Source organism: Caretta caretta, chromosome 1, assembly GCF_965140235.1.
Source record: "Caretta caretta isolate rCarCar2 chromosome 1, rCarCar1.hap1, whole genome shotgun sequence".
Taxonomy (NCBI): domain Eukaryota; kingdom Metazoa; phylum Chordata; order Testudines; family Cheloniidae; genus Caretta; species Caretta caretta.
The window spans coordinates 10,306,548-10,425,395 of NC_134206.1; the positions used below are offsets into that span (position 1 = coordinate 10,306,548).

General features: G+C 44.1%; 1 protein-coding gene across 1 annotated transcript; it reads right to left on the reverse strand.

Annotated features, from left to right (window-relative positions):
• Positions 1-3,205: 3,205 nt before the first annotated feature.
• Positions 3,206-110,218, reverse strand: LOC125637428 (disintegrin and metalloproteinase domain-containing protein 9-like). Its single transcript, XM_048851833.2, has 19 exons — positions 110,170-110,218; positions 107,132-107,214; positions 103,141-103,205; positions 99,424-99,502; positions 95,239-95,315; positions 94,503-94,710; positions 90,407-90,478; positions 84,520-84,591; positions 80,728-80,897; positions 73,226-73,307; positions 60,155-60,312; positions 46,458-46,632; positions 32,540-32,629; positions 31,020-31,212; positions 24,716-24,821; positions 16,157-16,340; positions 7,807-7,884; positions 5,400-5,511; positions 3,206-3,240 (listed from the first exon to the last, which is right to left on the reverse strand). Exons 1-19 carry the CDS (start codon positions 110,216-110,218, stop codon positions 3,206-3,208), a joined length of 2,088 nt encoding a protein of 695 aa, XP_048707790.2.
• Between the last annotated feature and the right edge of the window lie 8,630 nt (positions 110,219-118,848).

Here is a 118,848-nt window from a genome sequence, read left to right on the forward strand (position 1 = left end):
TGTAACTTACATTGTTCGGGGGGTAGCTTATTCATATCCCTCATGTAAGCTGTAGTATGTACATAAACTGGGTGTCCCTAAGCTTCTGACTGCCAGAAGCTGGGAGTGGACGACAGGGGGATGGATCACTCGATAATTGCCCTCTTCTGTTCATTCCCTCTGAAGCGTAGGCCACTGTCGGAAGACAGGATTTGAGGCTAGATAGACCATTGGTCTGACGGCTGTTCTTATGTTCTTATCTCATCTTCCCTGACATCAAGACATAAGGAACAGACCAGACTGAATGATTGTCTTCCAGACAGGAAGGCCACCAGTCCTTGCTCTTGTGTAAGGAACTTTGTTTTTCATCTGTGAGACCTGAAAGTCACTATATCATCATGACATCCAGTCCTCAGCCCATAAGGGGGGATACCTAATTGTCAGCACCTCAGAAGCCCAAAAGATCCTGTTCTGTCTTCCTTTTCCTTTTGTGTTACTTTCTACCCAACTATTTCATAGAATCATAGAATAGAATATCAGGGTTCGAAGGGAACTCAGGAGGTCATCTAGTCCAACCTCCTGCTCAAAGCAGGACCAATCCCCAACTAAATCATCCCAGCCAGGGCTTTGTCAAGCCTGACCTTAAAAACATCGAAGGAAGGAGATTCCACCGCCTCCCTAGGTAACGCATTCCAGTGTTTCACCACCCTCCTAGTGAAAAAGTTTTTCCTAATATCCAATCTAAACCTCCCCCACTGCAACTTGAGACTATTACTCCTTGTTCTGTCATCAGCTACCACTGAGAACAATATAGATCCATCCTCTTTGGAACCCCTTCAGGTAGTTGAAAGCAGCTATTAAATCCCCCCTCATTCTTCTCTTCCGCAGACTAAATCATCCCAGTTCCCTCAGCCTCTCCTCATAAGTCATATGTTCCAGTCCTCTAATCATTTTTGTTGCCCTTCGCTGGACTCTTTCCAATTTTTCCACATCCTTCTTGAAGTGTGGGGCCCAAAACTGGACACAGTACTCCAGATGAGGCCTCACCAATGTCGAATAGAGGGGAATGATCACGTCTCTCGATCTGCTGGCAATGCCCCTACATATACATCCCAAAATGCCATTGGCCTTCTTGGCAACAAGGGCACACTGTTGACTCATATCCAGCTTCTCGTCCACTGTAATCCCTAGGTCCTTTTCTGCAGAACTGCTGCCGAGCCATTCGGTCCCTAGTCTGTAGCGGTGCATGGGATTCTTCTGTCCTAAGTGCACAACTTTGCACTTATCCTTGTTGAACCTCATCAGATTTCTTTTGGCCCAATCCTCTAATTTGTCTAGGGCCCTCTGTATCCTATCCATACCCTCCAGCGTATCTACCACTCCTCCCAGTTTAGTGTCATCTGTGAACTTGCCGAGGGTGCAATCCACACCATCCTCCAGATCATTTATGAAGATATTGAAAAAACCGGCCCGAGGACCGACCCTTAGGGCACTCCAGTTGATACCGGCTACCAACTAGACATGGAGCCATTCATCACGACCTGTTGAGCCCAACAATCTAGCCAACTTTCTATTCACCTTATAGTCCATTCATCCAGCCCATACTTCTTTAACTTGCTGGCAAGAATACAGTGGGAGACCATGTCAAAAGCTTTGCTAAAGTCAAGGAGCAACACGTCCACTGTTTTCCCCTCATCCACAGAGCCAGTTATCTCGTCATAGAAGGCAATTAGATTAGTCAGGCATGACTTGCCCTTGGTGAATCCATGCTGACTGTTCCTGATCACATTCCTCTCCTCTAAGTGCTTCAGAATTGATTCCTTGAGGACCTGCTCCATGATTTTTCCAGGGACTGAGGTGAGGCTGACTGGCCTGTAGTTCCCAGGATCCTCCTTCTTCCCTTTTTTAAAGATGGGCACTACATTAGCCTTTTTCCGGGACTTCCCCCGATCGCCATGAGTTTTCAAAGACAACGGACAATGGCTCTGCAATCACAGCCACCAACTCCTTTAGCATTCTCGGATGCAGCGCATCCGGCCCCATGGACTTGTGCTCATCCAGCTTTTCTAAATAGTCCCGAACCACTTCTTTCTCCACATTTTTACTGCTATCCTCTCTCTCACTTTTTTGGCTTTTCATCAGATCCTAAGATCAACAGAACTGCGCACATCAGCACAGCGAGATGAGATAGCCCATTCATCCACTGCCCTGTCTGAGCAGAAAAGACCCAACCAGATGATGTTCCTGACAGGAATGTGATTCAGGGTCCAGTGAACAGATGTTGTGGCTGACCTGCCAGCCTAAAGCATCCATTTGTGACCAACCAGCCCACCTAAGTGTCCCCAGAACATCAACAAACACTATATTTCCGCCACCTTTTCTATCCTCTCTCTCTTCCACCTTGTGTTTGTCTGTCTGTTAAAAGCAGAAGTGAATACCCTTCATACATCAGGACTGAGAATAAAATTAACCCTTTCCTTTTCATCAAAGAAAGGCTGTTGGTAAAAATAAGACACTCTGAGATTTTGTCTCCAAAAAAAAGAAAAAGAGTTAATAGGTTTTAATTGTTTGTACTGTGTAATCACTCAATTTTGGTTTCAATGTAAATGCTTGTTTTGATTTCTTGCTCTTTTTTGTGATTGATCAATAAACTTCCAACTTTAGAATGAATGCTTTTGGATGTTTGCCAAGAAACTGAGTAAACCAGGGTCTCTATGGACCCCCCTCCCCATGAACTTTTGTAATACTGTTTCAATGTTGGACAGTGAAAGAGTTTATAACACCTTTAACTCTTTTGGCCCTAGAGATCAATACAACAGGTACTAATTGGTTTCACTAAGATATCTGAATCAGGCCTTCTGGGTTTTGTATAAATAATGACTTCCAGTTCTTTTCAAGGGCAGCCCCAAGTGGATCACATTGTTATCGTGCAGGCTGGAAGTGACAAAGATGTGGGTGACATCTGCCAGGTTTACATTAGAGTACAAGTTACAGCTTCCTGGCCTTAGATTAAAAAGGTATCACAATTCATCCACCCCACATCAAGAATTCAACAGCAGTGATGGGACCAGTAAAGCCTCAAGTCAGCAATCAGAAAAAGAGTGAACAAGCCTCACAGCTGAAGATGCAGACAACACTTGCATATTTGCCTAATATTTCCCTCCAACTAGCATGACTTCCATCTTATATGAGTTACAGCCAGTTTGCTCTCATTCCAATCCTTTTCTTAGTCAAACTCTGGGAAAGCAGACACCTCAGAATCTGCATCCAAGAAGAAGACATTGTAGAGCTGAATCAGTCAGTACACAGATGAAAATGCAGTTCCTGAGGCCTAGTATGAGCTTTCAGACAGTTCCATAGAGTTTGTTTATACGCCACTTCTCTCGCATGTTCATAGTAAGTGAGAAGTACCAGTGTTAGTTAACAACAGTGAAACTCCTTCCCATCCTGGTTTCAGACTGCTGTATTTGATAAATATCTGTTAATAACAATATCTAACTTATCCAAGTTCCAGGGAAAGCCTAGCCATTAAAAAGATAATAGTTCAATGTGGAGAAAGAGACGTATCCCTGATACGTATTAACCAGGAGAGTTTAGGATAAGATGGTAGGGGCAGAGAGTAAGGAGGTGATCCCACTTTATCTTTCAACCTTCTGGTGGCTGCTTTTTCTGGTACACTCCCTTCAGATGTAAGTTATGTTCATATTGCACATCCAGTGAGTGCCTAGTTGGAGCAAGGTACATTACTTTACCACCTACCACCCATAGGCAGTTTCTGCCAGCATAAGTCACTGAGGAATGTGTCCTAGAAGTTTCTTTGGAAGATGCACCTGCTTTCACCAGTTCTAAATTTGACCCACTGATTAATTACTTAAAATTAATAAAAAAAAAACTAGATAAGTTCATGGAGGATAGATCCATCAATGGCTATTAGCCAGGATGGGCAGGAATCAAAACCATGCTCTGCAGTGTCCCTAGCCTCTGTTTGCTAGAAACTGGGAATGGGCAACAGGGGATGGACCACTTGATGATTCCCTGTTCTGTTCATTCCCTCTGAAGCACCTGGCATTGGCCACTGTTGGAAGACAGGATACTGGGTTAGATGGACCATTGGTCTGACCACTATGATCGTTCTTATGTTCTCTTCACCACGTTCCTGTGAGGTATGGTTAAATATTATTTCTCTTTTAGAGATGGGAAAACAGAGCCACAGAGAGGACTTCCCATGGCTACAAAGGAGTTATTGTCAGGGCCAAGATGAGATCTCAGAAGTTCCTAGTTTCCAGGCCTGCTCTCACACCATTAGATTTCAACTCTTTCTCTAAAATGTTTGGAATGGTATTAACAAATATGGGAGGATTAAGCAATGGTGAGATGTAGTATGGTTAAATTATGGGAAAAGAATGAAAGGTGGGGTGTGTTGTTGTTGTTTTTAAGAACAGATGGAAAAATACAACCTTAAGAGAGAACAAAGGTCTCAGAGATAAAGAAAAAGAGTGATCAACTGGAAGAAGAGAAGATAAAAATTCCAGAAGCAGCAAGAGACAGACTGTGCAAGGGAAGACCCTAGCAGCCAAGAAAATCAGAACCTACAGAAAAGAAGGACATAAACAGAAAATATAAACATCAATCCATAGTGCTTTACTCAAGGACACAGCCAAGATCAATCCACCCAAAGCTGCTGCAAATCTGATGTTACTAATTTATATATGAGTAAATTACCAAATATAAGACTTTATCTAGTTAGAATCTGTTATTTAATTGATTATTGCTTAAATGGTGTTTTACAAAAGGTTTTTCAAATCTTTCACAAAGCAAATTTCCAAAACAAGATTCAACATGCTACATGTTATTATACTCAGAAGAACATGAAACATGTTGTTTCCCCTAGAGCAGATACCACAAAACCAAACTTAAGAACTCACTGGTTTGGAGGAGATTTGGTACAGATTGGAGGTCACTCGTTTGGCGTGTGAGAGCAATGTATGTAAGCTCCCGCATTCAGACTATATGTTTTAGAGTCTGCCAAGCCAAACTGGCAAGAGAAAGAAAGGTTACCCACTATACAAATATAACTCGTGGAAGTGAAGTCTGGAGGCTCATCAGTGAAACAAATAAAAAGATTGGGGGGGAGGGATAGCTCATGGGGGGAGGGATAGCTCAGTGGTTTGAGCATTGGCCTGCTAAACCCAGGGTTGTGAGTTCAATCCTTGAGGGGGCCATTTAGGAATCTGGGGAAAAAATTGGGGATTGGTCCTGCTTTGAGCAGGGGGTTGGACTAGATGACCTCCTGAGGTCCCTTCCAACTCTGATATTCTATGATTCTATGATTGGCAACAGCAGACAAACTGATGTTGATGTAACAGAAGATAGAGAAGAAAGTGAACTGTCTCGAGTGCTTAGTTTTTCACAGCACTTACCATTTGGAGTCGGAGGGGGCCCACTGTCAACACTTCCTCCAAATCCTTTGTATTTACAGTCTGGAGGGGCCCACCCAAAATCACAATGGCAGTTTCGGTTGCTATTGCACACCTGAAATAAAATAAATGTATAAATGGCATGAAACAATAAAATCTAATGGATAGCATTATTGAAGGGCTAATATATGAAAAATTGTAATTTTATTGAATCATGTTGAAAGCACACAGGAGAAAGACAGGTAGCAAGAAACCAACAGCAGAGTGCATATGGGAGAGTTGTTTTTTTCCTTCTCTCTGTACTATAAAAAGTAGAGACCTGGGTATTCTTATCTTGGAGGAGAATCTTTTACTGTCAGAGCCAGGTGAAGCTGGCTGTATTAACCTGTAGTTCTTGAACTCCACTTGTTGCCATTCCAGTGCTTCTGTTTCTATTTTTCCACTGCACCATCTGGTGCTAGGAAAGCGGGAGTTGGCTCACTGACTGATTTAAAGTGGAGGAGGATCCATGGGATTTATAAGCAGGTTTTCTACTTCTAGGAGTAAACTGAGGTCAGAACACAATGCTAGTTGTTATCATTTAACATTTATTTTGCAGAAGTGCCTAAAGGAGACAAAGAAGGTTGGGACACCATTGTGCTAGGTGCTGTACGAATGTGTAATAAATGACAGTCCCTGCCCCAAAGAGTTTGGTTAGACCTTGGTTAAACTCAGGTTAATACTCAGTAGTATGGTGACCTTAGATCAGACCAGAAATGAGCCAGATGTTTTTTACACTGTAAAATTGGGTTTTAAGAAAGGATGATTCTTAGTGAAGGTACTACTAATGGTCTAGCTCAGAAGGGAGCATGTACATCCTGTCATACTATCATCTTGTTCTTGTTTCAGTTTCCTATTTGTGTGTGATTTAAATAGTAATTGCATCTGTGGTCTGCATGGGTCTCCTTATACTGCTGGACTTAAACTCCTGTGAACCTCAGGATGAAAAATGTCCAACTGTAGATGGGTAAGTAATGAAGTAACTGTGCGCATTGCTTTTTAGTGGCTGATTGACAGAGGATATGCGATCCACGTCCATTATTAGCTGCTACAGGAGCTCTCCTATAGCTCAAGTGGCAGAGGCAGGTGAGGACTTTTGGAGTCAAAGGATCAGGGTTCTGGTTCTGTTTCTAGTCCCAGCCCCCAGGGCCTTATAGCCATGTCTAGAAGGTATCTTATATAGTCTGTGCCATGCTGGGGCTTTGGGCAGTTTATCAGGAATCCAGGTTACTCCAGTTTCACAGAATTGATGACATTAAAAAATTGTTCATATTTATGTGTATCACTACAGCAAAGTATTTCATTGGCATTTGAGATTTTCTGTTCCTCAGTATCATTTATTCCAAAAGTATCTGAAATACCCACATTCATCTCTCCGTGATTCCGCCTAGACTTTTGGTGTGTACAGCTAAGCTATTACCTAGAGTAGACAAGCCTTTATCCTGCATAGCAAATTTCCTCTTTAAAATTAGCATGGGATGGGTTCAATCTTACTGTGGAGGGCAATCTTTTATCTGAGGTTTTCCCATTCAACTGACACTCTAGAGGTGTTCAGTCTCTTCAGTAAGAAAGTCATAGAACAAGGGTTGCTGGTCATAGGACTGTCACAAAATACAGGATTTGTAAACATTCCTATGAAGTCATCTAGAAATGCCATGCCATTAAGAGCAAGGGAAGTTACAGTTCTATCATTTTCTTGTTGATGATGGAATGAAAGTTGTTGTGGGGAGAAAATAAGAGAGAATAAAGAAGAGGAGACATGGTTGTATGTGGATGGGAAGCTTGGTCAAAAGGAATAAAACTAATGAAATACTTTGCCCCTTCCATCTGAGGATCTCAGTGCACTTTAACTGAGGTTTGCAAACCTCACACCCCTCTGTGAGGAATGTATTACTGTATCCAACAATAAACCATGGAGTCCTAGGGGACAGCAATGGCCCAAAATGCCTTTTATCACCTTCAGCTGGCCTGAAGATTATGATCTTTCTTATCTAAGGCAGACCTCACCTCAGTTATCAATATCTCTGTCTGGCCCATGCTGGATGACTGTATTGTGCTTCATTTAGTGCTATTCTGGAACCTTCATCTAGTGCTATGAGAATGTAACACCCGTGTTTCTTGCTCTGCACTGACTGCCTAGCTGATTGTAAGTGCAATGCATAGAAATAATTTATTATCTATAAAACCTATAAGGCATGAGACCTGACTGCTTTGGAGATCTTACTACATCATGTGTCATACACTGTAGTGGCTTTTCATCAGATGGAGCACAAGACAGCTAATGTGAAACATAGCTTCTGAGAGAACTAATTCCAGTGTTTTATTTATTACATTTTAATATACAAGGGATGTTCCAATCTTTGCTACTTACCCCTCTACCACTGCATTTTTTGTCATGACAGTCATAATTCAGAACTGTTATATTGACACATGTCCTGTTTATACATATCTGTAAAAGTTCACACATAAATATACGTTAGATAATGGAATGGCAGTAGGAAAGCCTGTATTCTGACTGATTAATAGATGTGGAAACCACATCGTGAGTCAAAAAGAAAAATTAGTGGTAAATAATTGTTTTTTCAAAGTTTCACTGCATTCTTGGCACCAAAGCCGAGCCCTCCGGAAAGTAGCAAGCATAAAGGCTGTGAATGTGCTCATTTGCAGAATGGTGTTCCTTCCACTTCATCAGAATCTATATCAGAGATGCCGAAGAAGTGGGGAGGGTGGATCTATATAGACCAGGGGTAGGCAACCTATGGCACGTGTGCCAAAGGTGGCACACGAGCTGATTTTCAGTGGCACTCACACTGCCCGGGTCCTGGCCACTGGTCCCAGGGGCTCTGCATTCTAATTTAATTTTCAGTGAAGCATCTTAAACATTTTAAAAACCTTATTTACTTTACATACAACAATAGTTTAGTTATATATTATAGACTTATCGAAAGAGACCTTCTAAAAATGTTAAAATGTATTAATGGCACGCGAAACCTTAAATTAGAGTGAATAAATGAAGACTTGGCATATCACTTCTGAAAGGTTGCCAACCCCTGATATAGGCAGTCTACTCAAAGAATCAGTTTCTAGAAAATAACATTTCTCCTTTAAGTATTTTTAGTGTAAAACCTTGCACTATAGGTAGCTCTCTTGAAACATTACATTTAAATTTCTTATCTTTCTCTGTTACCCTCTCAGTGCAGTTGGTCACATTTAATAATTTTTGGACAGTATTTGACTAGTTCAGTATTTCAAGCATTACTCAATAGGTGCAAACCTGTTATTTTATATCCTATGCCTTTTGCAAGATTAAGGTCAATTCCTGTTGGGGAGATTCTCTGTCGTGAAGCTGCTCCTTAGGTATATCATATTGACATCTAGGATTAAGTTTTGTACTTTATAAATCAATTGATCATTGAAGATTATATAGGAAGGTGAGAGCAAGGTGGTGAGCAGCTACTGGGTCAGATGGGGAATCAACCTGGAAACTGAAATACCTAGGATAATGGTGGCAAATTGAGATGAGAAGAAAAAAGGTGAGCCAGGCATCAAAAAGAGTGGTTACTTCCCTTACAGTAATTGTGATTCTTTGAGAAGTTCTGCACATGTGGATCCCACTCATGATTTCTGTGTGCCCCAGGACAGGAATTTGGAACATTTTAGCTAATAGTGTACAGCAGGTATTGTGCTTGCACCCAGTATGCTCTCACACTCCCTCTCCTGCTGGCATAAAGGGCCTGGCGACACCAACTGCCATGCAGTTCCTTTGCCACCTAGTCTGAATGTTTGAAGGAGAACTCACGAATATTGTACAATATCCTAATACAATCTGATATCCATTTTTAGAGTTTTTGTGATGAAATAGCCATCCCTTTGGATTTATTACTATAAACAACAAAAAGTTTTGAAGTCTTATTAATAGGTTTAGTTCTATCCAGGTAATATAACAATGATCTTCTCACATGTAAAGTATTTAATTTAGATTCAGCTGACAAGGAATGAGGTTTCTGGGGAAAAACCTGGTAAGTGAATAGACTGATTTATACGAAAGTCTGACAATACTTTTGGAATCAAAGACAGGTGAAGCCTCATAGTTATTCTAGCCATATCAAAAACTATGTTGGGAGTGTTGATCATGAAAGCTTGCAATTCACTTTCATTGACAATAGATGAACTGAATAATTGGATAAAGGTTCAAAAGTAGGTTCCATAAGGGTGGAGAGACTGGGAGGCAGGGAGGCTGGGATATTTGGCGGGCGGCTGCTCGGGCTCCCCGCTCAGGGCAGGGGGAGGGTCTGCCGTGGAGATGCTGGAGGGGCGGGGATATGGGCGGAGGGGCTGGGACATTTGACGGGGGGCTCAGTGGCAGAGGCATTTGGTGGGGGGCTGCTCAGGCCCCCCACCCAGCACAGGAAGAGGGTGTTCTGCGGCTCCCCACAGCTGCCAGCGCGGCTCTCCCTTACCTGGCTCCATCCGGGGAGGGTGGTGGCTTGGAGCCGCAGGCTATGGTAAGAGCTGGGCAGACAGCTGTGGGGAGCTGCAACAGACCCTCCACCTGCCTTGGGCGTGGAGCCCAAGCAGCCCCCAGGCAGCTCCCCAGGTCTCCCCCTCCCCCCCAGCCAGGCCAGTGTGGAGCCCAGCTGGGAAGCCTTGGGGAGCGGTGTCGGACCCTCCACCTGCCCGCAATGCGGGCGGGGGTGGGGGGCTGAGAGCAGCCCTGACTGTGTCCCCGCCCGCCAGGCTTACCGCCTGGCTGAGGGCAGGTGGAGGGTCTGTGACTCCACGCAGGCTCCCCACAGCTGCCCACGTGGCTGTCCCCGACCGGGCTCCGGCAGGGGGGATGCCTCGGGGCCTCAGCCTGGCCCCCAGTGTAGAGCCCTGCAAACCCACGAATATCTGCGGATATCCGCGGATATTTTTTGCGGATAGCGAATCGGATGCGGATACATGTTTGTGTATCCACGTAGGGCTTTAGGCAGTGCTCACGCCTTTTGCCATAGCCCCCTCCCCTCGCTAGATGAAGTGACACTGCCCCCCCCCTCAGTTTCTTCACCCCGAACATCCATGAGATGAGATTCCAGTGCAGAGAGTACAGAGGGTGGATCATGGAATATACTCTGCATCACATCTCGAAGAATCACAGTTACAGTAAATAACCATTTCTTCCTCTTGCAAAAGATGCAGCCATGTATTCCACTTGAGTAATTCACAAGCTGTACCCCTCCCAAGAGGAGGGCCTTGGAGTCTACCTAAACAAGAATTGCAGGACCACCCTTATGAATCTTGTATCCGCCGTGGAAGATGTGGTAATGGCATTATGGTTCGAAAATGTATGTATGTATGACCACGTAACAGCCTTGCAAATATCCAATATGGAAATGTCACTGAGGATTGCTACAGACATTACTTGTGCTCTTGTTGAATGAGCTTGCACCCACTGAGGTGGCATAGCCAAAGCTATTTTATATGTAGTCTTGACACAAGATATTATCCATTTAGAGATGGTCTGTGAAGAGAACACTTGACCCTTCATGCGATCTGCATATGACACAAACAGGTGAGGAAAAGCATGAAATGGTTTAGTCCTATCCAAATAGAAGGCTAGGCATTGCCTGACATCTAATGTTTGGAGACGCTGCTCCTCCAGAGATGAATGTGGCTTATGAAAGAATACAGGGAAGTATACTGCCTGGTCCAAGTGAAACTGAGAGGCCACTTTAGACAAACATTTTTGGTATGGTTGTAAAGTCACCTTATCTTTGGAGAATCTTCTATAAGGAGACTCTGCCATCAGAGCCTGTTCCTTACACCCTCTCTTTGCAGATGTTATTGGAACCAGGAAAACAGTTTTCCAACAGAAGAGTGGAAAGGGACAAGATGCTGTGGGCTCAAAAGGAGGCCCCATTGGCACCACTATGGCTATTTAAAGGTCACACAGAGGAACTAGCTCTTGGACTGGCAGATGTAGGTGAAGAAGCCCTTTTAAGAACCTTGCTATCATGGGATCGGAGAAGATTGATCTTCCCTTGCTAGGGGGATGAAATACCAGTATCACTGCCAAATGCACTTTGAATAAACTAAGCTCAAGTCCCAAAGACTGAAGGTGCAGCAGGTATTCCAATATGTCCTGGATAGAAGACAGTATTGGTTGAATTCCATGGGCTAATGACCACACAGAAAACAGCTTCTCTTTTGCCATCTTACTCAGAGATGCAGCCACACGCAGTAACAGGTCCTAGTATGCTTTGAAATCCTCTGGTACCAAAGAGGAGGAACATCCCAGCACCACAGAACCATCCAGGGGTGAGAATGAGGCAGGTAGGTGTGCCTGAGCTGGATCCTGCTCCAGGGCTGATTGGTCCAGGCAGGACAACTCTGGAGGCTCCCTGAGGGGAAGCCTCACCAGTACCTGCAGCTGTGGTGAACTGACAGTCACTGCCATAGATGTAGTCAGTGGTCTTGGCCTTGAGCAGGACGAGGAGCGGGATCTCTGCGACTGAGGATCGTCCCATGGATTTTGTGGAGATTACTGGTATGCATAGGGCATTGGTGGCCCATAGGTGCCAGGGCAGGGGCTTCCATCAGATAACGAGATGTGTGCCAATCCTGGTACCCATAGTGTTCCATGAACAGCTCTCAATCAGGTGATGGGAAGAAAGAAAGAGGAAGGTCCTGACTCAATTATCGAGTGGTCCTGGGCTTTGGGGGATAGTGGTGAGCCAACCCTGAGGGTGTGAGTAGCTGGTCCCACTCATCCATAGCCTAGAATGACAAGGGGGCTGGCACCAACAGTGGAAATGGCACTGGCATCACTGAGTATGCCTTTGTTGCTTCCAGTGCAGGGAGTGGGGTTGACACCAGAGTCAGCATTGGTACTGAAGTAACCAATGATACCAAAGTTGAAGGCAGTGACTGCCAACATGGCAACACTTGTGGTGCCAGCCATAGGGGGTACCAAAGTTCCTAGTGCCATAGAGATCCTTGTGCTGGGTCTGGTACTGGCCCCATTTCCACTGAGTTTGGAAGGGAAGCATTTGGGTGAAGCACTGACAGACTCTTAAGTTCAGTGGCCTGGCCAGCCAATAGGGTTATAAAGGAGACAGCCCTGGCAAAGTTCTGGACCAACAGAGAGCTGAGGACAGAAAGGCAGAGGAGGTCCGCTATTGCCTGATATGTTGCCGGCATGGAAGTAGCTGGTGCCACTGTTGCCCTCATTGGTATCAGACTCAGTGGATGCCTCAGGGCTGGAACCGGGGTTAACAGTACAGGATCTCTGACCTCCCTGGTTGACAGGACATGCTCCATGCCGTGCACCAGGATTCATTGCTTCTTCTGGGGGAGGGAGATAAGTCCTGAATGACCGAGGCCACTCCATGTCCCGTCTTACATGACCTTTTCCTCGGTGCACTTGATGGGGAACTACTCCTCTGCCTCCTCAAAGAGGTGCCAGCTCCAGGATGCGAAGTGGCAGCATTCTCTGCACTAGAGGGCAACCTCTGAGCTGATGAGATCCTCTGTGCCAAAGCAGGCTGCCTGGCTTCTTCAAGCAGGTGCTGTTTCAGATGAAGATACCTTGCCACTTGAGTCTATTTCGTGAACGATCTGCAAATTGAACACTACTCCTTGACATTGGCTTCACCTAGACACAGCAAATACTCCACGTGGGATCGTTCCCAAAACAACAGACAATGTTTAAATCCTGGTGAGGGCAACACCAGGGAAAACTTCAACAACTACCTAACACTAAATCTAAGTAACTATACTCAGGGTACTAATTAACGATATACAATTAGAGAACAAAGTCACTAAATAGAAGAAGGTGAAATAAAAACCACACAGAGCTCTGACTCCAGCTACGGGCGATAAGAAGGAACTAAGGGAGGCTCGGGGCAGCACTGCCTGATATAGCCAGTGCAGGGGCTATGGCCATGAGATTATTGGTGAGTCAGGCTCTGTAGTAATCCTGAGATCTAGTGAAGACACAGAGAGGTGTCAAGAAATTACTTGTAAGGGACATCAGTGCTGAGGAAGCCGGTGCCACATCCCTCCATATTGAAGATTCCACAGAGGCTGAAACAGTCAGTGGTGAGTGGGATTTATTTAGTAATGGCAGTGCCAATATAGATGGCACTGGGATGACCATGCTGAACACCCTGGAGCTGTGAGGGATAGTGCCAACAACTCTGGTGTCATGGTGGAGTGTAACAAGTGCATCTGTGCCCTCCTATCCCCTCAAGCCTTCGGTACCAGCTCAGAAGGTTTCTGGGATGGTTCTTTATGGTGATGCAACACTGACAGCTCTGACCCTGCTTCTTCCCATGCCAACTCCAACAGCACGATTAAAAAACATTTCCTCCTACCCAGCACTAGAGACAGAGAATGGTGAAGAGAAGCTGACTTGGAGTCCAGCTCTCTCAGTCCTTGGACAGCAGGGATCCCTAACTGACTGAAGGATTTTGTAGAGTCTCTTTTGGTTTCTTTGCTCCTCCTGAGCTTGGTGTCATGTCTCTGGTAACATGCCTCTGTTCAGAATCCACCATAAACCTCATGCATTTTCCATGAGGAAAATGTTTATTCTAGTTTGTCTCTCCTTCCATGTATATTTCTTAATAATTTGCATATTGGACACTTAGCAATGATGGGCTCTTCATCCAAACAGTAGAGATACCTGTCATGGGTCTCTGTCAGAGGAATACCCCCTCTCCCTCATCTCCCCAGACACTCCTCAACAAGAGGGGCATGATTTAAAGCCAGGAAATCTGTTAGACCTGCAAGAGAGGTCTCCCTACTGAATGGGGAGCAAGCAGATACCGGAGACAGTGTTGGTATATAATACTTTAAATGCTCTTTATTGATTATAAAACAAACCTTACTCCACATTCATACCCCAAACATACTATTCCAGAGTCCAAAGATCAGAGTGGTCCTGATGGCTAGTCGACATTCCTTCCATCAGGATAAGTTCATAAGATGCGGGGAGCCGGCGAAAACCACATCTATATCCAGATGGGGCTCTAGATCAATAAATGACTCTGATTTGCAGAAGTCATAGGCAAACATTTATAGTCCATTCTGTCGCGACATCGGTTCTTTGCCTTTGTTTACTAGGCCTTCTACGCACACAATTCCAAAGAGACAATCCTGGCCGGTCTGCCATGATCCAAGATGTGCCACTTCCTCCAGTTCTAATATAATTTTATATTAGTCCAGCTGGTGTTATTTCATTTTCTGATGATTTCCTGTATTTTTCTTGGAACATAAGATTGTTTTTGCACAAATAGTTCTAATAGTCCTTGACCTTAAATTCTTGTTTCAGTTGCTAACTTGCAACGCACGTATTCATGTCAAGCATGCGTCATTCATACCAGGCCGCAATGACCTATAACATACTACATTGTGATGAATATATATATATATATATATATATATCCCAACAAATCTAGGCTCAGCCATCATTCCCAGATACAGTCTATGCTCTATTATTTTTTATTTCTTTTTTTTAAAATATATTTTACTGCCAATGGGCTAAATGAAACATTAACAACTACAGGAAGTTAAACAAACTACAAACTTCTACTCTAACTACAAAGTAACAAAGTACAGTAGGGACACAATGTTATTCCAACTTTCTGTCTAAGCAGTGGGAAGGAACGGAGTGGCACTTGGGAGGGGGAGCACGAAGGTGTAGCTGGTACATTCTGAACTCCTGTGATGGGGCACACAAGCACCTTTAGTGGGATCCAATTTTGCAGTAACTCAAAGAAGAATGCAGACTTCCTTTTATGCTGTTGGGGAAAAGATACCAATACAGGAGTTAAAGAAGTTGTACAGAAATGATGTTGTTTATAAATTTCCTGGGCCTTTTTGCATTTTTAAAGACAAACTTTAAAGCATTTAAAAACCACAGCTGAGAAAGTGAGTATTATGCACCTAGTAGACTAGATTGTACAGTCATAAAATAAAAATATAGTCACAGAAAAACAGATAAGTAGCTAGATAAACTCCTGTACACTCACCCAATGGAAGAATGAAATGGGCCCAATCATCCCATCAGTCACAAGCATGTAACTGCTGGGACAAATACCCTCCAGGTTTTTAAGCACTATTTTAACATTTGAGGATTTTGCTTCTAGATTAATATTGCAAACCCAGACAGATACCCAGGCAGAGCAGGCTTATCTCAAGCCTAACTATTCTCAGAGCATGTTGCAAGATACACCTTTTTGTACAAGCCTTCTTCCTGGAACATTAGCATGTGTCTTTTTATCCTGTGCTGGCATATACAGAGAAAATGAAGATTGATTTAGACAGTTTAGCACATTCAGGAGAGTAGGAGACATCCAGAGTCAGATTTTTAAAGGTATTTAGGTGCCCAAAGATAGGCAGCTAGTGGGATTTTTTAAAGTGCCTAAGCACCTAACTTCAATTGAAATGGGAATTAGGCACCTAGGAGCATTGGAAAAATCTGACTCTTATCATCTCTCCACATACCCCACAAAAGGGAAGAATATCTGTTGCCACTAATCACTCATGTCTTTTGAAGGATTAAGAAGGGGGTACCTACTGGTCTGCCTAAGCCACCTGTGGAGAACAGGTTGTCCTCAGAAGTGTCTTAGAAGCTTTTCAGGTAAGGGGAGGGAAGGAAACTTAGAGAGGGGAACAAGGGTTCAAGTCCTCCTCTGTATTTAATCCGTTCACAAATCTAACCGTACTTACTACAGTACCTTGTTATCACCACATGTTGTGCCATCTCTCACCGATCCAATGTCTACTACCTCCATCCCAACACTAAATTCTGTACCCCAACATAAAACATTGCCAACTGGAGTCTGAACTATGGACCCACGATAATTGCTTTGAGGTATTTTTTTAACATTAACACACTGTAGTCTTCCACACAAGACATCTCTGAAAGAAAAACAACAAGAACAATTGCTTCAAGATTTATACAGACATTTGAAGAATTCTGTATGGGAGTTGTGGTGTATCTTACCATGGAAGATTCAGAATCACTCCCATAAGACCTTCCCTACATCCTCTGTGCCTTGATAATCCCACTAATAGCCCAGCCTATGATTACTGACCTTTCTGCCATGGAGGATTGTGTCCAGTTCAATCAGGAGCTCATCAATATGGTTGCAGTTGGTAAAGAGGTGAGGGCAGAACAATGTGGGTTGCTGCCTCTGCCTCCTAGGCTGAGAGCAATGGGGAGAGGTGTGCACTGCTGGCCTGATGCTCAGGAATAAAGAATTGAACTAAAGACCTGAATTTGGAACCTAGTCTATAAGCCTACTGTTCTACTCCAAGCCCTATTACCATTCTCTGTAAAGTGCTCTGGTATGTATGAATGAAAGTAAAGTGATTTACCTGACAATACCTGAATTTCTTTGAGATGTATTGTATATATATATATATATACACAATATATATATATTCTACTCTTGTTGCACATGAGCCACATGCACTCAAAATTGAAGTCTTTTGTCCAGCAGTAGTGTCTGGTGGGCCTTCCATAAACCCTGAGTGTCCTTGTGCTCGCATACCAAGGGCACAAAGGATGGAGCAGCTCCCAGTGAATTCCTTTGCCACTGCAGAATCTAGAGCTCTATACTAATAGATAAGATGGGCCATGAAATATATATATTTATAAATATATATTAAATAAATATATATATATGGACAACACATTTAGAAGAACTGCAGTTACTCCAGTTCTTTCTTTTTAAGGGCTTTTCCATATATATATTCCACTTTTGGTGACTCACAAGTAGTAACCCGAACTAAGTAGGTAGAAAAGACACATCTGACCTTGATGTTTCTACGATGGAATACTGATTTGTAAAAGTATGGATTGAACCCACCTAGCTGCCTGAAAGGAGTATGCTTTGTAAGAAAGCTACAGTAGTATGAGCCAGAATCCATCCTGTGTTAGAGTCTGTTACTGCAGCCATGTATTCTATTCTTTGCACCAGTGTTAATCTAGACTTTTCCTTGTTGGCTCTTAGGTGGACAGCAAGGAAGAAATGAAGAATCAGTTGGATGGTGGATTCCACCTACTGTGGTGACTTTCCCCGAACAAGCCAATAGTCCAGATAAATTACATTATTATACCCTATCTTCTTAGGTAAGACAACTGCTAGAAGCTTGATAAACACTACTGGCCTTGAATAGATACCAAAAGAGAGGGTCCTCTGAGACTATAGGGATTCTATCCAAGCTACAGGCTTAAACACTTCCTGTGCACTGGATGTGAAAGTGTGCGTCTTGCAAATTAAGAGTTGCAAACCAGTTTTGTGGATCTAGTGATGGAACAGTGGATGCCAGGATTACCGTTCTGAATCTGAAGTGATGGACGAAGGTATTGAGCTCCTTGAATCCAGAACGACGTGCCGATCTCCCTTCTTCAGGGTTATGAAATTATTGGAATAAAACCTTTCCCTCTGATATTGAGGCTGAGCCTTTTTTATTACTCCGAGAGACAGAAGTGAGAGCTCTCCCCAGTGCAACAGCCACCTTCCATGAGATGGGTCCCTGAAGAGGGAACAGGAAAGGTGGGGAGAGAATAAGAGCAGTATGGAACTGAATCCAGATGAGATTATTTCTAGGACCCAGCAGCCTACTGGTAAATTCCATGCATCATGGAAAAAGCAGAGATGCTTCCAAAGTGGGAGGGGAAGAAGGGTCTAGATCCTGTGAACAGACTGTAGTGCAACTCTTGATCAACCCATCACAATGGCTGCTTGGGTGCAGATGAAGATTCAGTTGAGACTGTGTCTTGAGACAGGTCTCCTCTTTTGACAGCATTGCCCCTTTCGAAGAGGCTCTGAAGTTCTTTGGTGGAAGAAAGTGCTGGGCAAATGTCTTTGTCTTGATGAATTGCAGGATCTTCCTTATTTCTCTTCGGGGAAGAGTGTAGATCCAAAAAGAGCAAAGAGTGGCTTGGGAGTCCTTCAGGAAGTGAAAGACATCAGCAGTCTATGTACTAAAATGTTCTGGACTGTCCAAAAGAAAGATCTTCCATGGTTCACTGGGTCTTTTGAGGAGATCTAGAACCCTAGAGCCAAGATATCCTCTTCATTAACACTGAAGTTGCCGTAGGTCAGGGTATGGTGTCAGCAGCATCCAGAGCTTCCTAGAGAGATGTTCTTGCAATTAATTGGTTCTGTGAAATTGATGGTTTAAACTCTTCTGATACCTTGAGGCAAATTTTTTATGAAGTGAGAGAATTTATTATAATTCAGAAAATTATAATAGGCACATAATGCCTAATAATTTGAAATTCTAAACTGAAGGCTTGCTGATGAATAACTTTAACATCCAAATAAATCAAGATGTTTTGGTATTTTTCTTTTGTTTTCATTTTTTGTTGTCTGTTCTTCTCACTGGCAGCAACTAGCACCACCAAGCCTGCTACCAAGTGTGTGTAAAAATATTTTTGTTAGGTTTTGTCTCTGGCCAGGAGGGAGTTTATAGCACTGTATACAGAAAGGTGGTTACCCTTCCCTTTATATTTATGACAAGGGAACAGGAAGATATGGCTATAAGCAAAGCTAATTTACTGGTCTGAGGCAGCTCCTGCTCAGAAATTTCCTCTGAATGTTCAGGTTGATGTACTGCTAGTTGAGAAACTGCAGTTTCCTGATAAGTAGCTGTCAAGGCTGATTCCCAACTCTGGCACTTCGAGTGCAGAAGTTGGGGGCCCACAAGGATTTTAAAAATTAATACTGGTCACTCCAGGCTGGTATTAAACTCCTAAGGTCACAGCTTCTCTCTGACCTTGGATAGGTACATGCTGCCACCACCCAAGTGCGAACCCCCCAACCTTTTGAGAACCCAGGAAGGAACACTTGGGAATTCCTTCCTGTGGGGCACCCTCAAGCCCTTTCACCCCCCTTCCCAGGAAAGGCTGAGAAAAATACAAAGGAAATCAGCTGTTGCCACCAGCTAATTAAACAACATATGCACAAACCTTTTAGGGACACAAAAATCCAATTCTGTTCTTAAAAAAGGTAAATTTTATTAAACCCAAAAAGAAAGGAAATACATTTGGAACTTAGGCTTTTTGCTAGATCTTAAAAGAAACAATTACAAAAATCAAGCATCAAGATAGCTCTCTTGAGGTTCAGCTTAAAGGTTACAAGCAAAACAAAAGCATCTGGGGTTAGCACAGAGGCGTCCACAAGCCAATAAGAAATAAAAGAAAAAACCCTAATCGCGTCTTCCTAGACATTCCCTAATTACTTACATATTTGGGGTTTCAGATAAGTAAGTTGAGGTATGATCTGATGCTTTTTCATACTTGATTTTAAAGCTTTTTACAGCATAGCTCCAAGCCCTCTCCTGCTCTGTCCCCTCTCTCTGGGGGGGGGGGGGGAGCGGAAGGGAGGGGAGAGACAAAGGGAAGTTTTTTCTCCCAATTTTAAAAAGTTCTAGCCCTCCCATTGGCTCTTTTGGTCAGGTGCCCACTCCCTTTCTTTTACCCAGCCAGGGAGACTTTTTAACCCTTCACAGGTAAAGCAAGCAGATAACAGCCATCAAGAGGGACTTTATAGCTAACTGGCTGGCTGGGTGTCCATAAAAGGCAGCTACGCCCCTTCATTTATCACAGTAGCAAAGGAGGACTTATCCTCGGAGGTGATTTAAAGGTGTGATGTCTCAAATGATAAGGACCCCAGGTGTTCCAATAAGGGTGTGCTGGGATGTTGTAGGGGGAGGGGCCCGGGGGTCATGGGACAGGATACCAGGGCATATGTCTACCCTCATACTCCCTAAAAGAACAAGATCTAAATGAATCCCTCAATTTCCAACCTAGTTAATTCACATGAAGAGGCCTTAGGGGAATAATGAATGGATCCCCTGTCTATTATGTTGTGACGCAGAAGACAAAGAGAATAAACATTCCAAGTCTAGGGGAGGGGCTGCCAAAGCTGACGTACTAGGCTGAAAGATAAGTCTAGGGAGCTTGTTCTGAGGAGACACCCAGTGACAGTGTGACAGTGGGCATTGGTACTGTCGAAGGAATGTTATTTCTTGCAGGCAGTAAAGGAGATTCAGGCTTCTCTGACACTCATAAATCCCCTGGTACCACCTACTTTCTTGGTACCAACCAGAATGGTGTTGCAAAAAAAAATCACACTTGATGGTGCCGATATGGTAAGTACCGAAAAAAATCAGTATCAATATAAGCTCTATCAAAGTGGTCATTACCAACGATGCTCTACCATGACAGCCATCGTTGGAGTGCTCGGTGCTGAAGTAGCCATTTATTTAGTATGTCATTGCAGTACTGGGATTCTGGTACCATGCTCCTTCAGAGGTACTGCAGTACTTTAAGACAGTGGAATCTCATTGGAACAGGAGCTATGGGGTGACTTGGACCTCTTCTTAATATAGGTTTATGTAGGTGATCTCCCTCTTTACCTGAGGAGTGATGCTCCTTTCCCTCTAAAGACTTAGTTCTGCTGGTCCTAGCACATCTGAAGCTGAAGCCTTGAAAGACAGGGCCCAGGAGCGAACAGATCCTGAATTCACAGGGACGCACCTGAGGTGGATTTTGAGGACTTTACACATACCTGGATCTAAAGCCGGTTGCATAGAGCAGTCTAACAAAAGCAGCCAGTACATTGCTGGCTGAGAGATCCTGATCTTGAGCACATGGGACACGTGCACACCAAGAGTGGAACATATATAACCTGTTCTTCAAAACCTCCAATGATGGAGATTCCGCAACCTCCCTAGGCAATTTATTCCAGTGCTTAACCACCCTGACAGTTAGGAAGTTTTTCCTAATGTCCAACCTAAACATCCCTTGCTGCAATTTAAGCCCATTGCTTCTTGTCCTATCCTCAGTGGTTAAGAAGACCAATTTTTCTCCCTCCTCCTTGTAACAACCTTTTACGTACTTGAAAACTGTTATCATGTCCCCTCTCAGTCTTCTCTTTTCCAGACTAAACAAACCCAATTTTTTCACTTTTCCCTCATAGGTAATGTTTTGTTCACATCTTTCCTAAAATGTGGCTCCCAGAACTGGACCCAAGACTCCAGTTGAAGCCTAATCAGCTTGGAGTGGAGCAGAAGAATAACTTCTCGTGTCTTGCTTACAACACTCTGGCTAATACACCCCAGAATGATGTTTGCTTTTTTTGCAACAGTGTTACACTGTTGACTCATATGGACAAGCACTTGTAGAAATAGTAGTTTTCTTGTTATTGTCATCAGAGTTCTGACAGGGTCTATTGTGGTTGTCCTGTTTCAGGTCAGAGCTCAGATGGTCTCCCTTCCATGCATAGGAGAGAGCTGATGAGAGACATTTTTTTCCTGGATGGGGAAGGGGGTGAAAAGGTAAGGGGAGCAGGACAGAGGCCAAGGAGAGAAAGCATGGAGATTTTGGGAGGGGAAGGCTGAGGAGAGATCAAGGAGATATGGAGGTGGGCTAAAGAAAGATAGGAGAAGGAGGAGAGAATGAGGGCGAAAGGAATAAGAGGATTTCCAAGACAGTTATGAAATGAGAGAACCTTTGAGCATTTGGCTAATCTAAAAAGGGTCTCTCCTGCTCCAGCTCTGCAGAGTCATACAACCCACCACCTAATGAACACAGTTAGTCTGCTCCCTTTCAAAAACTACATCTCTGAGGATAGATTCCCTGTCAGCCTCCCACCCAGGGTCATCAGCTTAAATATCCTCCTCCACATCAAGAGCAATGGAGCAGGAAGCTCTAACTGTGGTACACGTGGGGCCGATATGTAATAATTTAGGAAAACTGATCTGTATTAATTTATTGTATTTAACCAGGTCATGGGGAATGTTTGCTGTCTGACTATATTGAAATCTTTACTGTATGCATATGGGGGTTTAGGTGAATAGCGGGCTGTTAGAAGGTAAAACACCCACCTCCTGGTAAAAAGGGCAGGAAGTGAAGAAACAATGCCTGTGCTATTAAGCTGTGAAGATGCTGCTCCCAGGCACCAGATAAATTACAAGATTTATTTTGCCAAGATTTGGAGTTAACAGATCAAAACGACAACAAACAGTTAAAAAGTCACTCTCTAAAAGGGAGTAGGGGAGTTGTCAGAGAAGTATTCAGAGGAGCAGACTCACTCAGAGACAGGCCCTGCGGGATAGGTCTAAAGCAACTGGGTCTTCCTAAGCTTTCAAAGGTATGACAAGCTTTAGATAACACAGGTATATATGGCACCTTTAGAGACTAACCAATTTATTTGAGCATGAGCTTTCGTGAGCTACAGCTCACTTCATCGGATGCATCCGATGAAGTGAGCTGTAGCTCACGAAAGCTCATGCTCAAATAAATTGGTTAGTCTCTAAGGTGCCACAAGTACTCCTTTTCTTTTTGCGAATACAGACTAACACAGCTGTTACTCTGAAACAGGTATATATATAGACCTTTTATTGTTTTCAAATCTTTTTTCTCTTATGCTGTGCTGTGTTCCTGCTTTTAAGAATCAACAATGCTTTGTTTTAAGAAGGTTGTCTGGTTATTGTATAAAACATTAGTCACAACTCAAGGGAAGTTTTGCTGGGCCAAATTCAGTCAGGCCTGCTGACAAATCCTGGTTGTTACACACAGGGCTGTAGCCTGAGACCAGTCGGAAGGGTGGGATAATCATGGGATGCTACCCCAGGACAGGGGAAGTCAAGAGGGGAGTATGTTCAGAGAGACTAGAGGAGTCAAAGGTGCAGCGAGCTCTGTAACTGTGACACTAACTTCCTGGCTGTTTAGAAGAAAGGTGGATACACTGCAGTCAGGGAGCCTCAGTGCTGCAGGGAAATTCCACCCAGTCTGCAGGTGAAATAGGTTGTGTATTACTTTCAACTAAAAATTGAGAAGGCAGGACATACTGCAGGATGAGAGCCACATCTCCATCCAGTGATCCTTTGAATGAGAAAGGCAAAGTAAAATGGACACTTCTCTGGGCAGAACTCTGCATTAATTAATTCTACAGGAAGGAAAAGACTTAGGGATATAATCATCAAAATGAACCAAAGGCAAACCCAAACTGACCCATGGCAAAATCAAAGCTTGGCTTAGTTAACAAGAAAGTTATTACCACATACTGGGAGGCAGGACAAGTGGGCAAGATCAACTATCCAGCCTCCATTTACAGAGGATGAGAAATATGAGGCAAATAGGCCTGCATATACAAACTGAATCCCCAAATTATGATTATTTTTAGGAGGAAAATACTTTTTAATGTCTCAAAGTTAAAATCTAACTTTTCATCTAGATTGTGGGTGAAAAAATGCTGTTCAAAGTTGAGCCCCTGAGTACCAAAATATAAACGGGAAGTTACAGCATCTGTTTGTAGAATAAGGAACTGTGCTCTATGTGCATGGCTGAGTGTATGTACAATTGGTGCTTTCCTATTATTTCAGTTACAACTTTTTACCAGCCTTGCATTTTTAAAAAAATACATTTTTGAGTTGTGGCATTTTAGGATGGTTGATCTAACCTCTGTGAACTGACCCATGACTTCAACAGACTAAATACACTTTTCATCTATGTAATTTCTGAAATTACTGGATTGGGCTAGTTCTTCACTTACTTAGAGGTGAACTAATCAAACCCAATTGGGTAATGCCAGTGACCTTAGAAGGAGAGTGTCCCATTCTGATTCACCAAATGATTCCTGAGGACTTTCAAGGGGAAGGAACCACCTGGCTACCATCTTCAAAAACTGAAGGAACGGAAGAAGGCTTGCTGCTCACTTACTGGCTTCAAACCATGGCTTGCTTGCCTGCAATAGTTGTTACTATGACCTTGGCTGCAGGGCTCTGGTTATACAATGTTATCATGTCTGACAAAAAGGCCTGTGCTTCCCTCATCCTCCCAGAGGCCACTGAGGGGTAGGAGTCTAGTAACAAGCAATATGTAAGATTCAACATCTACAAGCAAGTAAGCTCTAGCCACCTGCAAGTCCATTCATATAAAACAGCAGAGCTGACAAGACCACTGACTAATCTTTTCAGCCATGTGTCAGCTCCTGAGGTAGAATGAAATCACAAGAGTTGTGACAGCCATTGCCACTGCCCAGGCTGGCATGTTGTAAACTACCTTTCAAAAACCAAAGCACCCTCCTCAAACCCACTGTGGGTGAAAATGAAATGCTTAAATAAACTGTACCTCTGGTGAAATGCTGCTGAGTCTCCTCTCACTTGTCTATGACTTATTCTTCTACACTACTTCTTAAAATGCGGTTTTTTATTTACAGTGATTTCTCCTGAGTACATTTTCCAGTAGATCATACAGATCAATGTAAACAACTTACTTGTGTTGGCACTTCTTGTAAGCAAGACCATCCCCACCACAGTTGCCACACCGGTCACCTTTAGTGTTCACTGTTTTGAAACAACTCAGTGGGGCCAGATGTGCTTCTGCAAAAGGGGGAGAGGAAAAGCACAAGGTAAATGACAAGGCAGAAATAAAGTGCATGGTGCATTGTACTAACCCCTCCAATCATTTCAAGGGCTTGAAGAAATGGAGGTTACTCACTGTAACCCGAGCTCTTTGCGATGGACTCGGCATAGTCACATGCATGGGAGGCACCGCCGGTGCAGCTGTGATGGTGGAACCTTTGGATAGCAGTGTCTGTTGGGGCACTCTCACACTCTCTTCTACCGCTGCCCTCATTGTTCCTGAATATTCTGAGGGCAGGACTGTAAAAGGGGACATGGCGCTCCATCCGCCTCAGTGCTTTCTGCTGCCTCCTCCAAATCCCAGGTTGTCTTTAGGACTTGGAGGAAGAGAGGAAAGTGGGGTAGGAGTGTGAATATGAAGAGTCCCTCTTCAGAAACACTGGTCATAAATGAGTAACCTCCATTTCTTCTTTGAGTGTCCTATACATATTCTCAGTCACGGGATAGTCAAGCATTACTCCTGTTAGACAATGGTGGGTCCTAATTAAAGAGGGATTGAAGTACTGCCCTGCCAAATTGTGCATCCAATTTGGGTGCTAAGTCCAAAGAATAGTGTTTTGTAAACGTGTGCATGGAACTTCAGGTTAAAGCCCTATAGATCTGTATGAAAGGAATATGTGTAAGGCATATCATTGAAGCTGCGTTGGTCCTAGTGAAATGCGACCTCATTTTCGGAGGGACAGGGTTCAATACTAAAGTGCTGGCCTCACGAAAGCACAACCTAACTCATTTTGAGAGTGTTGGAGATGTGATCACTTGACCCTTTTTATTAACAGTATAGGGAATGAATAGATGACGGCACTTTCTGAATGTACAGTCTGATTAAACTGAAGTCCCTTTTGCATCTAAAATGTGAAGCTTATTTCTCCTACATGTGTATGTAGGCTGGATAAAACTACTGGCAATTAAGCACTTCAGGTAGGAATTTGGGATAGGAATGTAGCACAACTTTGTCCTTATGCAAAACAGTGAATGGTGGGTCAGTCACAAGGGAGTGAAGTTCACTAACTCTTCTGGCAAATGTTATGGCTATAATGAAAGGTGCTTTAGCCAAGAGGTGAAATAAAGAGCTTTCTGCCATTGGCTCAAATGGAGGTTTAATTAGCTACGTGAGGACGATGTTGAGGTCCCGTGCTAGAGAAGGGTCTTTAACTGGTGGAAGGATTTTCTTAACCCTTTCATGAATCTCTTAACTGTGTTGTGTGTGAATACATGAGAGAATGGTATACTGATATAACTGCTAGATGCAAATTAACTGATGATAAAAAGAGACCTGAGAGTTTCAGCTGTAGCAAATATTCTAAGATATGCTGAACCGGGGACATTGTTGGGGCTACATTATGACTGTTTGGCCAGAGAACAAATCTCTTCCATTTGAGGCTATTACACTCCAGTATTGATTCTTTCCAAGAGTTGAGTACGACATGTACTGGACAACAAGATTGTTCTATCAAAGCCCTGGCCATCAGATATACAGAATATAGGTCTGGGCAATCTACTTTTCTGTTAAGTCAACAGATCTGGTGTAAGAGGGAGAGATTGGTAAACTCCTTTTGATAGCTGAAGGGGGTCTGGGAAACACTGTACTTCTTTGCCAATCAGTGCCTGAAATATCTCATTTTTGAACAAGGTGTAATGTGTTACATATGTAGCTGAGGCCATAAAGGTCAATTTGCATTTGCCCTATATTACTGACTTCCCCAATCCAGACAACTAAAACCTCAGTGAGTACATAACCCTTTAACACCATGGTACCGTATGCCATAAAAACTAGAACAATATAAAATACATTAAATGGATTAAAAGTGAGCCAATACATCTTAAAGTGTAATTGTAAACGGGGAATCACCATCTAGTGGGGTCCTGCAGGGATTTGGTCTTGGCCCTGTACTATTTAACATTTTTATCGATGAACTAGAAGAAAACATGAAATCACCACCGAAAAAGAGTGCAGAATACACAAAAATTGGAGGAGTCGTACATAATGAAGAAGACAGATCAGTAATATGGAGCAGTATAGATTGCTTGGTAAACTGGGAAGAAATAAACAATATGCATTTTAATGTGCTAAATGTAAAATGTATACTTCTAGGAACAAAGAATGGGGGACTCTACCCTGGGAAGCAGTGAGTCTGAAAAAGATTTGGGGAGTGTGGTGGATAATCAGCTGAATATGAGCTTCCAGTGCAATACTGTGGCCAAAAGGGCTAATGCAATCATTGGATGCACGAACTGGGGAATCTCCAGTAGCAATAGAGTGTCAGAGACGCAAATATAGGTGGTCATGCCTACTCAGAACCAAAGTCAGAAGTGGGCTTCTGGCCAGAATTGGAGCTGAGGGTCAGAGCTAGGTTATCTCGAGTGAGGCAAGGCAAAGACAAGGCCAGAGCCAAGACAGGAACCAGGCTGGTTCCAGGGCAGGAGCAGGGCTGCGTCCCAGGCAGGTGCAGGGTTGGAACAAGGTGGGATCAGGGCTGGGAACAAGCAAGCAGAGGGCCGTGGGCAATCCAGTTTCTCAGGTTACTTCTGAGGGAGCTCTTGTAACAGGTCTGGGATGTGCATGTTCTTTACAGGTTCCCAAGACTGCTCATCTGGACCACAGCCTTCCCAGTCACCAGGTGCTGGTACTTTGCCCTAAATCGCTGTGAGTCAATGTCAAGGTTCCTCCCCCACGCTGAACTCTAGGGTACAGATGTGGGGACCTGCATGAAAAACCTCCTAAGCTTATCTTTACCAGCTCAGGTCAAAACTTCCCCAAGGTACAAAATATTCCACCCTTTGTCCTTGGATTGGCCGCTACCACCACCAAACTAATACTGGTTACTGGGGAAGAGCTGTTTGGACGCGTCTTTCCCCCCAAAATACTTCCCAAAACCTTGCACCCCACTTCCTGGACAAGGTTTGGTAAAAAGCCTCACCAATTTGCCTAGGTGACTACAGACCCAGACCCTTGGATCTTAAGAACAATGAACAATTCTCCCAACACTTGCACCCCCCCTTTCCTGGGAAATGTTGGATAAAAAGCCTCACCAATTTGCATAGGTGACCACAGACCCAAACCCTTGGATCTGAGAACAATGAAAAAGCATTCAGTTTTCTTACAAGAAGACTTTTAATAAAAATAGAAGTAAATAGAAATAAAGAAATCCTCCCTGTAAAATCAGGATGGTAGATATCTTACAGGGTAATTAGATTCAAAGCATAGAGAACCCCTCTAGGCAAAACCTTAAGTTACAAAAAAGATACACAGACAGAAATAGTTATTCTATTCAACACAGTTCTTTTCTCAGCCATTTAAAGAAATCATAATCTAACACGTACCTAGCTAGATTACTTACTAAAAGTTCTAAGACTCCATTCCTGGTCTATCCCCGGCAAAGACAGACTATAGACAGACACACAGACCCTTTGTTTCTCTCCCTCCTGCCAGCTTTTGAAAGTATCTTGTCTCCTCATTGGTCATTTTGGTCAGGTGCCAGCGAGGTTACCTTTAGCTTCTTAACCCTTTACAGGTGAGAGGAGTTTTACTCTGGCCAGGAGGGATTTTAAAGGGGTTTACCCTTCCCTTTATATTTATAAAAAGAAAAGGAGTACTTGTGGCACCTTAGAGACTAACCAATTTATTTGAGCATGAGCTTTCGTGAGCTACAGCTCACTTCATCATGTAGCTCACGAAAGCTCATGCTCAAATAAATTGGTTAGTCTCTAAGGTGCCACAAGTACTCCTTTTCTTTTTGCGAATACAGACTAACACGGCTGTTCCTCTGAAACCTTTATATTTATGACAGTCAAGGATTCAGTGGACCAAGTATTCCTCCTTTCCATAGACTGTTATGGGCTTTGGTTGGCAGGTTGGAACAGTTTGAGTTTGGATTCTCAATGCAGGGCTTTAAAAGTGAGATGTGAAAGATGGGGTAGATCTTCAAGGACTCGGGCAGCTGTAACCTCTGGGTTTACCTGTTTTATAATCTTGAAAGGGTCCAGGTGTTGGTAGTCTAGTTTGGCGGATAGGTGGCTCAATTTAAGGTTCTGGGTGTGGTAGAAAGAGAGAGCCTGAGACATGAGGCCTTGTATAAGAAGCCCACTCTGAGGCCTGAGGCCTGAACTAAGGTAGTGGTCAAGCCCTGCTACTATAAAGCAAAATTACCAAAAGTCAGGCTGTGAGCAGAAGCCAGGCTCTGTCTGCGTGCTGGCTCATGGACACTGGCAAGAACAGGGCTGGTATTGCAAAAACACACACATTCCTGAGAAGCGCTAAGCACAGGACACTCATGCAAGCACATTCCAGAAGGGTGGTACCAAGTATGGTATGAAAACACTCCCCTAAGATGATACAAGGACACGCTGACCCCCTCTTAAAGATAAAGTCAGATAACAGGGTGATGGATATAGATGATTAGATTGAACCAACATGTACAGGGTAAAGGGTGGTAACTAACCACATCAGAGGGGCAGTAACTAGCTACATCAGAGGGCAATATGTAACTTGTTTGTATCAGTGTATAAAATGGAGTCTCAGAGGGAGTGTCTTTGGCCATCCTAGGGGGGAATGCAAAGTCCCGCCATTCACTGAGCAGAGTCCATTGTTACAGGAATACACATATTAGTGGTCCGGTAGAGTCTGTGGGATAGTAGTACTGTGCTTTGTTGACAATAAACCTGGCTGGGTGCCTTCACTACTAATCTGAGTCTTGTGGTCTTTGTGGGCAGTTCTATCAAGGTCTGCTGTGTCCACTACCTGCTCAGAGCTGGGACAGCACACTGAAAGAACACACACACAGCCAACATCTGACAACATTGGGCAGAGACCCACACCTTGTCCCCTACAGCCAGATTGGGGGCAGCCTGATGATCTTGGTCCACATGGTGTTAATAGGCCTTTTTGACTGTGTTCCCTGAGCTCCTGGTGCACCTCATGTAGGTGGGAGGCTAAATCCATGGCGGCCAGTACTGGGGAACTTATGGGTAAGTGGGGCTGAAAACTATAGTTTGCAAAGGATGTGCTATATTGGGTCATGACATGATTTGCATTCTTATATGTGAACTCAGCACAGCACAGCAGGGGGAGCCTGAAAGGAATCAATTGCAAAACATTCCAGCATTCTAACGCTGGAGATTGCATTTAGTTATATTGTGATACATGCCTTAAAATGTAACTGAAATGAAAAACTGATTTGGCTAAAAGTGAAAATCTATTTATGATATGAGAATGTGTATATGTACTGCACACTTAAATGCTGCACAGTAAAAACAGTGAACAAACACTGAGTATCATTGTAAACAAAGCAAACACCTGGCAACTGGAGATTTTACACCTATTTGCAACATTAACCTTTCAGACCAAAGTAGGAATTGAGGGTGATTTACATTCTTTCTGGGTATCTCAATACCCCATCTCTTATGCTCCAAAATGTAGCCTGGCCCCTCAACATTTCTTTTGTCCTCAGTCTGTCCTACTCCCTCTACTCTTTAAAGTGAGCCCTTCCCATATCAATAGTCTGGATCTAGCACCTTCTGTAGTCAAAGATGACTCCCTTACCACTTAAGCAGGCATCTCATCCAACTTTCCCAAATCACCTATTCCCAAACGCCAGCTGCTTTGCTATCAAGGAGCCACTCCCGACCTCTACTGTTACTTCCTGGGTTGAGGGAGTGTGAAGGATCTAGCAGCAGAAGTTGGGCACATTATGAATGTTTAGGTATGACAGTTGGGTGACCAGATGTCCTAATTTTATAGGGCCAATCCCGATATTCGGGCCTTTGTCTTATTTAGGAGCATATTACCCCTCTCCTTCTGTCCTGATTTTTCACACTTGCTATCTGGTCACCCAATATTACAGTGACTGGTGCTATAGAATAAACTAACATGTAGGTATGATGTTCAAGATTCACTAATTAGACAGGATAAGTTCAGGGAGAAGGGGGGTTTGCCAGCAGAGGACAGGCAGTGTCACTCAAGACTCACTGCATCCAGGAATCTTGACTTGACATTGCCTCCCAGTAAGCATACAAACTCTCCCTTCCTCTATGGCAGAGACACCTTCCCAAAAGGAGAATTAGCCCATCCCCAGATGGCAGCCATTTAAGAAGTTACCAGTTTCCTAAGAGTTAAGTGATGCTATTATTTATTTTTATATACAGCCAGGGAAAACTTGCCTTTGCCAAATATAGCTTTGCACTGTCTCTCATGGCTGGGGCATCTCCTTTGGAAACAATGGACATTGTCACCACACGGAGTTCCATCTTGCTTAAACACATCCTTTGGGCACCATTCTGAAGTCCCATTGCAGTACTCAGGTAGGTCACACTCACCAATTCTTTCTCTGCATATTTTCCCTTCTCTATGAAACTGTTGAAAATAATAATACAAAGATCTGAAGGTGATTTCTCTCAGGAAGCCTATCCCACAGGCTGTCATTAAAATGTTGTTTTAGCAGTTCCCTAACATCTAACCTGTAGTTACTTAGCCATTTGTCTTAACACAGCTCAGGTAAAAGGAAGATGCAAAATAAATACATTAAGTAGAACTCACTTTCTTGGTCTTATGTTGACATTTATCACAGTGCATTCCAATTCTAATCTTTAAAATAATTGTAATTCTTTTCCACTCCAAAATGATGATTAAACTCTTAGTGCTTTTAATAATTAACAATGATCAAAGAAAATATTGATTCTTGCCTATCTATTCATTTTCTTTTGCATGTTGGGTCTGCCGAGGCTAGGCCTGGGGTCACATCACTAACAATGCACAACAGCTGGAGTTAACAGTCACTGGTAAGTGGGGGAAGGGACTCAGCCAGCAATTTACTGAACAAGCACTTCATATCTTTTTACAGCATTAGAATGTCTGGCGTAAATGAGGGTCAGATCAGCAGATCCCCTATGTCAAAGAAAAGAAACTGATAGCTGAGGGGTGGGCAAACTTTTTGGCTGAGGGCCAAATCAGGGTTGCAAAACTGTATGGAGGGCCGGGCAGGGAAGGCTGTGCCTCCCCAAACAGCCTGGCCCCTGCCCCCTATCCGCCCCCTCCCACTTCCCGCCCCCTAACTGCCCCCCTCAGAACCCCTGACCCATCCAACCCCCCCGCTCCTTGTCCCCTAACCACCCCCCCAGAACCCAACCCCCTTCCTGTCTCCTGACTGCCCCGACCTCTATCAACACCCCCGCTCCCTGACAGGCCCCCTGGGACTCCCACGCCTATCCAACCCGCCCTGTTCCCCGTCCCCAGAACCTCCGCCCCATCCAACCGCCCCCTGCTCCCCCGTCCCCTGACTGCCACCTGGGACCCCCTGCTTCTTATCCAGCCCCCCCGCTCCCCGCCCCCTCACCATGCTGCTCAGAGCAGCAGGAGCTCGCAGCCCAGCCACCTGGCCGGAGCCAGCCATGCCATTGTGCTGCCCAGCAGGAGCGGTGGGCCAGAGCTGAGGCTGCGGGGACGGGGGACAGCAGGGGAGGGGACGGGGGCTAGCCTCCCTGGCCGGGAGCTCAAGGGCCAGGCAGGATGGTCCCGCGGGCCAGATGTGGCCCGTGGGCCGTAGTTTGCCAAACCTCTGTGATAGCTTGACAGGTAGGAATTAAACCTCTCTCTTCTGGAGTACTGAAGCTGCTGAGCCTGTGTATCTGGGCATCAACATGAATGATTCAGGTTGCTAAAGGTTATCACATTTTTATCTCACCTGACAGTTTTCACAGCAGAGTCCAGAAATACAGGCAGCACCTGGCTTTACCGTACAATTGGCTAGGCAACAACCATTCCGTAGGCACACCTTCAAATACAAAATGAAATAGCTCCTCACTATAACAATCTGCTGCAGAGTTCTCCTGGCATAGCACTGCTCTCATACTTTATCGTTTTACTGAATGTCATTAGTGCTATTTCTTTCAAATAGTAATAAAGTTAGTGAAGTTGAGAGACAAATTCCCATTCCCCACCAGAGTTCAAATCATATAGATTTAAAAGAAATATTAAAATTTTAGATCCAAATGCTACACAAGAAATCCAAAGAGAATGCTACCGTCTAGAGAGGAAGTATAGTCCAGTGGTTATGAGAGTAGCCTAGTACTGAGAAGACTGGGTTTATTTCCATGCTTTGCTGTAATCTTCATGTGAGCTTGAGGACAAGACACTCAGAGAACGGAGGCACAGAAAAACTATTTGTGAACAGGGATAAGAGTACTTCCCTATCTCCTTGGGGTCTTATGAGGATAAATACATTTAAAAGATTGTGAGGTGTTCAGATTCTACAGTGATGGGGGTCACATAAGTACCATAGACGGATGTAATATTTCTAATGATTTGAAGACATGTGCAAACAATCTTCAATAGTTTTATTTTATGTATGCTTTTAAAAGCAGATTCACCAGGACACTAAAGAAGCATTCAGCAGCCAAAGCGCACTCGAGAATCTGGTGCTCAATTTGTAATTTACCTGCTGGTTTAGAGGGTTGCATTAGTGAGACTGGTCCTATGTGCAGTTAGGTATGGGGATAGCGTAGTCCCGGGGTCTCAAACTCAAATGACCACGAGGGCCATACGAGGTCTAGTACATTAGCCCGAAGGCCGCATTACTGACACCTCCCCCCATGCCGCCCTCGGCCCCACCCCCACTCCACCCCTTTTATGAGGCCCTGCCCCTGCCCCGCCTCTTCCCACCCCTTCCCTGCCCCCATTCCAATCCCTTCCCTGAGGGCCGGAGCTGCTCTAGGTAAGTGCTGGGTGGGACAGGGGGACCGCAGGGAGCTGGCAGGCCACAGGAAATAGCCCTGCGGGCTGCATTTGGCCCACAGCCCATGTGTTTGAGACCCCTGGCGTAGTCCCTGAGTCCCAATGTTTCTGGGTTTTAAGGGCTTCCCCTGTACCCCCGTCTTAGTTCTCCTGGTACTGCTGCCAAAATGGGAGTGGTGCTAAGGCAACAATGGCATGGAGAGCCTTACAGGCACTGATGCAGCCATGGAACCTTTAAAGAGCAGTGACAGTTGGGCCAAGTAAACTAGATGTGTCCAGTCTCCGCTCGGACCACTGAGTCATTACAGCCAACAGCACTGTTGCATACAGATTAGCTGCAGAAGAAATTTGGCAACTGGTGTAGTTAGTACTGATGTCACAATGGCCCCAGTGAAGAGTTACCCAAGCTCTTAACCTGAGCCTATTAACGGCCTATTATGGTGACAAAGGTGTTGGTAACAACTTCATAATGTAGGTTGAGTTCCATTCTGCACTTACAGCAGGGATTCAACTGCTTTGGTATACATGAAAAATACAGCACCTCCTTCCCAAAATGGTAGCACTTACTCTCTCAATAGAGACTGAACTAATTTTCTAAGAATTTACAATTTTAATTAGTTCATGGGTTAAAATTAACGATAAACTAGGTCCTTTAAGAAATTTAGCCTCCCCAGGGAAGAACCCAAGGAAGGCAAAGAGGATACAGATGAGTCATTTATGTCTAAGCTAAAGAGCTTATTCCCATGAGCCTCTGGGGTTGCTGGTAGGGAATCATAGAATCATAGCACTGGAAGGGACCTTGAGAAGTCATCTAATCCAGTCCCCTGCACTCATGGCAGGACTAATCCCTGACAGGTTTCTGCGTAACCTACTCTTAAAAATCTCCAATGATGGAGATTCCACAACCTCCTTAGGCAATTTATTCCAGTGCTTATTCCACCTTGACAGACTAAAGAAACCCAATTTTTTCAATCTTCCCTCCTAGGTCATGTTTTCCCAGACCATTAACCATTTTTGTTGCTCTTGTCTGGACTTTCTCCAATTTTTTCACATCTTACATGAAATATGGTGCCCAGACCTGGATACAATGCTCCAGTTGAGGCCTAATCAGCGTGGATTAGAGCAGAGAATTACTTCTCGTGTCTTGCTTAAAACATAAGAACATAAGAATGACCATACTGGGTCAGACCAAAAGTCCATCCAGCCCAGTATCCTGTCTACCAACAGTGGCCATTGCCAGGTGCCCCAGAGGGAGTGAATTTAACAGGTAACGATCAAGTGATCTCTCTCCTGTCATCCATCTCCACCCTCTGACACACAGAGGCTAGGGACACCATTCCTTACCCATCCTGGCTAATAGCCATTAATGGACTTAACCTCCATGAATTTATCCAGTTTTCTTTCAAACCCTGTTATAGTCCTAGCCTTCACAACCTCCTCAAGCAAGGAGTTCCACAGGTAGACTGTGCGCTGAGTGAAGAACTTCCTTTTATTTGTTTTAAACTGGCTACCGATTAATTTCATTTGGTGGCCCCTAGTTCTTATATTATGGGAACAAGTAAATAACTTTTCCTTATTCTTTCTCCACACCACTCATGATTTTATATACCTCTATCATAGCCCCCCTTACTCTCCTCTTTTCCAAGCTGAAAAGTCCTAGCCTCTTTAATCTCTCCTCATATGGGACCCGTTCCAACCCTAACCATGTTAGTTGCCCTTTTCTGAACCTTTTCTAATGCCAGTATATCTTTTTTGAGATGAGGGGACCACACCTGTATGTAGTATTCAAGATGTGGGGGTACCATGGATTTATATAAGGGCAGTAAGATATTCTCTGTCTTATTCTCTATCCCTTTTTTAATGATTCCTAACATTCCGTTTGCTTTTTTGACTGCCACTGCACACTGCGTGGACGTTTTCAGAGAACTATCCACGATGACTCCAAGATCTTTCTCCTGATTAGTTGCAGCTAAATTAACTCCCATCATATTGTATGTACAGCTGTGGTTATTTTTTCCAGTGTACAGTTCTTTACATTTATCCACATTAAATTTCATTTGCCATTTCGTTGCCCAATCACTTAGTTTTGTGAGATCTTTTTGAAGTTCTTCACAGTCTGCTTTGGTCTTAACTATCTTGAGCAGTTTAGTACCATCTGCAAATGTTGCCACCTCACTGCTTACCCCTTTCTCCAGATCATTTATGAATAAGTTGAATAGGATTGGTCCTAGGACTGACCCTTGGGGAACACCACTAGTTACCCCTCTCCATTCTGAAAATTTACCATTTATTCCTACCCTTTGTTCCCTGTCTTTTAACCAGTTCTCAATCCATGAAAGGATCTTCCCTCTTACTCCATGACAACTTAATTTACATAAGAGCCTTTGGTGAGGGACCTTGGCAAAGGCTTTCTTGAAATCTAAGTACACTACGTCCACATGTGGATACCCCACATGTTTCTTGACCCCCTCAAAGAACTCTAATGGATTAGTAAGACATGATCTCCCTTTATAGAAATCATGTTGACTTTTGTGCAACAATTTATGTTCTTCTATGTGTCTGACAATTTTATTCTTTTCTATTGTTTCAACTAATTTGCCCGGTACTGACGTTAGACTTTCCGGTCTGTTATTGCCAGGATCACCTCTAACCAGTCCTGTTACAGTTACTTCTTAGACCAGACCCTGTGCTCCACTCAGGACTAGATTGAGAGTTGCCTCTCCCCTTGTGGGTTCCTGTACCAGCTGCTCCAAGAAGCAGTCATTTAAAGTATCAAGAAATTTTGTCTCTGCATTTCATCCTGAGGTGACATGTACCCAGTCAATATGGGGATAATTGAAATCCCCCACTATTATTGACTTTTTATTTTGATAGCCTTTCTAATCTCCCTTAGCATTTCTTCTTCATTATCACTGTCCTGGTCAGGTGGTTGATAATAGCGCCCTACTGTTATATTCTTATTAGAGGCATGGAATTATTATCCATTGAGATTCTATGGAACATGTGGATTCATTTAAGATTTTTATTTCATTTGATTCTACATTTTCTTTCACATATAGTGCCACTCCCCCGCCCCCCCACATGACCTGTTCTGTCCTTGCGATATATTTTGTACCCCGGAATGATTGTGTCCCATTGATTGTCCTCCCTCCACCAGGTTTCTGTGATGCCTATTATAGAATCATAGAATATCAGGGTTGGAAGGGACCTCAGGAGGTCATCTAGTCCAACCCCCTGCTCAAAGCAGGACCAAACCCCAACTAAATCATCCCAGCCAGGGCTTTGTCAAGCCTGACCTTAAAAACTTCAAAGGAAGGAGATTCCACCACCTCCCTAGGTAACGCATTCCAGTGCTTCACCACCCTCCTAGTGAAAAAGTTTTTCCTAATATCCAACCTAAACCTCAACCACTGCAACTTGAGACCATTACTCCTCGTTCTGTCATCTGCTACCACTGAGAACAGTCTAGATCCATCCTCTTTGGAACCGCTTCAGGTAGTTGAAAGCAGCTATCAAATCCCCCCTCATTCTTCTCTTCCGCAGACTAAATAATCCCAGTTCCCTCAGCCTCTCCTCATAAGTCATGTGTTCCAGTTCCCAAATCATTTTTGTTGCCCTCCGCTGGATGCTTTCCAATTTTTTTGCACCCTTCTTGTAGTGTGGGGCCCAAAACTGGACACAGTACTCCAGATGAGGCCTCACCAATATCTAATAGAGGGGAACGATCACGTCCCTCCATCTGCTGGCAATGCCCCTACTTATACATCCCAAAATGCCATTGGCCTTCTTGGCAACAAGGGCACACTGTTGACTCATATCCAGCTTCTCATCCACTGTAATCCCTAGGTACTTTTCTGCAGAACTGCTGCCGAGCCATTCGGTCCCTAGTCTGCAGCGGTGCATGGAATTCTTCTGTCTTAAGTGCAGGACTTTTCCTTGTTGAACCTCATCAGATTTCTTCTGGCCCAATCCTCTAATTTCTCTAGGTCCCTCTGTATCCTATCCCTACCCTCCAGCGTATCTACCTCTCCTCCCAGTTTATATCAATATCCTCCTTAAACAAGAAGCACTCTAGTTCACCCATCTTATTATTTAGATTTCTAGAAGTTGTGTACGAGCACTTTAAAAACTTGTCACTGTTTATTTGTCTGCCCTTTCCTGATGTGTCAGATTCTTTATGTGAATGTTTCTCATCTGATCTGGTCCATACTTTACCCTCTTCCATCCTCTCCTCCTGACTAAAACCTAGAGAATTTCTATCAATAGACTCTCCTCTAAGATAATTCTCTGTCCGATCCAAGTGCGCCTCTGCAGCAGTCGGCTTTCCCCCATCTCTTAGTTTAAAAACTGCTTTGCAGCCTTTTTAATGTTAAGTGCCAGCAGTCTGGATCCACTTTGGTTTAGGTGGAGCCCATCCTTCCTGTATAGGCTCCCCCATCCCAAAAGTTTCCCCAGTTCCTAATAAATCTAAACCCCTCCTCTCTACACCATCATCTCATCCATGCATTGAGACTCTGAAGCTCTGTCTGCCTACCTGGCTCTCCGCGTGGACCTGGAAGTATTTCTGAGAATGCCATCATAGAGGTTCTGGATTTCAGTCTCTTTCCTAGCAGCCTAAATTTGGCCTCCAGGACGTCTCTCTTACCCTTCCCCATGTCATTGGTACCTACATGTACCATGACCACCGGCTCCTCCCCAGGACTACACATAAATCTATCTAGAACCTTTGCACCAGGCAGGCAAGTCACCATATGGTTCTCCCGGTCATCACAAACCCAGCTATCTATGTTTCTAATGATCGAATCTCCCATTACTAACACCTGCCTTTTCCTAATGACTGGAGTTCCCTCCCCCAGAGAGGTAACCTCAGTGCGAGAGGATACCCCAACATCATCTGGCAGGAAGTTCCCAATTATGGGAAGGTTTCCCTCTGTTCCTGTTGACTGCTCTCCTTCTCTGGGCCTTTCATCCTCCTTAAAAGCACAGGGGCTATCTGACTGGAGGTGGGACAAATCTACAGTGTCCCGGAAAGCCTCATCAACATACCTCTCTGCCTCCCTTAGCTCCTCCAGTTCCGCCACCCTGGCCTCCAAAGCCCCTACACGGTCTCTGAGGGCCAGGAGCTCCGTGCACTGAATGCACACATACGCCACCCGCCCACAGGGCAGGTAATCATACATGCTACACTGAGCGCAATAAACAGGATAGCCCCCACTCTGCTGCTGGGCTTCTGCCTGCATTTTCTCCTATAGCTAACTAGGTTAATAATAGGGGTTTTGTTTAAATCAAGACGTTTTGATTATAGTTTAGTTTTGATTATAGATTATAGTTTAGTGTAAAGGTTTTAAAGAATGGCAAGTGTACCTCGCCCCCTTCCCACTCTCCTTCCCAACTCCCTCTCGAAACTTCCTGTTAGTGGCCCCTGTTCGCAAAGCTCCCTGTTCGCTTGCTCACTTCTTTATAAAGCCCTGGCCTTCTTGATAGCCCTGCCCCCTGACGAAGGCTCAGCCAATGAACAGAGGCTTCTAGATTTCAAAACTTGTTTAGAAGGTCACAGCTTCCAACTGCCGACCAGAGCACACGGTCCTTGAAACAAACAAACAAACACACACACACACAAGCTCAGCACACAGCAAATAACCCCCAAACACAAACACACACTACAGTCAGCCACTTACCCCAAGGGTCCCGTATTTGCTCCTCCTTCACCTGGAGAACTCCCTCTCAAAACTCCCTGGTCGCGGTCCTGCTAATACACTCCTGCTAATACATCCCAGAATGAGGTTTGCTTTTTTGCAACAGTGTTACAGTGTTGACTCATATTTAGCTTGTGGTCCACTTTGACCTCCAGATCTCTTTTTGCAGTACTCCTTCCTAGGCAGTCATTTCCCATTCTGTATGTGTACTACTGATTGTTCCTTCCTAAATGGAATACTTTGCATTTGTTCGTACTGAATTTCATCCTATTTACTTCAGACCATTTCTCCAGTTTGTCCTGATCATTTTGAATTATAATCCTATCCTCCAGAGCACTTGCAACCACTCCCAGCTTGGTATCGTCCGCAAACTTTATAAGTGTACCCTCTATGCCATTATCCAAATCATTGATGAAGATATTGAACAGAAGCAGACCCAGAACTGATCCCTGAGGGGATCCACTAGTTATGCCCTTCCAGCATGAATATGAACCACTGATAACTACTCTCTGGGAAGGGTTTTCCAGCCAGTTATGCACCCACCTTATAGTAGGTAGCATCTAGGTAGCATTTCCCTAGTTTGTTTATGAGAAGGTCATGCGAGACACTATCACTATAAAGACACTATAAAGACACTATAAAGCTTTACTAAAATGAAGAAGTACCATGTCTATCCCTTCCCCCCTCCATCCACAAGGCTTGTTACCCTGTCAATGAAAGCTATCAGGTTGGTTTGACAAGATTTGTTCTTGACAAATCCATGCTGACTGTTACTTATCACCTTGTTATCTTCCAGATGTTTGCAAATTGATTGCTTACTTATTTGCTCCATTATCTTTCCAGCTACAGAAGTTAAGCTGACTAGTCTATAATTCCCCAGGTTGTCCTTATTTCCCTTTTTATGGATTGGCACTATTTTTTCCCTTTTCCAGTCTTCTGGAATCTCTCCCATCTTCCATGACTTTTCAAAGCTAATAGCTCAGATATCTCCTCAGTCAGTTCCTTGAGTATTATAGGATGCATTTCATCAGACCCTGGTGACTTGAAGACATCTAACTTGTCTAAGTAATTTTTAACTTGTTCTTTCCCTATTTTAGCCTCTTCTGATCCTACCTCATTTTCACTGGCATTCATTATTTTAGACGTCCAATCACTATCTACCTTCTTGGTGAAAAACAAAACAAAGAAATCATTAAGGACCTCTGCTATTGCCACATTTTCTGTTATTGTTTTCCCCCCTCATTAGTAACGGGCCTACCCTGTCCTTGGTCTTCCTCTTGCTTCTAGTGTATTTGTAGAATGTTTTCTTGTTACCCTTTATGTCTCTTGCTAGTTTGATCTCATTTTGTGCCTTGGCCTTTCTAATTTTGTCCCTACATACTTGTGTTATTTGTTTATATTCATCGTTTGTAATTGACTTAGTTTCCACTTTTTGTGTGACTCTTTTTTGATTTTTAGATCTTTGAAGATCTCCTGGGTAAGCCAGGGTGGTCTCAAGCCATACTTCCTATCTTTCCTACACAGTGGGATAGTTTGTCACAGGTGTATAGATTCCAAATGATTTCAGTGTTGCCCTGGAATCTTTTAGGCTATGCAGCCTATCTTCCATCTTTTGTGAAAAGAGGAAGAGACCCTCAAAGAGCAAATCCTGGATGGTATGCTGTATTTCGGGAGGGAAACCAGAAGACTGCAGCCACAAACACCTCCTAATAGATATGGCAGATACCATGGATCAAGCTGCTGAGTCCGCCATATCCAAGCTGTCCTTGCCACCAGCTTGCCCTCCTCTATGATAAGAATGAATTACTGCCTGGAGTCCTCCAGTAGCCTGTCTTTAAACATCATGATATTTTCCCCTAGGGTGAAGTCGTAGCAACATAGGAGTGCTTGTTGGTTAGCAATTCTAAGCTGTAGGCCTCCTGTAGAATAAAGTTGATGACCAAACAAGTCCAGCCTCTTTGATTCTTTACCCTTTGGTGTCAACCCTTCTTGGTGTCCCTGCCTCTGCCACTCATTAGTTGTTGCAGCTACTGGAGATGTAGGGGGATGAGAGCAGAGGTGTTTGGAACCCTTAGAAGGGACACAGTGTCTGTTCTCTGCCTATTTAGCCGTGGGGAGAAAGGGTTTGCAAAAATGTTTTGATTGGTTCCAGAACTGCTTCGTTAATTGGAAGCGTCACGCTGGAGGGCCCCGCACACACTAATATGTCCACTATCTTGTGGGATTTTTTCATGGACCTCTTCTGCTTGAATGTCTAACACTGGGGCACTCTTTTAAGCAGTCCGTGGTAAGCCTTGTAATCCTCTAGTGGTGGTGCATACTTCTCTACAGCCTCATCTGGCAATGAAGAAGATGCACCAGGATGCTGAGGCAAAGGCTGATCTACCTCTTGCAATGGAGGAGCTGCCTGAGCAACTTTCAGCTGCTCAGTACCAGTGCCTGTACTGGGTGTTGGAGAATGTTGTCTGCAGTACTGATGGTCTCTGTGCACCCTTGAGGAAGGCAACTCAGATGGGAGAGGGGTTGTCATAGCAGGGGCTAGGGTACTTCACAGGGTCCAGAACAGTGGTGGACTCCATGGTTGTACAGGCCATTACCCCTTATGATTTGGCCACTGTTGATACTGCTGTGACTTCCATGGACCCTAAGGCTCTGACAGAGGATAAGCTTCCTGTATGGTATGGGACACAAAAGACCCTTCTTCTGAATCCAACAAAGATGAGTCAGATTCCTGCTATAACAGTGGAGAAGAACCCATGTGGACAAGAGATAGGTAAGCTGAACACGGAGATGGCGGTAGTGAGGATATTAATAGTGGCTTGCCCCTGGAACATACTGGCTTTTTAGGTACCGGAAGCAACATCAGAACCGCATGTTCTTGTGGAGCTGATGCAGGAACTACAGTCACTAGTACCAGCTGAAACCCTTCCTTAAATGCTGGGGACATTGATACCAAAAGGTTAAGCAAATCTCAGCATCATTGGTACTGGAATTGGGTCTTGAGTCTGGTGTCTTTGTATAGAAATTTCGTGGGTCAGGCTTGATGGGTCTAGCATAAGTTCCAGAGTCAAAAAAAACACTCTTGTAGCAGATGAATGTTCTGTGGAATGCCATCCCACAGAGTCCTTGTCTCTAGCTGGTCTCAGTACCTAAGGTCTTGCTGAATGAATTACCGAGGCCTTGGAAGATCTGTATCTCTTCTTTAGTACTGGAGACACAGAACGTGGTGCCAAAGACATCTCAGGAGGCACCTCTGTGCTGAGGGTGCCACACTTGGAGTATATTTTGAGTCCTATGGTTCCAACAGAGGGTGAAGTGCCACCTCCATAAGGAGACACTTAGAATCATAGAATCATAGAATATCAGGGTTGGAAGGGACCCCAGAAGGTCATCTAGTCCAACCCCCTGCTCAAAGCAGGACCAATTCCCAGTTAAATCATCCCAGCCAGGGCTTTGTCAAGCCTGACCTTAAAAACCTCTAAGGAAGGAGATTCTACCACCTCCCTAGGTAACGCATTCCAGTGTTTCACCACCCTCTTAGTGAAAAAGTTTTTCCTAATATCCAATCTAAACCTCCCCCACTGCAACTTGAGACCATTACTCCTCGTTCTGTCATCTGCTACCACTGAGAACAGTCTAGAGCCATCCTCTTTGGAACCCCCTTTCAGGTAGTTGAAAGCAGCTATCAAATCCCCCCTCATTCTTCTCTTCTGCAGGCTAAACAATCCCAGCTCCCTCAGCCTCTCCTCATAACTCATGTGTTCCAGTCCCCTAATCATTTTTGTTGCCCTTCGCTGGACTCTCTCCAATTTATCCACATCCTTCTTGTAGTGTGGGGCCCAAAACTGGACACAGTACTCCAGATGAGGCCTCACCAATGTCGAATAGAGGGGAACGATCACGTCCCTCGATCTGCTCGCTATGCCCCTACTTATACATCCCAAAATGCCATTGGCCTTCTTGGCAACAAGGGCACACTGCTGACTCATATCCAGCTTCTCGTCCACTGTCACCCCTAGGTCCTTTTCCGCAGAACTGCTGCCTAGCCATTCGGTCCCTAGTCTGTAGCTGTGCATTGGGTTCTTCCGTCCTAAGTGCAGGACCCTGCACTTATCCTTATTGAACCTCATCAGATTTCTTTTGGCCCAATCCTCCAATTTGTCTAGGTCTTTCTGTATCCTATCCCTCCCCTCCAGCGTATCTACCACTCCTCCCAGTTTAGTATCATCCGCAAATTTGCTGAGAGTGCAATCCACACCATCCTCCAGATCATTTATGAAGATATTGAACAAAACCGGCCCCAGGACCGACCCTTGGCGTACTCCACTTGATACCGGCTGCCAACTAGATATGGAGCCATTGATCACTACCCGTTGAGCCCGACAATCTAGCCAGCTTTCTACCCACCTTGTAGTGCATTCATCCAGCCCATACTTCCTTAACTTGCTGACAAGAATACTGTGGGAGACCGTGTCAAAAGCTTTGCTAAAGTCAAGAAACAATACATCCACTGCTTTCCCTTCATCCACAGAACCAGTAATCTCATCATAAAAGGCGATTAGATTAGTCAGGCATGACCTTCCCTTGGTGAATCCATGCTGGCTGTTCCTGATCACTTTCCTCTCATGCAAGTGCTTCAGGATTGATTCTTTGAGGACCTGCTCCATGATTTTTCCAGGGACTGAAGTGAGGCTGACTGGCCTGTAGTTCCCAGGATCCTCCTTCTTCCCTTTTTTAAAGATTGGCACTACATTAGCCTTTTTCCAGTCATCCCGGACTTCCCCGGTTCGCCATGAGTTTTCAAAGATAATGGCCAATGGCTCTGCAATCACAGCCGCCAATTCCTTCAGCACTCTCGGATGCAACTCGTCCGGCCCCATGGACTTGTGCACGTCCAGCTTTTCTAAATAGTCCCTAACCACCTCTATCTCCACAGAGGGCTGGCCATCTCTTCCCCATTTTGTGATGCCCAGTGTAGCAGTCTGGGAAGTGAAAACAGAGGCAAAAAAAGCATTGAGTACATTAGCTTTTTCCACATCCTCTGTCACTAGTTTGCCTCCCTCATTCAGTAAGGGGCCCACACATTCCTTGGCTTTCTTCTTGTTGCCAACATACCTGAAGGAACCCTTCTTGTTACTCTTGACATCTCTGGCTAGCTGCAGCTCCAGGTGCGATTTGGCCCTCCTGATAACATTCCTACATGCCCGAGCAATATTTTTATACTCTTCCCTGGTCATATGTCCAACCTTCCACTTCTTGTAAGCTTCTTTTTTATGTTTAAGATCCGCTAAGATTTCACCATTAAGCCAAGCTGGTCGCCTGCCATATTTACTATTCTTTCGACTCATCGGGATGGTTTGTCCCTGTAACCTCAACAGGGATTCCTTGAAATACAGCCAGCTCTCCTGGACTCCTTTCCCCTTCAAGTTAGTCCCCCAGGGGATCCTGGCCATCCGTTCCCTGAGGGAGTCGAAGTCTGCTTTCCTGAAGTCCAGGGTCCGTATCGTGCTGCTTACCTTTCTTCCCTGTGTCAGGATCCTGAACTCAACCAACTCATGGTCACTGCCTCCCAGATTCCCATCCACTTATGCTTCCCCCACTAATTCTACCTGGTTTGTGAGCAGCAGGTCAAGAAAAGCACCCCCCCTAGTTGGCTCCTCTAGCACTTGCGCCAGGAAATTGTCCCCTACGCTTTCCAAAAACTTCCTGGATTGTCTATGCACCGCTGTATTGCTCTCCCAGCAGATATCAGGAAAATTAAAGTCACCCATGAGAATCAGGGCATGCGATCTAGTAGCTTCCGTGAGCTGCCGGAAGAAAGCCTCATCTACCTCATCCCCCTGGTCCGGTGGTCTATAGCAGACTCCCACCACTACATCACTCTTGTTGCACACACTTCTAAACTTAATCCAGAGACACTCAGGTTTTTCTGCAGTTTCGTACCGGAGCTCTGAGCAGTCATACTGCTCCCTTACATACAGTGCTACTCCCCCACCTTTTCTGCCCTGCCTGTCCTTCCTGAACAGTTTATAACCATCCATGACAGTACTCCAGTCATGTGAGTTATCCCACCAAGTCTCTGTTATTCCGATCACGTCATAGTTCCTTGACATCACCAGGACCTCCAGTTCTCCCTGCTTGTTTCCAAGGCTTTGTGCATTTGTATATATGCACTTGAGATAACCTGTTGATCTTATGCCTTGCTGGTCCATCTTTTATAGAGTGAGGCTTAAACCCCCTACAAATGTGACACTTGTCACTTATGTAGGATTCCCCCAAACATTTTAGACAGTTTGGGTGCAGGTCACTGACCAGCATCAGTCTGGCACATGACAGGCAGGACTTAATCCCAGAGGGCAAGGCATGGCTCTGGACCTAGTCCTGAGAATCAGATTTCATCCAAAAAGGACTTAAAAACTGAAACTTATCACTAACACAATCTAAGCACTATATCTACTAACTACTAAACAACAAAGAGAGTATATGCAATGAGTGATGGAAAAACTTAGATAGCAAGACTGGAAGTGCACCAACAGCCCTCTCTGGTGGTAAGAAGGAACTGAGAGGGCTGGGGTCAACTCCATCCTCTTATACCCATGATGCACAATGGCAGAGGGTGCTCAAGCCACCCCAATGGGTATCGCTGAGAGAAAAAGTTCTCCAACAACTGTGCACAAGGCGAAGAATAACAAACATAAAGAAGTACTTCTTCACACAATGCACAGCCAACCTGTGAAACTTGTTGCCAGGGGATGTTGCGAAGGCCAAAAGTATAACTGGGCTAAAAAAAGAATTAGAGAGGTTCATGTAGGATAGGTCCATCAGTGGCTATTAACCAAGATGGTCAGGGTATCCCTAAACTTCTGACTGGCAAAAGCAGGGGCTGGATGACAGGGGATGGATTAGTTGATCATTCATGTTCCCGTTCATTCCCTAGGCTAGATGGACCATTAGTCTGACCCAGTATGGTCATTCTTATGTTTTTATGTTCTAATCCCTGCTTTGAGTGCCAAACTGAACTCAGCCTTAACTATGGAACCATGAACAATGATAAAACCAAAATGACCTCCCCACAGTATTTTCTTGAAGAGTAGTTTTGAAATTGGATAAAACACAAGAAACGTACAATGCTTCTGTAAAACCTGCATTAAACTGATGTCTTCAGTTACTAACCTCATCCATGCCACAGTCACATTCCTCCTCATCGTCTGTCACACCATTACCACACATCTGTACTCCAAATGCTTTCTTTTCTGGTATGTCAAGTAGACAAGTTTTTTCTGGTTTTCTTATCATGTCATAATAGTTTGCTCTAGAGCAGTTACTGAACTCTGTACACTGTATCCTCCTGCGTAAGGAGAAGATATCTAATACTAAAGAGCACTTTAATCTGTCAGATAGATGTATATCAAAATCCAATGGCTGGAAGTTAGACTCATAGACTTAAAGGTCAGAAAGGACCATCATGATCATCTAGTCTGACCTCTTGCACAGTGCAGGCAACAGAACTCACCCACATACTCCTGTAATAGACCCATAAACTCTGGCTGAATTACGGAAGTCCTCAAATCATGATTTAAAGACTTCAAATTAAAAAGAATCCACCATTTACACTAGTTTAAACCTGCAAGTGATGCACGCCCCATGCTGCAGAGGAAGGTTAAAAAAACCCTGGGGTTTTCTTCTTGAAGTAGAAACATGTATTACTTTGAAGCCATTCATTCAGATGGTGGTCTGATTTAAAATTAAATGGACTCCTCTAATACACAGACAAACTGACCATGCACATAAAATATAAAAAACAGACTAATCACTTTACAATAATGTTTATACTGTAGCATGAAATCAACTCTGCTCTATATTTTCAATTGAATATTCTCTGATCAGGAAATTAAAGTTGTTATTAAAATACTTTTGATTTTATAATGAATCATGTTTTAAAAATAATTCCTTACCTCATCATTGTTCCCTGCAGATTGATTCCATTGGTGCAAACTAGGTGGATAGTCCTTTCTGTATATGCAAATCAGCTTGGAGTCAACCAGTAGTAGCTGAGAATTTTCCCACTCTCAGTCACTGACTCCTCTTCTTGTTTTCTCCAAAGTTTTTCAAAGCTGTACCTTCAGTTTAAGTGAGCCAGCAAGTGAACTGTGGGGGGTTGTAGTGTTGGATTTTGTCCACAGAGAAGAATTCTCAGATGAGAAATTCTTTCTTCTGCATCCTGTTTCTACCAGGATGAGAGACAAAGCTGTGGTGAAAGGAATATCTTCCCTCTCAGCAGGGGCTAGGAGGGAGAAGAGTCAGAAAGAACCAGACATCAGAGCTTTGGAGGATTGGGAGGGATGGTCCTAGCAAAGGAGCCTATGAAGGAACACAGAATCATGGACTCGTAAGACTGGAAGGGACCTAGAGACGTCATCTAGGCCAGTCCCCTGCGCTCATGGCAGGGCTAAGTATTATCCCAACATGTTAGAAAAATGAAGGTTACTTACCAGTAACTAGAATTCTTCAAGATAGACTCTGCATATTCTGACTCAGCGGATGCTCTGACCAGTGGAACTCTAGCTAGCAATGCCCATTACAGAACTCACACAGCTCCCCTGCCCCTCCCCCTAATGAATGCAGAATGTTCCACTGCAAGGGTATACAAGGGCACAGTGCTTCTGCAGTCTCAGTTACTTCTGCTCCGGCTTAAGGTCCTTTGGTAAGTAAGGCTTCCAGGAAGTGGGGAAGAGTATACGGAGAGCATGAATATGTAGAGTCCATCTCAGAGATCTCTGGTTACAGGTAAGTAACCTTCATTTCTTCTTTGAGTATCCTCTGCATATTCCCACTCATGGAAATAACAAGCAATAACTAACCAATGATGGTGGGATATGGACTCCTAACTGAACAATGATTGCAGAATTGTTATATCAAACTTTGCATCTGATCTAGAGTCTCAGTCTAATGAGTTGTGCTTAGTGAAAGTATGGATTGAACTCCATGTTGCCGTTCTACAGATTTCCACTACAGCTGCCTTTGTCTTATAAGCTTCTTGAATACATAATGCTAAACCATCTAGAAAGCATTTGCACACTGACAGTTTTCCCCTTGTTTTCCTTCTTATAAGACATTAGCAAATTGAGTAATTGTCTAAAATGCTTAGTTTTGTCTAAACAGAAAATGAATGCCCTTCTAGCATCCAATGTAATCTAGTTTCACCCACTTGGTTGGTAAAATTAATGACTGATTAATATGAAAACCAGAAACCACCTTGGCAAGAACTTCATGTGATTATGTAATACTATTTTATCTTTATGAAAGACAGGAAAAGGAGGCTCTGCCATTAACAGTTGTAACTCACTTACATGCCTCACTGAGGTAATAGCTACTATAAACAGTCTTACTCAGTAAATGAAACATGTACAATCTTCCATACATTCAAACAGATGCTGTATTAACTGTGAAAACACTAAATTTAAAACTCAAAAAGGTTTTGAGTGGATATAGATGATTAATACCTTTTAAGAAACTCTTAACCACATAAGTAAATACCAATTTAATGACAGGTTTCAGAGTAGCAGCCGTGTTAGTCTGTATTCACAAAAAGAAAAGGAGTACTTGTAGAACCTTAGAGACTAACCAATTCATTTGAGCATAAGCTTTCGTGAGCTACAGCTCATTTCATCGGATGCATTCAGTGGAAAATACAGTGGGGAGATTTATATACATAGAGAACATGAAACAATGGGTGTGACCATACACACTGTAACGAGAGTGATCACAAGGTTAGCTATTACCAGCAGGAGAACTATTACCAGGGCGGGGAACCTTTTGTAGTGATAATCAAGGTGGGCCATTTCCAGCAGTTGACAAGAACGTCTGAGGAACAGTGGGCGGTGGGGGTTGCGGGGGATAAACATGGGGAAATAGTTTTACCTTGTGTAATGACCCATCCACTCCCAGGCTATATTCGAGCCTAAGTTAATTGTATCCAGTTTGCAAATTAATTCCAATTCAGCAGTCTCTCGTTGGAGTCTGTTTTTGAAGTTTTTTTGTTGAAGAATTGCAACTTTTAGGTCTCTAATTGAGTGACCAAAGAGATTGAAGTGTTCTCCGACTGGACAGATTGACAGAGCCAGAAGAGTACCCAGAAGTCACCTACTACAGGACAGGCCTAAGAAAGAAAATATGTGTGATTTGGCCTTCCTGATTTCACTCCTGCATGCCTGAGCAATATTTTTATACTCCTCCCTGGTCATTTGTCCAATCTTTCACTTCTTGTAAGCTTCTTTTCTGTGTTTAAGATCAGCAACGATTTCACTGTTAAGTCAAGCTGGTTGCCTGCCATATTTACTATTCTTTCCACACATCAGGATGGTTTGTCCCTGTAACCTCAATAAGGATTCTTTAAAATACAGCCAGCTCTCCTGGACTCCTTTCCCTCGCATGTTATTCTCCCAGGGGATCCTGCCCATCAGTTCCCTGAGCGAGTTAAAGTTTGCTTTTCTGAAGTCCAGGGTCCGTATTCTGCTGCTCTCCTTTCTTCCTTGTGTCAGGATTCTGAACTCGACCATCTCATGGTCACTGCCTCCCAGGTTCCCATCCACTTTTGCTTCCCCTACTAATTCTTCCCGGTTTGTGAGCAGCAGGTCAAGAAGAGCTCTGCCCCTACTTGGTTCCTCCAGCACTTGCACCAGGAAATTGTCCCCTACACTTTCCAAAAAGTTCCTGGATTGTCTGTGCACCACTGTATTGCTCTCCCAGCAGATATCGGGGTGACTGAAGTCTCCCATGAGAACCAGGGCCTGCGATCTAGTAACTTCCATTAGTTGCCGGAAGAAATCGTCGTCCACCTCATCCCCCTGGTCTGGCGGTCTATAGTAGACTCCCACCACGACATCACCCATGTTGCTCACACTTCTAAACTTAATCCAGAGACACTCAGTTTTTCTGAAGTTTCGTACTGGAGCTCTGAGCAGTCATACTGCTCTCTTACATACAATGCAACTCCCCCACCTTTTCTGCCCTGCCTGTCCTTCCTGAACAGTTTATATCCATCCATGACAGTACTCCAGTCATGTGAGTTATCCCACCAAGTCTCTGTTATTCCAATCACATCATAATTACTTAACTGTGCCAGGACTTCCAGTTCTCCCTGCTTGTTTCCCAGGCTTCTTGCATTTGTGTATAGGCACTTGAGATAACTCGCTGATCGTCCCTCTTTCTCAGTATGAGGCAGGAGCCCTCCCCTCTCGCATTCTCCTGCTTGTGTTTCCTCCCGGTATCCCACGTCCCCACTTACCTCAGGGCTTTGGTCTCCTTTCCCCGGTGAACCTAGTTTAAAGCCCTCCTCACTAGGTTAGCCAACCTACTTGCGAAGATGCTCTTCCCTCTCTTCCTTAGGAGGAGCCCGTCTCTGCCTAGCACTCCTCCTTCTTGGAACACCATCCCATGGTCAAAGAATCCAAAGCCTTCTCTCTGACACCACCTGCATAGCCATTCGTTGACTTCCACGATTCAACGGTCTCTACCCAGGCCTTTTCCTTCCACGGGGAGGATGGACGAGAACACCACTTGCGCCTCTAACTCCTTTATCCTTCTTCCCAGAGCCACATAGTCTGCAGTGATCCACTCGAGGTCATTCTTGGCAGTATCATAGGTGCCCACGTGGAGAAGCAGGAAGGGGTAGTGATCCGAAGGCTTGATGAGTCTTGGCAGTCTCTCCATCACATTGTGAATCCTAGCTCCTGGAAAGCAGCAGACTTCTTGTTTTTCCCGGTCAGGGCGGCAGATAGATGACTCAGTCCCCCTGAGGAGAGAGTCCCCAACCACCACCACCCGCCTCCTTCTCTTGTATAACAAGTGCAAATACACGAAGTAATCCAGGACAAAATTGTCTGTGAAGAGATTGGGAGACCTTTCATCATGTGAGCCATAGCTGTATATAGTTGGGTGAAATTTTGGAATAGTTTAGTTCTTTCTGGTAAAGATCATTTGTGTATTCCATGAGGGGATGCAAGGTCAGGTACCTTTTACAAAACAAAAGTAAAAGAAATACTAATAAGAGAAGCACTTTTTGCGGATGATTGTGCCCTCCTAGCACACACAGAGGGAGATCTCCAGTACATCGTAGATGGCTTTGCCGAAGCATCAAAATTGTTTGGCCTCAGAATTAGCCTGGAGAAAACTGCGGTGGTGCATCAATCATCTTCACCGCTCCCTGCCATATCCCCGAGCATCTCCATGAGTGGAACCCAACTAAAGCAAGTTGACAATTTTACCTATCTCGGCAGCAACATCTCCAATGATGGATCTTCTGAAAAAGAGTTCACGGACAGGATACAGAAAGCTTCTCAGTCACTAGGAAAGCTATGTAGAAAAGACCTGAAATCCTACAACATAACCCTCTCAACAAAAAGAAAACTTTACAAACTTTTGTGCTCACATCTCTTCTCTATGGCTGTGAGACCTGGACATCATACAAATGACATATCAAAGAGCTAGAGGCCTTCCATATGTGGTCTCTGCACGCCATTATGGGGATCTGCTGGCAAGACAAATTACAACCCTGGAGATTCTCCAAAAGTCAAATGCCACAAGCATCAACATCATGCTGATAAAAGCCCAACTGTGCTGGGTTGGCACATTATTAGGATGCCTGTACATCGACACCCCAGAATTTTTTTTTACGGAGAATTGGCACAAGGATACCGGAATCAAGACCGCCCCAGAAAGCACTACAAGGACAGCATCAAGAACAGCACACGCTTTGGTGCAATAAAATCGGATGAAAGGGGGTTCCAAAGAGGATGGCTCTAGACTGTTCTCAATGGTATCAGATGACAGAACGAGGAGTAATGGTCTCAAGTTACAGTGGGGGAGGTTTAGATTGGATATTAGGAAAAACTTTTTCACTAAGAGGGTAGTGAAACACTGGAATGCGTTACCTAGGGAGGTGGTAGAATCTCCTTCCTTAGAGGTTTTTAAGGTCAGGCTTGACAAAGCCCTGGCTGGGATGATTTAACTGGGAATTGGTCCTGCTTTGAGCAGGGGGTTGGACTAGATGACCTTCTGGGGTCCCTTCCAACCCTTATATTCTATGATTCTATGATTCTATGATCTCAAGAAGGCTGCGTCAGTATGGCAAAACACCACACTCAGAGTTTTCCGAGCCTTTGAAGAGGACAGAAATAATCAACTGTTAGCTGCAAGGGAAAAGTGTCATACCACTGCTATAGCTACCAAGATGCTCACCAATGACTTTTTTCAGAGTAGCAGCCATGTTAGTCTGTATTTGCAAAAAGAAAAGGAGTACTTGTGGCACCTTAGAGACTAACCAATTTATTTGAGTATAAGCTTTCGTGAGCTAGAGCTCACTTCATCAGATGCATAAAGTGGAAAATGCAGTGAGGATGTTTTATATACACAGACCATGAAAAAATGGGTGTTTATCACTTCAAAAGGTTTTCTCTCCCCCCACCCCACTCTCCTGCTGGTAATAGCTTATCTAAAGTGATCACTCTCCTTACAATGTGTATGATAATCAAGGTGGGCCATTTCCAGCACAAATCCAGGGTTTAACAAGAACGTCTGAGGAACAGTGTGGGGGGGCGGGGGTAGGAAAAAACAAAGGGAAAATAGGTTACCTTGCATAATGACTTAACCACTCTCAGTCTCTACTCAAGCCTAAGTTAATTGTATCCAATTTGCAAATTAATTCCAATTCAGCAGTCTCTCGCTGGAGTCTGGTTTTGAAGTTTTTCTGTTGTAATATTGCAACTTTCATGTCGTTCACCTGCACATCTACCAATGTGATATATGCCATCATGTGCAAGCAATGCCCCTTTGCCATGTACATTCCTCAAACTGGACAGTCTCTACGTAAAAGAATAAATGGACACAAATCAGATGTCAAGAATTGTAACATTCATAAACCAGTCGGAGAACACTTCAATCTCTCTGGTCACGCAATTACAGACATGAAAGTTGCGATATTACAACAGAAAACTTCAAAACCAGACTCCAGCGAGAGACTGCTGAATTGGAATTAATTTGCAAATTGGATACAATTAACCTAGGCTTGAATAGAGACTGGAAGTGGTTAAGTCATTATACAAGGTAACCTATTTCCCCTTGTTTTTTCCTACTCCCCCCACTGTTCCTCAGACGTTCTTGTTAAACCCTGGATTTGTGCTGGAAATGGCCCACCTTCATTATCATAACATTGTAAGGAGAGTGATCACTTTAGATAAGCTATTACCAGCAGGAGAGTGGGGTGGGGGGAGAGAAAACTTTTTGAAGTGATAAACACCCGTTTTTTCATGGTCTGTGTGTATAAAACATCCTCACTGCATTTTCCACTTTATGCATCCTATGAAGTGAGCTGTAGCTCACGAAAGCTTATGCTCAAATAAATTGGTTAGTCTCTAAGGTGTCACAAGTACTCCTTTTCTTTTTACCAATGACTTTATCTGCCTGATCTGCTCACAAGCATGCATGTTATGCTTTGGACTTCAGAGTCACTCCAGAATTCACAAAAAGAGATAGAATGAAAATATAGTCGAACAGATGGAGTATGTGAGATGTAAAGAGCTAGGGCTCATCTAACATCCAGTGACTGAAGGCATTGTTCATTCCTATTTGCCTACGGCTTCAGGTACAATAAACTTTCCTACAAAACAAGTCTAATTTCTTTGAACCTTTTGATTTTGGGGTTGCACCCTGATGACCCTGCCTTTCTTTCTCATTGGCCGCAGATACCATCAGAGATACTAGGGGGAGGGACAACGGGTGTACAGGAACTTGTGGCCTGGGCAGGAACAAAGAGGGGAAGGGATGCGGGGTCTGCCACAAGGTCTTAACAGGATCCATAATGGCCTCATTGAGAGGCAGGGCTACTTTTGAGGGGCCCATAGCAGCTAACATGCCAAGTAGGCTTTGCACTACCTCCACCTGTATGCTCAGATTTAAGGCCACACTCTTCAACAATTCTTGGTGAGTCTTACAGTCACTGAGGGGCAGTGACACGCCCCCTCCTGAGACAGCTTATCCAAGGAGGAGGAGGAGGAGGCCAGCACTGGCTGTGGAAGCTCTTCCTCTCTTTCTGCCTTGGCAGGATACCATTGATCTGGCTCTTGCAGCTTGGTTTCGGGTTCAGTACTGCAGTCCAGATTGGGTGCTGCCCAAGAGGACAATGCTCCCCTTCTTTCCAAGGCCACTGAATAGGAGTACCAGGAATGAGCCCTGGAAACTGGGGGAACACCCCAGGGGGATCTAAAAGGGCCACTGGACCAGCGCAGTCCCCAATGACCTCCTGGGCATGCACTCAATGGTACTTCTGTGCCCAGGTCCATGGAAGCATAGAAATGCCTAGAGGAGTAGCAAGAACTGCTCCTCAGATGGGAAGAGTAAGACCCGATCTCCAATTCCAAAGAAGACAGGTCTCTCTCCAGTGAACACAGTGGTACCATTCCCACCTGTGCCAGAGACTGGTGCCAGGGTGGAGATGCCTGCACCAAAGCCAGCAGAGCTTGTTTCCCTTTTACAGTACTGAAGGGTACAGGACTGAACGATGACAGGATCCAGCAGGTTCCCTCCTCATTGCCAGCACCGATAATGCTGACTCTTGTACCACCATTGACACTGATATCAACAGCAAGACACAGTCTCTGGCAGTGGCAAATGACTCCAGTGTGGTCGGTACTGTTTGGATTGCACTCTACTCTGATCCCAATGCCTGTCCGTCTTTGGTGTTGGCGATTGCCCCCTCTTGGCCATCTGTTTTGGCATTTTGGGATGTATAAGTAGGGGCATAGAGAGCAGATCGAGGGACATGATCGTTCCCCTCTATTCGACATTGGTGAGGCCTCATCTGGAGTACTGTGTCCAGTTTTGGGCCCCACACTTCAAGAAGGATGTGGATAAATTGGAGAGAGTCCAGCGAAGGGCAACAAAAATGATTAGGGGACTGGAACACATGAGTTATGAGGAGAGGCTGAGGGAGCTGGGATTGTTTAGCCTGCAGAAGAGAAGAATGAGGGGGGATTTGATAGCTGCTTTCAACTACCTGAAAGGGGGTTCCAAAGAGGATGGCTCTAGACTGTTCTCAATGGTAGCAGATGACAGAACGAGGAGTAATGGTCTCAAGTTGCAGTGGGGGAGGTTTAGATTGGATATTAGGAAAAACTTTTTCACTAAGAGGGTGGTGAAACACTGGAATGCGTTACCTAGGGAGGTGGTAGAATCTCCTTCCTTAGAGGTTTTTAAGGTCAGGCTTGACAAAGCCCTGGCTGGGATGATTTAACTGGGAATTGGTCCTGCTTTGAGCAGGGGGTTGGACTAGATGACCTTCTGGTGTCCCTTCCAACCCTGATATTCTATGATTCTATGTTTCTTGTGCCTTTTCCTAGGCACTGCGGATGGTGATCATTGCTGGGACTCTAGTACGGTAGGGGGAGCACTCTTAACTGAAACTGAGGCACTCGGTGCTGAGTCTTACTGGCCTGGCTCAGATGGAGGTCTCAGTGCTGTCTTCATGAGCGAAAACTTTAGTCTGGCCTTCTGGCCCTTTTTTGTGCAAGGTTTTAAGTCCCTGTAGACCTAGTAATGGTCCCCAACGTGAGCTTCACCCAGGCACTTCAGGCAACATGAGTGTGGGTCACTCAGGGGCACAATCTTGTTGCAGGAGATGCAGGGCTTAAGGTGCTGCCTCAGCACCAGGGAACCAACAAAATTCTGCTAAAACACAAAGTTACAGAACTTCACTAAAATTATCTAAAACTGACTACAACTAACTATGTACAGAAAGAAGAAAAAAAGTCCACTGAGGGAGTTTTCAAAGGCAAGAATAGCTGTTCCAATGACCATCACGGGCACTAAGAAGGAATTGAGAGGGCACAAGGTTGGCTGGGCATTTTATACCGGTGCTATTGGAAAGATAACAGAAATAGATCTGCAACTAGGGTCCTAGATTTCAAAAGATTTCAACTTTAAAAAAATAATGGAATTAGTTAGGGAAGTGGACTGCATCAAAGAACTCAAGGATCTGAATGTGGAGGAGACTTGGAAGGAGAAAAACCAATACACCCAGGTCTATCAAAGAATGACTATGAGCTGAGCTGCCAATGCGATGCCACCATGAAAAAGGCTAATGCAGTGTAAGGATCCAAGGTATTTCCAGTAGAGACAGGAAAGTTAGTACATTTATACAAGGCACTGGTGAGACCTCATCTGGAATAATGTGTGCAATTCTGGTCTCCCATGTTTAAGAAAGATTAATTCAAACTAGAACAGGTGCAGAGAAGGGCTATTAGGATGATCTGAGGAATGGAAAACCTACCTATCAAAGAGCTTGGCTTGTTTAGCCTAACCAAAAAGAAGGCTGAGGGGAGATATGATTTCTCTCTATAAATACATCAGAGGGATAAATACCAGGGAGGAAGAGGAGTTATTTAAGTTAAGCACCAATGTGGATACAAGAACAAATGGATATATACTGGCCATCAACAAGTGTAGGCTTGAAATCAGGTGAAGGTTTCTAATCAGCGGAATGAAGTTCTGGAACAGTCTTCCAAAGGGAGCAGTGGGGGCAAAAAACCTAACTGGCTTCAAGGGTGAGGCTTGATTAGTTTATGGAGGGGATGGGATGATGAGACTGCCTACAATGACATGTAGCCAATCTGCGATATATCTCCAATGGCTAGTGATGGGGCACTAGATGGGGAGGCTCAGAGTTACTACAGAGAATTCTTTCCCAAGGGTCTGGCTGGTGTGTCTTGCCCACATGCTCAGAGTGTAACTGATTGCCATATATGGGCTCAGCAAGGAATTTTCCCTCTGGGTCAAATTGGCAGAAACCTTCAGAGTTTTTCACCTTCCTCTGCAGCACTGGGCACAGGTCACTTGCAGGTTTAAACTAGTGTAAATATGAAGTCTTTAAATAAATATTTGAGGACCTCAGTAACGCAGCCAGAGGTTATGGGTCTATTACAGGAATGGATGGATGAGGTTCTGTGGCCTGAAATGTGCAGATCAGACTAGATGATCATGATGGTTCCTTCTGACCTTAAATTCTGTGCATCAATGACCCTATCCTTTGCTCCCCTGTCTCATGAAGCTATACACCGGCCACCTCGACAGCATCAAGGAAAGATTCAACTAACAACTCAGCAGGTACAGAATGAATTAGATGTGCTTTTGGAAGACTGAAGTGACCCTGGCACTTTTTCCTCACAAGATTGGATCTCAGTGAGAATAACATCTCAATGATTACAAGTCTCACAGGTGCACCAGGATGAGGCTGATTGTGCCCAGAGGAGCCCTTTAACTCCTTTCTGACTGGGGTGGGGATCTGCCCACATACTCTCCCATTTAACGTGATCCTCAGGACCCCAATGACTGAGCCTGACTCCTTCACTTCCCATAAAAAGAAGTCCACATTGATGCAGGAAAGAAAAACAAATAAAATTCTTGAAAAATCTGGACTGAAGAGGACAGGCTCCTAGCACAGCCTGTCTTTCAAAGCGCTAAAGTCTTTCTCACAATGTTCATCTCTATGGACCTTCTTTGAACTCCCATCTTGTATCAGGTCTACCAAAGGGATGGGATGGCAGTGAAACTGGGAATAAACAGCCTATAGTAAGTAGCCAATTAGTCCAATGAAGTGCCACACCTGCCTCTTAGTGTGCAGAATAGGACATACCAACAATGTCTGTACATTGCTGACTAGTGGCCTAAGTTGGTCTCCTCTCACAGTATAACCAAGGTAATTCACCAATTTGCATTTTGCTGGATTGACTATGAGCGGGATGTATGGACATCCCACTGCACTTTTTCCCCAAGGTCCTACCATATCCATCCCAATTCATGTGAAGGGAGTTTTGATTGGGAGAGTGTGATCAAATGGGCCTTTGGGCACACAGGACAGGAGGCACAGTACTCTCTGACTTCCTGGTAGATGCCAGGCCAGTAGAAATGAGCCAACATTCAGGACAAGGTTGTGATGCTGGCACCATAATAGATGGATCGTTCTCTTGTGGATTGGTACTAGAAACAGAGACTGATGCCACTGAATGCTGAGTCAGCCTTCAGAGCCTTTCCTGGCTCTGGGATCCCTTGGTGCCTCCTTTATCCCAGAAGCTGGTCTAGGAGGCTTAACCAAAAGCGTGGGAACCGTCAGTTCTAGGAGGCTTCACTGCTAACGCTTCTTAAGGCAAGATTCCCTGTAGTCTTTTCTGCCACTTTTTCTTTGTTCATATGGTAAATATTAAGTGTATTGAGTACTTTGATGCTGAGTGACCCTGGCCCAAGAATGCCAGGCATCTAGATGCTGGGAATACTAATGGACATGACATGCATCTTTTAAAACCTGATTTCTTGGTCTTTGGTTCTGCTATCAAAGCACCAAAGAAACTTATACTTATAAAAATTCAAACTAAACAACTATACTAATACATGTCTAACTAACTATAACTACCATCTAACTAGGCACTACATATATGGATCTGGAAGAATCCTGGATGGATTCCTAATCCATCTGCTGGTCATGGCTGGAAGAACATGAAGCAGCTGAAGTGCTTTTATACCCTCACCATGGAACATCTGATGTTTGCTAAGGGGATGGATGAGGGAGGCATGCGAGCGCTCCAATGGGCACTGCTACCTGGGCTTCAACCATTCAGAGTGCACTAGTCAGAGCATCCCATGAATGGGAATATGCAGAGGACATTCAAAGAGGAACTTATACATATTTTAGTCTTTGAAGGGAAAGCTCCTGACAAAGAACTTAGCCCTGAATTATGAAGGGGAGGGGTAAAACTGTGTTGTTTTAGTCATTAATAGCCACATCCAGCTGAATCTCCAAACAATATAGAACATGGCATAGCCATCAATGTACCAAGGCCTTAACTACAAGGCCTTGAGAGCCAAAAGAGAAGGATGCTGCATTTGTCTTTTAAATGTCCTTTGTTCAAACAAAAAAAGACAACAGGAATACCAATCAAGGGCATCGCTTCCTGACAGTACGTAGACAACATGTGTGAGGTAATATCTTTTATAAAAGTAATGACAGTACATACAGTGTTTAAATCCTGGAGATTCTGTGTAGTTATTAGCAGAAAGGACTACAGAGAAACAAAAGAACTATTTACCAATAACAAGAGATGATAAAGCTAGGTGAAGCAACACAGGGAGCTCCAACTTGCATCACAGGCAGTGAGAAAGAACTAAGAGGGACTTGAGGTGATCTCGCCCTTTATGCCCTGAGCTGCAAGCACAAGGACATGCAGGGCACATGCATGCGCCCAACAGTACTGCTAGCAAAAATCTGACTCAAGTGTCCTGGGTGCACATAAACCAATAGTGAAATCGCTTGAAGGAGAACCAGTGCCACAAGGTGCATTCACCTCCTGGGGAAGGTCACTGCAAAGTGGGCTAGCACAAGGAGCAGGAGGCCCATAATCATTTTCCATTCTTGGGTTTCATACTGAACTCCAAAACTGCAATGCAATGGAAATGAGGTCAAATGTGGAATAAGCAGCCAAAAAATCCCAAAACAACTCCCCGCCCCCAAAAGGACAAATAAAAATCAAAGGAAAAATATTACTTGTTCGAGACAGAGAAGACTTCTGAATTTAACTAATTCGTCAAAGGCTGGAGCCAACTGGCCACATGGAAAGGAAGGGAAGCGGAGTCAGTGACTGAAGATGAGAACATTTTCAACTGCTATTCTGTTCCCGTACATGATATGTTATGTAGAGGAAGGACTATCCTGTCCCATGTGCATCGGAGACAACCAGTCTATAGAAAAAAGAAACTATTCTCCAAGATGATCTTATCAAAAGCCATAACTGTTGTATTTAAAAGTTTAAAAACAAAATATTACTCACGAGGCAAATGACCACATGATGCATTTTCCTCCTCCAGGGCATTTGCAAACACAGCCTCTAGCTGTATTTCTCTTAGAATTATCATGAGGGAAGCCAAGAGAATGGCCCATCTCATGTGCAACACTGATTGCATCATAGAGCACTGAGCTAGATCTTGCCTGTACACAGTTAGACAAAACACAAAGACAAGAGGGAGTTATGAATTACATATGAACATAAAAAGCCACATTTTTAGTTATTGCACAGACACACTGGATAATTTCATTTGCAAACAGATAATTCTAGAACATTGCAGAATTCGAAAAGAGAACTTTCAGAGTGAAGGAATAATTTCTTCACACTATTCTCTGAGATCCTTTTAACAGGAGGAAAAAATGAACTACTTACGAGTGATATGCCTAGCTCCGCCAAGGTCCCCAGGCCATAAAATTTCATCCCATAATTCCTCTACATCAAGCCTATAAGTGGAGATTACTTACTGTAACTGGATGTCCTTAGAGATGTGTGGTCCCTATCTGTACTCCACCCATGGGTATGCGTGCACACCATGCACGTGAGTCCGGAAATTCTTCAAAACAGTGTCCATTGACTGGCATATAGGCAGGAGTTTTCCTCATGCTACTAACTGATGGTATGAGAGGCAGCATGGGTCAATGCCTCTCCAATTTCTCTTCTTACAGCAAATCCAACAGGATCTGAAGCAGATGGGGTGGAGGGCGGGTTGTGGAATACAGATAGTGACAATACATCTTGAAGAACCTCCAGTTACAGCAAGTAACTTTCACCACTTCTTTTTCAAATGATGGTGTATTCTCCATGTGGGTGACTGGTAAGCAGTGTTCAGACTGGAGGAAAGTGCAAGGAAGATGACACAAAAATGCTATTCCTACCGCTTCATCCACAGTCAATCCATTACAGTGTAATGTGTCACAGACATGTGGACAGAACTCCAAGTCACTGCCCTGCAAATGTCCCAAAGCAGGACATCAGATAGGGATGCTGTCAAGGCTGCTTATGCTCACATGGAGTGAGGTGTCATATCCCCAGGGAAGGAGGAATTCTTGATATTTTGTAGCACTCCAATATGCATCCTGAAACCCACTTAGAAATCCTCTGGGAGAATATATCTTGCCCATGCGATCTTTCAGCTCTGGCAATAAAAAAAGCTGAGATTTTCTAATGGGTTTGTTTCTTTGCATATAGAATGCCAGGGCGCACCTGACATTAAGGGAGTGAAGTCTCTTGTCTTCAGAAGCATGGGGTTTCAGGAAAAATACAGTAAATTGTATTGTTTGATTGATGTGGAATTTAGAAACAATCATGGGGAGAAATATGGGGTGTAACTGAAGAGAAATCTTCTCTCTGTGAAACACTGTATAGAGAGTGTCTGCGAGGATGGCTCCTCGTTCACGTACCCTTCTGTTGCCATAGGTTCGAAGGGCAGACCTGTGAGTGTTGACAGGACAAGGACAAGGTCCCATTGCAGTATAGCTTTAATGATCAGTGCGAATAGCCTGATCTAGCCCTTCATAAATTGTACAGTAGTTGGTGAGAAAGAAGGAATGTTGTTCCACTGGAGGGAAGAAGGCACTAATCACTGCTAGGTATACCCACAGCAAAGTAAGAGCTAGACCTGAAGTCTTCAAGGATAGGAGATAGCTTAGGTCAATTGGAATGCCAATGGTATCCAGCAAACATTGGTGGAGACATCCATAGGCCGAAAAGTGCCTCCATTTGGTTAGTTAGCAGGTTCCTGTAGAATCCTTTCTACTTTGCTTAATGATTTCCTGAACAGGGGTGGAGCATAAGCATTCTATTTTGGATGCCCATCCAATCACCAGATCATGAGGTGGAGAGAGCTCGGGTTGGGGTGCTTGATCCCTCCCTCCTTGGGTTAGGAGATCTGTAAATGGTTAGATCCTGATAGGTGGGCAGATGGACGTATCTAGAAGTTCTGTGAACCAGAACTGTCTGGGCCAGTAAGGTGCTAGGAGAATGATGTTGGCTTTGTCGCAATGGATCTTCCCTATGATTTGTGGGAGTAGGGGGATGGGAGGAAACACGTATCTGAGGCCATCCGTCTAGGAAAGCAGGAGAGGGTCACCCTGGGAGTTGCAACCCATGGCTCCCCTGGAGCAATACACTTCCTTTAATCTGGGACACAAATCAGTCCCATAGTGGAGTACTCCATTGTGTAAATATCTTAGTTAGGACTGTGTCATGAATCCCTCATTCATGATCTGCAGAGAAGATTCTGCTTAGTTTGTCTGCTAAGGAGTTGTGAACACCTGGGAGGTACAAGGCCTATATTGTGATATGGTTTCTCATACACCTGTTCCAAAGTCTGACATCTTCCAGGCAAAGAGAGAGATCTTGCTCTTCCTTGTTTGTTTATAGGCATCACAGCAGTGATACTGTTCAATGATATCTATACGTGTAGCGAGTGTAGGAGGGGAAGGAAAGCCTTGCATGCAAGGTGGATGGCCCTCAGTTCCAGTGCGTTTATATGTAGCCTTGCCTCTCGCAGTATCCAGGCACCCTGAATGGTGTGGCAGTCCTGGTGAGCATCCCACCTCATAAGGGAGGCGTCTGACACTATTTCCTGCATGTGGGAGGGATGAAAGAAGTCCCCACCATGACTTTGTTCGGGTTCAACCACCAAGTAAGGAAGGTGAGAACTCTGGTGGGAACAGTCACCTTGGAACTGTGGTCCCTGTTTGGTCAGTAAATCAAGTGGAGCCAAGCTTGCAGACACTGCAAGTGGAGACTGGTGAAATGTGTCATGTAGGTGCATGCAGCCATGTGGCTTAACAGAAGGAGACACCTGGCACCATAATTCATGGTCTGTCAGTGACATGGGAAATCAGGTTCCTCATTGCATAAAATCTGTCTCTGGGGAGGAATGCTCTACCAAAGACCAAGTCCAAACATGCTCCTATAAAGTTTATTGTCCTTGTGGGAGATAAAATGGACTTTTCTTCATTTATGCAAATGTTTAAGGTAGCAACAAGTTGCAGAAGAGATCCTGTTGCTGACAGGACTGCCTGATGAGACTGGCCTACCAGAAGCCAGTCATCCAAGTACGGGAACACAGTTAAGCCATGGCGCCTCATCTGGGCTACTACCACAGAGAAAATTTTCATTAAAATCTTGGGTGCTATAGTGAGCCCAAAGTGGAAGACCTGAAACTGGTTGTGTTCCTGGCCAACCATGAAATGCAGGAACTTCCTGTGTGAGTGGTGAATGTTCACATGGAAATACGTGTCCTTCGTGTCAAGAGCCACAAACCACATCCCCTCCTGAAGAGAGGGGATTACAGAGGCCAATGTAATTGTAACCCATGTGCCTAATAGGGAGATATCCCTTTAAGAGATCTATGTGGGGGGATGAGTTGTGACTCTTTCTGTAGCTGCCTGTACCACTGATTTGGGGGCAGGATGGGAAAACAAAGTCAGCTCCTTTGGCAGGAACAAAATGCCTCTCAGCCCTTTTTGGTGTATGCGTACAAGATGTTTGTGTGTGCCAAACCACGCCATCCAGCTCTAATATAGCCTCTTTAATCGGAAGGGCCACCTTACTCAGTCCTTGCAGTTGCAAGATGTCCAGGAGCTGGTGTTGAAGGTTCTGGACCTCTTTAAATGGGATCTGTAGATCATTTGCAATCTGCTGTAACAGCTCCTGGTACTGATGGTGGTTATCCGGCAGAGAATGTGATGAAGAAGTGACAGCATGGTCCAGAGATGATGAAGAAGCTCCTGTTGGAACCATCAGTACCAGTGGAAGCAGTTCTGGCTCTTTTTCCTCGTACACCAATGGAACCAGTGAGCGAGAGGGGGAGGAGTGGTACTACCTCTGAGAATGGCCCAGATGCCTGATATATGGATCCCATGGGCACCAATAAAACCAGAAGGAGGGATCCACTGGTTGCAGAGGACTGCCAAGGGAATCAGTACCAGCGGTTGCTTGGGGAGGGAGTCATACCCAGAGGAGTGGTGAACATATCCTCTTGATTGTCGGTCAGGCTCCTGTACCTCTGAAGAGATACTGGTGCATATATCTCCTCTGACTCCGCTGATTCAGAGGACTGTTCCCTCAGTAGTGGCGATGCCATCAGTACCGGGGTACTCTGGCCCCATGGTTGGAGATGGAACCGCTCTTGGGATATCGGCATAGATTCATCTTCCAGAGTAAAAACATCAGTTAGTAGGGCAGAGCCAAGGAGGAGTGAAGAGTGAGGGTGTGGGAGAAGTATATCCTCCAGTGTTATGTAAGTCTCTGTATGGCCCATGGTATTCCAACAGACACGCCTGAAAGACCCAGCTTATCTGTTTCAGCTAAACTGTTTTTAGATGAACAAGGCAGTACCGATGATGAGTCTGGCCCTTCACTCACAGAAGGAACTGGCAAGCATCTGTCTTTCTATTTCAGTACCACAGTCACCATTGAAACTAGTGGATCCCTCTTTCTGTGCACCTTGCCCTCCAGTCTGGGGATCTTTGATGGAGCCTGTTCCATGGGTTCCATATGTGATGTCTCACCCGACCTGGACTATCTCAGGGAGGGAACGCATTTCCTATGGACATTCCTCTGTGGAGATCTGTCCTTGCACCCATGGGAGTGCCCTCTACTCTCATGGGGAGCCCTCGAGGAAGACTCATTGGACTTCAAGGTTAGAGGCTCTGCTCCAAGGCAAATGCTCGGAGGGGCACTGCTGGTTGGTTGAGGCTGAAGTATATGGTGGTCTCCTGGACCCAGATCAGAGGAGGGCCTCATAACCTCCTCCATCAGAAACTTTCTAAGTCAAAGCGCCGAGGCTTCTTGAGTTCTGGGTAGAAAGGATCACTTTGCAGCAATATGTGCCTCACACAGAAAGTACAGGCACCGCAGATGCTCATCACAGATGGGAAAGAGCAAAGGGAGGAGAGACAACTCTTGAATTCCAGACTCTGTGTATAATCCCAGAACAGGGAGAACGTCCCCCGACAGGGGGCTGGGCGGAACTACTCTATACTACCTATAAACAATACTAACTACAAACTACTTAAGCTAAGATATTTACAAATATTTTTACTTTACAGTTTGTACACAGAGTGAAGGAGGACATGATTCTGACTAAGCCCAGGCAGCGGGTAAGAAGGAACTGAAAAAGCATTTACCTACACTGTCTCTTAAATGGTCAAGAGCATGGGGAGAACTACTACACATGTGCAGGTCAACAGACACTACTTTGAATAATTTCCAGACTCAAGCGTATGGCATGCATGCATACCCATGTGTGGAATACACATAGGAACCATCACTTGAGGAAGAACTTCTGGTTGTGCTGAAGCATTTCTTTTAGAAGGAAATTAATTCCTGATTTCAAGACTCCATGTGATGGAAAATCCATCACAATGGTCAATAAATTGTCCTAATGGTTAATTACCTGTGATGTGCCTTATGAACATAAGAATGGCCATACTGGGTCAGACCAAAGGTCCATTTAGCCAAGTATCTTGTCTGCTGACAGTGGCCAATGCCAGGTGCCTCAGAGGGAATGAAGAGAACAGGTAATCATCAAGTGATCCATCCCCTGTCACCTATTCCCAGCTTCTGGCAAACAGAGGCTAGGGAAACCATCCATGCCCACCCTGGCTAATAGCCATTGATGGACCTGTCCTCCATGAACTTATGTAGTTCTTTTTAAACCTTGTTATAGTCTTGGCTTCACAACATCCTCTGGCAAGGAGTTCCAGAGATTGACTGTGTGTTGTGTGAAAAAATACTTCCTTTTGTTTGTTTTAAACCTGCTGCCTATTCATTTCATTTGGTGACCCCTAGTTCTTGTTATGAAAAGTAGTAATAATACATTCTTATTTGTTTTCTCCACACCAGTCGTGATTTTATAGACCTCAATCATATCTCCCCTTAGTCGTCTCTTTCCCAAGATGAAAAGTCCCAGTCTTAGTAATCTCTCCTCAGAAGGCAGCCGTTCCATACCCCTAATCATTTTGTTGCCCTTTTCTGAACCTTTTCCAATTCCAATATATCCTCTTTTTTTTTGAGATGGGGTGACCATATCTGCATGCAGTATTCCAGATGTGGGCATACTATGGATTTATATAGAGTTAATATGATATTTTCTGTCTTATTATCTATCCCTTTCTTAATGATGTCCAGCATTCTGTTCGCTTTTTTGACTGCCACTGCATATTGAGTGGATGTTTTCAGAAAACTACCTACAATGACTCCAAGATCTCTTTCCCGAGTGGTAACAGCTAATTTAGACCCCATCATTTTATATGTATAGTTGGGATTATGTTTTCCAATGTGCATTGCTTTGCATTTACACTGAATTTCATCTGCCATTTTGTTGCCCAGTCACTCAGTTTGGAGAGATCCTTTTGCAGCTCTTCACAGTCTGCTTGGGACTTAACTATCTTGAGTAGTTTTGTATCATGTGCAAATTTTGCTCCCTCACTGTTTACCCCTTTCTCCAGATCATTTATGAATATGTTGAACAGGAGTGGTCTCAGTACAGAGCCCTGGAGAACACCACTATTTAACCTCTCTGCATTCTGAAAACTGACCATTTATTCCTACCCTTTATTTCCTATCTTTTAACCAGTTACCAATCCATGAGAGGACCTTCCCTCTTATCCCATGACTGCTTACTTTGCTTAAGAACCTTGGTGAGAGACCTTGTCAAAGGATTTCTGAAAATCTAAGTACACTATATCCACTGGATCCCCCTTGTCCAAATGCTTGTTGACCCCCCCCAAAGAATTCTAGTAGATTGGTGAGACATGAGTTCCCTTTACAAAAACCATGTTGACTTTTCCCCAACAAATTATGTTCATCTATGTGTCTGGCAATTTTGTTCTTTACTATAGTTTCAACCAGTTTGCCCAGTACTGAAGTCAGGCTTACTGAGCTGTAATTGCCCGGATCACCTCTGGCATCATATTAGCTATCCTCCAGTCATTTGGTACAGAAGCTGATTTAAATGATAAGTTACAAACTACAGTTAGTAGTTCTACAATTTCACATTTGCATTCTTTTAGAACTCTTGGGTGAATACCATCTGGTCCTGGTGACTTATTATTGTTTAGTTTATCAATTTGTTCCAACACCTCCTTTAATGACGCCTCAAGATGGGACAGTTCCTCAGATTTGTCACCAAAAAGACTGGCTTATGTTTGGGAATCTCCCTCACATCCTCAGCCATGAAGACCGATGCAAAGAATTCATTTCGTTTCTCCGCAATGGCCTTATCATCCTTGAGTGCTCCTTTAGCATCTTGATTGTCCTGTGGTCCCAGTGTTATTTAGCAGGCTTCCAGCTTCTGATGTACTTATATATTTTTTTGCTATTACTTTTTGAGTCTTTGGCTAGTTGTTCTTCAAATTCTTTTTTGGTCTTCCTAATTGTATTGTTACACTTCATTTACCAGAGTTTATGCTCCTTTCTATTTTCCTCACTAGGATTTAACTTCCACTTTTTAAAGGATGCCTTTTTGCTTTTCACTACTTCTTTTACTTTGTTGTTTAGCCATGGTGGCACTTTTTTCCTTCTCTTGCTATGTTTTTTAATTTGGGGTATACATTTAAGTTGAGCCTATATTACGGTGTCTTTAAAATGTTTCCATGAAGTTTGCAGGGATTTCACTTTTGGCACTGTACCTTTTAATTTCTGTTTCACTAACTTCCTCATTTTTGTGTAGTCCCTCTTTCTGAAATTCAATGCTACAGTGTTGGGCTGCTGTGGTGTTTTCCCCTCCACAGGGATGTTAAATTTAATTATATTATGGCCATTAGTACCAAGCAGTCCAGCTATATTCACCTCTTGAACAGATCCTGCGCTCCACTTAAGACTAAATCAAGAAGTGCCTCTTCTCTTGTGGAATTTGGATGGGTTATGCCCCATCCAAATTAATCTAGCTTCAGATTCCTCTCTTTGATAAACTAAATAGATTGAGCTTCTTAAGTCTCTCACTGTAAAACAGGTTTTTCAGACTGAATCATTCTTATATCTCATCTGAATCCTTTCCAATTGTTCAACATCCTTGAGAAGGTAAGGGGTGGATGATGGCAGGGGGAGAACAGTGGAGGTACCATGCTTGGAAAGGAGGCCAAAGAACCCAGTCTTAATGGATCACTGGCACCTACTTCATATATGATAAAAGTATAGGTAGGTAAGGAAATGTTACCTATTGCTTCCACAACTTGGTTGTAGGATGTCCCACAATCCTGTGAAGGTTTTACTACTTTTAAGTAATTGCACAGGACACAAAGACATGGTATTCTTGACCTCTTACTGTAAAATCGGGGAAGAGCAAGGGACTAAGGCATAAAACATGGTCTGATTTGAACTCACTTTGGACAGTGCCTGGATATCTGCTTGCAAAAGCTATCAGATGGTACAACACTCCCAGAACTGGGTTCTGGGTGTATCAGCTGGGGAAATGGGTCCTATTGCTTTTACCAAGCATAGAAAGCAAACTTCTAGCAAAGTAGAAGACCCTTCAAAGTGTTTTGAGGGATGGAGACCGTAGCCCGATCCTGTAATGAATGCCAATTGGTACTCAAGTAATGAGAGGTGTGTGCTAAGGTTCTTGCCCCAGAAACAGACACGACAGAGTCAAAACTGACAAGTCCAATATCTTGTAAGGAACTCCATGGTGTATAGCAAAGGCACTCACACAGAGAGCAAAACACAACCTTAATTACCTTTGTTACTATAATTAATAGAGATAAGAAAGCTCCAAATCACATAAGCAAATAGAGGTAATAGAGTATTAAAGAAATTTTAAAGGTTATTCACTGCATAATTTATGTTCATAGACTTACATACTCACACCTCTTTATTGAAGATCTGGTGGTAGGAGACAGAGGACCAGCCCTGTCTCTGGCATGCAAATGGGTCAGATAGTCCAGGTCCCCAGTGCTTGAAAATAGATGATATAGTACTAAAATATTGAAGGGTGGAGGGCTAGCTACCTACTTCATGTGGGTTCTTGCTTACTTAGGGCCTGGGAATCATCATTAATATTCATACTAACACCCACCCTCCTCTGTCCATATCCAACTTCCTCACCCTAAGAATATTGGAGTGCCTTTACCTGATAGGCTAGCATATTAATCCATATTCACTCATTACCATATTGCTGAAGCAAATTTGTGGTTAGACATCTGCCATCGATCCTAGCCGAATATATCCACGTTTAGTATCAGTTCAGTGTTCCTGCGGTTGCCTAGTCTCATTTTATGCCAACTTTTCTCTTAAGCAAACTATTCCCAGCTCCCCAAAATCCAGGGTGACAGTTGGGCTACTTATCGATGCTGTTTCTGGTGATTTATTAAATTGAAAACCATCTAGTCAATATTTTTATCAGTGATCTAGATGATGACATAAAATCTTTGCTCGTAAAATTCACAAGTGACAGATTGGTGGGGAAGTAAATAACAAGGGAGACAGTTTACTATTACAGAGATCTAAATCATCTGGTCAAATAGTCACAGTCCAACAAAATGCATTTTAATGCAACCCAATGTAAGGGTAATCTGCATCTGGGCCAAATAAACAAAATGCATGCTAGATAAGAGACTCTGTCTTGGAAAGCAGTGACTCAGAGAAGGACTTATGGATCATTGAAGATAATCACCTCAACATGACCTGTCAATGCAATGTCATGGCAAAAAGAGCTGATGCAATCCTTGGATGTATAAGTAGGGGAATATCAAGTAGAAGTAGAAAAGTCTTCTTGCCTTTGTAGATAGCATTGGTAAGACTGGCTGTATTTTGAAGATTCCTTATTGAGGTTGCAGGAACAAACCATCCTGATGTGTAGAAAGAATAGTATATATGGCAGGTGACCAGCTTGGCTTAACAGTGAAATCCTTGCTGATCTTAAACACAAAAAAGAAGCTTACAAGAAGTGGAAGCTTGGACAAATGACCAGAGAGGAGTATAAAAATATTGCTCAGGAATGCAGGAGTGAAATCAGGAAGGCCAAATCACAAAGGAGTTGCAACTAGCAAGGGATGTTAAGAGTAACAAGAAGGGTTTCTACAGGTATATTAGCAACAAGAGGGTGGTCAAGGAAAGTGTGGGCCCCTTATTGAATGGGGGAGGCAACCTAGTGACAGAGGTGTGGAAAAAGCTAATGTACTCAATGCTTTTTTTGCCTCTGTCTTCACGAACAAGATCAGCTCCCAGACTGCTGCGCTGGGCAACACTGCATGGGGAGGAGGTCACCAGCCCTCTGTGAAGAAAGAAGTGGTTCAGGATTATTTAGAAAAGCTGGACGAGCACAAGTCCATGGGGCCGGATTCACTGAATCCGAGAGTGCTGAAGGAGTTGGCGGATGTGATTGCAGAGCCATTGGCCATTATCTTTGAAAACTCATGGCCATCGGGGGAGGTCCCGGACGACTGGAAAAAGGCTAATGTAGTGCCCATCTTTAAAAAAGGGAAGGAGGAGGATCCGGGGAACTACAGGCCAGTCAGCCTCACCTCAGTCCCTGGAAAAATCATGGAGCAGGTCCTCAAGGAATCAATGCTGAAGCACTTCGAGGAGAGGAAAGTGGTCAGGAACAGTCAGCATGGATTCACCAAGGGCAAGTCATGCCTGACTAATCTAATTGCCTTCTATGATGAGATAGCTGGCTCTGTGGATGAGAGGAAAGCAGTGGACTTGTTGTTCCTTGACTTTAGCAAAGCTTTTGATATGGTCTCCCACAGTATTCTTGCCAGCAAGTTAAAGAAGTATGGGCTGAATGAATGGACTATAAGGTGGATAGAAAGCTGGCTAGATCATCAGGTTCAACAGGTAGTGATCAATAACTCCTTGTCTAGTTGGCAGCCGGATCAAGCAGAGTGTCCCAAGGGTCGGTCCTGGGGCCAGTTTTGTTCAATATCTTCATTAATGATCTGGAGGATGGCGTGGATTGCACCCTCAGCAAGTTCACAGATGACACTAAGCTAGGGGGAGAGGTAGGTGTGCTGGAGGGTAGGGATAGGATACAGAGGGACCTAGACAAATTGGAGGATTGGGCCAGAAGAAATCTGATGAGGTTCAACAAGGAAAAGTGCAGAGTCCTGCACTTAGGACGGAAGAATCCCATGCACTCCTACAGACTAGGGACCGAGTAGTTAGGCAGCAGTTCTGCAGAAAAGGACCTAGGGGTTATAATGGATGAGAAGCTGGATATGAGTCAACAGTGTGCCCTTGTTGCTAAGAAGGCCAATGGCATTTTGGGATGTATAAGCAAGGGCATTGCCAGCAGATTGAGGGACGTGATCGTTCCCCTCTATTCGACATTGGTGAGGCCTCATCTGGAGTACTGTGTCCAGTTTTGGGCCCCACACTACAAGAAGGATGTGGAAAAATTGTAAAACGTCTAGCGGAGGGCAACAAAAATGATTAGGGGACTGGAACACATGACTTCTGAGGAGAGGCTGAGGGAACTGAGATTGTTTGCTAAAGTCTCCTGCACAAGAGAAGAATGAGGGGGGATTTGATAGCTGCTTTCAACTTCCTGAAAGGGGATTCCAAAGAGGATGGATCTAGACTGTTCTCAGTGGTAGCAGATGACAGAACGAGGAGTAAGGGTCTCAAGTTGCAGTGGGATGAAGAAGAAGGATGTGGAAAAATTGGAAAGCGTCCAGCAGAGGGCAACAAAAATGATTAGGGGCCTGGAGCACATGACTTATGAGGAGAGGCTGAGGGAACTGGGATTATTTAGTCTGCAGAAGAGAAGAATGAGGGGGGATTTGATAGCTGCTTTCAACTACCTGAAAGGGGGTTCCAAAGAGGATGGATCTAGACTGTTCTCCGTGGTAGCAGATAACAGAACAAGAAGTAATGGTCTCAAGTTGCAGTGGGGGAGGTTTAGGTTGGATATTAGGGAAATCTTTTTTACTAGGAGGGTGGTGAAGCACTGGAATGGGTTACCTAGGGAGGTGATGGAATCTCCTTCCTTAGAGGTTTTTAAGGTCAGGCTTGACAAAGCCCTGGCTGGGATGATTTAGTTGTGGATTGGTCCTGCTTTGAGCAGGGGGTTGGACTAGATGACCTCCTGAGTTCCCTACCAACCCAGATATTCTATGATTCTATGACTGCTATTAGGATTCTGTGTCAAATTCTAGTGTGCACACTTTGTGGAAACACTGGAGAGATTTTAAAGGAGAGCCATAAATATGATCCACACACTAGAAAACAAGCCTTGTGATGTTAAGCTTATGGAGCTCAACTTATTCAGCTTATTGAAGAGAAGGTTGAGAGGTGAGTTGATGACTGTGTATAGCTTGTTGGGGTTTTCGATCTTGCTGATGAAGCCATAATAAGATCCTATGGTTGGAAGTTGAAGTTAGACAAATTCAACCTTGAAAAAAGGTGCAATTTCCTAGCAGCAAGGATAATTGAACACTGGAACTGAATAATTTCTTAGAGTCTTTAAAATCAGGTTAGATATCTTTATAAAATATATGCTTTAACCACAACTGGCCAGATGTATCCAAGCAGGGGGAGTTCATTTTCCTCTGAAAGATCAGAGATTGTCCACAGCTGGAGATGGGGCACTGAATGGCTGAACCAATGCTTTTAGGTAGTACAGATGTCTGACTGGTGGGTCTTGCTCTCATGGCTCAGGGTCTAACTGATTACCAGATTTGGGTTTGGGAAGGAACTTTTTCACAGATCAGATCAGCAGGGACCTTGGGTTTTTTTGTTTGTTTTTGATTTACTTCCTCTGCATGGGGCATGAATAACCTGCTAAGATCATCTAGACATCTTCCACCTAGTTGTTTCTCTGTCATTGCAAGGGCCTTGGTGGCACCTGTGTCTTTCCTGTGGTCTGCCTGTGGTACACAATAGTTTAGTCTTCTGAGGATTGAAATGCTTTGGCCTGACTCAAGTTATTGGGATTAATATAGGGATGTCTGGGTGAAATTTAATGTCCTGTTATATACAGAATGTTAAACTCAACCATCCTTCTATGCTTAAAATCTATGAAATTATGAATTATTAGCATAGTGTTAATTAAATTATCAGTGTTCAAAGTGTACGTACTGCGAACTATACTTCACATACTTTGACAGTAGCTACTGAGGGAAAATTAGTGCACAGATAGTCTCCATATGAATATCCATCATATCCTGGGTATCTTCCACCACTGCAGTACAAAATACAAAAAAAGATATAGAATGTTCTGTTGATATTACACTGCTCTCTACAGCTATATATGCATTCAGTCTAAATAAAAAGAGTGATATATAAACCTATGTTTAGAACGATAAGACGACAATTTATTCTCACCTGTAAATACATCTTCTCATAACATAAATGTCCACCAATCCAGAGTCAGTCACTTACTGACTAAAGTCAGCCCCTCAGAAACAATTGGAAACATCTATGCTGAAATGTATTTCACTGGGAGCAGTGACCATGTTAAAATATTAGCTATTTATGTGACACCATATTCAAATATTAGTCACGCAGTCAGGATAAATATACATTCCATTCTCATATACATAGGGCCAGAACTTAGCTGCTGTGAACTGGTGCAGGTTCCAACTGAGCTATACCAATCTATATTATGTGCTGATCTGGCCCAAATTGTCTTCACTACTGGGGAACTGGTTTACAGTAGTGCAGAAAAAAGGGGCATTGAAACTATTTTCAGAAACATGTCAGTTTAGACAGGCTCATTGTCAACGAATACATTAGAAGCAAGAGGAAGACCAAGGACATGATAGACCTGCTACTCAATGGGGTGTGGGGGGAAGACAATAACAGAAAATGTGGAAATGGAGAAGTACTAAATGACTTTTTTGTTTCAGTTTTCACCAAAATGGTTAGTAGATATTGGATGTCTAACATAGTTTATGCTAGTGAAAATGAGGTGGGATCTGAGGCTAAAATAGGGAAAGAACAAATAAAAAATTACTTAGACAAATTAGATGTCTTCAAGTCAGCAGGGCCTGATGAAATACATCCTAGAATATTCAAGGAGCTGACAGGAGATATCTGAGCCATTAGCGACTAGCTTACTTAGAAAACTCATGGCAGACACAGTGTTCCCTCTAAGCTGTGCGACTGCGCAGCCACACAACAATCCATCAAGTGCCGCGCACTAGATTATTGCAGCTGCATAACAGGGTTGCCAGGTGTCTGGTTTTCAGCCAGAACACCCGGTCAGAAAGGGACCCTGGTGGCTCTGGTCAGCACCATTGACTGGGCCGCTAAAAGTCTGGTTGGTGGTGCAGTGGGGATGGTAGGCTCCTTGCCCAGCTCCGTGCGGCTCCCAGGAAGCAGTCAGCATGTCCCTCCAACTCCTGGCAGAGGGGCAGCCATGGGGGCTCCACGCACTGCAACTGCCCTGAGCGCCAGCTCCGCAGCTCCCCTTGGCCACAGTTCAAACTACAAAGCAATTTATGAAGTGATCAATCCCATTGTTCAGTCCATTTCTAGCAGTCAGGGGTTTTGGGACACCCAGAGCATATGGTTGCATCCCTGACCACCTGAGCTCATAGCCACTGATGGACTTCTCCACCATGAACTTATGTAATTCTTTTTTTAACCCACTTATGCTTTTGGCCTTTGCAACATTCTCTGTCAATGAGTTTCACAGGTTGACTGTGCGTTATATGAAGAAGTGCTTCTTTATGTTTGTTTTAAACCTGCCGTCTATTAATTTCATTGGGTGACCCCTGGTTCGTGTGTTCTGTGAAGGGTTAAACAACACTTCCCTTATTTATTTTGTCCTCACCATTCATGATTTTATAGACCTCTATGATAGTCCCCCTTAGTTGTCTCTTTTTTAAGTTAACCCATCCCAATCTTTCTAATCTTCCCTCATATGGAAGCTGTCCTATACCCTTAATCATTTTTGTTGCCATTCTTTGTACTTTTTCCAATTCTAACATATCTTTTCTGAGATGGAGTGACCAGAACTACAAGTGGTATTCAAGGTGACAGTGTACTACAGACTTATAAAGAGGTATTATGATATTTTCTCACTTATTATCTATCATTTTCCTAATGGTTCCTAAATTTCTACTAGCTTTTTTGACTGCTGCTACACATGAAACAGATGCTTTCAGAGAACTATCCATGATGATTCCAAGATCTCTTTCTTGAGTGGTAACAGCTAATTTAGATCCCAACATTTTGCATGTACGGTTGGAATTATATTTTCCAGTATTTATTACTTTGCATTTATCAGCATTGAATTTCATATGCCATTTTGTTGCCCAGTCACCCAGTTTTGTGAGAGCCCTTTGTAAATCTCCACAGTCAGCTTGTTTTTTAACTATCTTGAGCAGTTTTGTATTATCTGCAAACTTTGCCACCTCACTGTTTATCCGTTTTCCCAGCTTATTTATGAATGAACAACACTGGTCCCTGCACAGATCTTTGGGTGACCTCGTTATTAACCTCTCTCCTCTGTGAAAACTGACTGTTTATTCCTACCCTTTATTTCCTATTTTTTAACCAGTTACCGATCCATGAGAAGACCTTCCCTCTTATCCCATGATTCCTTACTTTGCTTAAGTGTCTTTAGTGGGGACATTGTCAAAGGCTTTCTGAAAGCAAAAGTATGCTATATCCACTAGATCATTTTTGTTTGTTGACCCCCTCAAATAATTCTAATAGCCAGCTGAGGAATGATTTCCCTTTACAAAAAACATGTTGACTCTTCCCCAATAAATCGTGTTCATCTATGTGTCTGATAATTCTATTCTTTACTCTAGGTTCAACCAATTTGCCTGGTACTGAAGTTAGGCTTACAAGCCTGTAATTGCCAGGATTACCCATAGGCCTTTTAAAAAAAATTGGCGTTACATTAGCTATCTTCCAGTCGTCTGATACAGAGGCTGAATTAAGCAATAGATTATACACCACAATTAATTCTGCAATTTCATATTTGAGTTCCTTCAGAACTCTTGGATGAATCTCATCTGTCCTTGTGATTTATTACTGTTTATTGATTTGTTCTAAAACCTTCTCAACTGACACAGCTCCTCAGATTTGTCACCTAAAAAGAATGGCTCAGGTGTGAGAATAATAAAATCATAGGACTGGAAGGGACCTCGAGAGGTCATCTAGTCCAGTCCCCCGCACTGAAGGCAAGACTAAGTATTACCTAGACCATTCTTGATAGGGGTTTATCTAACCAGCTCTTAAAAATCTCTAATGATAGAGATTCCACAACCTCCCTGACAATTTATTCCAGTGCTTAACCACCCTAACAGTTAGTTTTTCCTGATGTCCAACCTATACCTCCCTTGCTGCAATTGCTTTTTGTCCTAACCTCAGAGGTTAAGAACAACAATATTTCTCCCTCCTCCTTGTAACCACCTTTTATGTACTTGAAAACTGTTATGTCCCCTCTCACTCTTCTCTTTTCCAGACTAAACAAACCCAATTTTTTCCATCTTCCCTCATAGGTCATGTTTTCGAGACCTTTAATCATTTTTGTTGCTCTTCTCTGGACTTTCTCCAATTTGTTCACATCTTTCCTGAAATGTGGCACCCAGAACTGGACACAATACTCCAGTTGAGGCCTAATCAGCGCAGAGTAGAGCAGAAGAATTACTTCTCGTGTCTTGCTTACAACACTCCTGCTAATATATCCCAGAATGATGTTTGCTTTTTTTGCAACAGTGTTACACTGTTGAGGCATATTTAGCTTATGGTCCACTGTGACCCCCCCAGATCTTTTTCCACAGTACTCCTTCCTAAGCAGTCATTTCCCATTTTGTACGGGAATCTCCATCACATCCTCTGAAGTGAAGACTGATGCAATGAATTAACTTCTCTGCAACAGCCTCATCTTCCTTGAGTGCTGCTTTAGTACCTCAATTGTCCAGTGGCCCCATTGACTGTTTGGCAGACTTCTTGCTTCTGATGTACTTTAAAAAATTGCTATTAATTTGTGTCTTTTTCTAATTACTCTTCATATTCTTTTTTTGCCTGCCTAATTCTTTTACACTTGATTTGCTGGAGTTTATGCTCCTTTCTATTTTCCTCAGTCGGATTTGACTTCCACTTTTTTTTTACTCTAATTGGCTCTTTTACTCTGCTTAACCAGGGTGGCATTTTTTGGTCCTCTGTTTTTGTTTGTTTTCATTTTGTATATACATTTAATTTGAGCCTCTGTTATGGTGGTTTTTTTTAAAAGTTTCTATGAAGTCTGAAGTCATTTCACTCCTGTTACTGTTCCTTTTAATTTATATTTAACTAGCTTCCTTATTTTTCTGTAGTTCCTCTTTCTGAAGTTAAATGCTACTGTGGTAGACTTTTTTTGGTATTTCTGCCACATCCAAGGTTGTTAAATATAATTACATTATAGTCACCCATTGACAAGCAGTTCAGATAGATTCACCTCTTGGGCCCGGTCCTGTGTGCCACTCAGGACTACATAAAGAATTGCCTCTTTATTGTTGGTTAGAGGATTAGTTGGTCCCAGAAGCAGTCATTTATGGTGTCCAGCAATTTTATCTTTGCATCCCATCCCGGGGTGATATGGAGCCAGTCAATATGCAGAGAGTTGAAATCCCCCCTTAATATTGAGTTTTCTATTTTTGTAGCCTCTCTAATCTCCCTGAGCATTTCACAATCTCCGTTACCATCCTGGTCAGGTGGCTGATAGCATAGTAGTAGGAATGTACTCTTATTATTCAAGGATGAAATTTCTATCCATAGAGATTCTACGGTACTGTTTGATTCATTTAAACACTTATATAAAGTTTGGCAATATTTAATTTTCTGCCTTCATGTGATGTAATTGAATGGGATTCTTTTTCACCTGTTTCTCTTCAGTTCCTACCTATATTTTATCAATGTCTATCCTCTCCTCTTCACTAGGATATAGAGAATCCCTGTTAATTGATTCTCCACTAAGGGATATCTCTGTCTGAATCTTGTAATCCTCTTCCGCAATCAGCTTTCCCTTAGCTCTTAGTTTAAAAACTCCTCTATGACCTTTTCAATTTTACATGCCAGCAGTCTGTATCCATTTTGGATTAGGTGGAGCCCATCCTTCCTGTATAGTCTCCTTCTTTCCCAAAAGGTTACCCAGTTCCTAATAAACCTGAAACCCTCCTCCCTACACCATAGTCTCATGCACTGAGACCCTGCCATTCTGCCTAACTGGCCCTACATGTGGAACTAGAAGCCCTACCTTCCCTATGTCACTAGTACATACATGGGCCATGTGTACCAGCTCCTCTCCAGCACTGCACATGAGTTTGTCTAGATGTCTTGAGAGATTCTCAGCCTTACTACAGCTCCTACAGGAACTAAAAAGAGTGTGTGTGGGTGTGATTAAGGTGATGCACTCAGATTGTAAGCACCTCAGATTGTAAGCACTTGCATATACTGATTCAAAATCAACATACAAAGAAAAGCCTTGTCGAAGGGTTGGAAAAAACTTTGGTCTAATAGGGTCCCACAAGACTGATGGGTGACTCCAGGTGTGTTTAAATCTGTTTATTTTTATTATGCTTTCTCTGTAATGCTTTTACCTTATGTGACGGGGCAAGGCCAGAAGGCTATAGAAAAGTAGTGGGAGATAGATATATTAGCTCCAGGCTAAACAAATCCCTGGTACTAGGATAAGTGAAATGGCACCTGCTCCAGGTCAATTAAGACACCTGGGGCCAATTAAGAACTTTCCAGAAGGCAGGGAGAAGGCTAGGTTGATTGGGACACCTGAAGCCAATCGGGGGTGGCTGAAACTAGTTAAAAGCCTCCCAGTTAGTCAGGTGGGGGTGCATGTCAGGAGCTGTGGGAGGAAGTTGTGCTGTTGGAGAGGCTGAGTAGTACACACCATATCAGGCACAAGAAAGGAGGCCCTGAGGTAAGGGTGAAGTAGAGCTTGAGGAAGTGAGAGCTGCTGTGGGGGAAGTAGCCCAGGGAATTGTACATGTCATGTTTTTAAAAGGTCAGCTACCATAGCTGATACTATTAGAGTCCCTGGGCTGGAGCCTGGAGTAGAGGGTTTGCCCGGGCTTACCCCCCCACTTTGCCTCCTGATTAATCACTGAGACTGGGAGACAATAGAGACTGTGCAAGGAAGGATAACTTCTCCTCACCTCCCTCGCTGGCTTATGATGCAAATGGCTCAGTAGACTGACCCTTGTCTCTAGAGAGAGAAGAGTTATGTGGAGGGTCACAGTGAGCCTCTGAGGCTAGCGAAATACGCCAGGAAACGCGGGACCCACGGAGGCAAGGACAGAGCTTTGTCACATTTAAGAATAAATGTACTTGCTTAAAAAGAACTGTGTGGTTACTTGTAACTGCTGGCAATATACCGTTCATACCCCTCAGATAGAAAGGAAAGCATAGGTGCTGGCTGTTAGGCAGACTGGCTTGCTAGGGATATCACAGTGTAAGGCAGGGAGCTTTGTAGCCTTAAAATCCCCAGTAGGAGGGAGAGACACATGGGTCTCCACCCAAGAAAGGTGGTGGCTGGAAGCCAGAAACTTTAAGTGGGTGCCCTCAAGGAACCACTCATAAGCGGGAATATTGAGTAGTAGTAGAGAGGTTATATAACCTCTGTACTTGGCACTGGGGCAACTGGAACATTTTGTCCAGTTCTGGTGCCCACAATTCAAGAAGGCTGTTGAAAATTAGAGAGGACTCAGACAAGAATTAGGAAAATAATTAAAGGATTGGAAAACATGTTTATATTGAAAGACTGAAGGAGCTCAATCCCTCAAAGACAAGATTATGGGTTTACTTTTATCAGAGGCTATAAGTACCTATATTAGAAACTGAAATTTTAAAATAGGAGGCTCTTCAATCTAGCTGTAAAAGATTCAGTGGCTAGAAGCTGAATTTAGACAAATTTAGACTAGAAATAAGGCATATATTTATAACCAACTTACCATAAATTGTGGTGGATTCTCTATTTTAAAATCAAGACTGGATGTTTTTCTGAAAGATATGCTCTAGTCCAAAAAGGAATTAATTCAGGTAAATCCTGTGTCCGGAGTCATGCAAGTCAGACAAGATGATGACAATGGGTGCTTTTGGATTTAAAAATCTATGGATGTTTGTACAGTTTCTAGAATAAACTGAGATTTTCCAAAGCAAGTGAGAGACTATCAAACTCCCCACGCTCTTAGAGTACATCTACACAGTAATTAGACTTCAGCTGACGCAGGTTCGCAGGGCTTAGGCTGAGGGACTATTAAATTGCAATGTAGATGTTCCAGCTCAGGCTGCAGTCTGAGGTCTGAGATCCTCTCACTTCGCAGGGTCCTAGAGCCTGGACTCCAGTCCAAGCCAAGAAAACTACACTGGAATTAAGCAGTTCCGCAGCCCAAGCCCCATGAGCCCGAGTCGCTGGCACGGGCTAACCATGAGTTTTTAATTGCAGTGTAGACATACACTTTGGGTGCAGAAGCAAGCGAAAACCCAGTACTGAAATGGTCAGCTGGGTTACACCGGAAAATAAGGGATACCTTTTGGGGATATTTTTTCTAGTTTCCAAACAGAATCTTGCAAAATATCTTAAAAATCCTAATTAATAAGTGTAAATCACAGTATTTACATATTTTTACAGATTAAGATAAAAGTCTTACACAATTAATTCCGTGTGGTCAAAATGTACCCGGTGCTGAAGAAAATTTTCAACATAGCTTAAAAAAAATCCAATAACCTGATCCAAAAGGTGAGTAATTGTTATTAGGTCCCTTTCTGTCCAGATCTCTAATCCAACCAGTATAATATGAAGACCAAATGGACGGTACATCTAAAAACATAATATTAAGTATTAAAAAGAAGTCATCTACATGTAAAACTTTGAAGCTATTATCCTTAATAGATCCACATTGTTGGTGTCCCTCCCATGTGTATTTCTGTTGGCATCATCAGTAGCTGCAGGACTCAATTTAAAATAACAATGTTAAAGGGAGGCTTATGGATTTGAAAATCTTATTTCTGGCTGGAAAAACGTTTACATATCATAATTACAAACAACACTCGTAACTACAAAAGCTGAAATAACTTAGAACAATATCTGCTTTTTCATTTCTTTACTTTGTGCATTTGACAGTATTTTGTGTACAGCTTTTCTGTTCTGTTCTGTCGATGGTCACTTGTACTTTCTGCCTCAAGCACGAACATACCATCACTTTCATGCACTGTTCAGGGAATGGGGGGGGGATGGGCTTCACTCACGTGCATATTGTTTAACTGGAACTGAAGAGAGGGTTTACCATTAACAAAATTATGTTGTAGAGAACAATCCAACAATAAGTTGGCAGGAGGCTAAACTCGTGGTGGCTTGATATACTCATGGCAGCTCTATGCTAGACATGCTCCATTGGCACAGCTGCACTGATGCAGCTGCACGGCTGTAGTGCATCTGGTGAAGCTGCTCTATGCTGATGGCGGGGCACTCTCCTGTCGCCATAATTATTCCACCTCCGTGAGAGGCAGAAGCAATGTCAGTGGGAGAGCATCTCCCACCAACATAGTGCCGGCGTGGATAGCTCTTAGGTTGCTGTAACTTGAGTCTTTTTCACACCCTTGAATGACGTAAGTTAGATTGACTTAAGCTGTCGTGTAGACCTGCCCTCAGACTTTAAGGCCAGAAGGGACCGTTATGGTCATCTAGTCTGATCTCCTGCACATTGCAGGCAACAGAAGCCCACCCACCCACTCCTGCCATAGGCTCATAATGTCTGGCTGAGTTACCAAAGTCCTCAAACCGCGATTTAAAGACTACAGAGAATTCACTATTTACTCTAGTTCAAACCAGCAAGTGACCTATGCCCCACGCTGCACAGAAAGGCAAAATCCTGTCAGCACCTCTGCTAATCTATCATGGGGGAAAATTTCTTCCCGTCCCCAAACATGGTAATCAGTTGGGTTCCAGCTCAGGGACACTGAGGAAGTGAGCAAGACCCACTGGCAAGACACCTGGGAAAGAATTCTCTGTAGTAACTCAGACTCCTCTCCATCTAGTGTCCCATAGAATCACAGAATCGTAGGACTGGAAGGGACCTAGAGAAGTTATCTAGTCCAGTCCCCTGAACTTATGGCAGGACTAAGTATTATCTAGAGCATCCTTGACAGGTGTTTGTCTAACCTGCTCTTAAAAACCTCCAATGATGGAGATTCCACAACCTCCTTAGGCAATTTATTCCAGTGTTTAACTACCCTGACAGGCAGAAAGTTTTTCCTAATGTTCAACCTAAACCACCCTTGCTGCAACTGAAGTCCATTGCTTCTTGTCCTATTAATGAGAACAATTTATCTCCTTCCTCCTTGTAACAATCTTTCATGTACTTTTATGTCCCCACTCAGTGTTCTCTTTTCCAGACTAAACAAACCCAATTTCTTCAATCTTTCCTCATAAGTCATGTTTTCTAGACCTTTAATCATTTTTGTTGCTCTTCTCTGGACGAGGCCTAATCAGTGCAGAGTAGATCGGAAGAATCACTTATTGTGTCTTGTTTACCACACTCCTGCTAATACATCCAACCCCTCTCAATTTGGTATCATCCACAAGCTTTATATGTGTTCTCTCTCTGCCATTATCTAAATTATGATGAAGATATTGAACAGAATTGGACCCAGAAATGATCCCTGAGGGACCCCACTTGATATGCCCTTCCAGCTTGACTGTTAACTCTTCTCTGGAAACAGTTTTCCAACAAGTTATGCACCCACCTTATAGTAGCTCCATCTAGGTTGTATTTTCTTGCTATTGGGCTTGCAATTTCATGTGCCAATTCCTTTAATATTTTTGGACAGAGATTTATCCAGACTGCCTGATTTGGGTTTGATTAAGCTGTTGGAATTTGGCTTCCACCTCAGATGTGGTAATTTCTACTTCCATATCCTTGTTCCCATTAGCCACACTGCCCCCAAGCTCCTCATTATTGTTACTAAAAACTGAGGCAAAATATTTGTTTGGGTGTTGGGCCAGACCTAGATTATCTTTAATCTCCACCCTGTCGTTCAGTCCTTAGCAACCCCACTGGGAAGCATAGATCAGTGTTCATGTCCCGCTCCCTGCCAGTATCCAGCCCAGGCTGAGGAAGCTAATGATCCCCAACAGCAGCTCATGCACTCATGATCTGTCTCTTCTTGTGACTCAGCCCTCTGACCAAGTCATTTAAAGCCTCACCCCCTTCCGAGATAACAAAAAGTCCAAATAAAACTTAAGGTCTAATGACTTTAGATTAGGTCTTCAAGCCTGATCTAGGCTCAATATTCCTTGCCTCTTTACTCCTGAGGTTTACACCTCCCCTCCTGCGGGCAGTGGTAAGGGAACCCAGGCTCACCTTCTTCTCTGGGTTCCAGCCCAGGGACCCTGTGTTAAGCAGTTAAGATCTACTTCTTACAATCCATTGGTGCTTCCCTGGGTTGCTTCTATCTTTGCCTGGTTGCAGACATCTTTCACAGAGCTACACTCTAATCCTCTGTCCCCAAAGCTCCATCTCCTTGGTCAGCTTCTTCCCAGTCTGCTGCTGAGGAACTTCCTCAAGGTAACTCTCAGATTCTCTAGTAGGGTTGCCACTGATGCATCCCCAGAATACCGGGAACCCAGGTACTTCCAAAACAGCATAGATCCACCCCTGCCTGCATAATCCCTCCCTGAGACCTTGCATGAACTCACAAAGAGGACACCATTTTGCAGACCATGCCACCCCAGCCTGTCCAGTGCATGTGAGGTCACTCCACATGGAGGATGCCATTTTGCAGAGGGTATCACCCCTCCCTTTACCAGCATGACCTTGCAGGCACCATGCGTGTGAGGTTGTGTTGCACAAAGGATGGTGTGACCTCAGATGCACAGTACATGGAAAGTCATTCCAGCAGTGGCAGAGCAACATGCTCTGGAAAATGACATCTTCTGTGTCATGACCTCACATGCACTGTGCGTGCAAGATCACACTGGCACAGGTGGAGCAGCATGCTCTGATACCAGACAAAACCACATCCAGTACCAGATAGGAACAAACATTACCAAAAACAGGTCCAGCTGGCTTAAAACCAGTTGAATGGCCAGCCTGCTGTTTGGTTGTCTCCCTTTTCTGCCTAAGCTATAGCCTTTTATCACAGCGAATGCTAATTATCCACTTAATCGCAGCTGGAGATGTAACTGATCCATTTATTCACCTCTTCCTGACTGCTACCGTGTGAGATCTAGACACCCCATCACAGATGGACTATATTTTGTTGGTTCTACTCGACGCCAGCAAAAAACAGGAAATTTGATTGCTAAAGGAAAAGGCATAACAGGACATTCCCTTGAATAGGGTAGGTTACTAACCTAGACTAGGTACAATTGGTCAGTCCTAACACTGCGTCAGCCACAGGAGTCCCAAAAATGAGAATAAGGAGAGTAAATAATAACTCACTTCACTTGTTAAATGGATATATTGAAGCATCTTCAATGTCACTAAAGTTTCATTGGAATCCTCAAGGCGAAACTAGGAGTGAAAAGAACATTTTAGAATCTCCATCCTGAAGAGAAATTAATTCCATGTGATATCTTTAAACAGTTGCACATTTCATGAAAAATCTTTCCATTAAGTGTGATTCAGACGTATTTGCTTACATATTACTATTTCACTTCTCCCATTACTTTTTATTAACTTACATTTTCCAAGAAAAGGGAGTTATATTCCTGTGATTCTACTTCTCTGAAAATACTCCATCAGGATTTTCACCCTTGGATCTTGACTGAAGAGCTCATTATCAAAAAACTAATGTTCTTGTAGGCAATTATCAACTGTGATCAAATCACCCCTTAACCTTCCTTTTGCTAAACTGAGTAGATTGAGCTCCTTGAGTCTATCACTATAAGGCATGTGGGTTATCCACCACCATCCTTGTTTTCCAGAGTTTTCCAGTCTCCTATAGATGCCGATTCTGAGGGTGTTCCGGGGCTGGAGCACCGACAGGGAAAATACGGTGGGTGCTGAGCACCCATTGGCAGCCCATCAGCTCCCCTCCACCCACCAGTGGCTCCCGCCTGCCGAGGCCCCCACAAATCAGCTCCTCCCTCTCCCTTCCTGTACGTCCTGCCTGACACGATCAGCTGGTTCGCGGGGTGCAGGAGGCTGGGGGAGGGAGGAGCGAGGGCACGGCATCCTCAGGGGTGGGGGCGGAGTGGGGTCAAGAAGAGGCGCGGCAGAGCCTTGGAGGAAGGGGTAGAGTGGGGGCAGGGCCTGGGGCAGAGCCGGGGTTTGAGCACCCCCCAGCACTTTGGAAAATCAGCACCTGTGCAGTCTCCAATTCTGCTAGTTACATTCTTTGCTCCAGAGGTCTGTCTACACTGCAGACTTACCACATTCTTATGTGTTTTAGCCCAAACGCTCCTACCATCCACACACAAAACCATTAGCCACAAGCTTATATGTCCTTTGAACCGATGTTCTATTACACTCCTGGGGTATGGGTAAAAGCATGTGTTTCGTTTTAAGGTGTACGCCTACTTCCTAACTTCGTAATGATCATGGAGCTAAAGTATGTGTAACTGAGTGGGTGTTTGGTTAATCCTCCAATACCATCTCATAATTCCTAGGGCTTGTGCCTTCCACCTCTTCTGTTTACTTCCTTCCTTTTACCCTCCTATGAACGGGTAGCTACCTGCCAGTTTATTTACACTGGTCAGTTAATCTTTCTTTCCACATGACTTGCTCCATTTGCTACAGAGCTCAATCTTCAAGCTGAGCCAAATACATGATGCTTACCCAGCATGCTGCTATCTGGCCAGAGGAGCATGCCAGCGTTCTGGTTAACCTATGGTGTGAGGAAAGCAAGGACCATGATTTTAGAAGAAGCATCAGAAACCTGAAATTATATGTAAGGATCTCAAAGAATTTGATGGAGTGGGGATCAGTTGGACTGCTACCTAGTGCAGGGAGCATATTAAATACCTCAAAACCATCTACTCACAGGCCAAGGATGACAATGGCAGATCCTGGAACTCCCTGACTACTAGCCCCTACTACAAAGAGTTCAAATAGCTGCTTGCCCCCATCCTGAGCTTAGAGCCCACAGTGACTAGCTTCCTAACAGGGATGGTATGATGATTTTCAGACTGAAGGAAGAGGAGATGTGGATAGCACCAGAAGACTGACAGAGGGGGCAGAATAGCAGAAAAAGACCCCAGAACAGACTCTGCAGCAGGAACTAGCACCATACCAGGCCATGCAGAGTGGGCCTGGAGCCATATTCCAAAGAGTTGTTCAGGAATGAGCCTGGGGAACAGCTTGGAGAGGAAGAAGCGATACAGCAGAAACCTGTTGAGGTTTCAAAGAAATCTGATGAGGTTCAATAAGGATAAGTGCAGGGTCCTGCACTTAGGACGGAAGAACCCAATGCACCGCTACAGACTAGGGGCCGAATGGCTCGGCAGCAGTTCTGCGGAAAAGGACCTAGGGGTGACAGTGGACGAGAAGCTGGATATGAGTCAGCAGTGTGCCCTTGTTGCCAAGAAGGCCAATGGCATTTTGGGATGTATAAGTAGGGGCATAGCGAGCAGATCAAGGGACGTGATCATCCCCCTCTATTCGACATTGGTGAGGCCTCATCTGGAGTACTGTGTCCAGTTTTGGGCCCCACACTACAAGAAGGATGTGGATAAATTGGAGAGAGTCCAGCGAAGGGCAACAAATTGATTAGGGGTCTAGAACACATGACTTATGAGGAGAGGCTGAGGGAGCTGGGATTGTTTAGCCTGCAGAAGAGAAGAATGAGGTGGGATTTGATAGCTGCTTTCAACTACCTGAGAGGTGGTTCCAGAGAGGATGGTTCTAGACTATTCTCAGTGGTGGAAGAGGACAGTTGTAGTGGGGGAGGTTTAGGTTGGATATTAGGAAAAACTTTTTCACTAGGAGGGTGGTGAAACACTGGAATGCGTTACCTAGGGAGGTGGTGGAATCTCCTTCCTTAGAAGTTTTTAAGGTCAGGCTTGACAAAGCCCTGGCTGGGATGATTTAATTGGGGATCGGTCCTGCTTTTGAGCAGGGGGTTGGACTAGATGACCTCCTGAGGTCCCTTCCAACCCTGATATTCTATGATTCTATGAACCACAGCTAGAGCCTTGCAAGTGGCACCGATCAACTCTGTTATTATTATAATGTTGGAAATTGCCAGATAAGTGGAAGGGGAGGAAGGAGGGATATCCAGATTCCAACCAATAAAATTATTGTTACACAAAGATTACATTAATGGGGGATGAATTTAGCTTCAATTGAGCGTGGAAGCCACACCTTTTCCCTAGCCCCCCTTTTACCTCCCCAACCAAGACAGATTCCAAATGGGATAAAGATGTAAATAAGCCACTATCAATTCATTTTTTACTATTAAAAAAGGATGAGGACTACAGATTTAGTAATCATTGGTGCATATTTCTGCATATACTGTTCTCTTTGTAACTCTGTCACATTAGTAGATTGCTATAAAATTATACCACTGTTGTAGGCAGTGTTGTTGCAGCTATGTGCGTCCCAGGATATTACAGAAGGTGGGTGAGATATTATTTTATTGGACCAACTTCTCTTGGAATGCTTTCAAGTTTACACAGAGCTTGTTTAAAAGTCTGGGTACATTTCTGGTCTATGTGAGCTCAAAACCTTGTCTCTTTTACAAACAGAAGCTGGTCCAATAAACTTCACGCACCTTGTCTCTATAGAATTATAACACTATTAGCAGTACAGTAGTATGCTTTGGTTGAGAAGTCCCAGTGGCTCTAGTAAGTGGAAAAGTCCCTTGGGGATGGTGACACTGGGCTCCTGGCCCTGTCCATTCGTGGCATGCTATCTGGAGTGTGTGTGTGTGCTGGGGGTGAGATGGAGGAGGCAGAAGAGAGTCAGTCCTGGTGCATCTTACTTCAGCACCATGCCAATGTTTGCCTGGATTTTCTCCCATTGCCGGCAGTTGATGCTTGAAAAGTTTGCACATAAGAGAAATTCTAGATGGTTGGCGAGATTCCTGGGCAAGACAAACTTCCAATGGCCATCCTTGTATTTTAATAGCCTTCTTCTCTAATTGACATGCTCTTCAGTTAGCAGATGATAAAAATAAATTTCCTCTGTATAGATGGAATTCCTCTGCTGGCCTGGAAAAGTTGCTCCCTCTTCCACTCTAGGACCTCCAACAGATTAATATCTTCCCAGGTTTCTCTGGCCTGAAAGAATGTTAAAACCTAACACTGGTAAGAGGCCATGGTCTGATTACCCCCACATGCCAAAAGCAGGTCCCAATTAAAAAAAATAAATCAAATTGTCACAACAGTGTATCTTTGGTCTGGATATCTGACTAGCATGAGCATCTGAACAGTCCTGTGTATAAAGATAGAATAAAAGTATACTTAGATGATAAAAGTATTAAACTTTAGCCTTGTCATGATGTTCAACACTAAAAGGGGGAGCGGAAATTTTTTCTTTCTTTCTCTCCATGGACAGAAAATATACTCTTCCATGTTCTTGACAGACCCTCCCACTTCTGCTGAACCAAGGCAAGCACCTGGATCTCTTACAGAGAGGACTCTCAACCAGTACAGGAAAAGGCTCAGATGAACTGCTGCACGACAATGTGGACAAGTCAGACGAACAACTGTACTATCGCCAAGGGAACGAGGATCAGAACATGTAGAGCATGTAGCATCAAGAATCCCAACACTGCCATGGATTAATTGCCCAACAAGACCATCACCATTGCTTTCTGAAGGACAGAAACTGCTGCTGAAATGCCCACCACTGGCTCACAGAAATGACAACACAGCTGCAAGCAAAAACAGCTCTTCCACAGGTACTATATCCATGGCTTGCCACTGGCTGGGATTCACATATAATGCCAAGCTTACATAGTGCCTCCAGGACCCAAGCTTTATTGGTGATAGGTCCATGTGTTAGGAAGTCATGGCATATAGCGGAAGAACTCAGCTGCACGTGCTCAGAGCCAGGAATCTGATTACAGGTAGGACATCTCCTCTAAAAAAAAAAAGTTGCTAATGAGCATCACTCCTGTGGCTAATATCTGAATCCCACTAACACTGATGTTAATGGGACAGGACTGGTTCCTGGCAAAATGTTGCCTTTAACCTGAAGTTGCTATTATCACAATTACTATTAAGAAGCATCCACTATAGGAGTACAAGATGTACTGGTGCAGAACTGATATCCAAATAGGTGACAGGTTTCAGAGGAACAGCCGTGTTAGTCTGTATTCGCAAAAAGAAAAGGAGTACTTGTGGCACCTTAGAGACTAACCAATTTATTTGAGCATGAGCTTTCGTGAGCTACAGCTCACTTCATCAGATGTTTACCATGGAAACTGCAGCAGACTTTATATACACATGTCTGTCTGTATCTGTACAAGTTTCTTCATGCAGTTGATAGATTTCCACACCATACGGCTAAATGCAGTGCCTTGCATAATGACAGGTTTCAGAGGAACAGCCGTGTTAGTCTGTATTCGCAAAAAGAAAAGGAGTACTTGTGGCACCTTAGAGACTAACCAATTTATTTGAGCATGAGCTTTCGTGAGCTACAGCTCACTTCATCAGATGTTTACCATGGAAACTGCAGCTCACGAAAGCTCATGCTCAAATAAATTGGTTAGTCTCTAAGGTGCCACAAGTACTCCTTTTCTTTTTGCGAATACAGACTAACACGGCTGTTCCTCTGAAACCTGTCATTATGCAAGGCACTGCATTTAGCCGTATGGAGTGGAAATCTATCAACTGCATGAAGAAACTTGTACAGATACAGACAGACATGTGTATATAAAGTCTGCTGCAGTTTCCATGGTAAACATCTGATGAAGTGAGCTGTAGCTCACGAAAGCTCATGCTCAAATAAATTGGTTAGTCTCTAAGGTGCCACAAGTACTCCTTTTCTTTTTTCCAAATAGGTGAGTCTGTTGAGTTTATTTCAGAGCATATTCTTGAGGCACTATTTAAGACCCCTTCCTTAATCTCAAAGCAGATCGATCCAGCCTTAACCAGCACCATTTTCACACAGGCTGAACAGCTGCAACTATAACCAGTGACAATTACATTTCATGGACACACAAATTATGTCAGTGAACTTTCATCAACTGAAGAGTATATTTACATTTCTAACCAATGACTAAGGAGAATGGTTCACATCCTGATCTATAAATCAAACTTCAATGTTTCATATATATTTCTATTGGGAGATTTAAGTACAGAAGGATTACTACTAAAATAGTTTTAATGTATCAAATTACAATTAGCACAAAGCACTATCGCTATAATTTGATGAGACTTACCTTGGCTTTGTCTGCTACAAAATAACATTCTAAGTATCTGGAAGATGTGTACGAAGGGCTTAGTCCATCTTTCTGGAAGTGAAGATATGTAAAGCAGGGTTATGTAAAGTAAATTCAGGTGTTTTACCTGTATGAAGAGTCATAGAAATACAGCTCTGAACCATACTCTCCTGTATTACACAATTCACCCCATGGGAACATCTCACAGAAATATAATTCAATACAATTCTGCAGAATAACATTGTCATGGCACCTACAATATGAATTTGAATAGAACTGCACAAAACTAACTGACAACACTGAGTATGTAATACTGTAAAAATAATTTTTCTTTGCCATAGGGCTTCTCTAGAGCAGTGGTTGTTCACATTTTTTTCAGTGGGGAAACAAAACCATCTGCATTTTCTTGCTGTAACCCACCCAATCCCACAATCTTTTTGTGCAGCAAAGGATTTAGGTCAAAATAAGAAGTAGTTCTTTTGGTCCCAGGGCTGTTGCTGGGTATGGACAAGCTTCTCACTTCTTTTTTTCCTGCAACACTTGGTTTCAGTGAAGTTGGGCTTTAAGAGGCTGTGAACTGCTCATGACAGTTTACCAGTCATGGAATTTTATATATTTCCACCTCACCACACCTGGAGGGCTGTCATTGAAAAGGCACGCACAGTTGATCTGCCTCTGCTGGAGACAAGAGCCCCAGATCTATTTCCCTCCAATGTAAGTTGAAGGGCTCCATTTGTTAACATCATAGACTACTTGAATGCAATCAGCAATCCATCCTGAACACTTCTGAGCTGAAACTGATTGTTCTTTTGATATGCAACCAAATGCCACAAAGAGTGATTGATTTGCAGGTGGGTTTTGTTTTGATAAAGTGGTACAAACGTGTTCTTTAATATGAAAAATATGAAGCTTTGCTTCCCCTGCAGATGAATGAGTTCTTAGGGAAAAAACACTGATAAGTGGAGGTATTGGTTGATGTCAAAGTCTGAGACCCCCTTCAGAATGAAAATAAGGACATGGTCTCATTGTCATTCTGTCCACAATAAAGACAATATATGGAGAATTTGACATGAATTGTATATCTTGCTTATTCTATGAGAAAAAGTAAAGGCTACTAGGAATACAGTTGTCACTGATCACGGATGTAACAAACAAGATGACAGGCTCATAGGGTGGAACAATCTATTTTGAGAGAATCAAATTTAGGTGCCATGGGAGAGGTATCCAATTTATGGGTGGAAAAACTTATGTTAAACAATTTAAAAGTCTGTTAACTGTCTGGTGGGGAAAAAGAGAAGTTCCTTGTTCTGGTGGATGACAGGCCAACATTGCTGCTAAATGGGAAACTGAACTTTTGGGAACTTAACAACAAACCTGATATCTTTAAAGATAATAAATAGCACAAAAATCATGAGAACAGGAGCTTAGATCAGAACACAACTATGACTGGATGCCAACTGTTAGAAAGCTTATTCCTTCGCTCTCCCACTTCCCTGGTCCTTCTTGCATGAACAGAGAACAACAATACCCAAAGTCCGAAGGTGCAAACAATTCAACGTTTATTGGAGTGAACCTCCAGCAAGCTTAAATCCAGGTTCCTTTTTCCTTATTTTCAAATCCCAACTTACTTCCTGTTTGCCCCTAATTTATATAGTAATATTCTTAGCTATACCTTAACCAATCATTCTACTGAAATTTACCTAACCAATCCTAACATATTGTAACATGATTAGCTAACCAATTATATCCCACCATCTTAATTAGTTTATACCCAGCAAAATTAATTATACAGCAGACAGAAACAATCACAGAACCAGACAGAGACCATGCAAATAAACAATAGCAAAGTGGGAACTATAATGACAAAAGAATACAGAAGTGAGGATTTCACAACTACATCTATAAAGACATAAGGGTTTCCCAGCTGTGTCTATTGATAAGTGAGTTCTTACCAGACAGAAAACTATCAACTTAAATTTCCTTTTACATCTTCTAGGCTCTTCCCTTTCTCTGGAGGTGATAGATCGGATCACCTTCCTAACAGCCCCATATTGACTAGCTTGGAATGTGAGGATCTGACCGTACGATTCCCAGCTTATGGCTGCCTCTGCTGCTTAGCCAAAGGCATTGGCCTAAGAACAGGGCCTCAGACTGTCACAGTGAGAGAAGGCCCTTACACAGATTCTTTCTTGTATACCTCTATTACTAGCTAAAAGATAAACATATACCTACATTCTTAAAGTGTAGGCCTGACAGGCAGGCCTGAATATCTATATCCTAACACCAACAAGGAAAAATGCTTCCATTTATCCACGTATGTTCTTCTAGTTGCTTTCACGCTCTGTAATACAATATTTTGAATGTCCAAGAAGCAGCTCTTGTCCAAAGAAGTCAACCATGCAACATCCACGCCGTCAGGCAGAGGGATACTGACTCTGGATGAAGGATTAAATCATGATTCTGAGAGATTATGTCCTTCTGTGGTGATGATGTTTATGAAGCCACAGTTGAATAGATGTATAAGGTCTGAATACCAGAACTGGTGTGGGCATGCCGGAGCTATCACAAGACCGGCAGGTAATTGCCTCTGATGACGCATCACACTCTTTGGCTCAGGGATGACTCACTGGGCTTAAGTAGGCACAGGCCCAAAGGTAACTCAGAAATGACTCATCACAGTCACAGCGGGGAGAGCCAATGAGAATGGGACTCTCTCGCACACGTTGTCTTGGTTTATCTACCAGTTCAAAGATGACAATACCCTGGCTGGATGCATACTAACTAGTCCAGATGGTGTATCTGAGGGGAGTAGACTGATCTGAGCCATGCCTACATACCTCAGAGATGGAGTCTGGCATGCGGGGCGGAAGTAGCAGCCATGTGCCCAGGAGCCTTAGGCAATTCTGCCTGTGGTTTGTGGCTGACCTTTGAACATCGCACAAAGGTCCTGTATAGCTCAAAACATAGGTAAGAGCACATAAGCTTTGGCTGAGGTCAGGTCCAGGACCACCCCAATGAACTCTATTCTTTGGAGTGGTGACAGGAATGATTTTTCTCTATTTATTTTCAGGTGTATAAAGGTGAACAGATAGAGTCTACGGGATATTGCTCTTCACCTGATGACTGGAGTGACCCCATAGCAACCATGAACATCTCAACAGCAGAGTTAGGCTGCTACAACTGCCATGCACTAGGTGAAAACCCTTGGTGCTGATGATAGTTCAAAGGGTAGTATGGGTAACTGTTAATGATGTCCTCTGATCATGTACCTGAGGAGCCTTCTGTGGCCAGGGCTGATTGCCCCATGGAAGTAGGCATCCTGCAAGTTGAGGACAGTATGCCAGTCACCCAAATCTAGAGAAGAGATAAAGGGTAGAAAGGGTAACTATATGAAACATTAACTTTTTGAGTGTGAGGGTTCGTCCTGAGATCTAACGCCAGCCCAAGATGAGTGGGGGGCAATCTCCACAGCTGTGGGAAACAGGGACTGGAGAACAGAGTCCTAATTTCACTTGCCTGCTCCCAATGCACTCCCCCACTTCAGTCCATAGGTCAAGAACACACCAAGAGGAAAAGGAGAAAGAAAGGTGGGAAAGATTAACTGCAACACTAACTCTACTCTCCGTTCTACCCCAGAATCTCAGGCCTTCCCTATGTGAAACCCAAACAGAGGGGGAAAAGTGAGCTCTTTCTGCAAGATGGAAGCAGAATATTGGGCTTTTTCTAATCCTGACCAAAGGGTGACAACATTTCTAGAAAGCATAGATGACAACATTTCTAGAAAGAAATCAGCAAAGAGAAATAGAGCTGGAACTTCTACTTCAGCAGAGACAGATCAACTGGGGCATTTAGGCACACAGGTTTAGCATAGATTCCATGATTCTGACAAATTGCTTTTGTCACAATCAGACAGGAATGATTTTAGTTTCCAGACTTATAGATGGACAAACTATGGAAGAAGAGATTTATTTTGAGAATTTCCAGCAGAGGTGAGCTCACTTCTAACAATGAGTTTGAAAGATGGGTCTAACACGCATACTTTGTAAGTTCTCCATAATATCAATTTACTTTACGTGAATCTATATAGAACACTTACACCTATTACAAGCTGTTTCTCAGTTTGAATCTCAGGTATTTGATGTTCTCTGTTTTCAGCTGCTCCATCTTTGATATCTTCATCAATTACTCCACACCGACCAGGTGAGTCTTCTTCAGCCATCATTCGATATATAATGTGTTGAAACGTAGAGGAAGATTTAACAGGTTCAATTTCATAGTTTAAATCATAAACCTTCAAATGTCCCCTGAGAATTGCAAAATTGAAGTGTGATTAAGGGGCTCAAAACTGAAAAGTTTCTTAAGAGATGTACATAAATATTAGAGTTGGTCAGAAATTTTTCATCTCAATTATTTTTGATGTATAATGCAGTTTTTGAAATATTGAAATTTCCCCTCTTCCTTCCTGAAAGAAAAGTGCTATAGGGGAAAATCATTTTCAATTAACAATCTAATACAAATGTTCTTGGTAACACAGCTACTCTGGAGAGGCAACAATTAAGAGCTTGAAGAGTCCCAAGTGATCACCATGCCACAGTTCAGTCATCACTGCACTACATTCTGTTTTACAATCTATAAAATAAAAAAAGAAAATAAGATTACAGACTTTTGAATCTAGCCCTATGGAATGACCCTTATGAACTAGTTTGCATGAAATCTGCATTCGGAAAAGAAGGCACTAAAAAATGATTCTATTATGTTAAATCTACATTCCCGTCTCAGAAGAAAGTAATTCACATTGTTTACAATCTAACCAAATGAGGGGCCAACATTACCAGAGCCCAGAGCAGGTGCTGAGAACTGCAACAGATTCTGGCACATCCTCCACATATCCAGAGTAGTAGCAATCATCCTGCAAGGTCCAAAAAAATGTTTTTCTTCTCTACCATTAATTGCAGTCAAATAGAACAACAGACACTAGTTACACAAAATTAAAGATACACAACACGACAAAACTCTTTTGCATCTGCTCTCAAAATGTGGTTCTAAGATGAAAAGTGACCATATATAAATGGCACCTTTTCACGCAGCAGATCTATTTGTGTGTGCACTCAGAGTTAGTTCTGCTGACTTTGGTAGCAAAACCACGTTTTGCTACTTTTTACTCATGTTAACCATGCAGAGACAATGCAGCTGAAACGGAGTGAGCTTCAAAAGGGAGGTTCTCTTATATTGCACCTTTCACACAACAAATTCCTATCTACCTTACTATTCACACTTCTGCAGCCTTAGCATCAACAACTAGCTGAAGGCTGCTGTTTGCAGTACATGATGGAAATGATATTAATTTTTCTCATTTAGTGCAGTCTAGGGAAGGTAAAGGAAAAGGGATGAAGCAGCCTCAATTTAACACCCAAACTACATAATCTTGCTTTATCTAGTATTTCAAATAGCTGAGAAAAAAGTACTGATTCATATGGAAATCTGACACCATATGTAACAAGGATGATATATACAAGTGCTGGCAAGAAACAGAAGTTAAAAGCCTTACTTGTGTATTTTCTTCCTCAGACCCTCCATGTCCGGACAATGGCCTGTTCCCCTTTTCCCTAATACTGGAGGCAGACCAACTCCAGAACAATATCATTTCTTCCACTTGAGAAGACAACTGCGTAAAAGTTAAAGTATTATCTGGCTCCGTTCATTTACAACAAAGCCTTGATAAGAAGAATCCCCAAATCTCTTAAGAAAATAAAGCATTCTTCTCTTTCAAATTACTTAAATGAATGATCCTTGAAGGGGGAATCAAATTGTCAGACATGGGGGATCTTAGAAAGGATATTCACAAGCAGGACTGAAGTTTCCTATTCATGTATTTGTATTACAGTACATAATAATTGGGGCTTATTAGGACTACTCCAATATGAAAAGTACACTAGAGTATAGATCAGTGGTGGGCAACCTGCAGCCTGCACGCTGCACACGGCAAGTCAGGGTAATCCACTGGCAGGCCACCAAACAGTTTGTTTACATTTGCACGGCCACCTGCAGCTCTAGTGGCCAGGGTTCGCGGTTCTCGGCCAATGGGAGCTGCAGAAAGCAGCGCGGGCCACAGGGACATACTGGCCACTGCTTCCTGTGGCTCCCATTGGCCGGGAACAACGAACCGCAGCCACTGGGAGCTGCGGGCAGCTGTGCAAATGTAAACAAACTGTTTGGCAGCCTGCCAGTGGATTACTCTGATGGGCCACAGGTTGCCCACCACTGGTATAGATCATATAAAACAGTAAATACTGCTCACATGTAACTGCCATATTTTCCTCACCACTCCAGGGTATTCTTTGGGCTTGGGTTGTCCAGAGTTCTTGGACCATCTGGGCTTAACAAAGAAGACAGAGCCCCCCCTTGTTCTCTTGCCCCCAAAGCCTCCTCCCTGTCTGTCTCTCTCTGTTTCTGTGCGGCTCATTATTTAAAACCCTCCACTCCCTTCCTTTATTCTGTCTTTTGGATAACTTTCCTCTCTCCTTCTTTCCCTGTTCCCTTCAGACTCAGCTAAACTGCTTTTCTAAGGATGCAGCTCACCCATTGTTCAGGTGTTTGCGCCTGAATAGGGTAACTGAGGCCTAAGCACTGCCCCATCATATCTGTATGGTGTATACCTTCCTGTCATCAATGGTGAATCCACAGACATTAACACACTCATGATACAGCCGTTTTTCATAATACAACTTTTCAATATCAACCAGAATTCATAAGCTGTACAGACATAGGCCCAATTCATTACATTTCTCATTTATAAAAAATAATAAAACAAAACAAAACCATACACATCAGGAGTACCTCACCAGTATTCCCAAGATGTGCTGGCACCCCACCTTTAGACAGAGCATCTGCTGTTACTACTTATTAATTCAAACTTAATATATTAACTCAGTTATTAAACAATTCCAATGATTGTATCAAAATACAAATTTCAGGAAATCACAGATCAGCTCTTACCTAACTTGCACAAATCTCCTCCCTCATTATTCCATGGAAGAGGTAACTACGGTTAGAGTTGCTGAGCTCCCATATGCTCATTACCCCAATATGTCTGATTGGTTGGGGTCGCCACAAAAGCCTGGGGTTTTTGTAGGGTGAGTCTTAACACTGTAGCACTTCAGTCAGAAGACTCATACCTGTCCCAGGGTGAGGTGGTATCTACACACTGTTCTCTGAGCCCAATCCCCTTCTTCACACCTCCTGGAGAGAGTTGAAGTGTTACCCTCCTCCGTTCCCCTACATTTAATTACATCATGACTGAACAAGCTGAAGCCAGAGATTCACAGATTCCAAAGCCAGAAGGGACAACTGTGATCATCTAGGCTGAACTCCTGTATAACACAGACTAGAGAACTTTCCCAAAATAATTCCTAGGCAGATTTTTTTAGAAAAACATGCAGTCTTGATTTAAAAATTGCCAGAGATGGAGAATCTACCACAAGCCCTGGTAAGTTGTTCCAATGATTAATTACTCTGACTGTTAATACTTTACATTTCAAATGCTTTAACTGTTCTTTCCTTATCTATATCTTTAATAAAGGTTAAAATGATGTTTTAATTGTGTGTTTGTCATGGGATTAAGCAGGCCAATGTGTCTGTATTGTATTCCAAACCCCAAGGTTTAACTGTATAATGTTGAACAGTGATAGGGTCACAGTAACACCTTTGATTCTCTGGGCACATTTATTCCATCTAAATTAACACCACAGCACTATACAAAAATATAGTAAGAGACAGTTTCTGCCCTCAAGAGCTTACATTCTGAAGACAAGATGGACAAATCGGTGGGTGGAGAATCAGAGGCAGAGAGATGTAAAGTGACTTTCCCAATGCCACACAAGTCAGATAAATTTGAGAATTGAACCCAGGCCTCAGTCCCACTCCAGTGAATTATCTACTGAAGTGTATTGCCTCCTTTGCTCTCTCCCCTCCATGTTTGATTGGGATGTAGAAAGCAGTAAATCATCCCTAGAGAGGAAGGAAGATTCAGCTTAACTATGTACATGTTGGAAAGAAAATAAAGGATTTCTGAGGCACTGTATGCTGTAGTGCCCATCTACCAACAACGCATGTGAGATATGTGGATGTCAACCTTATGTCTCTAGCCTCACTGGCTACTGCAGTATCTCTTCTGACTGGCTCCTGAATGGTGAATTTAAGTTTACTGCCAGCAACAATTTTAGCCACTTCTACTTCTCACTTCCTTCGGCTGAAGTTAAAGAGCACCAAAGCTTACATAAAAAAAGGACAAAATACCAACAAACCAAAGAAAAGGGGGCTGTCAAACTATTGAAAGTGAGTGTTTTTTAGAGTGTCCTTGTTCGATTTCCTTCCTTCAGGCACAATCAATCCTCCTCTCAATGAGGTCAACAGGAGTTCGACCAATGACTTCAATGGGAAAAAGATTGGTCCCTTCCCACCATCCCACTCTCCCACTCCACTTCCTGCTACAAGTCAGCACAGCTCTTGTCCTTGCAGTAACTATTCTTTTGTGACTACATTTATTATATATTTGGAAAAGGACTCTCTAAACATTTGAACAGAAGAATGTAGGAACATAAGAATGGCCGTACTGGGTCAGACCAATGGTCCATCTAGCTGGGCATGAGGACAGAGAGTAGGAAGGACAAAAAAGGGTTTTTAAACTTTTATTTTTTTAAATTATTTTAAACCTTTCACTAGTTTGACAGCTCATTTTCTACAGGTTATCCCCTCTTTCATTTAGAATTTTGCTAATGAATTCAAAGATTTAGTATTTTACCTCAGGGTTTTTAACCAATATTTAGGGATATAAATATCACTCTTCAGCCCAGGACATGGTTGTCTCAATGCACAGAATACACCCTCAAGTTATAACCCAATTAAAAAAACCACGAATTTGCTATCAAAATTGACACTTTCATACATCCAATCTTTAGAGCATGGCAGCTTAATTTTACTCAGTATTGTATCCTCTTAGGTACATTTCTCACACTTACCCGTATATATGGATAATCTGTTATCAAGTCTCCCTTCTGATTGTAAGTAAAAACTGGGAAATTTGGAGCTATGAACATTCTGAAAATAAAGATTACAAAAACCTAAAATTAGAAATTCAAAAGCATAGGACCTGCTGCTTTCAGTCTTGATGTATATGATTTGTTGGTTACATGTGGTCTAAGGACTAGATCCTCAAAGGTATTTAGGCACCTAGCTCCCACTGAAATAAATGGGATTTAGTCATATCTTTGAGGCTCTAGGTCTATGTCAGGGCCCAATACATTCTGTAGCTGTGAATTTGCTGTAGAATTCACTTCTTGCCACAGAGCTGTGCTCTAAAATCTCATCATTCATTACAAAAATATTTCTAGCCCTTGTGGTAGTGAAGAAAATAATGTGAACTGAACTGCAGAGATCCCATTATTCCCATTTTACAGATTAGTCTGGGAGCACATGTAATTGCATGGGCAAATTAATGATAAAGAAGTAAAAGAGGTGTCATTTGATTAATAAAAAACTACAGAATCATTATTTCAGCCACACCCTTCTGTGGTATGGCAGAGGTGATTGCTTCTCACCACCCTGGCTCCCAGGTCCCCCAGTTGGTGAAAATTTTGATAACACAATGTCATTGGAAATAGGTCAAGTTGGGTATCATTCAAAAGCCCCTTCTCTCACAAGCACAATGGTTCCAAACATGACAAACCTAGAATGATTAAGTAGCTGACAGGAGATTTTTGGTTAAATAAATTAAGAGCTTCTCTCCAGGCACAGAGTGAAGTTGCCCATACCTACAGCTACATGCCAAACAGAGAAACCAAGGCAATAAGAGATGGTGTGACATTTTATAACCTTAGCTCTGAACAATAGCTCTGGGAAGGAGTGTTTGTGTGGACTCATGGGCGCTGCTTTTCTAGGAGGTTCAAAAAGCTCAGCAGCACTAAGAAGCTTACATCCTACAAGTGCTGACATGGATTCATCACCTCAAAGAGGAGCGTCTTGTTCTTTCAGAGTAGCAGCCGTGTTAGTCTGTATCCGCAAAAAGACAAGGAGGACTTGTGGCACCTTAGAGACTAACAAATTTATTTGAGCATAAGCTTTTGTGAGCTACAGCTCACTTCATCGGATGCATTCAGTGGAAAATACAGTGGGGAGATTTATATACACACAGAACATGAAACAACGGGTGTTACCATACACACTGTAACCAGAGTAATCACTTAAGGTGAGCTATTACCAGCAGGAGAGCGGGGGGTGGGGTGGGGGGGACCTTTTGTAATGATAATCAAGGTGGGCCATTTCCAGCAGTTGACAAGAACGTCTGAGGAACAATGGGGGGTGGGGGGGAATAAACATGTGGAAATAGTTTTACTTTGTGTAATGACCCATCCACTCCCAGTCTTTATTCAAGCCTAAGTTAATTGTATCCAGTTTGCAAATTAATTCCAATTCAGCAGTCTTCTCCTTGGAGTCTGTTTTTGACCCATCACTTTCACAGATCTTGGGAGACAGGGCAGTCCTTGCTTACAGACAGCCCTGCAACCTGAAGCAAATAATCACCAGCAACCACACACCACACAACAGAACCACTAACCCAGGAACCTATCCTTGCAACAAAGCCCGTTGCCCACTGCGTCCACATATCTATTCAGGGGACACCATCATAGGGCCTAATCACATCAGCCACACTATCAGAGGCTCGTTCACCTGCACATCTACCAATGTGATATATGCCATCACATGCCAGCAATGCCCCTCTGCCATGTACATTGGTCAAACTGGACAGTCTCTACATAAAAGAATAAATGGACACAAATCAGACGTCAAGAATTATAACATTAAAAAACCAGTCGGAGAACACTTCGATCTCTTTGGTCACTCGATTACAGACCTAAAAGTGGCAATTCTTCAGCAAAAAAACTTCAATAACAGACTCCAAGGAGAGACTGCTGAATTGGAATTAATTTGCAAACTGGATACAATTAACTTAGGCTTGAATAGAGACTGGGAGTGGATGGGTCATTACACAAAGTAAAACTATTCCCCCCCTTCCCTCCCCCGTTCCTCAGATGTTCTTGTCAACTGCTGGAAATGGCCCACCTTGATTATCACTACAAAAGGTTCCCCCCCCCCCCCGCTCTCCTGCTGGTAATAGCTCACCTTACCGGATCACGCTCCTTACAGTGTGTATGGTAACACCCATTGTTTCATGTTCTCTGCGTATATAAATCTCCCCACTGTATTTTCCACTGAATGCATCCGATGAAGTGAGCTGTAGCTCATGAAAGCTTATGCTCAAATAAATTGGTTAGTCTCTAAGGTGCCACAAGTCCTCCTTTTCTTTTTGCATCTTGTTTGTAGCTCTCATCTCTCTGAAATATATTAATTGAAATAATAGAAATGTAAGGCTGGAAGGGGCCTCAAAAGGCCATCTAATTCAGCCTCCTGCACTGAGGCAGAACCAAGTAAACCTAGACCATCCCTGCCAAAAACCTTCAATGACGGAATCTACAACCTCCCTTGGAAGCCTATTCCAGTGCTTGACTATCCTTATAGTTAGAATGTTTTTCCTAATAGCTAACCTAAATCTCCCTTGCTGAAAATTAAGCCCATTACTTCTTGTCCTACCTTCAGCAGACATGAAGAACAAATGATCCCTGTCCTCTTTATAACACCCTTAACATATTTGAAGACTTACCAGGTCTCCCCTCAGTCTTCTTTTCTCAAGACTAAACATGCCTAGAGTTTTTAACTTTTTCTCTTAGGTCATGTTTTCTACACCTTTTATCAATTTTATTGCTCTTCTCCAGATTCTCTCCAATTTGTCCCCACCTTTCCAAAATGTGGCACCCAGAACTGGACACAGTACTCCATCTGAGGCCTCACCAGTGCCAACTAGAGAGAGAAAATTACCTCCCGTGCCTTACACATGACACTCCTGTTCATACATCTTGAATGTATTAGCCTTTTTTGCAACAGCATTACATTGTTTACTCATATTCAATTTGTGATCCACTAAAACCACCAGATCCTTTCCACTACTGCCCAGCCAGTTATTCCCCATTTTGTAGGTGTGCATTTGATTTTCCATTCCCAAGTATAGTACTTTGTCCTTGTCTTTACTAAATTTCATCTTGTTGATTTCGATCAGTTCTCTAATTTGTTGAGGTAATTTTTTTCCTGCTCCCAATGTATTTATAAACTTTCTTCTTATTCCCTTGTATGTCCCTTGCTAGGTGTAACTCATTTTGTATCTTAGCCTTTCTAATTTTATCCATGTTTCCAATTTTACTAGGATTCTTTTTTTATTTTAATTGTGTCTTTTTAATTCTCCAGTGTGTTTCAAAACTTCCCAAAATATCCTTTCTGGCAGACGATTACACATGTGTAGAATTTCATGTGCATTGGTTTGCTCTTGGCAAAGTTAGAAAGTATGTAAAAAAATCAAGCTTATAAAATGGAAATTTAGCTTTAACTTTAAAACATGGAAACACTTGACCCGCTATAATTATTACTCCTTTAACTGCTTCCCATATAAGCAGTTTTCTTTGCATCCCTTTCCTCCTACTTTACCATTTCAGTTATTTCTCCATATCTAGACTGACAGATTCTGGGGAAAGGAACTTTTGTCTTCATACTTTATTATAAAGCCCCACATACACCTATTTCTCTATAAAAAGAGCAGATGAAAGGTTTGGAAGAGAGCAGTTACTTACTTCTTCTGTAACAGGTGAACAATATGGTGTTTTCCTTCTACTCTAATAAGATAAGACACCTCCCCCTAGAGCATTCAAATAAAAAAACATAATTTAATAGTATCATAAAACTCATACTAATCAATCCCTATACGATATTGCATTTTATGAAAATTGTATCCACTACGTTTCCTCAGACTGTGTTCAGAGAAGGTATCTTTCTTCCATCTAAGAACCCTCTGTACTAGGGAAGTTTTCTAAATACTTCCCAAAGCTGTAACATTGGTTCAGCTGGATCACTGTTAGCAGTATTGGGATCCCTTGTATAAATCGACTTCCCATGGTAACAACAGTATTTAACTTTAGGATCCTGTGACAAGGGGGTGGGGCTTACTGAGAGAAAACAGGGGTTTCAAAAGTCAGCTCCTAAGCGACCAGGGAAGATTTGTGAGGGAGTTTAGAGAGGGAGAAGGAGAGCCAGGTACACCTAATGAACATTCTCTAAATTTAGGCCAATACCACCCCAGCGCACCCCACCCCCTAAAACCTCAGCAAGAGTAAAAATAATGCAAGCAGAAGTCCAGCAGCAGAGTGGGGACTATCCAGTTTATTACAATAAATGCACCGTGTACAATGACTTGCTTTGTGGGCAAGGAGGCATGAGTGCATTCAGGCAAGCAACTCATGGCTCTCAGAGACTAAGTATTGGCTCTTGAGATAAGTGGCTGAACTAGAGGAGCTAAGGGAGACAGATAGGTACATAGATGAGCCTTTCCAGAACATGGCAGAGCAGTCTCATTCCCAGTCTGATAGCCTCTGTGCTGTTGAGGAGGATGAAGGTCCTCGGTAAGGAGAACATTATGCTGGAGCAGAAGGAAACGACCCAATAGTTGGAACCCTCCTTCCAGATGATGTGATGACTGGGAGAACTACATGGTGGATTGCCTGCTGGGCACAAAGGATGCATCCTCTCAAGACATCTAGGTAGACTTATGTGTAGTACTGCGAAAGAGTCAGTGGTTGTGGTACGTGTAGATACCAATGATATGGGGAAAGGCAGGAGAGAGGTCTTGGAAGCCAAATTTAGGCTGCTAGATAAGAGATTAAAGTCCAGGACCTGCAAGGTGGCATTTTCTGAAATGTTTCTAGTTCCATACACCGGACCAGTTAGACAGGCACATTTTATGAATGTGCACAACTGCAGGGTCTCAATGTGTCGATAAGACAATAGTGTAGGGAGGAGGGATTTAGGTTTATTAGGAACTGGGGAACCTTTTGGGAAAGGAGGAGTCTATAGAGGAAGGATGGGAACCACCTAAACCAAAATGGAATCAGATTGCTGGCATGTAAACTTAAAAAGATTGTAGAGGAGTTTTTAAATAAGGGCTGGCAGAAAGGCAACAATTGTGGAGGAGAACACAGTTCAGATTGAGCCATCCCTCTGGGGAGGATTTATTAAAGAGGAGAGGATAAAAGTTGATAAAGTTAGGTAGGAATTGAAGAGAAAGTCAAGTGAAAAAGAGTTCCATTCAACTACATCACATGACAGCAGACAACTAAATACTGACAAATTGTATAAGTGCTTGTATGCAAATGCCAGAAGTCTAAATACTAAGATGGGTGAACTTAAGTGCTTGGTATTAAATTATATTTATGTAATAGGTATCACAGAAACTTGGTGGAATAATGATAATCAATGGGACAGGGTAATACGAGGATATCAAAGATATCGGAATGACGGAGTAAGTTGCTCTGGTGGGGAGTGGCACAATATGTTAAAGAAAGCATAGAGTCAAATATAGTAAAAATCTTAAATGAATCAAACAATATCATAGAATCTCTATGGATAGAAATTTCATGCTTGAGTAATAAGAGTATAACAGTAGGAATATACTACCAATCACCTGACCAGGATGGTGATGGTGATTGTGAAATGTTCAGGGAGATTACAGAGGCTACGAAAACAGAAAACCTGATAATAACAGTGGATTTTGACAACTATCCCCATACTGTCTGTGAACACGTCACCTCAGAATGGGATGCAGAGATAAAACTCCTAGACACCATTAATGACTGCTTCTTGGAACAGCTAATCATGGAACTCACAAGGGGAGAAGCAATTCTTGATTTAGTCGTAAGTGGTGTACATGATCTGGTGCCAGAGGTGAATATAGCAGAACGTCTTGGTAGTAACGACCATTGTGTAATTAAATTGAACATCTCTGTAGGGGAAAAATGCAAAAGAAACCCACCACAGTAGCATTTAATTTCAAAAGGGGGACCTATACAAAAATGAGGAAGCTAATTAAACGGAAATTAAAAGGAACAGTCACAAGAGTGAAATGCCTGCAAGTTGCACACAAACTTTTTAAAGGTTTCAGAGTAGCAGCCGTGTTAGTCTGTATCCGCAAAAAGAAAAGGAGGACTTGTGGCACCGTAGAGACTAACAAATTTATTTGAGCAAAGCCCGTTGCCAACTGTGTCCACATATCTATTCAGGGGACACCATCATAGGGCCTAATCACATCAGCCACACTATCAGAGGCTTGTTCACCTGAACATCTACCAATGTGATCTATGCCATCACATGCCAGCAATGCCCCTCTGCCATGTACATTGGTCAAACTGGACAGTCTCTATGTAAAAGAATAAATGGACACAAATAAGACGTCAAGAATTATAACATTCAAAAACCAGTTGGAGAACACTTCAATCTCTTTGGTCACTCGATTACAGACCTAAAAGTGGCAATTCTTCAACAAAAAACTTCAAAAACAGACTCCAATGAGAGACTGCTGAATTGGAATTAATTTACAAACTGGACACAATTAACTTAGGCTTGAATAAAGACTGGGAGTGGATGTGTCATTACACAAAGTAAAACTATTTCCCCATGTTTATTTCTCCCCCTACTGTTCCTCAGATGTTCTTGTCAACTGCTGGAAATGGCCCACCTTGATTATCATTACAAAATGTTCTTTTTCTCTCCTGCTGGTAATAGCTCACCTTACCTGATCACTCTCGTTACAGTGTGTATAGTAACACCCATTGTTTCATGTTCTCTGTGTATATAAAATCTCCCCACTGTATTTTCTACTGCATGCATCCGATGAAGTGAGCTGTAGCTCACGAAAGCTTATGCTCAAATAAATTTGTTAGTCTCTAAGGTGCCACAAGTACTCCTAAACTTTTTAAAAACGCCATAATAGAAGCTCAAATTAAATGTATACAACAAACAAACAAACAGTAAAATAAATTTGTTAGTCTCTAAGGTGCCACAAGTACTCCTTTTCTTTTTGCGGATACAAACTAACACGGCTGCTGCTCTGAAACCAGTAAGAAGATGAAAAATTGCAATCATGGCTAAACAGAGTAAAAGAGGCGGTTAAAGACTTCTTTAAAAATTGAAAGTCAAATCCTACTGAGGAAACTAGAAAGGAGCATAAACTCTGGCACGTCAAGCATAAAAGAATAATTAGGCAGTCCAAAAAAGAATCCGAAGAGCAACTAGCAAAAGAGACTAAAACTAACAGCAATTATTTAAAGTACATCAGAAGCCAAACAATCAGTGAGGCCACTGGACAATAGAGGTGCTAAAGGAGCACTCAAGGAAGACAAGGCTGTTGCAGAGAAGCTAAGTTAATTCTTTACATCAGTCTTCACTGCAGAGGCTGCGAGGGAGAGTCTCTCACCTGAGCCATATATGTTTTTACTACAGTCAAATGATTTATGTTATTAATGCCCACTGTGCTCCTCTAATAAAAATATCAACTGCAGTCACACAGGCAATGATAAAAATGTATTAAGGATGATCAACCTTTGTGATTTAGAACAGTCCCAAACCACTAATTGCTCAGAATTAGGAAGAAACTTTCCCTAATACACACTTTTTTAATGGAGGTGTTACACTTCCCATCAAAGCATCTGGTACTTCCATTGTCAGAGATAGGATTAATGGACCATTGGTCTGATGCAACATAGCAATTAACATTTTCTAAAAGAGCAGTACTACCTTGTTGTCAATTGCATCCCTTGGTTCAAGCTTTTTTGGCACTATTATTTCAGAATAAGAAAAGTTTGAGGTCTCAGAAAATCCTAGAAAGAGAAATAGTTACAAAGACAAAACACAATATTTAAAGTTTATAATAACTGGGATATGTTCTACCAAACTAGCACTGCAAATAATTTTATACAGAAGTCACTCTGTACAATATGTTAATGAGGAAAAATTCAAGGGGAAATGAGGGGGATGAAGTCTTAACTCAATAATATTTGTAAACCATTTGAGGAGCTTGGACAGAGAAAAGAGCATTACTATTCTCTTGCTTCTCTTTCCCAACTCAAGTTAATTTTTCAAGCAGGCCCCTCCCATCCTTGTTTCATCACCCTGATTTGCTCTCCCCCCATCAAACATATTCCCCCTTCAGCAGGCCCTCTCTCCTCACCCCCACAGCCAGACAAAACCCTCACTGGACCACCTTGCTTCCTTATTTGGATAGACGGTGGTTAAAAATTGATGATTTAAAAAAAACACAGATTTTTTATTTAAATAAGATTTTTAAATTTAAATTAACTAAAGTTTCATTTTGTTAAAAATAAACAATTTAAAATTAAATTTGAGATTAACAACCTGTGTTAAAGGCCTAAACTTATTATAATCTATTAAAATCATTTAACTACAACAACAATAGTAAGCAGTACATTTTTGCTGCAAAGTTTAAAGAAAGTCAAACCATTGAACTGGTGGAAGTCACTGGCTAAGCATGTGGAACCAGAGTTTGTTGAAGTTCTAAACCAGCTTTTGACACCAGTATCCTCTTCTGCAGGTGCAGAGAGAATATTTTCTTAATTTCAGTTTATTCAACTAGTTCAGTTCAATGACTAGTTTTTTCAAATTTAAGAAACCAATGGGAGATTAAAAAACAAAAACTCATTTTCCTCTTTCATAATATGAATAAAGACGATGTATGAAGGGAGGAGCTCTACTAGTTCTAAAATTTTGAAGGCTACAGAGACCACAAACAATGAAACTTAATTCACCAACTCCTGATAATAGTTACTTTCTTTAATAGATCTGTTTTAAATGAAAAACATTTTAACAATTTTACATATCCAGAACATTCAAGCTAATTCAACTTAATAAAAAAATAAATGTGGCTTGTGCATTTTTAATTAAACCTGAATTTCCTTCTAAAAAGAGCTTGACACAAATCTCAAATAAAAAAAATCAAACACCAGCTGGTAAATAAGAAATGCAGCCCCCTCCTTGGAGTGCTCCAAAACCCCCTCAGCAACCCTATTTCCTTCAAAATCACCATGCCTAGGCTCCACTACAAAACACTAACTCTTTGTGGATCCCCCATCACTTTCCCTGTTCAAGCATCCTTCAAGCCTTCTGTGGGTCCTGCCCTACCCCTCCACACTACCTCTGACCACAGCCATGACCCCCAAACTCCCTACTCCACACCTTTCCCCCTCCTCCCCCATCCTGTTCTGCCCCTGCCCTCACAAAATCATTCTCATCCCCCCAAAAACTCAGTGGGCCTGGCTCCTCATTTCCTGCTGTGTCACCCTCTGAATCATAGAATATCAGGGTTGGAAGGGACCTCAGGAGGTCATCTAGTCCAACCCCCTGCTCAAAAGCAGGACCAATCCACAACTAAATCATCCCAGCCAGGGCTTTGTCAAGCCTGACCTTAAAAACTTCTTAGGAAGGAGATTCCATCACCTCCCTCGGTAATGCATTCCAGTGTTTTACCACCCTCCTAGTGAAAAAGATTTTCCTAGTATCCAACCTAAACCTCCCCCACTGCAACTTCAGACCATTACTCCTCGTTCTGTCATCTGCTACCACTGAGAACAGTCTAGAGCCATCCTCTTTGGAATCCCCTTTCAGGTAGTTGAAGGCAGCTATCAAATCCCCCCTCATTCTTCTCTTCCGCAGACTAAACAATCCCAGTTCCCTCAGCCTCTCCTCATAAGTCATGTGTTCCAGCCCCCTAACCATTTTTGTTGCCCTCTGCTGGACGTTTTCCAATTTTTCCACATCCTTCTTGTAGTGTGGGGCCCAAAACTGGACGACACAGTACTCCAGATGAGGCCTCACCAATGTCGAATAGACGGGAACGATCACGTCCCTCAATCTGCTGGCAATGCCCCTACTTATACATCCCAAAATGCCATTGGGCCTTCTTGGCAACAACAATCCCACCTGGTGGGCCCCTCCCCATCTCTCCTCCAACCTCACTGCCCCTCTTCCCTTCCCCCTGCAACGCCACACTGCTCCCCCTCCCCACGAGAGGCACCACTACCCCTTCCCCACCTAAACTCATCTGACCAAGGGCAGGAGCAAAGTCCCAGCATCAGCCCGGCCATGGAACCCCCAGGAGGCAGCGCACCTGCACTGCTCCTCACACACACCAGCCAAGTACCGGCCTCGAGAGACGTCACCTCAGCCACTTCCCAGCCAGCCCCTTTTCCAGCTCACCCCTTTCCTGCTGGTGCTTTGGGCCAACCTACTCCAGAATCCATACGCCTCGCAGCCCTTTGCCCCGGTTCTAATCTCTCCCTGCCTCATTCCTTGAACCTCCCCCTTGGTCGTCTGTGCTCACTTTTCCCTGCCCCCGAAAGAGTCCCTTTGCCCCCTTCCCAGTTTGCCTCCATGAACCCTCAGGCCCACATCCCCTTTCTGCCTCTTACCCGGTTCCAGCCCCTGACCTGCTATCAGGAAATCCTGCTCCTAGTCCCAATCTGGCACCTCCTGAATCTCCCGTCCGTGCACCCTGCTCTGGATTCACAAATCCCCCACCCTTTGATTTACCCCCCAGTGCTCCCTGCTGCCCCCAAGACCCCATATTCCCCCTCCACTCAAGCCCCTGTTCCCCTCCTTGTGCCCCAGTCCTGCTCCTCCTCCTGTTCTGGCCCCGTTTTCCCTCACAACCCTGCTCTGACTCCTGGCTCCCCCCTTCCCTGCATGGCCTCCACCTTGCAAGCATGACCTCAAATATCTACCCACTCTGGCATCTCCACCAGACTCACTGCCCCCCTCACCTGGGCTGAGGACCAGGAGCAGGAGCAGGACCCAGACCTGCAGCCCCATCCCTGCGGCTCCTCACAGACACCGGCCAACCACGTGCAGCAAGAACAGAGACAGCGTCTCCCACCCCCTCTGCTCAACTGCCCTAGTGTCAGCTCCGCTCCAGTCCCACTGCCCCAGGCCCAGCCCCCGCCCCCTCCTCCTCCTCCTCCTCTCCTCTCCCACTGCCCCAGGCCCAGCTCCGCCCCCTCTGCTCCTATTGCCTCAGGGCCAGCCCCACCCCCGCTCCAACTGCCTCAGGGCCAGCCCCGCCCCCTCTGCTCCTATTGCCTCAGGCCCCGCCCCTGCTCCAACTGCCTCAGGGCCAGCCCCGCCCCCTCTGCTCCTATTGCCTCAGGGCCAGCCCCGCCCCCGCTCCAACTGCCTCAGGGCCAGCCCCGCCCCCTCTGCTCCTATTGCCTCAGGGCCAGCCCCGCCCCCTCCTCTCCCCTCCCATTGCCTCAGGCCCAGCTCCGCCCCCTCTGTTCCTATTGCCTCAGGGCCAGCCCCGCCCCCTCTGCTCCAACTGCCTCAGGGCCAGCCCCGCCCCCTCCTCTCCCCTCCCACTGCCTCAGGCCCAGCCCCCGCCCCCTCTGCTCCTATTGCCTCAGGGCCAGCCCCGCCCCCTCTGCTCCAACTGCCTCAGGGCCAGCCCCGCCCCCTCCTCTCCCCTCCCACTGCCTCAGGCCCAGCTCCGCCCCCTCTGCTCCAACTGCCTCAGGGCCAGCTCCGCCCCCTCTGCTCCAACTGCCTCAGGGCCAGCCCCGCCCCCTCCGCTCCTATTGCCTCAGGGCCAGCCCCGCCCCCGCTCCAACTGCCTCAGGGCCAGCCCCGCCCCCTCCTCTCCTCTCCCCTCCCCTCCCACTGCCTCAGGGCCAGCCCCGCCCCCGCTCCAACTGCCTCAGTGCCAGCCCCGCCCCCTCCTCTCCCCTCCCACTGCCTCAGGCCCAGCTCCGCCCCCTCTGCTCCTATTGCCTCAGGGCCAGCCCCGCCCCCGCTCCAACTGCCTCAGGGCCAGCCCCGCCCCGCCCCCTCCTCTCCCCTCCCACTGCCCCAGGCCCAGTCCCCGCCCCCTCCGCTCCTATTGCCTCAGTGCCCGCCCCGCCCCCGCTCCAACTGCCTCAGGGCCAGCCCCGCCCCCTCCTCTCCCCTCCCCCTGCCTCAGGCCCAGCCCCCGCCCCCTCTGCTCCTATTGCCTCAGGGCCAGCCCCGCCCCCTCCTCTCCCCTCCCACTGCCTCAGGCCCAGCCCCCGCCCCCTCCGCTCCTATTGCCTCAGACCCAGCCCCGCCCCATTACGATCCTACTGCATCTGTGCCAGCCCCACCCCCGCCCCTCCAGCCCTAGTGCCAGCTCTGCTTCAACTGCCTCCTCCCCTCCAACTCCCTCAGTGCCACCCTGGTCCCCTCCCTGCCTCAGGCCCAATCCCACCTGCCACCCAATCCGATCCCCGCCCCCTCCTAGCCCCAAGACCCTGCCCCCCCGCGCCTGAGCCTGCCCTTTGCCACGTCCCATTTGCCTCGCTCCCCCAAAGATACCTTGGTGGCTCCCACCCGGACTGGCTCCCACATGAATCCCCCTCAGCCTCGTTCCTCTCTCCTTCCTCCACCCCACCATGCCGTGCTGCCAACTTAGCAATTCTGTCACCAGGCTTAGTGACGTTTTGGTTTCCCGAGCGAGGAAACAAGTGTCAAAGTGAGCAGGAACACATCTAGCAACTTTCACTGCCGATTACAGGGATATTCAGAGAAAGAAGTTGCCAATCTGCATAGGAGGCTCAACAGTGTTAATAAAATCAGTCCCACGCTCTTCTTACTATGCCAAGGTACTGCCATTACGGCTCACGTGGGCATGTCCTTGGAACTTCCTGGGCTGAGAGGCTATGAATGAGAAGAGGGGTTTGACTAGAGCGCCTGGTGGCAGAATAAATCCTTAGCCCATAGCTGGGGCTTAGCCCGTAACTGGGGCTCAGCTTCGATTCCTTGGTGGCAGGGAGGGGGTGAAAAGCCAGATCTAATGGGGTGGGGAAGCTGGAAGGGAAAAGGATACAACTGCCTTTATGGAGAAAAATTTTGATCTTCTGCTTAGTAAAAGCCATTAGTGATCAGGGCAGGTGCCAGTCCCTAGGTGAGGGTGATGCAAGAAAAAACATCTGTCAACAGATCTTTGAGCCTTTGGCCACTGAAATGTTAACTGATCAAAATCCCCCAGCAAGGAGTGTGAAGCCGGCTTGCCTAGCTGAGCAATTCCTCCGCACTCTGCTGAACCTGCCCCTGTTACTAGCTTCTGTGCTCACCCTGCTCGGGCAAGAGGACACTCCCAGGTCCAGAACAGAAAGCAGAAGCAATGCTGGGCGCTTCCTCTCCAGTTAGATAGTTTTGGCAGCAGCTCTATTGGTGTCTCTCAGCTGGTAGGGGACTGGCAAGAGGTTTCTGGCTGTCCTGGTTACATGGGGCAGGGCTGGGGGTTCCCCCCTGTTCTTAACCTGGCATTTGGCTGCCTCTCCAGCCCTCTCTTTGTGGCTCTCCTCTCTGGGGCACAGCCCAGATTCCCTTAGCCCCTGCAGGTATGATCTGTCTCAGGCAAAGCGAACATGCCTCCCTAAGTCACCCCCTGTCCCCATGGGCCCTGCTCCACTTCCCAAACCACCCTCAGTGCATCGCCCCCTCAAGCCTTTCATCAGCAGGCTGTGTTCTGCTCCTTCTTGTTCCACCCCCAAACCTCCCATCTATGAATCCCCCATCTGCAAGCCACATTCTGCCAACTCATGACTCTACTTTTCATTGATGTTGACAGAGTTTCAAGAAAACAATCTCTCCATGAATCCCATGGAGTTGGCACTTGTAACACTGACCCATGAAGGGGAATCGGCAGCAGTGATCAAACCAGGGACCCTCTGGAGCTAAATGCCTGAGCTGCTAATGCATGAGGTAAAAGACACATATCTCTTGGCCAAGGCTGCTGTAGGCTCATCGATCGCTCAGGGGCCTAACCACCACTAGAGGGGACCAGAGTGCCACTCCAAGCACACAGGCGTTACAAGACAAACAGTACTTTTTCAACTTTCCTATGTTTTATGTTTACTTCTCAGAGTGAATACTGCTTTTCTCACACAGTGTCTTGTAGAAAGGTAATACAAGTAAAGCATATATTGTCTTTTTATGTTCCTACATTTATCTTGTTCACAGTCAGGATTTGGTATTTAGTGCTCAGTTACGCTCCATTCAAAAAACTGATTCCACTTTTCCAAAGAGGTAGAGTTTAACAGAAGAAGTATGTCATCTCTCCAGTTTTACTTTTATACAGAGCTTCTCTTAAATAGTGTCACTTTATATTTTACTGACTGATTTGGCAACATTATTTGTTAAACCTACATATTACACTGTTTTCCATATAACAATTTATATTTGCTCCATCAAAAAAATTCAGGAAGAGAAGATTAAAGTTGTGCCATTAATCACCTCAAAGTCAAGAAATTTCAATTTTTAGTTGTAGAAAAGCCTTAGAACAGTAATTATTAGGTTTCAGTGTTAACAACCAGTTGAAGAATTAAAGTAGTTCTCATTTCTGGGAGTTATTGTTTTAAGCTGTTTTTCAAATTTTGGAGGACATTTTGTTAATTTTTTAAAAGTTTTTTAAAATTTTTTTTTCAGCTTGGTTATATTCTGGAGCAGTATTGAACAGTTAAAGGGTGGATTCTCAGAAAATATATTCATACCAGTCTCAGAAAAACTAAGGTAACTATGAGGAATTTTATTTTCCTCAGGAATTTGGTCAACTCTCTTAGATCTAAAATAGGCCTGTGATCTCCTTTTGCTTTGAGAATAAGAAAGTAGCGGGAGTAGACAACTTTCCCCTGAAGCACAACTGCACTTCCTTTATGGCCCATGCCTGAAGGAGTGACTGGATCGCCTGCTGAAGGACAGTCTGGTGAGAGGGGTCCCTGAAGAGAGACAAGGGATTGGAAGGAGGGATAGAAATGAACTAGAGGACATATCCCAGTTTGATCATGCTTGAGACCCACAGATCTGATGTTACATGGGCCCAAACACTTAGGAAGCAGATAAGCAATTTGTAAACAAGAGGTGGGAAACAGATGGAACTAAAGTAACTGGTTCACTGCCCTGGACCAACCCATCAAAATGCCTGTTTATTTGAGGTAGCTGGAAAGGATGAACATACTGATGCTGAAGAGGAGGGTAGTGAAGGTTGTCTCCTATCCTTTCTCCTTGTTGGATCTTGAGAACAGGGAGTAAATCCCTGGTGTCTGTATGACTGTTGTGGAGGGAACTGTTTCCTTTTTGTTGCCAGAGTATAGATTCCAAGTGATTTTAATGTTGCCCTGGAATCTTTCAGGCTATGGAGCCTATCGTCCATCTTATCCAAAAACAAAGAGAGACTTTAGAAATGGAGGTACTGGATAGTCTGTTGGACCTGTGGGGGAGCCCAGATGACTGCAACCACAACCATCTCCTCACAGAAAATAAAAGTGACTAACCTTTCCTTAACTGTTGTTCTTCAAGATGTGTTGCTCATGTCCATTCCACGTTAGGTGTGCACATGCTGCATGCACTGTCACCGAAGATTTCCCCCTCAGTGGTATCTGTTGGGCCAGCTCTAGCACCCTCTGCTGCCACATGCTCATTGTTAGGATATAGATATTCAGGCCTGTCTGCAAAGGCCTGTACTTTAAGAATTTAGGGGTATTCTTATCACTTGGCTAGTTCTAGAGGTATAAAAGAAAGAATCAAAATCACTGTCTGCTGGTGTAAGGGTGTTGCCGACACCCAGTGCCGAGAGGCTGAACAACAGCTTGAGTTGGTTCGCTACCCGGTGTGCTACACCCAATAATCACAACGGGGTGGAGAAGCAGAAAAGTTTATTTGCAGCTGCAAAAAGGTACAGGGAGAATAAAATCTCAAATCCTGCACAACAGAGCAGGAAGTTACACAGGCTTTTATATGTAACCCTTCTGCCCGTCAGAGTTGGCAGCAACAAGGGCCGGGTTCAATATCTAGGGGTTCCATTCCAATAACACAATGCAAACCGGCTCGAGCCCCCACCCAGTGACCTGGGACAAATATATACCACCCCCGCTGGGCGCCTCCAAGAGGCAATACTTCCCCTCTCGCAAGCACATGGTCTGAGTGTAGCAAAAGCCTTTTAATAACAGAGAGAAACAATGTGGCATTATGTTGGGGAAACACCACCAACAGGATTCATAACACAACCCATGAGCAAAAAAAAAAGAACCCACCCCAGGCAAATTGGGGCATGCCCTTTTCCCTTTGGTTCTTGAGTCCAGCAACCCCAAATCACCCAAAGTCCCAAAAGTCCAATGCCCCAAAAGTCTCTGACCCTGGTCAGGGCAGCCCCAGAGTTCGAAAGTTTATCTGCGGAGCTTTACCTCCCAACCTGGGTGGAAATGGGACGGGGGTAAGAGGCACCTTACGTGATCTGAAGCTGACCGCCCCATAGCTCCATAGCGGCACTCCGCTCCGCCAGCCGCCCCACAAACTCCTTCGCTCAGCTGCACTCCGCTCCGCCAGCCGCCCCACAAACTCCTTCGCTCCGCTCCGCCAGCCGCCCCACGAACTCCTTCACTCAGCTGCGCTCTGCTCCGCCAGCCGCCCCACGAACTCCTTCGCTCAGCTCCACGGCCCACAAGCCGCTCCTGCCATCCACACACTGCTCCGCGTCGAACTGCTTCACCAGCCGTCCCGCAAACTGCTCCACAATATATCTTCAGGCTCCCCCACTACTTAACACAACACTCAGTGATTTCAGCTCTTAGGTGAATTCAGCTTGTAGTAGGGGAGCCCCAGTGCTGGTGCACTGTCAGCCCAAAGTGAGCTCAGCAGCCTATAACTAGACTTCTAATGAAATCAAAATTAGCTCTGATATTCCACAGTGGAGAGAGGAGGAAGTGCAATTAGCATGTAAGGCCCTCACCAAGGGGCCCATGCCACTAAGTATTAATACTTGTCCCCAGCCTCTCTCCATTCACACAGTTTTGGAACCCATGACCCTTGCCTAGCGAGTGCTACTTAGTTGATGGTGAATCCCTCCATCATAACAAAAGGCCACATACAGTTCCAAGCACAGTTCCCATAATCAGGGTAATAACAATTTATTCTTCCTGCCCCAATAACAGAGACACTGGAGATCCCACAGCAGCCAAAGTGACCATTTGGGCAGCTATGGTCTCATTCTAGGCGGGGTGGGTGTGCCTATGCAAATGAGATCGGCCCCTGAAGTTCTTTTCCACAATTTGCCACACCTCACCACCAGATGTCAGGGTGGAGCTCATCCTGACACTGCTTACATCCTCCCCCCAGCCGAGACTTTGTCGTCCCGACAAATCACACTCCCTTTATACTAACTCATTGGTTTCCTCCAAAGGGCCTCAGGAAGCCCACTTTAGCTTCCACAAGCCTGTGTGCTAAATGTATTGGCTCCTCACTAGTCACCCCAGGTGCATCATAAGTTAACCGTTTCACTGGTCTTATCACCCTGTCTCGTCTATTGAGAATCTCTGTTGTCGAGGTAGGGGGAACATCCTCTTGAGTGACGGATGGAGAGGCTTCCCTGGAGGGTCCCTCGGCTACTGGCGTAGGCCCCTGCACTCCTAGTTCTAACGCTGGAGGGTCCAAGGTGCCCAGGACATCCTCTACCTGTCCGTCCCCATTGTCCAATAACCTGTGTGTGTCATCACAGGGGGGTCTCATCAGCAGCACCGGGGTATCAGAAAGGGGCCTAAATAGTTCCGCCATTGGGTTTAGGGCGGAAGAGGGAAAACTCTCGTTTGGTTCAGCTGATCGAGACTGAAATCTTGTCTCCATCCCAGGATACACCAGGGTTGTGTCTTCCTCCTCAGACTCACTCTCAGATGTGCAGAATAGGGATAAGTTAGCTGCAGGGGGCCCACTGTCTGTGTTGGATGGCGGCTTTGGTCTAGCACCTCTGTTCTGCCCGGCGGCCCTGCCGTGGCCCATCTCACAAGGGGTGCTTACCAATTCCCCCACAGGGAGCAAAAGGTTTCTATGCACCGTCTTTATTTGCCCTGGACCGTCTTCAGGTTTGATCTTGTAGACCGGCAGATCTCCCAGCTTTTCCATCACCAGGTAAGGTATTGCCTTCCATCTGTCAGCTATCTTGTGTTTGCCAGCAATACCCAAATTTCGCAGCAGGACTCTGTCCCCCGGCTGGAGCTCCTGCGAACGCACTCTAGCATCATATCGATGTTTGTTGCGGTCTGCGTTCTTCCGAGCCGCAGCGGTAGCTAAGCGATAAGCATCCCGCAGCTTTTCTCTTAGTCGGGATACATATTGCTGATGAGTTTCATAGCTATCTCCATCCTCTGATACACCAAAGCACAAGTCTATGGGTAATCTTGGTTCTCGCCCAAACATCAAGAGATATGGGGTGACTCCCGTAGCATCGTTCTTTGTGGCATTGTAGGCATGCACCAGAAATGCGACATGCTGGCTCCAGGTTGCCTTCTGCTCTGGTCGCAAAGTTCCCAACATATCTAATAGGGTTCGATTGAACCTCTCTGGCTGAGGATCACCTTGGGGGTGATAAGGCGTTGTCCTAGACTTTTTAATTCCTGCTATCTTCAGCACCTCCTTCAGAAGGTGACTCTCAAAATCCCGCCCCTGATCAGAGTGTATCCGAGCCGGGAATCCATAGACTGAGAAATATTTGTCCCACAATACTCGAGCAACGGTGGTGGCCCTCTGATCACGTGTGGGATATGCTTGTGCATACCGTGTAAAATGGTCAGTCACTACTAGAATGTTTCCAACATTCCTCTTGTCTACCTCTACAGACAAGAAATCAATGCATACCAACTCCAAAGGTTTGTTGCTGGTGATGTTCTTGAGATATGCAGCCCTCGTGGGCAGAGTTTTCCTTTGAACACATCGAGCGCAAGTCTCACATTTCCTGCGAACATCTTCAGCCATTCGGGGCCAATAGAACCTACTACGAATAAGTTCCAAGGTCCTCTCCATCCCTAAATGCCCAAAGTCATCATGAAGGGCCCTCATGGCCAGGGCTCTGTACTTTTTTGGCAGTACTAGTTGTGCTCGTTGTTTTTGTAAAAGGTCAGTGGTCATTCGGTGTAGCACTCCCTGAATCAGTTTTAGTTTGGTCCATTCTCTCAATAGTAGTTTACCCTCCGGGTTAGGTGGGACAACCGCAGCTGGGCTTCGCCCCTCCCTTTTGGCAAGTAGTGTATCACGAATGTCAATATCTTGCCGCTGGGCTTCTTGCCAGTCAGCCGCATTGAGCATGGGCAAAGGAGATTGGTCTAATGCAATATAGTTCACCGAAGCAGAAGGCATGCATTCAGGGGGCAGGCCCAAAGCTTCTGCAACACATCCCTGAAAGCCCTCACGGGCCTCTGGCTCTCGGCGACTCACACTGCAAATAGCTCTCACTCCATCTGTGGGTATCACAGCAACTTCTGGAGCCTGCGGACGCCTGGACAATGCATCTGCATCTACATTGCTTCTCCCTGATCGGTACTGAATGCTGAACTCATAGCTAGCCAAGGCGGCCACCCATCTCTGCCCTGTAGCATCCAGCTTAGCACTTGTTAACACATAAGTCAGTGGATTGTTGTCTGTCCACACCTGGAACTGAGCACCAT

Bases quoted from the DNA above. Each gene is read 5' to 3' on its own strand.
- LOC125637428 (XM_048851833.2), bottom strand. From the start codon at position 110,218: ATGGGGCTGCAGGTCTGGGTCCTGCTCCTGCTCCTGGTCCTCAGCCCA. The intron at 80,898-84,519 runs GTGAGTTATTAT...TTATGTTTTTAG, and splicing joins ATATCCATTTAACAAGTGAA to ATGTACCGTCCATTTGGTCT. The intron at 46,633-60,154 runs GTGAGTAATATT...CTCCTTACGCAG, and splicing joins ATCATGTGGTCATTTGCCTC to GAGGATACAGTGTACAGAGT.